Below are 139,186 nucleotides of genomic sequence, written 5' to 3'. Positions count from 1 at the left end.
TTGTCCTAAAATGTTTTATTTGGTTTGGTTTCGCAGGAAACGCGGCTTCTGTCAGTTGTGGGATGGGCTCAGTTCAGATGTACCAGCAGCAGGTGCACCAGGCCGTGCAGCAGGGGGCGCCGTCACACCCTGCCTACCAGGGGCAGCAGCACTTCTCAGACAGTGCCTCCTATGCTGATGGGAACGCCAACACAGGCTCCATGGCGTGCCTCTATCAGAACTACCAGGTGAGATTTTGGTATTTATCAACTTAGCAGTGGCAAATACTAAGTCTTCCTGGTCATGTGACCTCTCCTAATTTCTACAGCAGGGGATGTTGTTGCACTCGCAGTTGGGGGAAGGTCAACAGGCCGAGGGACATCCATCAGGCTCTGAACGGGGCGGCCCCGAATCCGTGGACGCCATCTATAGGGCCGTAGTCGATGCCGCCAGCAAAGGCATGCACGTTACCATAACGACCACAGTGAGCGGGACTACGCAGGCCAGTCCAGTGCCTGCCCTCAGCGCCATGAGTGCCTTCACCGCCTCCGTTGGTGAGCCCGTCAACCTCCCTAAAGCGGTAAATTCGGTCCTACACGGGCACCAAGAAGGAGACGCGTTAGCCCGGTCACGGCAGGTGAGGCTGGCCGGGCGGGGTCAGAAGAACATGGACCCCGGCAAGAATGCAACAGAGAGCCACGATGCCAATGAGTACTTCCGCTCACCCGGTCGCGGAACTCCGAGGGGACAGTGGGATGGGGAGTTGCAGCACGGAGGAGGATATGAAGCTCATACCAACAGCGTCTGGGGCGGCGAGGAGTTCCTCGAGTGCTCCACCCAGGTTAGGAGTAGTCCCTGCATGGAACGACCCGCCAGTCTGGCACCAGCTCCCCCCTGTCCGACCGACGGTTCCAAGGACCACGGCCTGGTCATTGCCCAGGAGAAGGTCTTCCTCGACAACGGGTACCGGTTTAACATCTGCAGCAGGACGCCAAGCAACTACAAAGAACACCTGACTCAAGTGGCAGATCGCTGCACACACATCAACGGTGCCACCCCCCACTTTGGTACTCGGGATTATGGCGAGGTCCTGGGACCACCGCGGCAGGAGCTGACGGGAGACGACCAGTCTCCGAGCTCGTCCACGAGCCTGGAGGGACCTCTCGCCACAGCCAAAGACTACAGCCACTACAATGGCCACTTCAACGGTATGGCGCCCAGCCCATCGGACACCAAAAGCCTGAGCAGCGAGGAAGACTTGCGGCAGCCGGACTCACCGTCCTCAGAGCTGCTTCACTACCGCTCCCGGACCTTCAACATGGGGGAGCTAGTCTGGGGCCAGCTCAAGAGCTTTCCACACTGGCCTGCCAAACTGGCGGGAGGCGAACAAGTGCACAGCGCCACCATGCAGCTGCAGCAGGCCAAGGTACTTCCAGTAATTGTGCGTCATGGAAACGCTGCTTTTAAAGAGGATTTGGTTCTGATACCTTTTCTGGTATAATCGACAGTCCAAAATTTGCTGATTGTGATCATTTTTTTCATTTTTGCCCAGGTGGAACCAGAGAAGTTGAAAACACTCACTCATGACCTGGAAGCTCTCAACCGAGCCTCCAAAAGAGGCTTGAAGTGAGTCACATGGGCAGAAGGGGTGTGGTCTTTAAAATGGGCGTGGCTGAAAGAAGTAAAGCATGCTATGCTAACTCCCCCGTAGCAGATCGGGGGGTTGTAATTCTATTTTAGCGCCACCTACAGGCCGATGTAGCTCTCACCGTTACGGGTAATAAACATTAGCCATTTGTGTCACGCTTCCTTATTCAGTGCTAATCGCTCATCATATTACAAGTATTGTTGATGAGCGTGTCATGTGACCTGGGCTCTGTCATCAACAGACCCGGCAAACTGAATAATCACTTGGAAGCTGCTATCCACGAGGCCATGAGCGAGCTGGACAAGATGTCCGCTACCGTGAGTATTCCCCGGTCCTTCAGCCTGTTGGGCTTTGCTGCCCCCGGTAACGCTCTTCCCTCTGGCCTGCGCCCAGATCCCATCCCGGGATCGTCAGGTGAAGCTGCCCAAGCCCAAGAGACGGAAGATCTCCAGATAACAGTGAGTCTGTTGCCTTCGGAGACGTCGTCCGTTCGGGCTCGACGTGATCGGAGCTCTCGCAGGTGCTACCCACCGACTCAGCGGTACATCGTCGCCCAGTGACGTCGACTTCACGTCCGACCACAGAAGGTGCTGGAAATTCCAATCACCAATACAGTTTCAACTGTAGAGAGAAGAACATGGAAACGGTTGTAATTTGTCTACAGCTCACTGAATTAACTATTTTTTTCTAGTATAAAATAGTAAAACCAACACAAAAAGCAACAAGCATTACCTAACATATTTAAGGAAAAATAGACAGTCCAAATATTTCTGATACATTTTCAATATGTATATAGATGATCCTGAAATTTCATGCTATTAAGAATTGTATGTAAATATTGTACAATGTCATGTACAAGCATACTTAATGCACATTTTATCTTTTATTGTACAGAAACGAAGCAGAAGTGTACCAATGTCTTTGGTTTCTATTCAGAATGTGGCTGCAGACGGCCGCACGCGTAGGATAAATAAGAATTCAGCCTAAAGATTTTATATGATCGACTGTAAGACGTCTTTTTTATCATAAGGGAACGGGCGAGTGTGTGTTCTCCACTGTAAACGTCACTTGGCATCAAACATGACGCAGCAGAATGAACTTTACCGACACAGAGTTCAGTTTTCTTCACAAAGGTTGTTTGTTTTAGAAGGAAAGTCCACCTGGCGACGCCCCAAATGTTTTTTCGCTCGTTACGTGTCTCCGATCATCTGAATCCTGAGGGAAACATCCATCCTTCTCAACATAGTTCCTCTGTTCGTGTTTGTCTGAGGGGATCGTGGGACTTTTCCATACTGAGGACAGATCGGTTGTCTTTAGCTCCTGCTGATCCCAGTGCGAAAACACAGAAAAACACGCAGAAACCGCACGGTCCCTGAACGCATCGTGCATTCTGCTGGTGTTAGCGGGGATTGTTTTCCCTCACCGTGTTGCATCGATGTTCTATTTTTTGTTCTTGTTTACTGTTTTTAGTATTTTTAGGAGAATTCTAGCTTTAGTCTAGATTATGGTGAGGAACACTAACTTTTCAAAAATGTGTATTTTTTCACATTTAGTGGCCTTGTGTGTGTGATTTTGTTTTATTCTTGTAAATTATTTATGTATAGACTCCATATTTATTTTAAGCTTTACAAATGTGCTAGATGGCAATAATACTACCGAGTTGAAAACTCAAGCCTTATACGTGTTTTTGTATGTTTTCTTCTCTTAACAGTCAAAACATCACGTGCTCGCTGTTTTTATTTAAGTTTACAGACGACAACTTCCAACTTATGGATCCCAACGTTCTGCCTGCAGCAACAGTTTATTTATAATTATGCACATGAGGGGAGGACACTTATGTTGGAAAAATGTTTTCTTGTTTTTTCATTTGAAACAAATACTACAATGAATGTGAAGGCAGAGCGAACCGTCGAAGGCCACCTCAGCTCCCGTGGCCCGTAGCAACACACAAACACACACACGTGCTCCTCTACACCCATGGAGTGCAATAAATCAACACTAATCCTTATTTGCACACGTTCGTTATACACAACAGAACTATCGCCCATCGAGAATCTTCGGTTCAACTCCGTCAGGCTGTTTTTGGTCAATTTCTTATTTCAGACATTTTTATTGTAGCAGAAATATCAGTATTTTAGATTTAAATCAAGCCCTGAAACAATGGTGGAAATCTGGATGACACATTCATCCAAAATTCTGTTTTAATTTTGCTGTTCTGGAGAAAAGTTTGGGTAAAGTTCATTCTGTCTCTGGGAATCTTTATTTTTCATTTTGGAGTCATTTTTCAGCATCAGCGTCATGTTACATGTGAGGAAGTTAATTTAGGCCAAAATTCCAAACGTCCATGAAGGAGGAACTCCGGTTTGTGGTTCAACTGCTTTGTGTGATGAAAGTAAAAGAAAATGTTCCCAAAACTAACAATGCATTTATTTTTCATTTTAATTCAGGTTTGATGAGACCTGCAAATGTATGTGTGTCTAACCAAATGATTTTTGGAATTGGCCCGAATTGTCTTCCTCACATTCGTGCTCAAATATTTGGAGAACTTAGCTCTGTGCCATTTGTTTCACCATCTGAGGTTGTGTTCAGGTGTGTGTGTGTTTTCTGATTCTCCTTTCTTCTCCCCTTCCTCACCTTCATCAGTATTTTTTTCCCCATCTTGTGATTAAGTATATATTTTCTCACTAATATATACTTTACAGATCATGGACATGCGTGAAGTATGATGTGCACTTGATTTTTTTTAAACTTCATTAATGTGGGTTAGGGTTAGTTTGTCAAAGTTCATTATTTTGAGATTCTTTGGATTTTTTTAAAAAATGGTTTGATGTAAGCAGCATTTTTTTGTAAATATTGTGAAACATTACAGGTCATGCAGTGATGTAACATTGTGAACAATGTTACACAGATGTTTAAGATATTAAAAACATGGTCACTCTTACTTGAATTATCTGTTGTGTAACATTTATTCACCCTTTAGTTTTTAATGAAGAGTGAAATGAAAGTTAGTAAAGTACTTTTTTTTTAAAAAAAAAAAAAACAGCTTTAAATTGCCAGGAAAGAAATTATCCTCACAGTGATGTAGCTTTGTCATCTTTCGAAAATACAAATGTACGCAAAAGAAGCTGAAACCTGAACTTCGCCTTGTGCTCCAGGTGGTGGCGGTAGAGCACCTAAATCAGATGACCGGAACCATTGTTCTTCCTTCTTGTTTGACGTGCCGTTTTTGTCGCTGGACTTCCGCCCTTGGCTGCGTTCATTTCGTAGTTTCAGCATATATTGGCATTAATGTAATTTTTGTAACTTCTCAAATTTATTTGGAATTCTTGTTTGGTTTCGGCGACCAAATTAAATTATAACAACCTTCTTATTTGAGGTTTATACGTCCTTTAATCTTTGCAGCTGTGTTTGTGGTTTGAAATACTACATCTAGTTATATAGTTATAGTTTAACCCTCCGAAGCTTCGGGAGGGGACACGGCCCCCTCCTCTACCCCCCAGCGGGACTTGAACGCTGCTCAACCAGCGACGTACGGTCGCGCTCTTTCCCACAAGGCCACCGGGGCTTCGAACAGAGCTCCTTCTTATGGGCCTTTTGAATTTCAAGCTGGAGAATTCTTAAGTTAAAATTGAACAACATGAGAGTTGAACCATCAGAAGTGCATTCACACACAAGAGCTATCCTTGTATCTTTGTGGGGACTTTCTAATGTATTCACCGGTCCCTGACTAATAATCACAACTAACCCCCAATTCTAACCTCAACCATAAAAGTACCTCTCAACCTTTAAACAGACTTTTGAAAATGTGAAGATCAGAATGTCCTCGCTTCCCACAAAGGTCCTCGGGGTTTTTTTTTTTGGTTTTTTTTTACAATAATACACACACTCTCCTTGGTGGAAGGATGTTTTCCTCACTTGTGGCCTCGGTCCTTCATACCTTCACATCTGTTTGCCTTCAAAAATATTTTAAACTATAAGACAGAAAAGTTAGTTGTTTTCTGGTCATGGTTTCATCTTTAATCTCGATACACAGATTTCCCTCAGTGATATTGCACATTATCTTCATCAGGTTGGGACAGAACAGACATTATTTGGCTCACGAGTAAAATTAACAAAAATAATAAATCATAGAAAACTCATCTTCACACAGTCACATAGAAAGTTCTACTGGGGCACAACAGTGTAACAGGACAGTCCGATCATGTCGTCTGTACAAAGATTTTCACGTTTTTCACATATTTCACACACTACGAGATACTGCACACAGAAAAGCCACCGGTGACACGTGTGACCCGCTTCTCTGAGGCTCTGATGGCTGCCGATGGTGGCGAAGGATATTTAAACTGCACATATTTACTGATGCGAAGAAAACCGACCTCCACGACTGTGAGATTCAGCAGCTTTAAACTGACAAATGGAAGCCAGACCGTGCTCGTAAAAATGCAGATACATTTTTAGTTTATGCTTCACAAAACAAAGTGTCAAAGCCTCAAAAAGTGTTCACCAAATCTGAGAATTAGTGTTCATTCAAATCTGAGAGGAGCGATTAATTTTACTTTTAGATTGGTCATAACTTTTATACTTAATAAAAGCATATTTTTATGAAGATGAACCTTCACAAGGCAGAATGCCACTGTGAAAATAACTACATTTCCCATAATGCCAGAGGTTCCACTGGCGTTGAAAGAAGCTAAAGTGATGCAGGAACAGAGAAAAGATGAAGAAAACTACAGTAGTTCATAGCGCACGACGGGGGCCACCAGCAGGGGGCGCCATTTAGCAACTGCTTGGTTTATTAGAAGACTAGAAGCTTTCTAGGTTTTCAAATAAAAAAAATTAAAAAAAAGAATTTCGTGTTTATCTGCATTGTTATCTTCACAGTCAACCAGCCAAGTCAGGGCGAGTGTTCAGATCAACACACAAACACTCGCATAGTCCACGTTTAGCGAAACTAGTCGTAAACTAAAGGCGTAGACCGCTGCGGGGTTGTTTCACACCCAGGAATCGGGGGAGCCACTGAACTTGTCCCCCCTGCTGGAAGGCCTCCGTGTGGTGGAGTAGAAATCGACATAGTTGGTTTTGGCTTTGAAATGGAGCGACTGGCCAGCGTAGCCATCGGGAGAGGAGGGGGTGAGGCGGCCCGGCTCGTCCTCGTAGTGCTCCTCGCTGTAGCCTTGCGGGGATGACAGGTACATTCTGTAGCTGTTGTAGTTCTTCCTGTCAGGTTCATCGTAAAATGGCTCTGTGTGCTGGAAGGAGCATTCAGAGGTAATTAGCATGGCGCCAAGCAGCTGCCACCAAGGTTTTGTGCTGGGATCACATGACCACGCATGACTGGAACTGGTGATGAAAGAAAACTCTCACCTGGGACCTTCTCAGATCCTCCCCTGACTGTGACGAGTACGTTCCAATGAAGTACGGAGGTTTCTTCTCGGACCCTGATGTCCAACAGGACCAACAGAAGAACAGCAGAACTTAGACAAATGACAAGGCTTCCGACACACATCCCTGAGGAACACCACAGAGCAAACCTGTGTGCTGCCGCTTGTGTAAACTGTTGTCCTCGTAGAACGTGTCCAGTTGCATAGATGACTGCGCTCTCTGGTAGTTAGAACTGTGTCTCCTGAAGCCCAGCATGGCTGGCGAGGACGTGGCGCTGCCCCCTGAGGAAAAACACAGGTCTAAACAGGAAGTTCTGCCTCTTCCGGACGCAGCGTTTGACAGCCGGGGCCGATCGAATCACCTGAAACGATGACGGGTGACGTCCGCATGGGGCTGGTGGGCAGCGCGGGCTGCGAGAGGTACCGGTCTCGCTCCAGAGTGGAGACGGGCGTGACAAAGTGGGTGTAGTTCCAGCCATCCTGCACAAAAGGCTTCGGTAAACTACCGACGGCAACCCACACAGAAGCCGGAGCGCACCGAAACCCCAGGAGGTCCTGCAGGTCCTCACCTGTTTGTACAGGGTCCTCAGCTCCCTGTACTGCCACAGCGTGTTCAACACCTGAGCTGCTGCCTTCACCACCTTCATCGAGTACCTGCGCCGCCATCAATGCCATCATCAGGACACACCTTCACCTGTTGTGCCTCATTAAGGGGCTGCAGACGTGCTTGTGCTTCCTACCCTTTCCCCCGGCCTTTGCTGATCTCCACCAGCTTCTCTATGCCGCCGCTGTCGGCTAAAGCTTTGGCGTTCTCCATGTTTCGGCTGGTGACCTCGTGCAGCGTGCAGCACACCGACGCCACCGTGTCATCTGAGAGCACCGATGGACTGTTGCCAGGTAACCGGTTCACCAGGTCCCGCATGGCATACTTACCTGACGAGGGAGACGGACACGGTGAGACCGACTGAAGAAGGATAAAGATATTCTGGGGTGCCGAGACACCCAAAGGTCGACACAAGTCTGACTTTAAACCACACAGTTCACGTCTCGTGATACATCCGTGGCAACATACGATCGTTAAAACTGTTATCAGGTTTGAACCAGCTGGTTTTTAGCTATTATCACCTGTTCTCCACAGGGGGGCGCTGCAGCCCCGCTGATGAGACTCAGTGAGATGAATGGGGGGAACTGAGCCATGGGGGGGCAGGAGTCCTCGTTTCAGCTCATTTTGGTTCAAATGACAACGTGTGTGTGTGTGTGTGTGTGTGTGTGTGTGTGTACCAATCAGCTCCTTATTGCGACTGTCCAGGGCCATGTTGCGGAGCGCCGTGGCCACGGAGCAGACGACGCGGTCGTTGTCCATCCTCAGCAGCTCCACCAGGATGGGGAGACCTTTTTCTTTTCGCACCGCCGCTCGGATGTAAGCTGAGAACTGAGCACGCCGTGCGTTAAACTCTGCGTTACAGTCGGACCGAAGCAGTCGGAGCGCCACACACCTTCCAGTTCCCAGCGGACAGGTTCTGCAGGGAGCCCGCGGCGCCCTCGAGCGTGGCTGGATTGGAACTCTCAGCGAGCAGGTTGAGGTACGGCTTCACCACCACCGGGTGCCACAGAAGCTCCGCCCCTCTCATAGGCTGAGACAAACCCGGGAATGGTCCCACGCCATCCCACTAGAACAAACACATTAGCTTAGCATCGTTCATTTAAGCATTTAGAACATTTTAAACAGTTGATTTCTGGTATTTATTGATGACCTTCTCATCGGGCCAGCCACCCCTCTTGCGGCCCCGCCTCCTTTTGCCCCAGCACAAGTAATCCAGCTCCTTGACAGGGGAGGAGAAGCCCAGCAGGTTGTCCAGCTCCTGGTTTCCGAGGAGACGAGAGGAGGGCATCTCCACCTCCAGACGATAGGAGAGGTTCCTCAGGGTGCAGACGCTGTTCTCCACGATCTGGCGTGAGACGGGAGTGTGTTCAGCAAAGACAATCTCACAGTTAATGGCCAGGACCAGGACCAGGACCAGGACCAGGACCAGGACCAGGACCAGGACCAGGTACCAACACATGAGCCACCTAAACCCAATAGGAAGTCTCCCACTTTGCCTTCTGTCATTTTTCTTTTGATTTTAACCAGATTCCTTTGGATGATTCACCTTTTCTAAACATGTAGTTTGGAATTCTTAACAAGAACAAAGATTAAAATCCTTTAGCGAATTCCACCATAATGAGAAATTATTCTAACATGAGGCAGCAATAACTGCTGTCATGGCAACCATGTGGACTTTTAACTCCAAAGGTGTGTGGGAAGGGTCAGGCCTGGTTTAGATTAAGGTCAGGGGTGATGGTTAGGGTGAGGAGCTGGAGGATGTTCATGGTTATGAAAGTTCTCATAAAGATGTGCAATGCAATGGTGTGTGGGGGGGGGGGGGGGGGGGGGGGGGGGGGGGGGCACCTTGCTGTCATAGTCCGCCGTGTTGACACAGACTTTGAGGATGTGAAGCAGTGAATCTACCAGACCTTCACAGCAGCGCAGCTGACTCCTCGCTTCCTCTCCTGCTGAGCTCAGGTTCCTAACAAACACACACACACACACGCGCACACACACGCGCGCACACACACACACACGCACACGCACACAGACTCAGCTGCAGTGTGTACTGTATCCCAGAGCCTGGCTTTAAAAACTGCCTGGAGACAGTAAAGGAGGAGCTGATCATCCAATAGGAAGGTCCAGCTGCTGCCACGGTGCGCTGACAACAGTCGATGGCAGGAAAATCCCACAATGCATTTCTATACCATTAATCTACGGCCTCGGCGGGAGGGCGGAGGGATGTTGAATGCTGGTTTCCTCTCCAGCTGGAAGCAGATCATCAGCTTCCACGATGCCGTCAGGTGACCACGGCTGCTAACGAGGTGGTCAATAACGGCGCTCGTCTCTTGTCAAAGAACCAGAAATATAGTAGCTTGGCAGCAGGAGCAGGTGTGACACTACCAGTGGCTAGAACTGCTGTGTCAGGGTTAAAAAGCCGGGCTACAGACTCCCTGTGGGATATTCGTTAGCTTTAGCACATAATATAAAGACATGCTGAGCTTTGGCAAACATCCCCTGGCTGGCAGACGTTTATCCAGGAAACATCATCTTGGTCAATATTAGCTCGCTGTTTTTCCACCTACCTGTAAAAGATGTTACTTTCTTTAGCTAGCTTAAATTGGCTAGCACTGCGGGAGCACCGTTGTAACAGATGATTGGATTTGTTAGCTACCAGGGATAGAATCTGCTGACAACCGTTAGCTTACTCTGGCTTGTGATACTCAGTACAGGCAGAGGTTAGCTAGCTGTGTGACAGCCGTTGACTAGCAAACACAAGCTGCCGGGCGTAGTGGAGCTCTGCCAGTGTTTTTGGCTGGTGCTGGTAGATGTTGTCTGACTGGGACGGATATTCCAGTCATTCCCACGCAGTTGATTTACTTCCCATTTCCTCCGCGCGGAGACCTTCATGACTTAAAATTGACAGCAGGCAGTCAAAAGGGAAACCGCTGCATCGCTAAGTGAGCTGAACACAGCAGTGTGGAGGTGACGGAAGAACACAGAAGGATCTGAAGCTCCACAAACATCTGCGCTCAAACACACTCAAATCACCGATGCCGTCGCAGGACTGCGGCACACTTCTGTTGGTGAGTCTGGCTGACAAACACGACGGTGGAATCAGAGGAGGCGCCAGCGGAGGCACCGCGGAGCACAGAGGGTGCGTTGGTTTTTACCTCAGACAGCCGGTGGTGTTGCGTAGCAGCATGGACGACTGGAACTTGACCCTGTGGTCGTCCCGCTGGGAGACGCTGCTCCAGCCTGAGTGCGGGATGACCACCGTGTTGGTCAGCGTGGTCAGCGCGTCGCGGATGATGGTCATCTTCACAGCGTCACATGAGGACAGGTTCCAGAGGACGCCTGAGATGAGCAGAAGAGGGTCCATCTGTGTAGCTTTGAATGCCCAAAACTGGCCACAACATCACAAAGTTGCATCCAAAATTATTTGTTGATTCAATTTTAAGTTCCAATTTCTCCATTTTAACACAAGTGTGAAAAACACGATCCTAAAGTTCTGCGGCAAACTGAACAAGCGGTTGTCATTGGCTGTCAGCCACTTCCTGTTTCCAAACACGTTAGCTTAGCATCTGTCCGGAGGATTGCACTGACGACACCTCCCACAGACCAGCTGATCCACGCTAACGTGGCGTGGAGCTCCCGCGCACACACAGATTTCCCAGCAGGCATCTGTGACTCACTGTTTATTAGCTGTTATACTTCTGTTCTATTACCCATGATGCACTCTGCCAACACGTCAGTGGAAGCAGACGTACCGGTGACCAGCTCTCGCACTTCATTGTCAGTGGTTTTTCTGAGCAGCCGCAGCAGAGCCGGAACGCCCCCGCAGTTCCTCAGCGCCACCTTGTTGTTGTCGCTGGCTTTCCCGTAGACCAGGTTCCTCAGGGCCCCGCAGGCGCTCTTCTGGACCTCTGGTACTTTGTGGTCCAGCTGGTCCACCAGGTGCTGGATCCCGCCCAGGTGGCACACCTGAGAACCAGTCACACAGTTCCTGATACCAGACCTGAAGACATTTGTCCACCTTCAGCCAGCTCGTGCAGTTCGACGCCCCTGAAACTGGAGCAAGTATCTGATACTTATTTTGCATTTTCGAGTATTTATGAACATTCGTTCCTTTGATCTTCAACTGATCGTCTCACTGGGACAAACTTAAAAAAGTCACCTTCTGCTGAAAATCGGCGCTGACGAGTTTGTCGACACGCTCGTATTTTGGCAACTGCGAAGGATTTAACAGATGGAGCTTTGGCTCATCATCTTGGCAAGAAAAACTAAAGTCACATTGTGAGCTGAGAATAAACTTTGGAAGGAAAAAAAATTGAAACGTTTCAGGGTGAAATCGCTGTAAAACACTGTGTTTCCGGTAGTTTCGTGTTTCCGGTAGTTTCGTGTTTCACTCCGCGAGCCGCCGCCTCACCTCCACTTTGATCTGGTTGTCTCCGTAGCACAGGTGCTGCAGGTAGGCGGCGGCGTTGGCCTGCACCGACGGGAAGTGATGCTGCAGCATGTGGATCACCTCAGGAAGTTCGGGGTCGCGCCACGCAAATTCCCTGAAACAGACAGAAATGCATGCTACGCTAGGCTAAAACAAAACACAACAAAGGTTAGCATGCTAACCTGATAGATATAAGATTAGCTCAAGACCAGAAGTGAATTTCTGCTTATTTTATGATGATGGATATGTTTTTTTTTTACAAATTACTCTGGCCAAGAAAGTAAAATGTCCTCACACAAGCTAACAGACAGCTTGTGAGTTAGTTTTATGAAGGGGTCGGTACCTGGGGTCCTTGTGGATGCTCTCGATGGACGGGGTACGAGTGGTGACCCGGTCCACCAGATCAGAGTGACGGTGGGAGAATACAGGTTCTCCGGAGAGCCTGTAGGAGTCCACGAACAGCCCCGCGTTAGCCAATCCATAGCTGCTTCTTTGGTATGGCAGAGTGCCGCAATGACTCAAGGTCCGAGGGAGGGTCCCCACACCTGGGGGGGGGGGTGAAAACGGATCAGGAGGCCAGAGAAATGGAATTAAAATCTTAAATTTAGAGAAATGCTGTTGAGGGATCCATAGAAAACAGCCAGGACCTGAAACATGGTCATTCTGTAGCATATCTGCAGGTTAATGTGTGTGTGTGTGTGTGTGTGTGTGTGTGTGTGTGTGTGTGTGTGTGTGTGTGTGTGTGTGTGTGTGTGTGTTGCAGTACCCGTGTTGCTCCTGTAGAGGGTGCCCTGGGCCTCGTGGGCGGGGCTGTGGTAAACGGGGCTGTGGAAGGTCCGCTCATCGAACACAGGAGTCATGTGACAGTCTGGAGACAACGGCGCCCTCAGCTCGGCGTCCATCTGCCCTGCGTGAGCGGCGTACGAGCTGTGAAGGCCTGCAGGGACAAAACACACACACATGCACACACACACACATGCGTGCGTTGTCATAATACAGCGTTGGAGTAAAACAGCAGATAATCACATGCTGACTTTCCAGAGGGGCTTTTTGATGAAAAACTACAGTATGTGGGTCAGTGGGAGGGGCTTATAGGAACAGAGAGCATGATGGGAAAGCGCATTCACGTCCAAGTTTCATTCAGCTAGCGATGACTTGTTTTTGCCTGAAATCATTCATCACGTGTCCGTGATTCAAATTTCTTATTCAAACACATTTTCTAACCCGCTTGATCAAATATTAATCCAGATTATAATTTATCTGGTGCTCGACACATGTTGCTGCGCTTAAATGTTGGTCGTTGGCGTTAAAAACGGGCTTCGTGGTCAACAAACAGCACATTAAAAATGAAATGACCTCATTAATGTTCCCACTCGCCGCGCTAACACGCTAGCTCTGATCACATCACCCCAGAAAAGGGCGGAAACAAAAGTGAAGATGGAAAAGCATCCGAAGGGACACATAAAGGTTCTTGGCGGTCTTCCGGTCCAGGAAGCGCGAGCTGTGGGATAGTTAGACGGAGTCATGTGACTGACCTATCAGGCTGTCGGGGCGGGGCAAAGCGCTCTTCTGGTAAAGCCCGTACGGGTCGGCTCCGTACACCAGCGGCTGGCTCTGTCGAGGCAGCGTGGTTCCGTAGTGCTGCGGGACCGCCGTCATTCCGGAACGCAGCGGGGAACCCATCAAGCCCCTCCCCTCCACCAGTGAGAAGGTGGAGCCCAGGCGGCCACTCCCTCCTCTGTCCAGCGCCGGGACGCCATCGGTCGGGGACAGCGGCGAGGGGCAGGACGGCGGCATGCTGGTGCCGGGGAACACGGCAGCCAGAGGTTTGGGCTCGGAGAGAATCGGCGAGTCGTAGGTGCTGCCCTGAGACGTGCGCAGGGATATCCGGGACGGCGAGACGGTGCCGCAGCCTGGAGACTGACTGCTGGACGGGAGGGACGTCATCCGCCGCAACATCCGACTGGACAGCTGGGGAGAGGACGGGGGTGGTGCTGGGTGAACCGGCCCTTTAAAGCAGAGTTCCGTCATGAGGCTCACCTGCCCGGACGTTTGACCCTCGGCTCGTGGGCTCCTCGACAGCGAGGACCGGGGTTCTGTGCGCACCACGTTCTGGTTGCTATAGTGACTGACGCTGCTGTCCTGGTAACCGCTGTCGGAGTATGAGGTCATGTGGGCAGAGTGACCCCCGGAGCCTGGCGGGAGAGAGCGTTTAAACATCTTTGTTTTCCTACTCCTTAGATACGCGCGAGCGTGAACATGCACGTGCACGTAGGCATTGAGCATCGGCGCTCCTGCAGCCTCTCCAGCTTCAGTACAGACACCAACTGTCCTCCAGCTGAGGAGCAGCGAGCATGCTGGGATATTTTTAACATTTCTGGAAGGTTCCACGGATGGAAGACAGGTCGAGAGGAACCGAGAAGCTCGGGAGCTGAATTTCAGCTGTATTTGGATATAAAGAGCATTCTGGGGTTGAAATCTGCCTAAAACACCTCAGATGAGGCGTTTTTTCTAACATTCCGAAGCAGGAATTCCTTGTTTTTGGTGTCTGAGGCTGCAGGAAGGAGCTGCTGCTCTTCAGAGTGGAACAGACCCTCACTGTCATGCAGGGAGGCGCAGTCCGGCTCGGGCGGGTAGAGTCCCTCCTCCCCCTCCAGGTGACGGCTCGGACAGCCCGACGCCTCCGCGGCTCCGCCCTGAAACTCTCCACCTGAAGTTCAACAGACACGCGGTTTAAAGCTGCATCATCAGAAACAGACGCTGGTTCTAAACCAGGTGGGTTTGTGAAGATTCTGGTGGCTCCACTGGATATTTACAGCCTGAAACTGCGGGTAAACCACCCACATTAGGGCCACTCGCTTCCAGTCGGATGGTGAAAGCATAAAAACGGTGAAAGAGTTGAAAATATACCTGCAGATCTCCATGCGAACGACTTCTGAGAGGAACTTGGGTGGAGGAGCGAACGGGGAGGAAAGGAGAGGTGAATCAATAAAACGTATCCGGGGAGACGTTACCAACCAACCAAAAACATGATGGCGCCTGCCAACAATCCTACACATGAACATCAGCCTGCATTTATGTTTCCAGGAGTCACCTGACGACCTCTTGACCTTCAGACTGAAGGAAACTTTGACCTTTACAACATTCAGCATCACATTTATTTGGTCACATCTGCGTGGCAGCAAATATAAACACTAAAACAGCTGTCGGATACTTCCTGTTTACGACATTTAGCGCCGCCATCCCTGGAGGCATCTACCTGCTACTGTCTCCTGCAGGAGACTCTGCTTCCAGCATGCACCTCTCCAGCTGGCTGGCCACGATCTGGCGTTCCTCCTCCAGCTCCCGCGTCAGTCTCTCAAACTGGAGCTCCTGTGAGGAGACACTAATGGCAGCGTTTACGCGGCTACAAGCAGCACGGCGCCGCCGTCTGAGCCCCGGCATTAAGAGCATTTAACGTCAGTCAGAATTAGAGCAGAAACTCTTTAGGAGTTCTGGTGGACTTGACTGATTCCAGGAGCTGCCAGGCATTTTTTAAACCTGTTAGCGGGTTTAAAACCAGTTAAAAAAAAAGCATTACAGCAGCAAAATTAAAAAGCAGAGCGTCTCAGCAGCTGTCACATGGCGACACAGAGAAAGACACGGTCCCATTTAAGGAAAAACAGGACAGAAAAGCAGGGATGAAACATGTTGTCATGGTAAAGGTGATGCAGTTGATGGTGCCACAGTCATACGGAGTTCCTCAGGGGTCAGGTCTCGGACCTATGCGATGCTCGACACATAGCTGTGCCTGACTGGTCTCGTGAGCCTCCGGGTCGATGTTCGGAAGCAATGAATGAGTCTGGGAGGAAGCAAAACTTACTTCTGATCTAATGTTGAAGCCAGAGTTTTCTTTCAGTTCTCCAGTTCTGAGCGTCAGCGACAGGATATAAAGTTCTACTAAACCTTCAAAGTAGATTATTGATATGCTGGGGGAACAGGATGTTCTGTATTTTAAACTCTCTTTAGGTGTTTTTTTGGTTCCATCTGTGTCATTTATGTTTTTTACTTCCCATTTTGGGGCTTTTTGCCCCGTGCTGGACGAGTAAAGCTAAAGACCCCCCGTCTCCCACCATCGCTGCTCTCCTGGCAGGTTGAATGAGGCCACATCGCGCGCGTCGGCCAAAGACGGTTAAGAGGCCTGATTTCTCTACGTTATTCCGAAAACACGATCAGCAAATGGTCCGTTAGCCGAGCGGCAGGGGAGCGGCGGCAGAATCCAGCCCAGCGCGTCCACAGCGGGAGTCGCCCCTGCCGCCGGCGGGCTGCGGTTGGACGCGGCGCCACAGGAATCACACGAGTCCTGGCCGGACCGTGACAACACAGCAGAACCAACGGATCAGGCCGAGCCTCGCACGGCCGAGCCCGTCCTCGCTGACATCACCAGGCGGCGTGACTCCGTCCCTGGAGGCGTGCCGCGGCGCCGTGACAGGGAGCTTCTGTTCTCCTGCTGTGTCGCTGCGGTGATGGCGGCAGGCTGGCGTTGAGCGTGGTTGGAGAAAAACGGACCATCTCCATCTCCGGGTTTCTCATATTGTTTTATTTCAGGAAACAGTCGGCAGATTTGTTTCCTACCCGCCGTCTCCGAGATGAGAAACGGGGATTATTCCCACTTCTGCTGGGAAGCGGCAGATTTTGAGGCGTTCTGGGAGACGGCGTGGTTGTTAAATAAACTGGGCTTAAAGACCAAAGGGAGGACGAGCAGCTGGAGCTGGAGACAGCCTCAGATGTCTGATAAGAGCCGAAACGGAATCTAAGAGCAGCTTTTCTCTTCCCTTTTGATTTGGGAGCCAAAGAAGAAAAACGGGCCTCCCGTTGCCCCGCAGGCTGGTTTCCCGGCACAGTCTGGAGCCGCTGAGTCGTGCACGCGCTCTCTCTTTACAGCCACGGGGGGACGGACGCGCTCCGGTCCGGACAGATGTCACACAGCAGGTTGGACCCTCAGATCCCCACCCTGAGGGTGTGACCCCTCCCTCAGCTCCGCTCAGGCTGTCTATCATCCAGGTTGTAGTTGTGTGCTCTTGGACACCGGTGTCACAGGGAGGGGGGGGGGGGGGGGGGCGCGCCCTGGCCTGACTCGGCGTTTGACTGCACTCGCTCCACGCTTTTGCTGGCACGTCGGGTTTCATTCGACCGGCTGCGTATTGTGAAGTAATGAAGCGTCCCGATCTTATGGGCCGCACGTCTCCCAGGAACCGCGCTGTGATATACGAGACCCACACGCGTTCAACAATTTTAATACCTCACTGGATTATTGATCCGTGAGTTTCATTTATTTTATTCCTTTTTATTTCAGTGGAAAGCATTTTACGGGGGGGGGGGGGTGAAGAATGTTTCCAGTCCTTGCATTTTGTCAGTTTGTTTTGTTTTCTTATTTGTCAAAAAGTTGTGACCATAAACTAAGTTGTCACTTGTATTGATCTTGGACATCGGGCCTATTTCAACACGAGGACAATAAGCAGCGCGTCAGCCTTAAAACCAGAAAGAGCGAACTTAGCTCCACAAAAGGTAATGAAATGGACCTCAAAGCACCATGAACACCCACAATTCTGTCAACCATTTCTGATATGAGGCCCAGACAGAATAACTCAGCACTTCCTGCTTCACTTGATGAATTCGTGGATGTTTTCCCTCCACGTGTGACAAATCTGTGGGCAACCACAGCAAACGTTGCTAGGAGCTCTCCTGTTGATCACTCTCTCCCACCTTTAATGGGCTCGGCATTGAAAAGTAGCAGGCCCTGATGATGTGCTCCATTTAGCACGTCTCGTCTAACATTTCCATGGACACTCCAGCGCGTCACTGCTGGCATTTCAGCCCAGAGGCGAGTGGGAGACATTATACAGCCAGGCCACACAATGGCGTTACCAACCATGGCATTTAGCACCGCTAGTAGCCCTCAGCGGCTAATTCAAAGAAGAATCACAAATTCAAACATCCAATTCAAACATTCCATCCAGAGGGTAAACTCTCTGAGCAGCCAAACCCAGTCACACTACTTTTTTGATGAAAACCTCGCCTTTATTCTGTGATGAAAGCAGGTGCAGCGGAGTTACTTAACGTTCATCTTTTAAGACGCTTTTGTCTCAAACTAAGGGACAAACCAGGAAGCCATCAATATATGTTCTAGTTAAACATAAATAAAAACACAAATGACAAGCGATAGCCTGGGATTAGCATGCTAGCTGACAGGAACGTGTGTTTGAGATATATTTATGACTCTTTAATGGAGGTTGAAGCGGGAAAAAACGACGCGGAGGTCGGTCGGGAAAACCTTTAAGTCTGGGGGAAAGATACCAAAACAGATCCCGATGAAGCCGACAGAAATGAGCCACCATTTATTTATTATTTTGTCTGGAAGAAAGATGTCAGATCTCTTTTTCTTTCACATCACAGGTCTTTAAATAGCAACGTGCCCAGTTTGGTGTCACCCAGGGAGGAGAGGGAGTGTTGGGGGGAGGATGGCCGCCTTCCAGGTGTAATTAGGAGCAGAACAGACAGACTCCCACCAGGATGGAGGGACGAGGGTTTAAGTAACAGCAAAGACAGACGACAAGTTCACAGAGCAGCTCCGCGTGAATATGAACATCTGACGGCTTCCATGAGCATCAGAAACATGTCAGAAACGCTTCACATCCATATTCAGCAGCTCGAATCTGTCACACAAGGATTTAATCCTGCATCTCTGAACCGGAGACAACGGCCAAAAGACTTCAGCATCACCAAGATCACCAGTTCGGATCCCTGGTCTGATCCCCTCAGAGCCTTCAGAGAACTTTAACCACAGATGTGGAGATGAGCTCTAAACTGGGGGCAAATTAGAGATCACGCGGTGCAAAATAAAGAGAGCGAAATGGAAAATGGGAACACGTGAGGGGCGGCACGGATGCAGAAGGATGAAAACGGCAAACTTCCTCAAAAACGGGGGGGGAAAAGGGGGGGTCTGGAGAGGATCAACAACACACAGAGGAAAATGTGGATGTGACATCATCAGAGAAGCTCTGGTAGATTACGGCTATCGGATCTTTGTAATCTACCAGATCCTGGTGGGATCCGCTGGCACAGGAAGGCCGATTAAAGGTGTGCGGGGTGCTGCTGGTGGTACCTGCTCTTTGACTGAAGCCAGGAGGTTGTTGGTGGTGCTCTGGGAGGCTGACGCCTGACTGGGGGCCGCCACCGGCCCTCCCCCCTCCGCCTCCCCCTCCTCCATCACCCCGAAATGGTCCAGAGCTGCGCGGCTGCCTCGGCGCCCCCTCTGACCCTGCAGGAGAACAGGCAGCGTGAGCAACACACATCTGGCAGGAAGAACATTCACGTCCAGGAAGAATCCCGCACTCGTCCGCGCGACCTCGGCACCGCTGCACCGCGGACCCTCTGACACACACCACCGCACGGCACCGCACGGCCCCGGCACCGGAGCGACACTGACAGCCGGTCACGTTCGGGATTTTTCCCGACAACCTTCATCGCCAGCCACACACAGCCTGTCAGTCAAACGCGCACATCAACCATTCCAAGGACGAGGTCACGCCGCCTCCGCCCGCGCCCGCGCCCAGCTGACCGCCCGCCCCGCTGGCCAGCGCGACTCACCGGCCAGATGTTGCGGTGGGAATCAGGCCACAGCTGGCTCGGTCCGTCCCGTTACGCGTCCATCCTCTCCCAGCAGGCGGCTCCTACATCCTGCACGCGCCGACACATAAAATCAACAACAAACGACGAAACACTCCCGTGCACGCGCGTCCACGCACACGCTCCGTGAGAGGTCCCCCCCCCCCCCCCCGCCCCCTCCCTGTCTCCTCTGGTCCCGGTGCTGAGTTTCAACCGCGGCCGCATTCACGCGCACCGAGCAGCGTGACGTCAGCGTGCAGCGGTGGATCACGTCCTGATCGTCGGTATCGATCCGCCGCTGCGGCTCAAGAAGCGGCGTTCACGTGCGGCGCCGCGCAGCTCCTCGCGCAGACGAACGCTGCTGCCGCGAGGAGGACCGCCGCCTGCAGTCGTGTGCGCGTGCGCGCCTCTCCCCTCCCTCGCGCTGCAGGTGAACGGTCGCCCGCGTGGGACCCGAATGGACAATTTAAGGTGCAACATGAGCTGATTGTTTCCGAAAGCGAAGCCGGAAACCACAGCAAACGTCTGAACGACGATCATGTAAAACCAGCCAGATCGCAGACGAAACACAATATCTTCCATCTTGAAAAATAATATTTGCAAGATCGTCTAGCAGAACTTGAAATCAAGTTCTTTTGATGAGTGTGATTGTTGGTGAACCGATGGCGCTGCGTTCAGGACTTGAACGTCTCCAGCCAGCGACCATCAGCCTCCCGTCAGACATCTTTCTGGCTCGTCTGTCGGGCTGGTTTAAAAGTGAAGTGGACTGAGAAATGGTGGCTCCAAAGCTGCACGTCCCTCCAGGCGAGAGCCAGGATGTAAATACAGCAATGGACTCTGGGTAAAAACAAGATGGCAGCAGTGTGAAAGCGTCCTCACAGGCTCCGTCACGCTGTTGACAGTCTCTAAGTGTTGGAGACAGCCACCAATTGTTAGAAATACTCCTCATTTTAAATTAGCAGGAGGCCTGAAAGACCACACCAGCACACGTGTCCATGCACATGCTTGTTTATTGAAATAAAGTTGGATGTTTACAGAGGTCTTCTCTCAAACTGCTGCCGTCTTCAGCGTCCTTGTGTGGACAAAACAAAGGACCCTCCTGGAAACCTGCACCCAGAAATAAAAAAGCTTTGTTTCTTCTGAGTGCACGTGGTGTGAGGAGCGAACACAAGGAGCCTTTTCAGTTTTTTTGGGACAAACTCACAGCTTAAACCAGCTGTAAGAGCTCCAGTCGACCAACGTCCCGGCAGGTCTCAGGTCCAAATGTCCCTTATCGGCTAAATGAGTAAAACCAGCAACGGTTCGGAGTCGTGCACAAGTCGCTGGGACTCAGGAATTTAAAAATCTCAACAGTGAAACTTTCCTGTGACCACACAGTCAAACTGTTGCCATGGCAACGTCTGTCTGGGGAGGCATAGTGCACTGATACAACACTCTCTTCTTGAGGAAAAGCTTTGGGGACTAATGTGACTCTTTATTCTCCTGTTTTAATATTTGCTGGCAGCAAACTGGTCACAGAAAAGCTGGAAATACTCTAAAAACTAACGATATTTAGGTTTACGTGGACGGTTTAGTTCAGTTGGTGTCAAAATCCAACGTTTGTGGTTTAAAACTGATGGAAACAAGCGTGAACGTCGCCACAGGCAGCAGAACACATCACCTCAGCAGAAGCACTTTGCATGAGCACAAACACGTTTAAAACTTTACTGGCTCCTTCGTCAACACGTCAGTGACGGTAACCAACAACTCAGACGTCTTTCAAATGGACAAACACAGAAATCAAAGACACAGCGAGGACAAACACGTCCACAGAGAGAAATAAATACAAGTTTGGCATAAACAGGAGTACAAAACCGTCAATAGATGAGTGGTTCTGAGAAAGAAGAGAGGCGTGTTTGTGGAGCCACGAACCGCATCCGCGTTACTCCAGCTCGTCCACGTCCTCCGTGGCGACGGTGCTCGTTTGTTCCGATGTCACACCTGGAAAAACACACCAGTGTCAACCAACACAAAAATGTCCCACCGAACTACAAATGTCCGACGTGGCTCAGCAAGGCTCCATCAAGCCGCCAGTCAGGAAATTCACCCTTTTATTTTGTGATAATACCAAACCAACACTGAACACCATCAGTCATGGGGCGGGGCCACAGTCGATGGGCCACAGAGAAGCAGGAGAAGGTGTTCTGGTACTGGGGGGACGCGCCAGGACACCCTCAGAACACTGCCTCGGTGCCCTGGAGCAAGGTATCAAATGCCATCTGTGGCCCCTCAATGAGCGGGTGACTCAATCACAGGTGTAGCCTGCCTTCCCCCTGATGCAGCTGGGATAGACTCCTTTGGCAGATGTTGCCAGGTGCAACCTGAAAGAACAACCTGCATCAGCAAGGCGACGTCACAGCATTCTCTAGTCTTCTCAAGTATCAATACTAATATTGCGCAGGGTTTGAAGATAGACGGGTGTTTATTGATGCTGCATACAAACACACAAACGTGCCTTGCAGCAATAGCATGAGATGTACTCGATTCCCAAAACGTAGGGATCAAAATCCAATTGTTTGTTGAAATGAGATACAGCATTAAGCTAGCACAGCGGAGAAAGTGCTAACAAGAACTCACCGGAGATTTGAACCAAAGTTTCCATCCTCTTTTTCGGCACTCCTTGTATCCCTTTCACAAAACGACAGGATCGAGAGAAAAGCTTCGTCGACTTTAAATTACCGGAGTTTGTTCAGCTGCAGCCCCACGACCAACCACCGTTCCACTGACGCCCCCTGGTGGACCCAAGGGATCATTACAATTAAGGGCCGCAACAAAATATTATAGATAGATAGATAGATAGATAGATAGATAGATAGATAGATAGATGGATGGATGGATGGATGGATGGATGGATGGATGGATGGACGGACAGACAGACAGACAGACAGACAGACAGACAGACAGACAGACAGACAGACAGACAGACAGATAGATAGATAGATAGATAGACAGACAGATAGATAGATAGATAGATAGATAGATAGATAGAACACTGACAGTGATGCTCTGTCTTCATGTGCTGAATATGCTGCTATGACAACGTGACGTGTTAAAGGTGCTGTCAGGACCAGCATCAGCACTGAACATCTATATTCATTGAACATTATTGTTTGTACTGTTGAAACTGCCTTGAATGAATTAAATCTCTGATCACCTAAACAACAAATGCATTGCGTCATTTGTAAATGTGTGAAGTCTTTTCCAAACGGGTCTTGAAGGGCAAATATTAACCACAGTGTGTGTTGCTCATCTTGCTTGGAAGTGGGATTGAGCAAGCATCCATTGAGCAGTTCACCATTGGGATTGTGTTGAATTAAACCCCAGCGGACACACAAACACTGGCTGAGGGAGAAAAGTGTGAACAAGAGCTGAGCTGTGTTCCAGCACCTGGAATAATCCCTCTGACCGGCCGAAGCTCCATCTCCGTTTAATATTCCATGCAAAAGTGAGGGGGACTCGACGGTTGACAGCTGAGCACAGTGATCGGGCAGGAACTCCCTCCACGGGATCCACTTCCTGGTTTCTGGTTGCAGGTGACGTCATCACGGCAGGATGAACGGGCGCCTGTTTTTCCGACTGTTTCTTCAGTCTGACAGAAACATAAAAATGACTGCAGCATGTAGCGGGCAGCACAGGGACCCAGTTCTGTTGGGTTTATTTTAGCGCAGGTGAGAGCCTGAAAGAATCTTCATCCTGGAGGAAACAACCTGATGAAAGATGGAAAAACTCCGGTGAGATGTTTCAACACGTTTAAAGGAAAACTAAAGTTTGTCATTTAAGCTCCAGGTTGAATAAAGAAGTTTGAGATGCATTAGGAAACTCTGGTTTTGTTTGAGTTTTCTAACATTCATTAACATTATTTCAGCATTCTGAAGCTGCAGGAAACTCCCCGGTTCCTCCATAATTACAGGTTGAAGCCACTTTCATCAGGTTTTGCGACTTAGAAACTTTTTTTGGGGGGTGGGGGCAGACGAGGACAGAGAGAAACAGACAAAACACACCTTCCATTACAAAGAGTTTAATCCCAAAAATAGGCGGTGTTTTCTCTGCTTTGTGTCGATGCGAGGCCACCGTATCTGCAGGGTTACTGAGGTGGTTCTGAGCGGAGCAGCTGTCATGCAAACATCTGGATACTGCAGAGAAAAGACGTGTTGCACACTGGCTGCAGGTCAGCTACGCCACAAGCTGTCGTGGATGGAACAGAGGGAAACCACTGATTGGTTCCAGGAAGACGTCAACTGCAGCCTGACCATCGGCTGATCTCAGCGCGATCAGCTGCTCCGGATCAGCTGCTCCGGATCAGCTGCTCCTCAGAACTAAAGTTCATAATCGCTCCTTTATGCTCCTTTCGGTGTCACTCCAGAAACAAGCTCCAATGTACGGAAGCCCGTGCCTGACAAATTTCATGGAAATCTAAACACGGGCAAATATCCCTCAAGTCTGAAGATGATTCAGCAGCTCTGACCTTTTAAAATAACCTTTACAGTACATTTAAATTATTTTATTTACGGGTTTTTAAAAACAGACCTTATTTTTCACATTTATGGTTCGTTTTACATCACAGCTAACCTTTTTATTAAAATTAACTGTTGTCAAAATGCTTTCATGATATTAATTTATTTCATTTTTGTTATTTTCTGATAAGTCTTATAGGTTTTTAATCATAGCTTTGGGCTTTTTTAATAGTAAAATGATGGGAAATAAATTAATCCTTCCATAAATTCAAAATCTGAATGAAATAATTGAACATTACTTTCATATTTTATTTCTGACCATCTATGAATGTGCAGCGGATTTAAACGTGTTTATGAGGAACTCTGGATAAACAGTAAAAGCAGTTTGTGTCAATAATCTCACAGTTTAACCTCCGGCAACAGTCGACGCCACTTTTATCTGCACCGAAGACGGCGCCCCGTCTGCATGTTCCTGCAGAAACATCCTCCTCTCAGGTCAGAAGCTACGGGCCAGCGACAGTCTGACGTCCTGGAGGATGAAAGATGGTTTCCACGTACAAAATGAGGTGGTTTTGTATGACCTGGAGACGTCACAGTCATGTGACTGTGTCAGACGCAACAACCTTGACCTGCTCGGTTTCTGCCAGTTTGGAACTTCTCTTTGGTGTGTACACCATCCATCCATCCATCCATCCATCCATCCATCCACCCACCCATCCATCCATCCATCCATCCATCCATCCATCCATCCATCCGCAGACTCTACATTCATCAGTCTTCATCTTCTTTCTTCTGTCACATCACATCACATCACATCACACATCCCCTAATTTTCGGAGCAGCGTCGCTATAAATATATGAGGAGACTTGCAGCGTTTCTATGGTGATGGATAATGCTGATGGTGCGTCACGGTGTCCTCTGTCACTGCTTCTTCTTCTTCTGCTTCAGTGACTTCCTCCTCTTCACGATCATCTCGTACAGCCGGTCCATGCCCTCGTCCAGACCCTCCCCGATGATGGCGCAGGCCGGCTGGACGTGGTACGGCGTGGACGGGCTCAGCTCGGCCAGGGCGAGCTGCCTCTCGATCTCCCCGACGTCCAGCGCCCGGGGCAGGTCCTGCTTGTTGGCGATGACCAGCAGCGGGGTCCCCTGGTTCTCGGAGAAGCGGGTGATCTTGTGCAGCTCGGTGCGGGCCTCCTCCAACCGCTCGGCGTCCACCGAGTCCACCACGTACACGATGCCGTCCGTGCAGCGGCTGTAGGGCTTCCACAAGGGCCGCAGCTTCTCCTGGCCCCCGACGTCCCAGAAGTGGCAGCTGATGCCCCGGGAGGCCCCCGCGCCGCCCAGCCGGATGCGCTCCGTGTTGAAGCCGATGGTGGGCACCGTGTTGACGAACTCGTTGAATTTGAGCCGGTACAGGACTGTGGTTTTCCCCGCAGAGTCCAAGCCGAGCATGACGATGTGCAGGGACTGGAAGGAGGCCAGGTTGGAGAAACTGTTCCCCATGGTGCAGCCTGGGAAGCGGCGATGACACCGCAGCAGACGCGTCAGATGTCCCCGGGATGGTCCATGTTTACGCCTCAGCCGCGTCTCTGCTGCTCAGCGGACGTGGAGGGCGCAGTCCCTCGGTGTGCAGAGGAACTCCGGCAGCAGGACACGTTGCAGCATCCCTGGAGTCAGTCCAACTACCGAACACGCACACGCACGCACCGCGGCGCGGTCCAAATGCGTAAAAGTCACCTCATATCCGCGGAGCGCTTTAAGGAGGTAGCTCACGTCGATAAATACAAAAAATGACGCGTAGATGCGTCAAGCTAGAGTGGAGGAATAGAGGACTTCCCTGCTTTTATTTCATCGGAGTCCGACAGACACGCTTAAAATGGAAAAAGTTAAACATTCTGCCCTCAAATAATGTTCCACCATTTCCAAACCATGAAGAGCAAACACGATCATGTGTCTTCATAACCAAAGGTCTGATTGAATATTCACATTTACTCAGCAATAAATTATCAATTTATCCAGCAATGAAGACAAACTAGGAAACAAAATGCATCTCGAATGTAAAAAAACAACCCAAACCCCCCCCCCCCCGTTTAAAGCCACAGAGGGAATTTATTTTGAAAGGAACGCATTCGACCTGCTATTTCCGCTGTTAGCTCGCTCTTGTGTTATTAAAAAACTTTACAGTGAATAACTCTGTCAGCGTAATTTACAGCATGGTTTATTTTAAGCATCTATGGCAGCGGATTAATAAAAATCTTTAGCTCTTAACGGCTTCAGAAACCCGCTTCAGAAAAGTACCCCACCCAGGAAATCGTTTCCTACATCTTTGTTTTAAAATTGTTTTGAATAAAAGTTAAGTAGAGAATGGCTTGCGATGCATATTTTTTTCTTTTTAAACTTGATTTATAAGAAAATATATTTCACTAAAAACGCGCAGGCGGTGTTTGGCTCTACAGATGTCCGCTAGATGGCAGCAAACACCGGTAGACGCAGATTGTTTGCGTTTTTGGCCATATTTTATTTTATTTTAGATCAACAGTTTCCCCCAACATCAGTTCCATAAAATAAAACTTAAAGAACACTGCTTTGTTTTAAAAAAAAATCAAACTATGCTTTTATGTTCTGAAGCTATAAAATTCTAAGAAATTTAATGTACTGAAGCTTCAGAGCAAACAAGTGTTAAACGGTGTAAAACGAGTTTAACAGCTCATTTGAGCAAAAAATCAGTGATTTTGACCTTTTAACGTTGGTTCCAAAGTGAGCTGAAGTCGCCACCTATCCCCTGCTGCTGTGGATGCTGTTTTGTATTTTTGTCATTGTTGTTTGTATGATTTCATAATTATTTTGTTGTGTTCTTTCCTTCTTTCTGCAGCGCTGCTGTGATGTGGCCTTTTCAGCTTCCTCCCTTTGAGCCACACATGTTGTCATTAACATAAACGTTCATCATGGCGCTGTGCTTCAAAGAGGAGCAGAGGTCAATGAGGTCAAGTCCACCGTTTTTGTTCTTCCAAGACAAACGAGGGGGATGTGACTGTCAACACGGCCGGCGGGTTCATGCCAACAGCAGAAGATGCCCCCGTCTCCATGGCAGAGCAGCGAGCGCTGTTTTGTCCCGTCTTTATCTCTGAAGGGCTCTTGAAGTTCTCCAGATGAGGTAAAAGCAGCCCGGTCGGTTTCCACACATCCCCCGGAAAAGCTGCCAGCAGCAGATGAAACGAGACAAAACTCTTTTCATCTCAGCACCTGGTTTGCATTTTCTGAAGTGCAGAAGCAAAAATCTGGATTTTCCCCCACACAGCTCTGATCTGAAGGTCAGAGGAGACAAAAATAAATAAACAACGGGGGGATTAGAGGAGCTCATTCAGACGTGGAGATAATAACTCTGAACCTGGACCATCCAGAAGGTTCCGGATCCTCAGAGGAAAACAGAGGGAGCAGATTTCATCCCTATTTTAATCGAGTTTCACATCCGAGTAGAACGCAGACGTTTTGGAGGACAACGGTGCTCGGAGGGATAAATGGCCTGCTGTCATTAAAGCGCGTTAAAGCGTGCATTCGCCTGGGACGGAGAGCAGGAGGAGACGCACGTGCGAGCGCTCGCACGCACCATCAGATCATGCCGACGATCCGCAACCCCCAGGCAGGGCAGGAACACCTGAGGCTGGGAAATGGGCGGGAGAACCTGGAAAAACCCACTGGAGCCGTGAACAACGTTGACTTTTATTAAAAGCATTTGAACAGAAACACCGAGCAGGTTTCAGCTGACGCCCGACGCCGTCCTTCAGTACAAATATAGAGACTCTCGCTCGCCTCCCGTTAGGCTGTACAAGCCGAGAAAGTAATGCTAACTGAAGAAAGCGACATTGAAAGCATCAAAGCACGGATCACACAAAGAGACGCGAGGCTTCCGCAGATAAAGAGTAAAGAAAAATGAGAAACTTTCAGAGGTCATTTTCAACCTTTATCATAAAATACTGATATAAAGTGAAAATATTAGCTGCATTTTATAAAAAGGCATTTAACAATTCACATTTGGTTGCTACCTCTTTAGCCCACTAGCTTAAGAATGCTTCCAACACTTTTTTTTTTACTATATTAACTTTATTATCCACAAAAATGGACATCACTTTATTGGTCACTTTGCTGATTTCAGCTGGAAAAATCTGAGTTGTAAACCAACAACTGTAGCGTAGCTATAGCTGTAACATGATGAGAAACTCTACTGGTACAAATGATGAAGGAAACATCACACTGATTGTTTCCTGTGTGTTGTTTCAAAACAACAGATACTCTTTATGTGTTGCACGATGTTAGCATTAGCTTTGGGCTAACTGTCTTTGTCATTGCTAGCCAAGTTTTGATTTCACTTACACTTGATTATTTCGCCCGGCAGAAGAATCGTGACACCATAAAAGCCTCAGAAAGATCTTTAAATTTGGCTGTGTCATAACGCACCAAGATCTGGTCCAGACTGGCTCTCCTGGCTGGGTTAGCTGAAGTATTTCAACACTGTCTCCACAAAATGAGGTCAAACATCGGCGAGGTGAGAAGCTCTGGTGTTCGGAGCTTCAGAGACTTCCAGTGACTCCAGAGCTTTCGGATCTGAAGGTCACCGGATTGGATTTGGGCCAGATTTCTGGAGACTCAAGCGTATCTGAAGCTGGTTGTCAGGGTTACGTGGAGCATTTCAAAGGTTTGAAGGTAAAGAGCAGGTTCTGGAGGTCTGAAGAAAGGTGGGAGCATTCGCGGCTTGCTAATTAAAGCTAAGAGGATTCAGATGGTCTTCACCGTGTTGAAGAGGTCAAAGTTCAAAGTGTGTGTCGGTGTTGCTGATGCCTTTTATCTTTACATAAAAAAGTAGGAATCAGTTAAGAAACAGGATGTTTTAGAAGATGAGGAGGAAAGACAGACGGGAAGAGGGAGCACAAGTAAGAATGATGCTGCAGTAACCAAATGTTCTCAGCATCTCCTCATGAACCAGGCCCGGACGCTCAAACAGCGAAATCTCCGTAACCCACGGGACAGAAGGCGGAGCTTCGGAGCGTGTCCAGGCAGTTGACCAGGATCAGCGTGCCTGTCAGGTGCTTCCACCGTTTGGTGATGGGGTTCCTCATCTTGTCAAGGCCCACGTGAAGCTCCTGGATTATGTCCCGGTAGCTGTCCCCAATGTGGGCGGCCCAGGTCAGCAGGAAGTCGTAGGCTGGTTTCCACATGCACTGAGGGTGGAGAGAAGACGGAGGAGTTTAGGTGAGGACAGGAAGAAGAAAAGGTTCCTCTCAGAACTTTACATCCATGGATGTGGACCATCATGACTGGAAGAGGCCTCATGAGGACGCCGGTGGTCACCTCGTTGTCCAGCAGGCCGTTTTTGTCTCGATGCGGAGCCTCGTAAGCCTCCATCTGCTGTCTGGACACTCGAGCCAGCTTCTCTGCCAGTTCCCTCCACCGAGACGCCACCTCCACCGCCGTGGTCAACAGGACGAAATCCAGGACCAGTCTGGCAACCAGGCCCTGGCAGTCCATCTTCAACAGGGCCTGGACCAGGAAAGAGACCAAACAGGATTGAAAATGGAGCTTATCTTCTAAAAGCAGCACCTGGAACAACGCGGCTACACAAGCGGGAAGAAGCCTGAGTGTTTATGGGACAGATGCTCTCGTCTCTCCTCTCCTGTGCAGGTAAAACTGGGATTAACCATCAGTGTGTGTGTGTGTGTGTGTGAAGGTTTAAATCAAAGAGCAGCGTGAAACGGAGGAGCACAACAACAAGCAGGACGGAGGAGCAGCTGATAGATCAGCTGGTGGTCACACTGATCCCATCACAACGCTCGTGTTTCCATCCGTCAGAGGTGGACCGCCGCAACGGCGAGGGCGAGAGCACACGCCTGTCAGCTGCCTCGCCCTTCACAGCGCCGCGGCGTGCACGTCCTTACTCCGCAGACGTCAGCGCTGATAACAGCAGCTGACCGGAACACACTGCAGGCAGGAGGTTTCTCAAAGGAGATCCGTGTTTGTTCTGCTCCCCGAGGTGAAGACGCTCCAGGAGTGTGTGTGTGTGTGTGTGGGGGTGTGTGTGTGTGTCCACGCAGAGATAAGATTTCAGCTCTGGGAAGCGGGGGCCTCGTCTGCTGCAGCATCTGATATACAAACACACTTCAAAGTGGCGAGAGCTGAGAGGGTCTCTGTGGGGGTGGGGGAGGCTTTGCTGCTAGCTTCAAACGCCACTGATCGCACCGCTAACAGCCAGATAAACAGCATCTTCCAAAACTGGAGCCACACACAGACACACACACACACACACACACACACACACACACACACACACACACTCGCTGCGGTAATTAACTTCCTGCAACAAGCGGATCAGGACACGTATGGTGGAAATGTCACATCAGAATCACCATGACAGGCGTTTAGCCAGGTCACCAAACTGATTCATTTAAATAACAGCTGCACCCAAATAAGTGACTCGTTCTTTGGCCTGTTCCCAAAACGTCCAGAAGAACCTGCAGAAACCCCGCCAGCCCGCGCCGACTAACGATCAATTAAAGTTAAAGACTTTACTCAGGTTAATTTTGTCACTGTTCTGGTGGTGAATTCTGCGTCCCGTTCATGATAAAGTGACTCTGCATTTATGCCGCTTCACCACCTGGCCTTCTGTGACATCTGCTGATTCAGGCTGCACACAAGTGTATATATAGCACACACACACACACACACACACACACACACACACACACACACACACACACACACACACACACACAGAAGCACATGTCAGGGCTACACTTGAATGTATGTCTGTAAATGGGATGTGTTCAAATTTGTGTAGGGAAGCAGTTTGTTATTCAAAATAGAAGGTTTTTTTCCTGGGGTGTGTGTGTGTGGGGGGGGGGGTTCTGCTGAATCAGAAGCAGATGGAGGAAAAGATCAGGTTCTTGCTCAAGGACGTTGTCAGCTGGACACATTTGTCCCCCCAGATTTATTCACCCGTGACTCTTCTGGTTTTGCTCCTTTAAGTCAAACTGGTGCTGCTGGGTTCAGATCTGGGTTTTATTGATTGATCTCTTCAACATTAATAATCAGCTAATGATGACTCTCAAATATAATATATGACATAAGTCCATCTAAGTCACAGGTGTGAAGAGCTTTCTCAGATTTATGTGTGAATCTGTGAATGACCGCACATATATTTATTAGCTGTGTTACCGTAGCGACGACACAGATGGCAACACCAGTAACACCCGTATCTCTGTGCTGGCTGCTCTGATTGTTTGCTGGGAATTTAATCCAAATAATTCCTGTTTCATCTCTTGATGTTTGTGGGCAGATTTGAGAGCTTTAAACATCTGCGTGAGCAACAGAAACCTGCCGGGGAGGAGAAGCCTTGCAGATAATCACTACAATGCTAACTCGTTAGCATGCTCCGAAAGAATGCTGAGCAGGGTTTTAGCTCTGGATTAGTCTCAAATGAGTTCTATCTCCCGAGCAGGCCAATAAAGACCAAAGATCTCTGCTTGTGCCTGGTCCAGGCACAGCGTCCGAACCTTCACCTGAATCATATATGGACTCTATCAAAGAATTCTTCCCTGACGTTTTGGTCCAGACTGAAATAAAAGCTTTCTCTCACAAAAACAAAGGTCAAAGTCCGCAGTGAACAGCGAGGGCTTTGTCCTGGGTGATGAAAGGAGCTCACAGGCGACCGGAGGCCACGTCCTCCACCTTCCCCCTCACACCTCTTTATCGCTGCCGAGTATCAAAAACATTCAAGTTTCTCCGAGCTGTCGGGGTGCGAATCTTCAAACGGCGGCTGATTCCAGAGTGCCTCCGTTATTCCTCTGCCAGTCAGCACCACGGACTCCTGCTCGTCTCTGGCAACTGGAGCCTGGCAGGTAAAAGGTGTGCTGGGTGGTGTCGGGTGCCCCCCGAGCCTCCAGCTCCTCAATGCCTGCTCACATTTCACCTGTCGGCTCTCACGCTAACCTCAAACTAGCAGCCATACCTCCAAACGGGGGGGGGGGGGGGGGGGGGGGAACTCCTTATCTTTAACTTTAAGCATGTTTAGTTGAATTTCATGACCTTTGTGCAACTTCATGTCAGCCTTGCTGGTTAAAGACACATTAACGGACACTAAACGGATTAACTAGCGTGTGTGGAGAATAAAAACAGGTGATAGAAGGAATAAACTCGTTTAAGCGCTGCGATCTTCATTCGTGAAGTCACCTGTGATGTCTTCTATGATCGCAAATCAGAATTTCTAAACAGACGAGATAAAACAGGAGAAAACGCCTCATCTGCCAGCTGAGCATTCCAAAGTTCTCGCCAGAAGAATTCCTGACTCGATCTGCCCCATTCCCTTCTGACACGGAGGCCAGGACTTTGGCCCGAACCCTGTTTGTGCAGCCTGGTGTTGATTAGATGCTCTCCAGAGGACACACACACACACACGCGCACACACACACACGTTTAAACCCATCCGCAACTGTTTCGCCACAGCAGAAACGAGGGCAGAGCAGGAAGGAACAACCACTCATGAACGTGTCTGGATATGAAAGTGGCGTCAACTCCTCCGACGTGACTGGAGCAGCGTGTTTGCTGATTACATCTTAGAAAATCTGTAAATGTTCCGATTTTCCTCTGACTTCTGACATCAGAGTTCAACCTCAGCCGGCGCTCCAAACACGGATCATCTGCGAGATCTAAACCAGCTGTGTAGGTCTGTAAAGTTCTTCCCTCGTCATGAATAACACATCTAAGGGAGCCTGTTTTCACGGTCCAAAGCTCAGTGTTTGACACTGATGATTATTGATGATTAAATGGACTTAAAGCCTTTGCTAAGAGCTGCTCTGCTGCAGAAACATGATAAATACCTGCAGGTGCCAGCAAACAGCAGCCTTAAACCTGGTGTCTGAGCAGCTGAGAAGATCCGGCTGCAACCTGAGGTCAGGGAACCGGCGTGTGGGCAAGCGTCCCGCTGGGTGAGGCCTTATGCTGTTCATTAAAATCATTTCTTTCACTCGTGATCAAACGTTTATGGGCAGAGGTTTCCATGGAGATCAAGAGGAACAAAAATCACCTTGGTGGATGAAAGGGTTTCGTAACCTCGGGGGAAAACGCTCAAGTTCACGCAGGAACATCTGAGCCCGCGCCGCTTTGATTCCTCCTAAATAATTGAGAAAACGGAGGCGGCTGCTGGGATGGAGCCTAGTTCAGAGATAAGAATGCCGAGGTGCCGCTCATCCTCCAGCAGGACGAGAAGAGAAAGCCACAACAAAAGACTCCTCTAAGACATAAAAGCGCGCCTCCTCGGCGTGCAGGGACACATGGAGGTCACGGCAAGGAGAGAAAAGGCAAAGGTAGGGATGGGAACCTTCCCGGCTACCGTCATTGTCGCCTTAGACCTCTGCTAACTCTGCTTGAATAATTCGGTCAGGCAGAGGAAATGTCTCGGGACGGTTCTCTGCCCCCCCCCCCCGAGGGCGCCGTCACTGTCGCAGAGGAATAACTCCAAAGGTCGGAGCGTGTCCCCCCTCACACAACCTCCTGTTGGCAGCCATTTCAAACCCCCCGCTGCTTCACTTTTCATGTGACGGCTGTTCCCACTGCGAGTCGCCGCGGGCTGTTCGGCCAGGTGTCGACCAATCATGTGACTGGCCGCACAGACAAGAGCCGCGCAGGCGGGGGGGGGGGGGATAAGTCAAGGGAAAGATGTCAGCCCAGCAGCCGAGAATGATGGGAAATTGGATTTTTTTTCAGCTTCAAAGCTCAACTAAGGACGCAGAAACCTTTTGGAAAATGCTGTGTTGGTTCCTCGAGGCCACTGATTTCAGAATAAAAAGTAAAAATGTTTAACGAAAAAGCAGGTCGATCCGCACTATCGCCCCACGGTATCGATCCGCAGTATCGCCCCACGGTATCGTTCCGCAGTATCGCCCCATGGTATCGATCCGCAGTATCGCCACACGGTATCGTTGCGCAGTATCGCCCCACGGTATCGATCCGCAGTATCGCCCCACAGTATCCATCCGCAGTATCGCCCCACGGTATCGATCCGCAGTATCGCCCCACGGTATCGATCCGCAGTATCGCCCCACGGTATCGATCCGCAGTATCGCCCCACAGTATCCATCCGCAGTATCGCCCCACGGTATCGACACAGTATCGCCCCACGGTATCGATCCGCAGTATCGCCCCACAGTATCCATCCGCAGTATCGCCCCACGGTATCGACATGGATCAGAGAATTTGTGCTGGGAAATTGTTCTCCTTACCATCATAAGCTCCCTCTGGAAGGACTTCCTCTCCTTGTTCTCCACGTTCATACACTCCTCCTTGAGTTTCTCCAACACCGACGCCACCTTCTCGGGCTCGTTGTCCAGCTCAGTCCGACAAAAATAATTCAGGGGCAAATTCCCGTAGCCCAAGGCATCCGCAAACGCCCTCCAGTTGCCGACGTTCTCCATCAACACGGTCCTCACCGTGGCGTATATATAGGTGAGGAACTTGCAAGGCCTCAGGATCTGCTCCAGCAGCACCGTGGTGGTCAGGTCGGGCCCACACCAGTAGATGGGCTTGACCTTCCCCAGAACTAAAACATTCTTGGCGTGGACAAGGCCGATCCTTCCCTGATAGTAGCCAATGTACCACTCTTTGGTCCGCAGCTGCCCTCGAAGCTTGATTTTCTCTTCGCTGAGCAAAGCGATCACGTCGCCCTTCTTGTACTCCAGCAGGTACGTGCTCTTGTGCTGCCTGATCACAGTTTTGATCACCTTCCCAAATTTAAGGTTGGTAATGCAGCGATCCTGAAATTTGGGGTATTTAGAAGTGACAGCCAGAGGAGAGAGAACAATCTTATCCACCTCCTTCTTTTTAAGAAACCTCCTCTGGCCCGTTATCCTAGCCCCGGTCTTGGGTGGAGGTTGTGGCGTTTGGACGCAGAACTGGGTGAGGATACAGTCCAGGGCGTCCTTGACTTGGACCCTGAGAGTGAAATCGGAGATGTTGTTGGGGTTGTGTGAACTGATCATGTACAGTAGCCGGCAGACTTTGCCGAGTTTGACCTGGAAACCCTGAATCAGCCCTGTGCCCTCACTGGTATCGACCTGGTAATTGGACATGTTGGAGTACAAACCCACCTGGAGGTCCTGAGGGAACCCCAGCATGAACTGGTGCTTCCCCCACAGCTGAAGAGCCACAGGCGGGTTAGAAATGGTGTGCCGGCCCTCTTCGCTTACCAACAGGGTCTTGGGCGCGCAGTCGTGCCCAAACAGGGCCACGACTGTCTTGAAAGAAGGGTGGACGTGTTTGGGTCCGTAAACACCCAGAGTCACCTTTCTCTGCACGTGGTCCCACACTGTCACGTTGTGGCTGCTGTGCTGGGACTGGACCACCACCGCCACATACATGCAGGGTTCCAGACTATCTAACTGCACCTGGACTGTGTCCTTGTAGATGTATGCGTTGAGGATGGGCGTGTAAGGCCCCTCTTTACAGTCACTACGGACACACAGCAGCTCTGCGCAGTGGCAACTTTCCTTCTTGATGGTTACAAACACCTTCATCTCTAATGTGATGAAGGACTTGGTCTCCATGTTGCTGAGCTTAATTTCCACCACAGGGCTCAAGGTGGAGCAGCGATCGTTGTTTAGCTCCAGAGGAGGGTCTAATAAAGCCTTCAAGGAGATCTGCTGGTGGTCCCCGGGGCCAACGTGGCCTTCGGGGATGTGCATGCTGATGTGGGTGTCCGGAAGCTGGATGACTCCGCCATTACTGTCCAAGCGACAAACAATGTTGGTCTCGACTGGCTGAGTCTGTCCCCATCCGGGACTCAGACCCAATGAGTCGAGGTCGTGGCACGATCGAGCCAGCTTCCTGTGGTTCAGCCAAGCAGTCCTGAAGTCCTCCCTGTTCTGAAACTGCTCCGGCGAGGGAGCTTTTAAACCGCTGAAGAATCCCGACGAGGGTAAAGCTGGTTCTGCCTGCGCCTGCAGGGCCGACAGTTCTGAGAGACTGTGGGAACGTTTACTCCTGAAAAGGGGGTTGTCCCTGTGGTTGGGGACTAACTCCTGGTTTGGACTGGTGGGGGTGAAGCTGCTAATGTTACAGCTGCTGATCCCATTTGACAGGGCAATACCAGTATTGAAACTGGAGCAAGACAAAGGAGACCCCAGCGGATCAAAGACAACGAGGTCTGCTGTGTTTGTTCCATTGATATCTTTACATTTTTGATCAAATGGACGGACAAAAGGGTTCCCAGGAAAAGGGCTGCTGTTAAAAAAGGTTGAGGGCTTATGGTTCACCCCGGTCCACTCCCCCAAATCTCCCGCCTCCTTGGAAACATCGTCGTAACCCTCCCCGAGACTGTCAATCATCCCACTGTCACTCAGGGAGGAGTTCCTGTAGTGGAGCGGCTGGACGTAGGCGGCTGGGATGTAGCCCATTTCTGTGTTGTTGTGAGCGTACCACCACTCCCCACCTGAGGCGTCCAGCACATACAGGTGATCCCCTTTGGAGAACTTCAGAGTGGTGAAGCTGTTGGGACAGTAATCCTTAATGGCAACCACTTCCTGCGCAGCTCCGTAGGAGGCCGACGTGTCCAGTCTTAAGGCACTGGGAGAAGGCACTGCGAAACAGAGGGCAGGAAACCCAATTAACCTTAAAATAATCAATTAGCCTTTTTTGTGTAACCAGCAGCCCGTATTGGAACTGCCTCGGCCTTTTAAATTGAATAAGTGCAGGTCAGAACTGGCTCAAACACTCCCGCTGAGAGCTTAGCAGAGATCAGATGTGCTTCAGTGGTTTATTCTGACTAATGCTACAGGGATGCTAACAGATGCCTCCAATCTGAGGAGTTCTGGAGTGTATAGCATTGCATAATTGCTATGTAAAAGTATGATAAGGCGAACTGCATAATTTACTGCATCGTTGGCTATTTTTAGCTCAGCTCATTAGAGTTTATGGAGCATGTAAGCAAACCTTCAATGAAGCGAAAGTAAGAGAGAGTGATGATATTTTCAAGAATACATTAACAGTTCATTTCCAGAGACAGAGGAGGTTTGAGAGATCGCTGCTGAAGCAACAGATTTCTGACAGTCGGCGTGAAGGCTTCAAACCGACCTTTGACGTCACAGAGACTGGCTCCGGTCACTCCTTCGCTGAGGTCGATCAGAGTCCCCTCAGACTTACACCGAGGGAGAATGTGGTTGTTGTTCGTGGCTCTGATGATGCGATGTGCAGCCATGGCTGGTACTTCGCAGCGTTCACTCATCGGCAGCTTCTCATCTGGCCCAGGAAACAAAGAGAGGGTTTCAGGGAGCTGACATCTGACTCTGGGTGTGCTGCTGATGGCTCCACGGCCCCCGAGAAGGCTTCCTTTTCTACACCACCCGTTAGTTAAAGGCTAAGCTGCTGTTGGAAGACGTGATGGAGGCCGAACGAGGGGAATTTGCACTGGACTGAAAAAGCAGAGGTGCAATTCAGGGGAGAAATCAAAGCGCAATAAAGAAACCAGAAAAAAAACCCGAGGTTGAAATATTATTTCCAGGACGAGGTGTTGTTCAAGACCTCTGAAGCAGGCATCAAATCATCCGGGTTATCATTTCTCCAGACAGATCATTCCAACGTGCACGCTTTGCCAAACACTTTTGCTATCATCTACAAAACAAGTTAGCAGTTGTGCTAGCATTTGTCTAGTTAGCAGATGCAATTGACTACCACAGAAATTCCAGATATCCCAGAGTTTGGACATCCTCCTATTCAGCTACGACAACTCATGATGTCTGAACGCTCATGCAGCAATCAAACAGTTTTCTACAAATTTTCCATTTGAGCAGGAATAAATTCAGTGGCGGCCTGTAAGTCTGGAGGCTGTAAGAGTAAGACGCTGAGCTCATGTAGGTTTTTTCCTTTTTGACACTCGGCTTGATGCTGTTTTTCTTCCTCTACTTACAAAACCTCAACTGACACCTTCTGATAAAATTAGCACCATTCATCTGCTTCAACCACTGCCCAGAAGTTGAGACGCACGTCCCCCCCGAAGCAACTTCTCCTGAGGTTGGTTTCAAATGTAAGTCGATAAAAATCTGATTTCCGAAGTCCTCTACGATCCTCCATGCCCTATTTTCCCAATATGCCTTCGATCTGGGTTGGTTCTGTGCGTCACCGCGCACGGCTTCAACCCTGAGATCAGAGAAAACTTCTGTTTGAATGACTTGACAAGTTTTCTTTTTGGCTTTCACCGGCTTTATCTGGTTACAGCAGAAAAAGACAGGCAGGAAGCCGCTGAAGTGCTAGGTGTTAAGTGAATTAAGATCTAAGATTAAAAATATGAGATAAGAACAATGGTTTCCTCGGGGGGACAGCCGCACGTCCACTTGGTTACACAATTGCGCTCAGACACGTGTGGAGACAAACATCTTCAGCCAGCAGTAACGTGCTGGAAGATGCTAGTGTTTGCCAAAACTTTCAAAACTCCGTGTCAATTTCATCTGACATTGGAAAGATGTTGTCCCACCTTCCCCGAAACTACAGGGAAAGTAAAGTTAAAGTTAGAATAAAGATGAAAGCCTGCTCTTTACACAGAGCTCAGAAAAGTGAAAAGAGGATCCCCCGAGTGTCCTCTCTGGAGGACAAGAGAAGCTGCAGCAGAGGTGCATTCTGGGAACACGGGTCTTGTTTAACAGCTGCCTCTGCTCACCTGGGAGCGCTTGCTGAAAGTCAGTCAAACTCCTCCGAGGAGCCGTTTCATTTTCCCGCCCCCCCTCTGCTCAACGCTCCGTCAGTAATCGCGTCACCTCCCATCGGAATATGAGCCTTCCTGAGGGAGGCGATCAATAACGAGCTGGCGGACAAAGACACCGTCGCCTACTCTGATATATCAGCGAGGCGAGGATGCCGACGGCTGGGGAAAAGAAAAGGGAGACTCGGAATCTGCAGCTGAACCTCCCTGGAGCTGCAGGGCAGGGGGGAGGACCAGCTGGTGGGGGCCCATTAGGGGGTGTTAGACCTTTAATCAGTAAACTTAAACTTTTTCAGAATTGAGACTCTAATCTCAAGTTTCATCCTAGAAATATTTTCAGTATTTACCTCAAGGTGAAGTTCAACCTTGATAGGGTTCAAAGAAAGTTTTCATTCGCTGGTTAATAAGAGAAAATTGAATTCCTCTGCTGACAGGAAGAGTCAAACCCTCTGTGGCAGTAACTGTGCCAACAAAGAGGACCAGAGAGGAGCACGCCGGGGAGTCGCAAGTTTCATTAGACGACACTTCTACTGTTGCTGTAAAACCCACCTCCAGCAGCCAGATGCTAGCTAGTTCATTGGTTTTTTCCATCACAGACGAAGCGGCGGGAGACAAAAGAAACCCTTTCATTTAATTTTCCTGCACAAGAATTTAAATAGGCGGCAGGGGAGGACTAAAAATAATAAAAGTCGCTTAAATCATCTTCAAACGGGCCTCAGATGCCTCCTGACTCAGCATCAATGAAATGAAAGTGGTTCGTTAGTTGATGCTGGGAATCTGAGGAGCTAAATAACTACTGATAAATAAATGATGATACCAGCTACATTCATGTCGGGAAGCTCTGCTCGCAGCATGTATCTGGCTTTTATTTTTCTCGACTCCCCTGTGGCCCATCGTAGATGATTTGAGAGCAAAATGGGTTAAAATTTTCTGGTTTCTGCATCAAATTTTTAAAGTGATTCACAATCTTAAAAAAAAAAAAATTCAACCCCTCAGGAAAAGTGGTCAGCCTGGCTCCGGTTGGTTATGAGGCGCTGCGAACCGCCACCGTTCATCACAGAAATGAGTCCTAATGAGAACCTGGATGAACGTGCAGGTAACCGGGGACGCCATGAGTTCAGAGGGTGAGGTGAATGTCAACCTGATAATTTAGTTTAACAGAGGCGTCAACAGAGGCTGACGCTGTATTAACGAGATCAGTATCAGAGAAAGAAACCCGCCTCTGTTGTGTTTATGATTTCAGCGTCTAAATGAAAACATAATAACCTTGATTCATGAGATTGAAACATTTTACAAAATTCAGCCCTCCAAAACATCTGACAGCATTTTTCATCATCAGTGTTTCAATTTGCACTTTTCAGACTCCTGATTCAAGCATTTACATCAAACATGTCTGGTTTATAGACTTTAATCCCTCATTACCAATTAAAATGTACCTGAAAATGTGCAGGTGTAATGAGCCAATAGACAGGACAACAATACAAACAATAATAACCGTTTATAAGAGTAATAAATATACCTAATCACGGTGAAGGGAAGCGAGTAACTGCGAGTTTGTTTATTTACTCCAAGGATTTTAATTAGGGCAGGATAATTACACGGTGAACTCAGAATGAACACTCCAGGCTGCATGAGAACAAGACATTAATCCTGAACAGCCTATGTCGTATTTGGACATGAAAAATCAAAGACTGGCAGGACCGATTCAGGCATGTCCAACTTTGGTGGTCTATGTGCGCCGCTGAGACAAGATCAGAGCCACTGTTTCAACCAGACCAGAAAACACTGACAAAAACATGCAAAAAGAGAGAAAACTACAGTTCTGAGGCATGGATGCAGTACTCAGACACTAAAGTAGCAGAGGAACTGCGTCTGCGCTTGTTGGTGTGTGCACACATGATTGTGTGTGTGCGTGTGTGTGTGTGTGCATGTCCACCCTGAGTGGCCTTTAATTACAAAATGATGCTCACCTCTGCATGGAGCCACAAAATGATGACACCTGAGTTTTGCAGGCTTAGAGTAAAGGGAGTAGGGAGGGCAGGCGTGTGTGTGTGTGTGTTTCTGTCTGTTTTTATTCAAACTTTGGCTCATTGTCTCTTCACTGATGCTCCTGCCTTCAAATGGAAACACACCTTTTATCGGATCCAGTCAGATCAACAACCTCGGCATAATTAAAATGGCTACTGTGACTGTTGCTAACCTGCCACAGGAGGGAGACACAAACTTTTGACACCAACAAAACACCAACATGCCAGAGACCGACGGACCTGTACTGATCGGAAGGTCGAGGGTCATTCCTGATGTGTATAAAGAGGAATCTTTATGGGAAGCAAGTGTAGCTGCAGGCTGAGTTCATGAATCAATCAATAATGTGTGTGTGTGTGTGTGTGTGCGTGTGTGTGTGTGTGTGTGTGTGTGTGTGCGTGTGTGTGACACAGGGTCAGATGATTGACTGGAGGGGGTGTCTGCAGGGGTAATTCCGAAATATCCTCTGTTGTAATAAATCAAACGTGAATATTTAACGCAGACTAAAACTTCTGAACTAAATGCTTCACATACTATACAACGACAGGACATCCCAGCAGGTTTAATGAATAGAAATGTCACTACAGGAAAGCCCAATTAAAACCTCTTCGGGCAATATTTGAAAATATTTAAGATTAAGTATAATTAAGAGTTTTTGGTTGAAAATGACGTACGAGGGGTGAAGTAATTACAGTACAAACCGAATGTAAATATTGATCAGTATAGCATCAGTACAGGGAGATTTTTAATAAATAGAACAGGAATTGTTCAACACACTTTGTTGGACTGAGCTGAATAAAGAATTGTGCCAAACATGTGGTTTTAAAGCCATTTTGACACGCTTGAATGTAAAGTTGACCGTCATGTTAACTGGAATTCTGTTAATAACGGTGCGCCCGGAATGAATCATGAGAGCAGCATTGTCACAAATCGCATTAAATGGAAGCTGAAATCCTTCGAACACATTGTTGGGCTAAAATTAAATCGAAAATAAGGCCAAACACTTGTTCTTAAAGATCGTCTGGAGCACTTGAACGTATTTTAGCTGAGCTGTTAGCTGGGGGATCATCCACAGAGGGAAAGATGTGAGAATATCGTTCAAAACCTAGCGAGTTTTTACATTTAACCGAAGCCGATTTTTTCTCCGGACATTGTTCCGTCAGAAGCAGCAACTCAATGCAGATAAACGATAAATCAAACGAGAATAAAGATGGAATAAACGTAAATTATGTGTAAAGTGAACGTACCTTCCGCCGGTTGGGCGCTCAGAGTTTAGGTGAGTGGATGCGGGAGAGCTGATGGGGACCCCGACGTCACTTTTCCTCGTATTTTCTCACGTCATTGACGTCAAATATCAAAAAAGACGAAGGGACAAAGTAACAGAAGGTCCAGATCGTAAAGACTCCGGTCCAACAAGTTCTCGGAGGTGAGAGAAAAACCGCCGCGGTGCGTTCGAGGTCCGCTCCGCTCTGCCGGAGACCTGAGCTGCTGCTGGAGAAGAGGGCGGGGCGTGACTAGGGGGCGGGGCCGCTGCCTGTCCATCACAGAGGGACCGTCCTTGTGGGAAAGAGGACTCGAATCTTTGGAAACCCATGTCTAATTTTAAAAAAAAACACATATCAGCATGTTACTTAAATTAAATTAAACCTTTAAAAGTCAAAAGATCAACATTTGAATGTCTTTCATCATCGTTATTTCATCAGCTCAAGGCATGTTGTGCCAGTGCTGTGACAAGAATGTTTCATAAATCCAAAATTAGTGAACAGTATTGTGACCCTTGTCACAGTGTCAATATCTCGTCATACAACAGACACGTGTAGGAAAAAGTCTCAGTTATACTTAAAATATGGAATGTTAGAACTTGACCACATGTAATCTGGACAGATGTCACCAGGTCAGGTCGTGTTTTGTGTTTAATTTAGCCACCAGTGGCCTCAGCAGAAAGGAGAGCAGCTGAGGTGAGAGGGGTCACGGCCTGTCCTGCTCATGTTGCCTCGTGTTTGGTAGAACCAGATAACTGCAAGATCTTATTCGGGCTAGAAATGCATCTATGAGGCAATGAGAAAGTGTCTGGACACTAAAGTGTTTGAGAGAATCTGCAGTCAGACAGCATGATTAGCTTTCTGCTGCATTTTAGACAGCCTGAGGGGAACTAAAGAACCTCCAGCAGACATAAAATTACACCAACAGCTGGACAAAGACACTGGTTTAGGCAGCTTCATCGCATAAAAAAAAAGTTCAGTTTTTATGTATTTCTGGTGCAAATTCTCACATTTTTGTGGCTCCACAATTGACTCTGAGCACATTCAGCTCACGTTGTTCAGTCACATCCCAGAATCGGGAGTATGTGAGAAAACAGGCTTTGACTCCTCATCCAGGCGTACGCTGCAGCAGCGTCGGCCTGCTGATTAACCAGTGTGTTTCCTTATTATGAGGCTGATGATGAAATCCATACGGCTGGAGGGGAAAGCAGAGGCCAGAAGCTAAACTCTCATGGTATTATCTTAAATTACTGTTTTGGATTGATGGAGGTGCCTGTGAAAGCAGCTTCATTCAGCACAACCAATTTTCTGGGACTGTAAACAGTGTGTAATATATTAGATTAAGGATTTTCTTTGTTTTTAAAATTTAAGGATGTTTGTTGAAGATCTACAAATTCTACAAGCGATTTGACATTAATTTGTCTCGTATGCCTGGCTAATTCAGCGAACACGTTTAACATGGCATGAAATAGACCAAACAGTTAAATGTCCGCGTTTTGGCGACACCTAGCGGTGATAATACAGAAGCAATTAGCTCACCATCCTGTCAAAGTTGTGGTTGTTGTGGTTATTTTTTGGCATGAACTCTGGCATTTCACTCCTAAAATTGTTAATTGATGGAACCATGATGTTATTTAAGTCTGTTCAGTCCTTTAGAACCATGCCATCATCCATGGAGGGGGCCCCGCCTCAGTATTTCTATAAATATATTACTGTTCAGTGAATATGAACAGCTTTCAGCCAGAAACATCACTATATAGAAGGGAAGTCAAAATAACTACAACTTATTTCATTTCCTTGGTATGAAATGAAGAAGGCTCTTCTTCATTTTCTGTTTGTATTGTGATGCTTGAATGCTGAGTAGATTTGTGGCACAAAGAGTTGGTGGAGTGTTTCTGCGGCAGTTGCTGCCCTGAGGTTCAGCTCTTATTAAAGGCTCAGACTGGATTTGACGCGTCCTTTCTTGTCGGCTGAATGGGAAATGTGGGATGTGAAAAGGAACCTTTTATTCTTCGTCGGACGGCCTGGCCATCCACCCACGCTTTGCATCAGAATAACCAAGCGTTTGCCTGTCAACCAGGTTGGGAAGGGGAAGAGTGACCGGGAATGTGGCTGGTTTCTGAATTCCAAAGAACACAGATGAGAATCTGGGAAAGAATGCCAAACAGCAGAGGGGGGGAAAAGAAAAATGCTGCAGCTTTTGTGGTAAAAGAGGATTTTCTTTATTGCCAAACAGCACGGGCGCCGGTAATCCCATCCAACATACTGCGGGAATCAGGAAAAATCTGGAAAAACACTTCATAAAGAAAGAAGATTAAAAAAACCAAAACAAAAAAACCCCAAGAATTATTCATCTTTATCTGCTCTTGTCACATCAACACCTTTTCTTCTGCTCGGCTCATCTTTCTGCAACCCACCAATCACGGTCCACAGAAGATGAGATATGGTGGAACCGATCTCGGGAATTAGCAACGAGAAGATCAACACTGATGAGAAGGAGGGGGCGAACGCTCAAACTTCTCATTCCCTGCCTCAGGTCTGCGTCTGTGAGGAAGGGAAGGGCAGGGCAATGGAGGACAGCTGCTGCTGGAGCTGCTCTTTTGAAGATGTTTGCAAAAATCTGTTCACATAAGGGATGCTTCTTCCCGAAGGTCAAACCTTAAATCCTCCTATCCTTAATTCCCGGGTTACTAAATGATTATTGTCTGTGAGCTGCAGTGAAACTTGGAGGATTTAGAGGTTCAAGGACACTCAGAGGAGTTGCAGGAGGATCATCCGGGGGTCCTGATCTCCACTTCACTACCTTCTAGCAGCACCTCTCTGCATCACACCAGAAAAACATGCTAACTTCTACATGATGAATCCAGCCAGTAAATCATGTCCCTGCTGCACCCTGGTGGTCGGCTGCATTATAACACATACCCATCCCTTCTTTCTGCTTCCTAAATAAGAAAAAGCCCTCATGGATCTGTTGCCCCTCCTGACTGGTTATCATTGATCAACAGCTGTTAAGGTCCTGTTGTCAGTTCCTGGAACAGGTCTGCGAGGAACCAAAGGTGTGTGATGAACTACTTGTTTGTCCCGGAGGTGTATTTTTGCTGTTGTGGTTTGACTTTCTGAGTTTCTTTGTAGACTCTGCTTTCTCTCATCTTCAAATGCAAACTAGCTGCTGAAGGTTTTGGCTTTCAGAACTTCGTTGGTGTCCAGATCCTCCCCCTTTGTTCGTTTTAGTGGAAACGTATAATTTTTGGGCTCTAGATGAGTTAGAAGTCCCTTCAGTGGGCTTGTCTGTCTCGTTCTGGAGATATCTCTATCTCATAAGCTAACTTTACACGATGCGGGCCCCTGGAGTTTGAAACACCTCTGCATGTTTATGCGAATTCACATACGATGTGACCATGAAAATATAAAATAATTCAAATGCTTCTTGAAGGATCTCCCAACGTTTCAGCACAGAAGTGTGTTCATATGTCAGCAGAACTCAAGTGGACTGAGAACAGACCCCTGAAGGACGGACCCCTGTTTGGAGAACATTCTAAACACATGTTCAGTGTTTGAAAGACAGTTTCCTGCGTTTCTACATGCTGACGTTTAAAATAAAACGACTGAAATAAAGTCTGGTTTTCAATTTTTGTGGCCATTTTTCCTTTGTGTTCAGTTTGGTGGATGAGAGCTGCTAGCTGCTGTTGCTACGATCCTCACTTCACTTGCAGGGTTTCAAAGTAGCTCACGGTGGCGCGGCGTGACGGACAGCTGGGTTAATCAAGTTGCTTTTAATCTTGTTGAAAAGCTCCACAGCTCAGCTCTTATTATCATAATGAGCTCTCGCCATTCAGCTTCAAGTCCTCGCCTCAGCATCGGATGGAGATGGGGGGGTGCACTTCCTGTTGCCGAAAGGTCACCAGTTTGATGAAAGAAGTGGCCCTGCTCACGCTTCCTCACCTCCCGTCTGTGTATCAGCCCAGTGTTGAAGTGCTTGGCTCATAATAAAAGCATTTTAATGGTGAATTATTGGAAATGCAGTCTAAAGTGATGGTATAATCCTTCTTCAACATCGTCACTCTGCTGTAAAGTTGGAGGCAGAGATTTCAAAGTCGCTTTTTTGAGCTTAGCCATCACCATATGGTGTTGTGGTCGTCAGGGATTGTTTCGGTGTGCGGGGAGATTTCTGCAGAAAGATTAGATATCCTGACTGAGGCTGTCAAAACAACAGAGATGACATCATCCCTGCTGTGATACGATTTTTACAATGTCGACAAAGTCGGAGATGAGCTTGAGTATTTTCATCTTCGGTTTCATGGAAAACTTGTTATTGTAAAAATGTTGGTCTTTGTGACCTCAATCTGGTGTTATTCTCCTACAAGAATTTACCGGCTGTTGTATTAAACATCTGCTAAGTTACATCATGTAGCTAAACTTCCAAATCAGAAATCTGAAAAAAAATGGTTTTGATTGATGAATCGAACCTGAAAGACCAGCCAATGTTTCAAGCAATAGTCATATTTCTTTATTACAGTCGTGCTAAATCATCCAAACCAATAGGGGCGGTATTTTACAGTCAAGCCATTCTATGTATGAGATAGAGAAGACTTGGGAGTAAAAACCTAAACATTATGCTGCAACCATAACCATTACCCACTTCAATGCATTATTTCACAACTGACACATGAAAAACTTAGCTTCAGCTATTGGGTAGACATGCTCATGCTAACAGTTGCCTTTTTACAGTGCGCTTGCATCAGCAAGAAACTCATTTTTAGAACTTTACAATATTGCCTATTGCCTCAGCTGACCTGTAGCACAAATCAGGACGTGTGTCTGACCTGAGCTCTGTTATCTGTCTGTCAGTTCCCTCACTCCCTCTAATTAACTGTCTTGCACGCTAAAATGAGCTCTGACGTCTCCGTCGCTGATTTACAAACAGTCATTTGTCGCTGTTGGAGAATTCTGATGTCAGCAACTACGTTCGCCCATAATGTCCAGCTCGTTTTCACGTTGGCACTGTGAGCTTATTTTGTGCCTTAGTTTTTGTTGCTTCACGTAGGGCAGGTAGGGTGAAATAAGAGGTAATAATATGAAACATTAATGATAGAAGGGTTTTCACACTGAAATGATCACTAGTGTTTCTAGTAAGGTGGATAAAATGTCTGATGGATGTTGTTGCCTTTAAACCCTGACTGACTGATTCAGTCAACAGTCTGTTGTGTTCATCCTGTACACCTGTTCATTGTCATGAGCTCAGGCTAATTAGCCCAAACTGGAAGGAGAAATATAGGCCACGGAGTAGGTAAGTGTGTGTGTGTGTGTGTGTGTGTGTGTGTGTGTGCGTGTGTGTGTGTGTGTGTGTGTGTGTGTGTGTTTGTGTGTCCATAGGACACTGCACTCTGATCCAGGAGTGTCTAATCCCGTTGGGGGGTGAGAGTGGAGGCAGTAGAGGATTATGGGATTACGGAGCGCAAGGGCAGATACGACATGAGATGGCCACTCTGCAGCAGCACGTCACCGGCACGTTTCAGGGGTTACTATGGCAACAGATACAAGTTGCACCAGCAATATGTCTTCAAGTGTAAAGACCGCCCTCTTCTGGGGAAAAAAAAAAGCTTTGTCACGTGTTAAAGAAAGCAACAACTGCTGAGAGCAGCAGGTTCTGCTTCATGCGGCGGCTGCCGGTCCAGTTCTGGCCCCAGGAGAAAGATAACTTTGCAGCCGAGCAGAACCAACCACAGAACCTGCCTGGCAAAGTCTTTAAGCAATCAATGGAATTGATAATTAGAATTTTAGGAGAAACTGAAGAGCTCTGCTCACCCGGACCTTTGCAAAGGCAACACTGCCTCCTATAGTTACAATTGCAAAATTACAAGACAATTGTAAATAGTATTTATGTCTGTATTTAGAAAAATGAGAAGCTAAAATACTAAAACTATGCTTTTAGGATGATTAAATATTTAAGTAGTCGCATATTTATTCTCAATAATACATACTAAAACTATGCTTTTATGATTATTAAATATTTAAGTAGTCACATATGCATTCTCAATAATACATACTAAAAGAACTACATTGCAATTTTATTATTTTTTTATTATAACACTCAAACTGTAATAGATAAATCATGAAAAGAGATTTTTGCCTTGGAAACTGGTGCCTTCCAATGGCAAATTTAAGGATTATAAGTGATTTTTTTTCCCCAAAACAGATTTGAGGCCAAATGTGACAAAAACATTTCCGCTGCAAATATAAGGGTCAAAGGTCAGTGTTACGGTTTGGGTTTTAACAGGACCCGGAAGCAGGCAAGAACGCAGTGATAAAAAGTCCAAAACTAAGTTTTATTTAACAAACACAAAAACATCGGCCCTCCTGGACTGCAGGGAAGCACTAATTCAAACTTCTGGGGCGCACAGAGAACTCCAGCACAGAGCCAACACAGGAGTCCGGTTCTGCACATTTCACAAGTCCAGCACGACGGCACAGAGACCTCAAACAACCAAGGAAACACACCAAAGACAAGACACCGAAATACTCCAACACAGGTAGGCAGGCGCTCCCTCCTTAAATAGGTGGCCTGATGGACATTGGCAACAGGTGCACCTGCCTGCAGCGCCAGCTGTTGCCCCTCGACTCCTTCACGCCCCCTGCAGGAAAAACCAAACCACCCGGAACCCTGGATCCCAACAGTCAGATGGAACACGGGTTCATTTTATAAAACAGAGACGTAAATGATGCCAAATTATGTTATATTAGATTTATTGTATATAAAAAACAAAAAAATCTCAGAATGTGATTGTTGATGAATGATGACTCAGCAGCTCAGGGGGACGTCTGGACGCCAACCGGTCTCCAAGGACGCCATCTCCATGGAGACAAAATGCTCAAAAGATTAAAAGAAAGAGGTTGTCTTTGATACAGGTGACTTTAACATCAGGATCATCACCATTGAACTGGAAACCTCTGGTGACAGTGGCAGAGAGGAGAACTATTGACAAGCTGCGGAGCATCATGGACAATGACCGCCACCCTCTGCACACTGTCATCCACAGCCAGAGAAGCCTGATCAGCCAGAGGCTGCGCCTCCCCAAGTTCAGGACCAACAGACTGGGGAACTCATTCATCCCCCGAGCCATCAGACTGTTCAACTCCTCACAGGGGGGGAGGAGGGCCAACAGGAGAACTGGAACATTTTTATAGTTTTATATTTATATTCATATTCTATTTAATTTATTCTATTTTATTTCTTATTTTATTATATTTTTATTATCTTTAATAGGTTTAATGGGGTGTAATGGTGGTGGGAAATTTTGTAGATGCTTGTAGATCTTTGGAGATGCTAATTTCCCTGGTGGACACCCCCTAAAGGGATCAATAAAGTACTCTTGAATCTTGAATCTTGAATCTTGAATCCTAAAGCATCACTTAAACACTGTTCACACAAAAACAAACATGTTTGTGTCTTTATGCCGAAAACATAAAATCAATCAAAATGGCCTCCCTTGGCCTTGGCCATCGTCCCTGTAATCTCTGCCCATAGCTCTGCTCAGAAGGTCAGAGGTCACAGGCATTCTTGGAGTATTCAGACTGATAATAACCTCTGCTGAACACGAAAGGGGATTGAAAAGGTCTTTAAATGTCATCTACCCTCAGTTAGACTCTGGTGAGCAGATCCATGGTGGACTCATCTCAACAGCAGAGGCCATCAAAGGTCACATTTATTTGTGTCTGCAAACTGGCCACACCTATTTGCTCAGCGCAACCCAGAGAATCTGCTGTCTGTCTGTCTGTCTGTCAGAAGACGTTCACCAAACAATGTTGCTTCTGACATGAAGCAGCAGAACTGGTTTCATCTGCTGATGCTGACTTCATGACCTGCTCTCTACCGCTCATGTGTCTGCAGGTCCTGGTGAGGGACATCAGCAGAACTGGTTCAGTCAACGGTTTGTTGGGCCGAACGCTCACACCTGCGCTGGAACCCAGTCCAGTGATGAAGATCAGCACTTCATCACTGGACTGATACGCAGCCGCTCCTGTCATCAAACTGACGACCTTCCGACAGGAAGTCTCCATCCGATGCTGAGGCGAGGACTTGGAGCTGAATGGCGAGAGCTCATTATCACAATACGCTCGTGGAACTTTTCAACAAGATTAAAAGCAACTTGATTAACCCAGCTGTCCGTCAGGCCGCGCCACCGTGAGCTACTTTGAAACCCTGCGAGTGAAGTGAGGATCGTAGCAACAGCAGCTAGCAGCTCTCATCCACCAAACTGAACACAATGGCCAAAATATCCAGTAAAAAGGGGAACTAAGACTTTTTACAGTCATTTTTATTTTAAACGTCAGCATGGAGAAATCCAGGAAACTGATCTAAACACTGAACATGTGTTTAGAATGTTCTCCAAACAGGGGTCCGTCCTTCTTGGGTCTGTTCTCAGTCCACTTCAGTTCTGACATATGAACACACGTCTGCAGGGGCCCAAATCGACAGAAGGGTATTTGATTCGTGAACAAACGTGAGCACAATTCTGATTGCTGACAAATAGTCACGCACTGTAAAAGCAATTCACAGCTTCCTCAGAGCAGAGCACAGACCTGTGCCAAGCACCTCATTTCCCCACATATTTTGACTTTTGACACCCATAATATACCGTATTTAGACAGAAGTGAGGCACGGTTACTTAACAGTAGGTTGCTTTATTAACAAAGACACCTGGCTTTTATCTTTGGAAGATCAAAGGTCAATGTCCCTTCGGAAGCTGGAACATCACCAAAGTTTAAGCTTAAATTTAAGCCAATTATCCATATTTCTTAAAAATTTCATTAAAATCCATTAACTTTTTTAATTATTTTGCTAAACGTCAAACAATTCCAGCCTGTCACAGAACCTCCTTAGCAGAGGTTAAAAAAGGCTGAACACACTCAGTCAGAGGCCGGACATGATGGGAAATGGTGTCTCTGTAACTCCCATTTGCTGTTGGCTAAAGTATCTGAAAAACTCCTGTGATAAATATTGATAAATAGCAAATATTGTACAATGTTAGTCAACAACTGATAAGACTGTATTCAGTGGTAATTTGATCAAATTAATTAGGCTTTATTTGCAGTTTGGGAGGTTGGCGGTTCTAAAAAAATACTTTAAGTCAACAACACAGCAGCTGGGCAAGTTTTCCAGCCACATATTTAAAAAATAAAATAAGAATATCAAATATTGGTTACAAAGTTGGTCTCCACTCCACCTATAAATCTGTTCTAACATTTTCAAGTAGCAGGTTAGCTGAAAGTTTGGGGGATTGTTTATTTTTAAATTCACCTGCAAACCTTCAGAACCTGTCAATTAAGATAATTATGATTCTAAAATCCTTTAAAAAAAAACTGGATTAGCTAAAGAATTGTATCAAAACATATTTCAAAAATAAAGATTTGGTCCAACAGTTGGGAAATTACAAAACAGGCAGTGTGTGTGTGTGTGTGTGTGTGTGTGTGTGTGTGTGTGTGTGTGTGTGTGTGTGAAGGCTGTTTTGCATCACAGGGGTGGAGTCACCCCTACTATTGGCTGGGGAACAGTCCCGGACTCTAGGGACTGACACCACACCCAAGCCATCCGTGTGTGTGTGTGTGTGTGTGTGTGTGTGTGTGTGTGTGTGTGTGTGTGTGTGTGTGTGTGTTTGTTGTGCTGTGCTGTGCTGTGCTGTGCTGTGTTTTATATCTTGAATGACGAGTGCTATCTTGCAGAGTCTGAGAACTGGTGAGTTCTTCTTGTTTTTTTGTGCATTTCAGAGTTTCAGAGGAAACTTTCAGGATTATAGCTGTAGGACTGATAATCTCTGAAGAAGAGCTGCAAATTGGATGCATCCTTGCAGAAGGTATTTGAAGTATTTGTCAGGCGTGTTGTTAGCTTTTCATGCGTTCAGTCCAGAATAATATAAAATCTGAGTCAGAATGCAGAAAGCAGGCAGGACAGTTAGAGCCCTGCAGGCTGTTTCAGGAGGTGTGACGACTGTTTTCAGGACAGAAGATGTTTTTCTATCCCCTCAAACTTTCAGTTTATCATGTGTGAAAACTGACACGTTGATCGGAACAGTTTTGCAGGCAACCCGAGCTAATGCTAGCAAGGAAAAGCTTTGGAGTTTAACATTTTAAAAGGAAATGCATGGATACCATAATGAAGATGTTTTTGTTGTTTAGGTTGACATGGACATGCAAATGACTCCTCCCTCTGGGGTCACCCTGTCCCAAACTTCTCCCCCCCTCATCAAAGCTGTAACCGAGACGGTCACGCAAGGTGTGTGAGTTTTTCCTTTGAAACCCTAAAAGTACGAGTGACCCTCTATCCATCTACAGTCAAGTAAAACTAACCATCTTAAGCTAATGATGACTAATTTCAGTTCTAATTTAATCAAATGCCAAATATTTAGCTTCAAAAACAAATGTTCAATAAATCAACAGAATTTCTGTTAAATAGCTATTATTGTTTTGCCTCCGTACCCCTCAGGATCATCTAACGACCCCTCAGGGTCCCTGAACCTCAGGTTGGAAACCTCTGAGCTTTAATCAGGAAAAAATGTTCAGGAATGTTTTACTTCAAATACAAACTCTGAATTCATCTGTTTCAGTTAGATGTGCTCAGTAGTTTGTGGCATCGGCTTCAATTGAGCGAGGTGACCATCAGGGAGGGTCTTATCAGGCCACAAGGGAAGGCGCACGTGTGATGCCTTCAGGGTCTGTCGGCGTGGAGATAAGCGCGGGTACACTCGGGACCTCATCTCCATGGTTGCAGAGGGGGCAGAAGGGGAACGAGTGTGTGAAGAACAGCCATGAGGGAAATAATTCAAGAGAAAAAAGTTCTATAGGATAGAAAACTGAAGTGTCAACGCAACAGAAGCCACTCGTGTTCGTGTTGACCTTTAATCTAACACGTGAACGACACTCATATATCCTGGTCTGCACACACACCATGTTGTAAACATGCTACATAGCTGGCTGGTCTGTTTGTTCAGAAAACCCTTTAAAATGACCTTTAATGCAGACGTGAACTAAAATTGATCGAGTTTGATGTCGCGGGCTTTAAAAGATTAGCATTGAAGCTAAAGTATTAGCAGCCTTGATTCCGTCCGCCTTTGAAAGCGTAAATGGAAAGATTCTCAGCGTTTGTTGGTTTCAGGTCTCGACACAGAGGAGGGAGACGTCGCAGCCTTAGTTGGAGGTAAAGAAATAACGCTGAACACTTTTAACTGATGCGAGCTGTTGCGCTGGACACGTGAGCTGCCTCGTTTGTCCACCCTTCCTGCAGGAGTCATCTGTGCTGTGCTGCTTCTCCTCATCTCCATAATGGCTGTGCTGCTGTGGTTGATGTCCAGACAGAAAGGCTCCTACGACACCAACGAGATGGACGACGACGCCGAGGGCGCCGATGAGGAGTCAGACGGTTCTGATCCAGCTCTGCAGATGAAGGAGCCTCTGACCATTAGGGAGGAGGAGTAGAGAGGAGCGCAGGATGAAGGACTGGAGGTTTTTTTTGTTGGAGTGACAGGGGGATGAGAGTCGACCACAACTCAGAGACGGAAAAATGTGTCAAACACTTAAAGGCAAAGATCGGAGCCGATCTTTGTTGCAATTCTGTTGCTTTCGACGGATTCAAAAGTAAAATGTTTTTTCATAAACTTCTGTACTTGACTGACGGGTTTAACCTATGATAGACGTAAGGCTGACTATCCATACTAATAAACTCCACTCTGGAGCCCATTTTTTGTATAGTTTTCATTTTGTTTGGTTTTCTGCCATCCTCATGTAAACAGACAGCCAAGACGGAACGAAACTTTTGCCTTTACACCCGAAAACGTTGTGGTATAAACGGGGTCGAAGAGGGAATCCAACTTGTTGGCGAAAGAATATGGAGAAGAGATCCAGATGTTCATTCTTAAATTGGCACAAAGAGCAAAGTGGACTCGAAGGCGACCTGATTGTAGAGGTCAAAGGTCAATGCAGCACTAAACTTCTTAACGCTTCGGTTCTGTGTGATTTTACTGCGACAATTATGGAGTCAGAGTTCAACATTGTCTCCCTCTACTGTCAAAAAAAGAAATGACACTTAGTGGAAACGTTATTTTTAAAATATGAACTATTTATTGGACGCAATAAACAGAGTTTTCCCATCATGCTTAAACGCATAGACGATATATGAATGATTTCTATGGGAAAACATGACTGAAGGAGCCGTGTTGTGCTGTGAAACCACCACTGTCCTCTAGATGGCAGTGCTGCTATCAATAATGATAATTAACGGAGAGGCAGGAATAAAAACAACATTGGAGAAAAAAAATGTGTTGGCATTTGACGCCCAGTTAGCTCATCTTGTCGAAACAGCGAGTGTGTTGACATTAAATATTTATTCTCACAGTTAATATGTGTGTCTCAGTAAAACACGGTCATTAAATCCACCTGACAGCTGTTAATAAACTAAACACACACGCCCAAACGGCTTTCTGCTCAACAGGAAGGCCGTAACCGTGGCAACAGCATGAGCCCAGTGAGCCCCGACAACAAGAACCAGGAGCAGGATGAGGCCATGTGAGACCCACAACAGCAGAGAGGAGCTGCAAGACGTCAGTTTGTGGTCACATCTTCTCAAAATCAACCTTGTTCTTTGTTTTACAACCTCAAGAAAACAAGCACGTTGTGTGTTCTTGCTGTGTCTGTCGCACGTGGAGCTGTGTTCTTCTCTGTTCTTCACCTCTCACAGGTGCTTTATTTATCTCAGATTCTCGATTCCTGTCAAGTTCTTTGTTTATCTCGGAATCTTTCTTTCTTTATTTCAGGTTCTTCTCCAGGTGAAGGTGTGAGCACCAACACTGACGGAGCCACTGATGAGTTCACGGCTCTCTGCTTATGTGCTAATCTTTGCTAAATCACAGCTACCTTTTTATTCACTGATGCATTTGTTGTCTTTTAAAAATGTTTTCAGTAGTTGTTTTTTGTCTATTTGTTTAGTAATGAACTGAAGTTTGTAGTTATTGTGATGAACAGACTGATGTATTATTGTCTGTGGGAGCTTTTTTTGTAATTTGGCTGCTAAAACAAATACGACACCACGTGTGCGTCTGCATATAATCTGTTCGTGTGGCATCGTTCGCTTTGTCATTGTGGCAACAATGACAAAGCAATTGTCATCTCAAAGGAAACATAAATCCTCTTCAGTGTTTCTAGTTTCACGAAACATCAAAAAAGCTTTTTCTTGACTCGTGATGCAATTGGCTGCATTAGCTGTGGAGGCTAACAGAAGCAGCGATTTAGCTTTGCTTCATTTAGATTCTGAGACACTAATAAGCTTTTTAAAAATCATAATTTTATGATTAATAATGTTTTTAAAAAGTTTTATTCCCTGACAAGTTGTGATAAACACAATTACAAGCTAACAGTTAGTTTAGGTAGCATTTCTTTACCCCAAATAGGTTGCAAATGCTCTAATTCAAAGTATCTGCTTCCTCCCAAAACTGAATCTATACTGTCTATCCAATGTAGAAACATCACACTAAGACTTTTCTAAATGTTTTTTTTATTATTAAACTGTGATCTGACATCTGTTGCAGGGTTTATATTTACTTTGGTGCAAGAAAACTGCCTAACAAGTTGTGAAAATAGTGAGTGAAAATGGGCTGTGATCAAAATGTCAAACAGCTGCTTGAAGTAGACATAAAGTTTAGAAGTAAATGCTATAATTAGATGGAATTCTTTATCTGTTTTCAAGTTTATGTCAGCTGGGGAAAAAAATCTAACTTTTGGAGGTTTTGCTTTCGCAGTTGAGAGAGGAAAAGAAAAATGGAATCATTGATTTATGATTCACATACTTGGGATTTATCAAGTGTGTCTCAGAAACGAGCACAGTTACCGGCAACAATCTCGCATTGACCGAAAAAATGAGCCCAAAATGTTCGGCGAGGAAGAGATCAAAGAGGGAAAAACCCCACTGATTTTCCCTAAAGAGCTTTTTATATCACAGTCTTTTCCAGAGGTTTTCCGCTCACACATCCCATAAAACCTGCAGCGGGATTTGAGGTGTCCGTTCTTACTCATCATTTATTTAGGACAGCAAATGTGCAAGTTTAGCTCAGAACAGTTTTAGTCTGTAGCAGCATTCAAAGTTTTAAATCCCCAAACAAGGCATTTATGTTTTTAATTCAGGTAAAAGGTACGATTTGTCAGAAGTGTATTATGAAACAGCTGCAGCAGCTTATCCAGAGAAAAACCTTTTCCGGAAAGTCTTGACCTATTTTTCTGACCAATGACACAAATAAATCCATCTTGCGTAAAACGAGCCAGTGTGTCATTTGTGTCGTTTCTCTGCGACAGCGATCACCAAGAACACGTCAATATTGGCCTTTTGTTCCTGTCGGATTCAGAGGAGACGCTTTGAAATCCCATTCCCTGTCCTGATGAGCTTCGAGATTCCCTGGAGTTCGGATGCACCTGCTCGATCCTTTTAAACGTGGAATGTTGAAATTTTATACCGGGCGCTTCAGTTGCTCCACACATTTGTCATGCTAAGGCTGAGCCAAGCTAATTAGCGTGTTTTTGGTCTCCTTTCAAAACCTCAAATTTATCAAACGTTGGAGGCTAAATGTTAAATCAGGGTCTTGGAAAGGTGTCAGCTGAATTCCGCAGGGGTGATCGAGTTCATGGGAAGCCACAGTCGGATCGTTGGTGTGTGTACGATACTAATGAAAGCCAGATGGGTGGAGAGGCCAGACGAGCGCAGTCTTGGCGTGTGTTTTTGTGTGTGGAAGATGGTGGGATGGGCCCGGGCTCGTGTGGCTCATCCCCGCAGACCCAGGACACGCAGGCCTTCGCTGAAGTCGCCTCCCCGACAGGCAGCTCTACACCAGGTTTCTGTTTCTGTTCACGGCAATAAATGTTTTCCTCGCTGTCTTTCGGAACCTTTAACTTCTAATTTCTCGAATCGGCCTGAAGAGGTCGTGTCTGTAAATGTGTTCGAGGCCTGTTGTCTTGTGTTCACGACTGTGAGTGTTACTGCTGCTATGTTTCCTTCTGATGATGATTATGATAATGATGATGATGATGATGATGATGGATGTTTCTGGTCCAACCATGTGGCCACATGTCATCGTGAGTCATCGTGTAACAGCTAATAACAAATAACTCCTTCAAAAACCTGAAAGACCAAATTAATCTTACATTTGAATCACTGCAAAATAACAAAAACAGGATTTTGTCTGACATTTTGTTTTTGTTATTTGTTCAGATTAGCATTGGCTGCTGCTCTTTGCATGTTAGCAACTGCAAGTGTAAATACATTGCTGATAATGGAATTTACTGTTGTTATTTGGTAAAATAACACTAAAAAAGAATCTTCTGGGGGGGGGGTTAAATGAAACCAAGCGAGGTAGCAGTTGAAATGAGGTTAGTGGGTAATTTGCCAGCTGAGTCACAATTTTCCAAGAAGTTGACCATTGTAAATGTGAAGTTTTCATGGATTTCAAAGCTGTGAGTCATCAACCTTTTCATTGTGGCTGAGCAGAGCCACTCGCTCGCCTGAAGAGAGCCGAACAACCACTCGCCCAAACCGATTTCTGCTAACTTCCATCTTGCATAAAAACATGTGTCTGCGACTGAAAGGTGGAGCTCAACCTCTCCGTGTTTTTATCTGCTCTGCTCGAGTCATGAAAGACCTCCATCGTTTCGCAAAAACACCCGTTTTATTTTCCAGACGGTTTTGGCCGAGAATGAGTCACGAAAACTTCGGGGTCTGGCAAAGAGCGCCACTGACAGCAGCATTTCCCAGCATGCCTGGTTAATCACATAACAGGGCGACGGGCTGGAAGGTCCTGGAAACACATCGCCCCAGAAGGTTCACCAGAAATCGCCCGCATCGAAACCACTTCTGGACGCACTCTGGGTGCAGCTCGCCTTGCAACCACAATGTAGGAGCACAGGGGGCGCTGTTCTCCCTCTGGAGCGTTTGGGTTTGGGAAGTTTTTTGGGTTTTTTTACAAAAAGTTACATGAAGAGGATGTTTTGCATTGTAATATGCCCTCTCACAGCCTCGCCAGGGCGGTTGGGATGATCTTCGTTGGATCTGTGCGATGGAATAGATATGCTAGCTCGTTGTCAAAAATGCAAATCCGCGACAATCTTGATTTAGCTGTTTTGTTCAAACTTGAGAAATTGTGTGACTTCAACCTTGTCTTTTCATTATTCAAATCTACAACTGTCACCAAGCCTGTAGCGCTTGAAAGAGATAACAGGTTTATCTATGAATGTCCCCACGGTGTCAGAATCGGAGCATCAGCGCCAGTCCGCCCAGCAAACCTTCACTTCTGACTTTTACTTTCTGGGCTTTCCTAAACCTGTGTGCCACACGATCACAATATGAGCACTGTTTGGCTTTAATCCCAGGTCTGTCAGGTGGAGTCAACGCAGGTGATGACCAAATTCCACTGTTGTTTCGCTAAGGATTATCACACGTTCAACTTCAGCAGCTTAATCCTGTAAATCCTGTCAATAATGATGAATCAGAAGGTCGCGGCAACACATTGTGCAGCAACATCAGACCGAACACGCAGAACTTTCTCTCTCCTCCATTCACCATAATGAATCAACCTGGCGTCACCTCAGCTACTTAGTGCATTTTGTGATGCGGAACTGCGATGAATAAATATTTGTCAACCCTGGCGAACTGTAAATCCTGTCAGTTTAATGCTTGAGAAAATCTCCGATCCACCATCCACCAACAGCCGAGGGCGCAAACGGAGAAATCCCCTTTATCTGAGACAGCTAGCGTGGAGCTAGCGCACAGCACTGCGCTTTTAAAGCTCCCTGTTGCTCACCGAGCCTCTTTATTCCTGTTTCCATGAACCCAACCATTATTGATGTCCTAGGTTCTCAATGAAGATGAGGTATTTACAGGTTTGTGTTTGAAATCAGTAAAAACAGCAGGGATTTGCTCGTCGCTACCTGGTTGTTGTTGCTTCTTTGTCCACTTCTGAAATCCGAAACGGCTTTTTGGTCAAAACTCTCAGACAGAAGAAGTCTCAAATTAGCAATGGGCCACCGACAGGACCGAAGGATGTAGATCAAAACATGATTAAAGGTCAGAGCCTCTTCAAATTACAGGCCTTGTGCAGCCATGTTGTTTTCCACGTTAGGCTCCGACCTGCGGCTCAGGCTTCAGCCCTGGTTAGCGATGGAAGCCTAGCAGCCCCAGAGCGACGCCACAGCCCTGGTTGACTGGTGTCCAACGCAGGCCTTTTCTGGTAAATTGGTGGCAGATGTTGGCCAGTTTTGGAGCTCTAACAAGATCCAGTGGTTGGTCGCCTCCTTTTACTTGAAGAGGTTTTCAGTGCCTCTGGATTTTGAAACAGTTTGACTGTTTTTATTCTGTATTCACTTCCGAGCAGAGGTTTCGGGAAATGACTTGTTTGTAGAGTCGCCAATAAAATTTGGGACAGGCTGGGTTTTTTTGTTTTTTTTTAGCATTAAGCACGTTAGAAATGCTGACCTCAAACCTCCCACCTCCACCTCTCTGGTGATGGGAGCTGAAAAGGTGTTTTTGGTTTGATTAAGACGGCAATGACAGGCGTCTTCATGACCTTTCACCTTTACAGCACCGTGGGCATCGTCTGAAGCGTAATTGAAGGTGTTAAAGCTCCGCAGCCGCTGCGATCTTATCTGCTGCTGTTTGTCGGACACATTTGTTTCTTGCTGCAGTTTGCGGCTTGTTTTATTGTGTATTTATAGTTTATTTACTGTGGTTTCAGGGTTCTTTACAACACACTGTTACAAAGTTTTTATGGCTCCTGCATTCAAACATTTCACGGGGAAGCAGAAGCTTTAATGCGACATGATGAACGTATGGAGCAGAAAAAGTACGATCACGAAGGGACTCGAACCCTCAATCTTCTGATCCGAAGTCAGACGCCTTATCCATTAGGCCACGTGACCTCTGATGACCTTAGGGCACGTATTTCAAAGAGAATATTGAGAAAAGAGCCACAACTCAGAAGTAAAATGGAAGAGGCAGCAGGGATGAAAAACAGCCATTGAAACGCACAATTTCTCATGACTTCATCGTCACCAGCAGCCATCCATCCATCCATCCATCCATCCATCCATCCGCATTACTGCGGACGCCGCACCGATCCGCCTGTCAATCTCCCGCTCCATTCTTCCCTCACTTGTGAACGACCCCGAGGTACTTAAACTCCTCCACTTGGGGCAGGATCTCCTCCTTGACCCGGAGAAGGCACTCCACCTTTTTCCGGTTGAGAACCATGGCCTCGGATTTGGAGGTGCTTCACATGCGGCGGCGAACCAATCCAGTGATAGTTGGAGGTCACGGGCCGATGACGCCAACAGGACCACATCATCTGCAAAAAGCAGAGACCCGATCCTGAGGTCACCAAACCGGATCCCCTCAACACCACGACTGCACCTAGAAATTCTGTCCATAAAAGTCACGAACGGAATCGGTGACAAAGGGCAGCCCTGGAGGAGACCAACCCTCACTGGAAACGAGTTCGACTTACTGCCAGCAATGCGGACCAAACTCTGGCACCGATCGTACAGGGAGCGGACGGCCCGTATCAGCGGGCCCGACACCCCATACTCTCGGAGAACCCCCCACAGGACCCCCCGAGGGACACGGTTGAATGCATTCTCCAAGTCCACAAAACACATGTGGACTGGTTGGGCAAACTCCCATGCACCCTCGAAGACCCTGCTGAGGGTGTAGAGCTGGTCCACTGTTCCACGCCCAGGACGAAAACCACATTGCTCCTCCTGAATCCGAGGTTCGACTATCCGGCGGACCCTCCTCTCCAGTACCCCTGAATAGACCTTACCAGGGAGGTTGAGGAGTGTGATCCCCCTATAGTTGGAACACACCCTCCGGTCCCCCTTCTTAAAAAGAGGGACGACCACCCCAGTCTGCCAATCCAGCAGCACCGCTCCCCATGTCCATGCGATCTTGCAGAGTCGAGTCAGCCACGACAGCCCTACAACATCCAGAGCCTTAAGGAACTCTGGACGGATCTCATCCACCCCCGGGGCCTTGCCACCGAGGAGTTTTTTGACTCCCTCGGCAACTTCAGCCCCGTAGATATGAGAGCCCATCTCCAGGTCCCCAGGCCCTACTTCCTCACTGGAAGGTGTGTTGGTGGGATTGAGGAGGTCCCCGAAGTATTCCTTCCACCGATCCACAACATCCTGAGGTCAGCAGCACACCATCACCACTATACACAGCGTTGACAGTGCACTGCTTCCCCCTCCTCAGACGCCGGATGGTGGTCCAGAACCTTTTCGAAGCTGTCCGGAAGTCGTTCTCCATGGCCTCACCGAACTCTTCCCATGCCCGGGTCTTTGCCTCGGCAACAGCCGTAGCTGCGCTCCGCTTGGCCTGCCGGTACCCATCTGCTGCCTCAGCGAAACAAACTTTAACCTTTAACCAAGGGAATCCGTTGCTAATCCTTTAACTGTTGCAAGCAGCAGCTCCCACATGCAAATGAAGCAGAAACATCGACACCACAAAGCGTCTTTGTAAAAACATTGTGGTTATAAAAAACTTTGTAAAACTCCCTAAATTCAGAACGGCGTGTTTTAAGGACGGTATTCAAAGCAGTAGCTTGTGTGATATCACAAAGCTCATTTCTGTTAATTAGCAAAGCTAACTGCAAAGCTGAGCTGGTCAGTGAACCTGTTTTATTGCTGCATAGCCTCGGCCTGCAATGAGCTACAAAGCTTGGAAAAGAGAACAATAAGAAATAAATAAAAATCCTTCAGCCAGGAGCAGATACGGTCCAGTTTGAGAGAACATTTTACTGGAGGTGACCTGAGTCTTCTGTGACGTTACTGTTAGGTTGTTACGTCCATAATTTATTTTCCTTTTGGGTGTTTTCTAGCTTTTCATTTACATATCACAGCCAAGTGTAGTTTAGAATGTGTCTGGAGGGGAACATAAAATGACTCGGTATTTAAAATATGAATAAACACTTTGATTGGGTTAAAACCAGCTGTATTTCCATGTATCCTGTCTCATCCTGTACACAATGGCTTAATTTTTTTAAGACTGAACTGATTTTATGATCTACACAGACTGTTGGATATTTACAACACACTGGCTCTGATAATTGCTGGAAAGTGTCGTCATTTTAGAAGTTTTTCCAGTTTATACCACTGGACCGTATTTAAATTAAGAACTTGGTCTCTTTTGCATTTTTCCGTTTTTGACTGATCGCTGCTGTAACTTCCCAAAAGTCATTCCAAACCCGTCCAAAAGATGCTGGGTGAAATGGAAGTGTACTGGGTTGGCTGGGTCATTTCCCAACTCTCAGCCGCCGAATTTTCACTTGTTTTCCCATTTTTGTGCGGCCAGAATCAGGCCTGAAATCCATTTTTAACTTTCTATTCATTGCAGCATGACGCACATTGTGATCTGATACTAATCAGTACTGCATCTTTTTTTTTAATGAACCCAGAAAAATACCTGAATGCAAAACAACCTGAGCTGGTTCGAGAAAAGTTGATGAAAAAGTTTTGTCAGAATTTATATTTAATGGAAAAACACCAAACTGGTTGTAATAAGAGAGAGATTGAAATTTGTCATAACACAATTCCAAAACAACTTATATTTGTACTAAGTATAATTCACTTGATTGTTCAAAATGAATTAATATAGGTCGTTTCTATGTTGCTGTATATTATTTTTATACTGTAATATGATACAGCGACAAAAGTCCGCTTTAAGGTGGACCGGGCTGGAACGCCGTTCTCTCTTCCACGCTCGCGGTCTCAGTTGGCCTACATTTGGACCACCTTAAATATTTCTGCCATCGCTCCGCAGTGACGCACGCACGTGCGGCGCCGCACACACGAACAGGGGAGGGTGTCGGGAGCGCGCAGCGACGGCAGCCTGTCAAATCACAACAGCGGTGACGACGGACTTCACGGCGTCAACGCACAAAAGTCCAAGGTGGAACTATTTAAACGTCTTATTTTGAGAAAGTTGCAGTAGTCAGCCGACTAATGGTGGAAGTTTTGATTCGCTAAATACGAGATATTTTCTTTTCGGGTTTTATGCTGCAGGCGCTCGGGGCCCCGCCGAAGACTAAAGGGATCTACCGCCCGTCCGACTTTGAGTTGGTGCGTTTTTCAAGGAATGAGAGAGATTGAAACACGCTCGGACCGGTTGGTTTGCAGACTGAGCGCGATATAACGCCACTCTCCCCTCGGTTCCGTGCGCCTGGAAGGCAACATGCTGCCGAACACGGCGCTGTACGCGGCCAAGAAGCGGAAGAAGCCGGTCCAGAAAGTGTAAGTTTAAACCCGCAAGAAATCCCTGCAGGGCTCCGGTACTGTCGCGCACCGCGACCGCTGATGAAGCCACACTGGTTGTATTGTTTATTGTATATAACCCCATGATCTGTGATTTAAAGACAGGAAATGGTTATTTTTCAGTTTTACACTGACCACGGAGCTGACGTCGCTCTTGTTGGGTAATAATTGGTTAATAACAGCTTTATTAGCGTGAAGTTTGCTGTGCATTGGTGTTTCTTCCCTTCCACAGATGAATGTGTTGTTATACATTACAGCTGTGCAAACAGTCGGTCCTGCAGCCTTAACTCAAAATAAAAGGTTGCAAGTTGCTCTCCAGTTGAAGCCATCGCATTCTCAGCTTTATCTCCCAGCTTGCGGTTCTGCAGAGTCGACCCCAGCCCCGCAGACCTGCTCCAGCCTGGGGGGTTGAGAGGGGCCAGTTTTGCAGGACGGGTGGATGGTCCCGAGCGTTTCACATCCATTTGAGCTTATTTTGGGATGCGTTTCTCTTCTCTATCATAGCCCGGGGTCGCCGCGCCTCTGCATTACATCTATAGTCCTACACTGTAACAGTTACAAACTTTAATGTTGAAAAACCATCTAGAAACATGTTCTTAGTGTTATTATAGTGGCAACTGCTACGACGTGAACTAAAAACAACAACAGTGTGTTAAACAGTAAAACTAGCCTGAAAGTGACATAAATTCAATTGTAATGATGTAAACAAGAGGACAGGCTGAAGGCTGACTATGATAGTTAGCATTAGTTTGTGTTTATGTTGAACTGACAGACAGTATTATTGTTCTGGTTAACTCGGGGTTCCAGACTAATGGGACCAAAGGGGCAGTTTTAGCCAGTCGGGTTAAAGCTCAGGGCCATTTTTCCGGATTGCAAAATTTGGAGTTGTGGAGAAAAAAGAGGCCGAAAAGAGCAAAGTTCAGATAAACAGATGCACTTTCAGTGGGTTTTGTTGAGAGTGGTTCGGAAAAATCATCCTCATAAAGTGGATTTAATTGTTAAAAAAGGGTTCATTTATAAACTTGTGCATGATAATGGAATACCAGATAAAAGATGAGCTGACAAAGGAATGGTTGTTCTTCTCCTGGGAATTTAGAGCTTTTGGTGCCAGTTTGCTAATAAACTAGAGCATAATTCAAACTTTTGCCTCAGTTAAAACAACTATAATACAGTTGGTGTCGTCATTATTTAAAAAACTAATTAGCGTCTTCGTAAACACTTGATGGTGCTGAAAAAGACCCCGCTGAGAACATCTATTAAAGTGCAATTTAAGCTGTAAACAACATTCTAGTGTCAGATTCTTCTTAGAACCAGAGTATTCCGCTAATCTACTGATGCGTCGCGAGTACAGGTTTTTTCAGAGGAGTCGTCCTTTGACGCACCATAATTATATGTTCTAATTGTGTATTTCCACGGAGCTGTTAACCTTGAAGATCGCTCGTCTTGCATCACTCTTGTAAGAGGACTCTTTTAAACCATGAAACTGTAGTGTGTGATCTCAAACCTTCTGATCTCAAACCCGATGATATAGGGACACGACCTTTCATGGTCCTGTGAAGAACCTGTCAAGACTGTCAGTCCCTGCTGCTAAAAAGAACATTTTTCTGTGGCAAATAATAGCAGGGTATTTTTCTAGTTACTCTAGTTTATACTGAAAATAATTGCTAAAATTACTTTAAAAAAAGTTATCTGTTTAAAGATGCAATTTTTTTTAGTGCTATTGAATCATGATAATCTAACGCCAGTTTGTTTTATAAAACTAATAAGAGACATTTTTTCTTTATAGGCCCCAAATTCTTACTCTTAAACCAAGTTATATTGAACCATATACTTAAATTAAAAAGCTGGTATTTGAATCCATGGCAATTAGCAAAACCCTAGAGTTAGCCTGTTAAGTTTACGAACAAACAACACGGCTAACCGGCTATTTCCCACTTAAAAATCCACTTCCTCTAACAAAACGTGGCTCATTTTGTGTAATTTACTTGCACTTTTTAAACACACTTGCCTCGCTAACGCACAGTCTGCTCTCACTGACCCCTACAGTTCTGCTCTGGTATAACACATCATGTGACAGGGCCCATCTGGCCCAGTTCAGACAGATTTTTATTTATTGTGGATCGAAATTCCTGTGGATTCATGACAATTCTTCAAAGTCTGCCAGAAAGAAAATGACTTAATTACACATTAAAGTATGTACATGGTTCTGGAACAAGAGCCAGGCCATGGCCAGGTTCTGGTGGGATTTCAGAATCACTTGTGGACGGTTCTTCTTTGAACCATCCTGTGAGAACCTCTGAGCTGAACTGTCCTCCTGAAACTTTACTGGGTTTTGAACTGGAACTTTAACAATCCAGACCAGAGTGTTAACTGCTGCATGCAGAACCGCAGGTCCGAGCAGGGAGCCGGGCCAGAACCCTGCCAGAACCGTGGTTTCAGTGTGTGTGGTAGTACCTGCATTAATCATAATCAGGACGTGGAGAGCGAGCGCTCTCACGCGATGTTTCCACGAGGGAGGAGGGAGGCCGGGAGGATGGCGTAATCTGAGACGCTCTCTGTTTTTTTTCTCCTCCTCCTCTGACTGCCACAACATACTTTTTTCCTGTCTTTCCTTCTGTCTCTGTGTGTTTTCTTTTTCGATGGAGGGGGGGGGGGCGGTTGTTTCTTTCCTCCCTCAACACAAATTAACATAGTTCTATGTCACGCAAACGTTACACAAGTCTGCCATGTTGCCTCGGCTCGGAATTTAGGAAAAGTTGCTCTTATGGAGTTTATCCCGTTTTGTTTGTTTTTGTGTGAGTGTGTGTGAGTGTGTGTGTGTGTGTGTGTGTGTGTGTGTGTGGGACCGATAGATGAGTCCAGAGGCGGCGTTAAAGCGAGTTCCCCCGCGGCAGTTTCCCTCCCAGCTTTGTATCATGTAAATGAATGTTAACTTCTGCCAGTGAGGTTTTCAGCCACCAAATCGACACCCAAAACATATTTTTGTTCATAGGCGGGCAGAAAAATAGGTCAAAACATGCCGACGTCTCCCTGCAGACAGATGCCACGTCCGAGACGTCGGCTTGAGGTGTGGGGTCGGTGAAGGGAGGACAGAAAAGCGAGTAGGATACCAACGCTAAAGAATTCCTGATCAAATCTGCGGCGGAGGCAGACGGCTCTCCCTGAGTGTGCGCTGAGTCACACCTGTGGAATCACTCCCATCAAATTCAACCAAACCATTGTCAAATGCATCATTTGGTGAATGATTGGACCAAACCCCCACCGCAGACCTGAAGCATCTGACGCTTGGTCTGTAATAACACGCGTTTCTTCATTTTAAGTTCTGCGGCTGAACTGAACAGAATATCAGGGAAGGCCGCTGCAGCCGTGACAACAGGAAGTGCAGGTAAACAGGTGTTCAGGCCATGTTTTCCAGGATCTTCTTCCATTAAAGAGCACTTTCACTCTGGTTTCTTCATCAGCTGTTGCCTCGGTGAAAACCTCTTTACGACCTATGATGGTGCAGTTTTAGCGTGTAATTAATTGAAAACACGGTAAGATCATTCTACAAAAGACCACATATTTTAAGAGTTTTAAATGTTTGTTTGTTTGTTTTAAAACAAAAAAGATGGATGTGCTGGATTTTACTTTGTCCTAAGGTGCAATTTGTTTAACCGAGGTGATTTGAGGTCAACTTTCTGACACCAGCCGTTGTAACTGGTTAACTCGGTTATGTTTGAGATAAGAGACTGGTTCCGCTCAATGTTTAAAATTCCTTCCAGTGTTCAATCCACAGTTAACCTGCAACTTTGCCTCGAGGGACTTGTGGTGCTAAAGAAAAGTTGACAAAAAGCTAAATGCTATGGTGGATGTAAACAGGAAAGAATGCAGCTCGACTTTCCTGGTAGCCCGATTGTCAGCAGACAGGAAGAGCAGGGTGCAGATAATCATCTCCATTAAGGCGACTTTGGTGCCTGTTAATACACCTGAGCGGTGTGTGGGGGGAGGGGCACACACACCTCCAACAATAGTATCAAGTGGCCCGTAGTGTCGTAGCATCCCGCGGCTATTGAACCTATGCATATGCTGCTGACACCAGAGGATAGTGTCGCCAACTTCCTAATGGGGCGGGGAGAGCTGGTTTAAATATAAATAACATTATTTTAAAGCTATAATTATTATAGCTTTAAATAAAACGGTTAAGGTCTTCTACGAACAGACAATCCCAACTTAACTTCATGTGATTAAACATTAGGGTTGTTTCAATACCACTTTTTTTTCCCAGCCCGGGTGCGAGCACTCCCTCTCCAGTCCTCGTCTGTACTGAGGACCGGTACCGCTGGTTCACCCTGAGGTGTTTCAGCAAGTTTCTACTATCAGATGAACGAGGCTTCACACAATCAGAATTTTTTGGGCCGCTCCCCGTGTCACCATGCAACATGTGACACGAGCATCTTATAGCGAAGAGTACTACAGGACATACGTTTTTTTTTCTTCTTATCGGCAGCCGGTACCAATACTTAGAAAGGAGGCCGCTATCAGCCTGATACCTGCTATCCGTTCCAGATTCCGTTCCCTCTGAGGGCCACATTTATCCACATTCTGTCCACATTTCTTAATATCAATAATGATTTAACACTGTGTGTTTTTGTCCCAACATTAGCACCAGGATTACCAACATGTTTCTCTTCCAAGGCTGTTGTCTTTGTTATGCACTGATATCTAACAGCTATTAATCTGACTTGATTTATCTGCTTCAGCTGTTCGCTGGCGGGCGGGCGACCGAATGAATGAACGTTTGAAGCTCTCGTCATGTTGCTCATGGGTAGGGTGACCAGATGTGCTCCTTTGCCTGGTCCTCTTTTTTTGAGACCCTCAGGATGTGTCCAAATCGTCCAAGACTTTAGTCGACCAAAGCCTTAAACAGGATAATAAACATGTTTATATTGACTTTGCATTGCGTTTCTCTGTGTCGTCCTCTCATACAGTAGTCAGCTGGTGATTAGTCCACTAAAGAAACGGTTGTTAGACTAAGTGTTAATCAGTTGTAAATACAAGCTGTAGTAGCCTCAGGAGATACCTGGTGGACGACAGACTGTTAAAGATCTCCATGGGTCCTCTGAAGTGTTTGGTTCCTCTCAGGCTCTGTGATTCCTCCTGACAAATGTGCAGTTGGCTTTGCATGAACTATCTCGCACGTCTTCCTGCCATTCCTGTTTATATTCCACTTCCTTTCCACAGCTCCGTGATCACGTTTTATTTTTTTGCCCCGCGCGCTTAGCATGGTGCGTCTTTGAAAGTAGCCTCACAGGCTTATATTATGAAGTCCCAGGTTTTCTTTGCTTCCCATTGTTTTCGCAGGTGTATGTTTGCCGTTGCCAAACCAAGCGTACTGTACTCCACTACCCAAACTGTCTTTTCCTGCCAATTCACACATGATTTGCCGCTGCCATTTAATCAAATCCAGGATCTGTAGATCTGTTGATTTACAAGCGTTAGCAGTTTATATACGGGACACGTGAGGTTCCTTAAGAGACAAACCGATTTAGACAATTGGCAACTCTAACAACGGCGGGCGCTCGTTTTGGCAGTGCAATGACTCACACACACACACACACACACTCTTTTTCCTGTATCAGCAGTGCATACGCTAATATTTTCTTTCACCTCTTTTTTCCTACAAAGGTATTGTTGCTTCATCACAGACAAAGTGCTTTTGTGTGAATCCAAGGAGGTATTTCAACAAATAACACTCTTTCTCTCTCGCTCTCTCTCTTCTCTCTATCACTCTGTCTTTCTCTCTCACACACACACACATATAATGTGTGCGCATATAAATGTGTATATAAATGATATACACGCCCCTTCCAGGACAGATTTGGTAGATAAAGTATCAACACTGGCTGCTCATTGTTCTCACACTCGGTTGTGCTGTCAGGAATGCAGCGATAGTCATCTAGCCTCCATCTCAGATATGTCGTGTTCTCGCGTATTATTGGAAGCAGATGTAGTACTTACAGCAGCGAGCAAAAGAGAGCCAGTGTCCACATTTTACACTACACTTTACCAAGTGGACCAAGCTAAAGGGTTTATCATGTGTCACAAAGGTTAATTTCTGAGTAGACGTCCTGTCAGTAATGCTCAATAGTGGTTATAGCTACTTTTCTTTAATATTTTATTAATCATTCAGCAACAATTCAGCGGTCTACAGGTCAGCTGCCTGTCTGTTAGCTGTTGAGATGTTTAATTTTACAGCTGCATGTGGCCATTCGTGACCTTTAAAGGTACCACCGTGCAGTCAGGAGGTTAATAGGTCAGAGCCACAGTGCCAAGAAAGTATGCAGTCATGCAGGTGCACATACTGTACGTGCACGCGCGTAGAGAGTGTTATTTTCACAGTTGGCCTCACCTGACCCTAAATCCCCCAGCGGATTCATCGGCAGGAACATCTGAAGCTGATTTAAGCCGAGGAGCCGCAGACATGCAGCTGCTCTGTGTGAGGCCGACCCGTAACTGGGAGGTCACAGGTTCCGTTCCCACAACAACGGCACGCCGAAACCTGACCAGCTCGAGTTTAGGCTTTGTTCAATACTGCAGCCCATCGATGGGCGGTGTGTGATCCTGAGAGCATAAATATGTCGTATTGTTGTACAACAGTTCACAACGGTCCAATATTCAGCTTCCAGCTGGAAATATTTCACAAGTTTCTGAAACAATACTGACATTGTTGTGTGCATGCTGGTTACCATGGCAACGCTCCTGTCACCACAATAACAATGTTTATTGGATGATTGAAATAATAATGATCAGAGGAAAACAGCAGTTGAGGGAACTGACAGGAGTTGGGTTGGAGATTAGAGCCAGACTTGCTTAGAACAGGGTTCCTAGATAAAGTCAAAACTATATTCTATTCACTGGAATGAAGAATGAGGAAATGTGAAAAATGGTTTTAGAATCCTGACAAAGATCTCTTCTTTGTTTTTTTGTTGTTTTTTTTAAATTCCCCGTCCCTCTATGTGATCAGCAGACATCAGAGCGTGGTTAAACCATTCGGGTCACCGCGGTGCCCCTTTCCCCGGTTCTGAATAAACACCAGCCCGGCAGAAATCAGACCGAGGTATCTCTGGGCTGGGTTTGAGGTGGCTCCACAGCATCAGACCTTCTCCGGGGAAAAGAAAAGCCCCTCTGTGGAGCCCAAGTCTGGTTTGAATTACAGATGAGATGCTGGCGGCGCTGCTGCCAGTTGCTGGAGCTCAGTTACAGATCAGATCAGCTAAACAGCTGAAGCTCTGTTATGGCAGGGCCACTTATAAAAATATTATTAGAAACTATTTTCACGTGGCATCGCTCCGTGTTGCAGTCAGATTTGAAAAGCAGAAACTGAAGATCTGATGTGTGAAAGTGTGAACACTCGCCTCCAGAGTGTGTTACTTTCATGATCAAGCCAAAATAATTTCAGAACCCTGCAGCAGAAGAAGAATCCTGCCAGGAATTAGAGCTGATTGTCTACAATGGATGAAATGTTGTGTACATTTACTGAGTTACTGAAGACAGATTCTATATTTAGCATCATTGGCCATTAAAGTGTTTTTTACTCACATTTCCTGTCAACAAAGAGCTTAATCAGGGCAGTAAATCCTGTTTTGTTGCTTCTCAAGTCCTGGATGGGTTAATACCAAGCTGCAGACCTGGTTCCCGTGGCAACACTGGATGCTCCAGAGAGGCATAAGTGATCTGTTATTTTCCGATCCCTTAAATCCCACATATGAAGAAGCGCTAAGGGAAAGCGCTCTAATCTCATATCCAAGTTAAAAACATTCAGATGGGTGGACCCGCTCAGGTTTCTCTGCTTCACCTTCAGTTATGTGACGCAATGTTTGAAATTATGAGCCAAGAAAATTCAGATTCAAGAAAAATAACTGTAATTTGCTGCAATTCCACATCTTGTTCTGTTCTTTATTTCTGTATTTTGATTTTGTTTTTGTCCTCCGTCAGCCCCAAACCGCCTCCTCCCGATGGCATCAAGTCCAACCCTTCCAAGCGCCACAGAGACCGGCTCAACGGTGAGCTGGACAAGCTCACCAGCCTGCTGCCCTTCACCGAGGACGTCCGGTCTCGCCTGGACAAGCTGTCCGTGCTGCGCCTCAGCGTCGGATACCTGAAGGTCAAGAGCTTCTTCAACGGTGAGTGTCCTGGATTTCGCTCAGGAGTTTCAAAGCAGAAAAATGTGATTAAGAGGCGGACAAGCAATAACAACATAACATGTTGGTATCGTGTCAGGCTGAAGAGCCCGGCTAAAATATCCATTCAAAGCCTTTATAAAGCAGCTTTAGTTGTGTTGATTTTACTAAAGGTGGTAGAGGCCCAACTGTCAAACATCCTGCTCACTTCTGACTGGGAGGTACCCGTCTTTCCAGTCTGCCAGTTCCTCACACTGGATGTAGAACGTGGTTTAAGGACGGAGTCTAGACTGAAACCAAACTCGTATCAACAGGCACGGTGTTTAATTAAAGAAGTGTAATTAGACACAAAGAGACGGCAAGATGCTTTTTCAGTAACATCTTACTGACCACACGGAGCGGTTACCGTGGTTACCTGGCTTCTTGTTTATTTTCCGAAGTCGACTGTCAGCACGATGCGGGGAACCCTGGAGCTGGCTGGGCCCGCCGCGGCTTCCAGCTTCCACGCATTGTTCTGAGCAGAGCTGCCATTAGATCCAGGCGGCCTCCGAGACAAGGCTCCTATTTACAGTGAGACGGGGGTGGGGGTGGGGGTGGGGAGGGGGGGGGGGGTGTGCGTCTGCAGCCCAAAGGTTATCTGAGTGCGTGGCTGTGCGGTTTGTCCCGTCTGGCCCGGCGTTTGGAGCCAACCCCTTTGGCAGCAGGTGTGAGTGGAATATAATGCCACTGATTTACTCCTCATTGCTGCAGATTGTTTCCCCTGCCAACAAGGGTTGTTTTTTTTGTTTTTTTAAACTTGTTTGTCACGAGCGCTGCAGCAGCCACGTTGGTGACTGACTTATGGGGTAAACGGGGACCGGGATTGATTCGGATGAACAGCGGGCAGCTTTCTGCAGAGGAGGAAATGTGAGAGCCCAAAATGTGTTTGACTATTTAGACGACCTGGATTCAGATCAGGGTCCTAAAACACAGATCAAGAGATAAAGAGGTGGCGTGTCGCCCATCTGAGGCGCGAGAATATTTTAACACATTGACACAAGAGACACATTTCTCAGAGAATCTTCAAAACACAATTTCCCATGCACCTCATGCTAATGTGACTGGCCCCAAACCAGTCTCATTAGCATTAGATTATTATTTAAACTCAACGTGTCCGGTTACGTTCCAGCGCTGTCATGCACCAGGTTCACTTGGACCCTGTTCTGGTGCTGTCCCTTCTGGGAACTTAAGAGTTTTAATTTCTGGTGCAACATCCTGCACAGCTGCACTGAGGTCATAGTTTCGGCCCTGACGCGTCTGCAGCGTACCCTCAGTCCAATCTGTAACCGAGCACATCACAAAACGGGCTTTTCTGAGCGAGAGATAAGCCGCACTGATCGTAGGTTCGATTGCCCGCGGTGACGTACGGCCGTGCTGGAAAACACACGCCGTCTCTTTATTTTCTTGCGTATTCTCAGCTGTATAGAAAAATGAAGCGGACCACCCTATTTCTTGGCCACTACTCCCTTTGCTCTCCCTCCCACTGAGCCCCACCCTTTTCCTGTGGCGGCCCCTGCGAGCTCTCCGGGGGCCAGTTTTTCCCTTCAGCTATTCAGCCTTTTCCTCTGAAGTTCGCAGCTCCTCCCGCCGACGCCGTTCCCCCATCTCAAACAAACGCTGCAGGAGTCCAGGTTGTTGTTGCAGCGGGGAGGCCTGTTCGCACGGCAGGCCCGTACCAGGACAACTCGGAGCTTTATGCATTCATGAATCCCTCCGAAACACAGAAAGACCCCTCCATTTTCTTCCTCTGCTTCAAAAGACGGCCCTGACTGCGCATCAGACCTCACCTGAAGCACAATGTAATAACCTCATTACTGAGGGTTCTGTTTAATGACTAGCTTGTTTTCTTTGGATCTTTTCACCATTTTTGGATTCTTTATTCATAGTCTGACCTGTTTCATGTTGTTTGTGTTCCTTTTGAGGTGGTTCTTTCATCACTCTGGTTTGTGAGCTCTGAAAACAGTGTTAAATTTCAATGTAAAATAGGCACAACTGCCAGAATTTCTCCCTTCCTACTCTGACAACTTTTTTTTTTCATAAGCAACTTTCAAAGTGAGTTTATAAAGCACTTAAATGGTCCAATAAAAGCTGACATTACAGTCAGGAAATGATTGCAAATCAGCAGAGCACCTCAAGATTAAAGGACAACGTCGGCCTAAAAGAAAAGAGTAAAATATGTCATGTAAAAGCCATAGAAGTCCATAAAACACGGTTTTATGAGGTAAAGCTGATACTGGGACAACATAGTTTCTAAAGCTCAGGTTTTATGTTTAAATAAATGGAATTAGAACCAAGAGGAGGGTCGGTTCTCTTTCTTACCCCCCCACAGATGAAAACAAACATAAAACATTTACATTTACTGATTTTAGCTGCTTTGTATCTGACATATATCCAGAAATACACCAGATTAGCTTCAATCAGTGATGTTAATCACTGATCAGAATGGCCAAATAATGAGGTAATGACAAAAGTTTTTGCTGTTTTTTGGAGAAAATGGCCTGTATTTTGTGAGTAATGTGGGGACAGCAGGCCAGGCAGCGACAGCCAGGAAGTGGCTTTGATATTCTTAGCTCTTAAGCCGGAGTGAACATTTCCAACCTCGGAATTTGGCAAAAAAAACAAACATATTTATCATGCAGAAGTACAAAAAAAGCAAAAAAAAAAAGTCAGGGTATTTTGGATTGTCCCATGCAGGATGAAGTCCATAATGGGGAATGGTCAGAAATGGTCCTGGTTCGGGTGTGTGAGAGAACGCTCTGCATGATATGAACGTCTTTGTCCGCTGGCTGGTGGGACGGCTGCTGTGTGTGGCCGACCAGACACTGATGGTGATGGAGCTTCCTCAATCACATCAGCCTCCAAGAGGAATTTTGGATGAGCCACAAGACCTCCAAGGCTGAGTCCAGCTTGCTCGTGCTGTTTGTGAGTTTCATAGAGACGCGTCTGAAAATGACCTTGACATGTGTCATCAAGCGTAAGGCGCCATCCTCTCGTAGCGAGCTGTTAGCCCCGCCTCCCACGGAGAGCTGATGTGAGCAGGAGCGGTGCGATTGGCTAAAATATTGGTTTCCTGTTATTTTCTAAACCTCGGGTCTTGCACAATCTTCCCTCTTCTGACAGTTTTTCTGCTGTAAAAGGTTACAGGGCCAGGAGACTGGCTCATCGTCCAAAGTTCCTTCTGAACTCTTCCTCATTTTTGTCCTTGAAAATTAGATTTTTGTCCCGAGAGAGGAGTCAACTTGTCTGCTGAGAGGGAGAGAACGGAGTGCTCTTTGTCCTTTCTCTCCCTCCCGGTCTGTCCCTGCTTCCCCCCCCTGCCCTGAGCTGGGCTGCAGGACAAGGCCGCTGGGAACTGCCTGGGGCTTTGATCCCATGACCAGCACTCACAACACCAGCATTGTTCATACTCCGTTCTTCCCAGACCTCCCTCATCTTTTTCTGTTTTTTCCTTCTCAGTCTTGAGGAATGAAAAATGGTGTTAACGGTGAAAATGAATCACCGCACATGCTTCTCAACTTAATGCGCCTTGACCTGGTTTCTCATTATAATATATAATCTAATAATCTGATTTACGTGCACAATGCTGCTGTGTAAGCTCTAATTAGGGTCCTTCTTCTTCTGCTGCATCCTCAGTGTAGAAGGAACAATTTAGGCCTCATTTAACCAACGTTTTCGGGCAAAAAAAGCAAAAATTTCCAAATGAAATTGATACAAAAAGGGCTTCAGAGTGGAGCATTGTGAAAGCGTTGATGGGCGAGTAGTTGTTGACCCCAAGTAGAGTTAAAAGAGGAACCATGGCAACGATGGCGGATCCGAGGGGACCGTTGGTGCTCTTCCCCATTTTGAACATTACAAGGCTTCTTCTGTAGCAGTTGGAAGCGTTAAAGCAGCATCCCAACCGGCAGAGCTGCATTTGTGGCGTCCTGCAGGTAATAATTCCATCGTTGTTGTCTGCACAGGGAACTGTTCCCTCACGGATTCGGAAAACGTTTTGCATTTCTGACTGTCTGTAAAGATGCCAGCGCTCCCGAGGTGTGAAAGCAAACGCTCCGGCCTTGCTGATGAAATGCAGCTTTTCCTGCGCGTCTTCCTGATCCTTTGGATTCTAGTTTGGGAGGGTTTTTTTTGGAGTGTTTGGGTTCTGTTGATGAGGCCCCAGCAGAGGAGACTTCTGGCCGTGGCGAGCATAATTTGTGGTCTTATAATAGCTCAAGCTGCTTGGCTGAACTTCCCTCCTCTGTCGGGCCTCAGAATGCTCAGGAAACACACATGCACACACACATTCACACTCATCTTTGTTACACAGTCAGTACTCTCTCTTGCTCGCTCGCTCGCTCCTGCATGCCTTTTCCAGATGTGTGTCTCAGTGTTCTGGGCTTGGGTCTGTATTCACTGCTCTGTCTGAACCACGTGACCTGTCTGACCTCTGAAATGTCTCATGTTAAAGGATTTGGGGGAGGGGAGGAGGATAAAGGCCGGTTGGGAAAATTGCATTTTCGGAGGTCGTGCGTTGACCTAGGTTGGATGGCGTTGGCTCGGATGTTGCTCCTGTTTTAACTTTGCCAACATTTGCCCCGAATCGTAATAAGTCAAGCAGCAGACAGTGTCCCACGCCTCCAGCCTCATCTGAAGATTGAGGCAGTTACACTTCCGCAAAAACTGTGTTAATAGACAATGGGCTCAGCCCAAAGTGCAACAGCAGCAGTTTTGTAGGAACCGTGTCGTCGTTTCACACCCTGACCCAGTTGTGATGCCGCGTCTTCCCCGACAGTCTCGCACAGGGAGACGCACAAACAAAAACATCTGAAAATGTCCCACAAGAGTTGTGAAACGCTGCTGCAGGAAATGGATAAATGTTCCTGAAGAACCCCCACTAGGGAAACAGGCCTCGTAGATCAGACCCGTCGGACACCAGAGTCGTCCCGCGTCTCTGTTTTCCATGAAGAGTAAAAAGAAACAAAACATGTTTGTGTGGTCGGAATCTGAACTCCACACTAAGAAGTTGCCTCAGCTGAGCTAAGAAGAAACTATTATAGTAGGAATGGCATGATCGGCGTGGAGCCCAAACTTTGCACTTATGAATGGATCACTGTGTGTTTGCACATAAAAAATGACACGCTAACGGGGGCAAATGCTAGCTTGACTTTTCCGATGCTCGAATTTATGCTGTTCACACCATTGGTGGAAGAGTTGAGTTCATTTTCTTGGATTCACAGCGTTATCATCCGGCATGCGTACTAACACGGGTTTCGGGGATGAGTGCGATGTCTCCAGTGTGATAACATCGACCCTGTGGACCCTCTGCACAGATGATCGCAGTCTAAACACAGCAGGCAGCTGTTCGTGTAGAAACCTGTCCAGGTGTCTGGTTAACACCGCTATTACGTGTGTGTACAGTAGATACCAGCAGGAGCACCTTCGCCTCTGCCTTATTTTTGGATCAAATAATCCAAACTCAGATAATTATGAAAATAATTGAAAGTTCTGTGGAATTCTGGGTAATCTACCCCTCTACAGTCAAACCATTTCCTCTCGCTGCTGTTTGGAAGTGGGGAATTCAGGTCTAACGATTCCAAAAATAACAAGCTTGGAGGAAGCAGTCGATGCCAGGCGAGATTTTCTCAAACTAAACTTACAGTAATGCAGTATGTGCAGCCTGGAGCTACAAACCAGAGTACATAGAAGGTAAACAAACACAACGCACATACATGTCAGTGGCATGACTGTGTCAGTTCCTGTAGATCTGAGAACGTCTCCTTTACCTGCTTCGAGGGTGATGTGATCTTTGTAAAGGTTTGTGACACCAAACAGCTATTATTGATGGCTTAAATTAGGGAGAGGAGAGGAGAGGAGAGGAGAGGAGAGGAGAGGAGAGGAGAGGAGAGGAGAGGAGAGGAGAGGAGAGGAGAGGAGAGGAGAGGAGCTCCTGTTCTATGCCCGTTTTCTTTGCTAGCATAATACCTGTAGCAACAGAATTACTGACTGTCAAGGATTTTAGGATGTGTATTTTAATGTGTATTCTGGAGTTCATGGACAGCCAATTATGGGATTTTTAAATAATCCTGTGTGCACATCCTGAAAATGGTGAAATACAATCGTCAGGCCTGGAAGTGTGCGTGTCGATAAATCTGCGTCTTTGTCTGAAAAGTCCATAAAAGCTAAAAGTTGCAGATAAATTTGCAGTTCCGGCTCAGTCTAATCGGAGCTGTGTGAACATACCCAGTGTAAAAAACGGGAAGTCAACTTAATTGAATATGGCCCCAAATACGGTCATAGTAAAGTTCCTGTGGGGGAGAAACAGTTTTCTTTTGATCGGCGTGCTCTCTTTCTGCGCGGCAGCGTTTCCCTCAGAGAGACGGCCGGAGCAACAGCCCGACACTGCGTCCCCTCAGCGCCACCGACGGAGCTGCCACTCATGTTTTACACATCTCCCACACCTGACAGCCCGTCTTTGTGCCTCATAATTGCAGGGACGCTGGTGCTGAGTCACCGTCTTGAAAGTCTGGTTGTGCTTAAATATCAGGTTCGACTATATTTCTGCTAGACCTCATCCAGATTTTTATCTATTCTTTTATCTAGACTGTGCAAACAACATTTGCATTTATTCAAAATTGGTTGCAAACACAAGGGAGCCGACGTTTGATCACGGGTGAGGCTAACGGGGACGTCCACGCACGTGCACTCAGACAGAAGGTGCAAATCTGGGGAAACAAGTCGGCATTTTACACCACGTGCTGCAACTTCAAGATTACATTAACACCAAGTCGGTGGGAAAGAGCGTTTGTGTTGATGTGAATGGAGCGAATGCTCGAGTGAACCCGAGCTCCACGTGTGTGTCGGTAACTCAGGGGAAACCTGTAAAACACGTTGACTAATCTCTTTTTTGCGTCTTGCAGGAAGTCAAGTTTGTCAGAGGAAGTCAGGGCGGGCGGAAGCGCCTGGGGCGAAGTGGCGGTGCAGAGAAAGGTGTCTGCTAACCTCTGATCCAGCCACAGCTGGGACAAAACGGACTAAGTGGAGCGAGGATTATCAGAAAAGACGGGCATTGTTTTAAAGAGAAATCAGCGGACAGGATGTGCTGTGCAGCCTGCGGCGTGGCGCGGCGCCGCTCTCACAGGAACACAGGACATATCTGCGTCCAAATATAACCGAGACAGCCCGAACACGTGCAGTAAAACCTGCCAAAATCGCTCCGGAGGATGAGCTCAGGCTTTAAACGCCGAGATTCGGCAGGATTCACGCGACAGCAGCTGATTTGAATCCTCAGCAGAGATAATTAATGAGTAAACGACCACTGGCAGACTCTGGCATCCCTGGCTGCACACTGCTCACTTTTCCATGTGGCCGTTTGACATTTGGCGATGCCGTTGCATGTTTCTTTCTGAGAAATGCATCAGCAAAGAATTCAGGCGCATGACTTCAGCTTCAGGGTTCAGAGTTAGCAGCAATCATTCGCCTCTCTTCCCGGAAAATAAGCAGATAATGAGTCAACCAATGTCAATTGTTTAGCTAAATACAGAGTCGTGTATGCTGTCATCTTGTGACTAAATTGGTCACTAATGCGACCGCAGGATGAGCTTTCACGGTAGGTAGAGAGGCAGCGTGTGGTTTTATGTTTAAAGCAAAACCAAACAGTTTTCTGAGGTGAGGTGGGAGTTTTCTCGACAATCGGGGTTCCGGTCGTTGCCTCTGTTGCAGAAATATGACCCAACCTGTTCATGAAATCCCAAAGATGGCTGCCCAGCTGCACTGCCATGGCGTTTGGATGAGTGTTTGGCGGTTCCGCTGCATGCTAACGCTCTGGTTTGGCGAAATGCTAGTTTCTTAAAAGAAATGATTATTTGTCGCATAGATTGTAGCTGGCTACGGTCGCGACCCGAGAGGTCCTGCTCACTTTCCCTCTGCCGAGAGATCTCATAGACGTCAGCAGCTCTGGAGGTTTCGCACTCAGTTTTCTCTCTGTTTCAGTGACCACAGAAACAGAGACGCTTGACATCGCCTGCAGTTCGAATCCAGGCAGCTTTTCTACGCGCAGCCCCTTTTTTTGAAAGGGGCTCCAGAGTCAGGATACAGTTACCGAGCTGTCATGATCTCATTTTCCTCAGAGGAACAAGCTGCTTCCTGACTTCACTTCCTCTTCATCGACCCAAATCTGTCGGTCAAAGTTAGCATCTCCTCTCATTCGATAATCTGTTGATGGATGCCGCTTGTGTAATGAGAAGCTGCTGCCAAGAGCTTTGATTACTCAGACATGCCGTCCAACAATGAGGGTAATTCACGTAATGGCGGCGACCAGGACGCTCGTTATCAGGCCAGATTAGTTTGCCGTGCTTGTTTTGAATCGTTTTACTGATTCTGGTGGGAAGAGAACAACATGCAAGTCTAATAGTGCACTAACGTTACACGTGAGAGACGGCTGCTTTAAGGGTTAAACTTGCTGAATGTTGCGGAGCCTCAGGACTCCTCGTGCAGCTCCTCGCTGTGCGGAGCTGCAGGTCCGCTGTGGTTTTTAAGACAGGGAAGTCAGCTCGGTGAGGGCTTTATGGTGGAAAATTACTGCTCGGCTGTCGGCCCCGCCCCCTCACCTTATGAATGAGAGTTTACTTAGGAGTGAGGCAGGTCATTAAAGGAAACGAGAGGCTGCCAAAGTGCCAGACGAAGGTTTGTCGCAGCAGGAACTCGATCCGATGCTCAGCCCAACTTGTATGCTTGTGTGCACACCGGCTCGTATGAGCGAAAGACTCGCCGTCAACTTCAGTTCCCCCCCTTTTTTTTTTTTAGCATGCTGGCTAATCTCAGAAGCAGAGACACGTTTTGATGCTTAATACCCCAAAAGTGTGAAAAAAGCAGGCTGGAATCAGCGGTTTTGTAATTGTGGCTTCTGCGTAATGCGTTGAGTTTTACACTTAAGTCGTTCCAGATGAGAAATTAGATGTCTAACAAGATATTTAACGCAGTTAGCGACACAATAAACACAGCAGAAACAAGCTTGACATTTAAAGTCGTCAGCCCTCTATTTTCCACTCCTGTCTGTAGCAGGGAGGGGTTCAATTAGCTTTACAGCTAAGTGCTGCGTAGAAGCTGAAAGTTCACTTTCTCGGATGTTGGAAATGTGATCATCAGCGGGTCAGACAACAAAGATCGTCCTGGAGACGAGCTGCACACAAACGTAATCCGACGCTCACTTCCCCCTCCATCGGCGCTCGCCTTCTATTGTTTTTTCCCCGTCTTGAAGGCAAAGCATGAGCACAAAAAGAACGTTTTCCCAATTCCTCCTCCCATTTTTCTCGTCGTCATTTCTGGAAATAGTTTTTAATCTCTGAAATCAGAGTTGGGTAACTGACAGGAATTTTTGCCTGAAGATGGTTTACAGCAACGATGGCCTGCCGGGCCCGTCTGCGCTGCCACCTGAGCGATTTTTTTCGGGGGGTTTTTGTCCAGGCTTTTGCACAGTATGTGTCAGAAATCTCAACGGCTGTGATCGTACGCCAGGAATGTTCTCATTTGGAGAAGAATGATTCCTCCCAGTGGTGTGAGGGAGGATGTCAAGAAGATTTAGTTTCTTAATAAATTTATAGGAAAACATCTTGTGGAATAGCCCCAAACCATTTGTCATCACACATCCTTTTATAACACAGCACTTGAACACTGACCCAGTCCTAATCTGTTTCCACTTGTTTAGTGTTCTCAGTCACTTACGTGCGTATTGCACGTTACTTGCAAACCTGTCGCAGAGATCCTGATGTGCTAACATGCTAATGCTACAGTAAATCTCTAGTAATTGCCTTCCTAATGGACTGAATGCTTTGAATGCAGAATGTTCAGTGTGTAAAAGAGAAGAATTGGCTCCCTCCTGAGTAGTTGTTTCCCCTGAACCAAGCACAGGTGGATGCAGTATTTGGTTATTCTGCTTCCTGTCCAGCTGAATGTTCAATGTCTTTTCTCCTTGAAGCGGTCATGTCTAGGAAAACTGAGGGAAAAAGGGATCAGAGGAAATCTTCTGAGCTTTAGACACCCCTCCCAGTTTGTGACTGGATTCACCCCAGCTGTTCACACCATAATGTAGGAATTCCTGTGATCCAGCTGCATAGTTGTCATCTAGCATCCTCAATCTAGCCATGCTAACCAGCTAGCTTTTCATCCATGCCATTTGTGTTGTAACCATCCTCTCAGCTAGCTCCTTTCCCCTCCCCTTCACGACGTCGTGCCAGGACAAGTTCAAGTTTGTGCTGTTGCACCTGTTGTGCACAAGTTAAACTATTTCACTTTTATTTTTGCGCTGTCAACAGAGCTATTTTAAACTTCTTTTTTTAATACATACATATCAAAGCAAAACCTTAGACTCAACAGAAATGGTGGCAGAGCATCTGATTCTGCGGCTAATTGTTAGCAGTTCACCTTGTATTGATCCATGTTGGAATACTGCGGTCATGAGGTGCATCTGGACAAACCAGAGAAATGAGGTCACGTCTGGGGTTGTGGATGAAAACGATGGGCCTCCATCCCGGTTCTGAGCGCCCATCTTGTCCTCTTGTTTACATACTTCAGCTCCTGCAGATGAAAGCAGCTGGCGCCTCTATCCAGCTGGTTCAGACAAGTCGGCAAACTGGCCTTCCTCGCTGCCGGGCCCGAGCACCAAAACAATGGCTGTAGTTGTGTAACCGCTGCACACGCTGCAGAGCGCCACTTTAACTGTTTACAGTCCTGCAGGAAGCCATGCAAATGTTAAAATAAACTCTGTCCTCCAACCACAACAGCAAACGTCGGCTGTGTGTTAAAAATATCTATGAAACATTTCAAACATTCTTAATTCATACAGATATTACACATTAATTCATACACATATTACACATTAATTCATACACATATTACACATTAATTCATACACATATTACACATTAATTCACACAGATATTACAACTTTAAACATGCTGCATTAACCACCTTTTTAAAAAAAATTATTACATTTTTTTTTTTTACAGTTTTAGCAGGATAATTTGTAAATAATGCGTTAAAATAATCTTGATTACCCCCCCCAAAAAAAACAGCCTGGGGAGGCAACAAGAGTAAATTGCCCTTTTTCGACGTGCGGATGGCTTTAAAGATGTTGTCTTGGTCAGTCTGGATCCATATAAGCGCAGGGGCATTGGTGAAGCGATGTGCACGTGTGGTGTTCTCACATTACCACCAAGCTCCTATTTTAGCAACTGTGCTGTGCAATACAATACAAACAATCCTGAATTCTTCTGAGACTCCAAACCAAAGCGTGGAGAACAAAACAATCTGCATCATTCAGGGTCTTTATTCCTAAAGAAGATCCTCAGAATAGGATCTTTCCATCTCTGAACATCTCATCGTATTTAATTTGGCCTAGCTTGTGCACATCTTGCCCTGAACCCACACTAAAAGGCATCTTTTATCTGTGAACACCGTATGTGCGTTGCCTGAGACCCTCAGATAGTTTTTGCTTTCAGAAACCCTCGGTGGTCACAAACGGACTTAAATGAGAGCGAAGAGACACGTAAGCGAATGTGCGTTACGTGGCGTTCGTCCTGCAAACCAAATCTCCTCAGAGTTTTTCCTTTTTGGCCTCACGCGTCAGCAGAATCCCACTTTTGTTCATAGCTGAGGTCCAACCAGTGTCTTTACTGTGGGAATCTGTGTGTGATAAAGAACGGGCTCAAGTCAACAGTGACGTTTAAGACGTTTAACAGTTGGATGCACGCAGGCTGCAGCGTGACCCCGCCCATAAAAGGCTCACACCCCCTCCGAGTGTTTATTGGTAGCTGATCATGTGTTTCTCATTGGGCTTCGTTTAACAGCAGCTGACGGAACTCTTAAAGTGATTAGCGTCCATGTGTTCCACAGTCCTCCGACAAAATAGTTTTAGCAAGTGTATATTTAGTTGTCAAATAAAACCCGCGGCCCTGCCGGCACTGCTGGGGGAGAAGGTGACAGATTCTGAGGGATCAGGTGACGCAGATTAGCTTATTTAGCACCGGCCTTCGGACAGAATCTTCATTCCGGCCCAAGAACATAAAGTTTAACTCTAACTTCGTAAAATGAATCCAAGTTTGGGATTTTCTTTCCTAAATTTCTGCTTCTTTGTCTTGAAAAATGATTTTCTCTCTCGGGCCGACGGCCTTGGTGAGAATAATCAAATGAAAGTGGCGGTGTGAAGCGGAGGAGAGAAGCTGATTGTAAACAGGGCCGGAGGGTGAATTCACATGAATGAATGTGGATCTGAGAAACAGGCGAAACAACAACAGGAGGAGGAGGAGGGAGTCTTCTCTGTGCACTACTGCTCCGGGATGAAGCCAAATTAAATCTGATCGGCCTCTCGTCCGCTGGTGGGGCGACAGGCGGAGTCATGCTGAAGACCGCGCAGAAACAATGAGGTGATGGAAAGTGCAAATACTTTGTTGTTTTTAGGTTTTGCTGCAGGTTGAGCGAGTCCAAACGGACAAAGATGCCATTTAGAAGTGTTTTCCAGACAGAAGGGATGCATTACAAAAGGATTATTAGCTGACATCACTGTTTGTTGCCTCTTTTTAAAGTCACAAACGCACGAGATGAATGTGACGGATTTAATCAGACGGTGAAAACCAGGTCCCGTGAGAAGCCGCAGTCAGGAATCTTCCTCTGTGGTTGGAGCAAAGACGGCGATGGATAAAACCGCCTGATGTAAAACAATCCATACGGCAGCTTTCCCATGATGCACTGTCAAATCCTGGGCTCCTCTCCTCTCCGAGCGGCAGTGTTTACCGACGGAGCAGACAAAATGTCACGCTCGGCTTATCGTTGCTTAAACCCCATTCTGCGTTGATGCCATCCAGAGGCGCTGTCACTCCATCTGGGGATGAGCAGCTGGCCTCCGGTCCCACTTTGGACTGTTTAGGTTCAGAGGGTTCTGCGGCCAGGCCCAGGCAGAGTTTACATTGGACCGCTGTCGTACCTAAACACCATAAATCTATTTAGGAAAAGAAAATGGATGCCTGATGTAGCCTTTGCATGTTGGAAAAAAAGAGAGGCTGTTGCTGTCTGGGCAGAGCGCTGCGGTGTTTATTTACCTCAATCTTGACCAAAAAAGCAGTGTGGATCCTGCGTGAACTGGTGAAATCGATGAAAGTCCCAACTGGGCTGTTCTGACTTGTACCTGCATCCCGATGAGGAGCGGAGGATGAGACGCAGCGCTTGACTTTGAGGAACATTCCTGAAGACTCACCGGGCCTGTTTTCCCGCATTCATGACAGCGTCCTCACCTCTGTGATTCATCCTTTACAGCGAACGCACCACGAGGCACCAGGGGTAAACACAAGCCTCCCGTCGCTCGTCCACACGCTCATCGTGATGCTGGAGGCTGTTGTCATCTCTGCCCGCTCTAACCTCCGTTTAACTGCGACGTCTGTGGCATCACGGCCAGTTAGCTTGAGGCTAATTAACCGTATGAAGGTTTAAAATGAATCTACTCAAAGCCAAAACTGTCTTCTTGGGGGGGGGGGGAAACTCTTCGTGGTTTCTTCCTGCTTTCCCAGCTGCAGAGGTCAGAGGTCAGCATTTAATTAGTAATATCGCTTCAGAGGAATATCAGAGGTGCAGCAGATGTGCAGGAGGAGGCTCAGATTCATGGCTGGAATCCCCCTTTTGCTTTATCTGATTTCTCCTGCATTTGAATCTGCTGAAACAACACGAAGTGATCATGATGGATATCTGTGTGTGTGTGTGTGTGTGTGTGTGTGTGTGTGTGTGTGTGTGTGTGTGTGTGTGTGTGTGTGTGTGTGTGCGTGCGTGTGCGTGTGCGCGTGCGCGTGCGCGTGTGCGTGTGTGTGTGTGCCTGTGTTTCACCACAGTGCCACCACTTCCGCCTCCTGCCACCATCAGAGATAAAAATGGGCCAATCGATTGTTTCATTCATCCCTCATTCATTTTCAAGATGTGACCTGATTTCATTTGGACCGGATCCAAGTTCTCCCGGGTTTTTGCGCCGCAGCAGGCGGTTTTCTCTGACCTCTCCGGGCCGGGCCGAGGTCAGACTTTTATTTCGGAACTGAACGGTCGGCGGGAAGACTGGGGCAGGATGATGTTTTATTGACCCCGTTTTACAGGAGCCTGTGGTGGTTGGGGGGTTTACCGCTCACCGCTGTGTGTTGAGGCAGGAAGTTGCTGACTTGGGTTTTCCTATGATTCACACCGTAGAGTAGAGTCAGATAAACTTCCCGACATGTCAGTGAATTTACATTCTCGTCACTTCAGGTTGTGATGACACAACCTGAGGTGACATTTGATGATCATCCTCCTTTATCTTTGTGTGTTTTTACTGGATATGGAGCGAAGGCACAGAGGCTCATGGGTAAAGTCTTCTTGGGACAAATACACTTTAATTTCCTTGATGCAACAATTAACAAATGGGAGGTTTCATTTTCAGCCGTATGTCATGTTTACAGTAAAGCAACATGTCAGCACTTTTGTCAAAACTTTTAGATCTAGTTTATGTGATTATGCCCCCCCCTACACACACACACACACACACACACACTAACACAAACACACACACACACCAGTGCCAGGAACAGAGTAGTATTGCTTTTGGGTGTGTGTGATTACATTCTTCTCTTCCTCTGTGTACATTTTTGTAGGTTATTGCATGTACCTGCATGTGACTGACTTACAGTCATGTCTGCACACGCGTGACCATTTTCAGTCCACGTGCATGTGCACGTTTAATTTGTTTGTCTGGCCACAGACAGGAGGACACGGCTTGTTACCGTTCACGTCTGGTCAGGCCAGGTTGTGTTGGGTTCTACTGTTCTGTCGGGTTCTTGGTTTCTGACAGGAGTGAGACCTCTTTCCCCTCTTTGGCGCAAATGATCCCTCAAGGCCTGAACAAAAACTCTTTGAACACCCCCCCCCCCCCCCACACCCCCCCTCTCTTGTCTAAATAAACTCTTTACACGCAACTCAACTGGCTGCCTTCCCAGACTGTCTGCTGCTGAGTGCCTGTCAGTCAACACTCAGGGTTTACACTAAATCCAGGATATCAGTGGCTGCCGTGCACACTGACTAGTTTACCAAAAGACAGGATCACTGACTGAATAACTACCTAACTGACTAACCCATTTACTGGCTAGATGCCAGTGTTTGATTGGCCAGAAGCTAGGAACCTGTGATGATGGAATACAGAAATCCAAGGGCACATTTGTTTCAACCACCTACACAAACTGACTGATTGTCTAATTGAGGAAAATGTAATTTGCATATTTCTTTTTCCATGCACCAGAAAAAGTTGCAGAACATCTACGGCAGGAACAGCTTGATTCTTTATTTTGTCAGAGGGGAGGAGGGATGAGTCCAGGAAAGGAGGGAAAGGGAAATCCAGGGATCTCTGGGGGCTTTGCTGGGGTTTTCACTTCCCGTCTCCCACAAAGAGAGCTCCACCATCAGCGCTTTCCTTCTGTCCTCCGTAGAGGAACGCCTCACCAGTCCCACTGTGAGCTCCATTAATCCCATTTAAGGTTGACGGTAGCTCATTTCTGGTCCTGGCTCGGTTACCTGATGTTCTTTGAGACTCAAACTGGGGCCTTTGTTAAGGGCGCAGAGATTCACGCGGTGTTCAGATCTCAGAAGTCACCAGTCCAGTGAGTCATGCTGGCTTTACTGGATTAAAATTACAGCTGCCACTAGCAATAACAGCGCTGGTGGAACCGCCTCCAGTTATACTTGAAGTTGTCACACTGTTTTTGGATCAAGACACATTACCCTAATGGGAAACAAACGGGCTGAGGTGAAGTGAAAGCAGCAGGTCTTGACTGATTTAGTGCGTTTATGCTGATTCTTTTTGGTCCTTTGCGAGCCGCCTTTGGTTCTGTTCTGGTGGTCGTCCTGGTGCACAGAGGATCGTTCGGACCAGGCAGAACCTCCAAATTGGTGTTTTTAATGTAACTGGGCTGTAGACTCTGTGTGTGTGTGTGTGTGTCTGTGTGTGTGTGTGTGTGTGTGTGTGTGTGTGTGTGTGTGAGACTTCCCATTCTCAATGGGCCCATGGCACGACATCGATAAGAGCGATGGAGCCGCATACTTCTCCCCCTCACCTTCCTCTTTCCACCCCCCCCTCCTATTTTGCCTCCATCTGACCTCTTCACCTCCTCAGTGTTTCCATTTTCTTCCTCTCACCTACTCTTCTTGCCCTGAAGCTTACAGTATGTCTCCTCCCCCTGCTCCTCCCCCTGCACCACCCCCCCAGGCCCCTCCCTGCATCTACTGTAATAATAACATTTAACAGTTCCAAAATGAAAATCATGCAAACCATTCAAAAACAAGGCAAGAATATCAGTTGAATTGGCAGCCTGTGTGTGTGTGTGTGTGTGTGTGTGTGTGTGTGTGTGTGTGTGTGTGTGTGTGTGTGTGTAATCATGCTAAATGCCCCCCCTCTCCGTCCTCTCCTCTCCCGGCCTCTTTCCTTTCCTTTCTCCACTCAGGATGTCGGGGATTGAAAGTTCGCACGCGAGGCTAAGTGTGTGTGTGTGTGTGTGTGTGTGTATGAGAGTGTGTTTTGGAAGGGGAGAGACTTTGAAAATAAGCAGCCACTGCTGCAAATTAGCCGTATTTCCATCGTTTGTATGTTTTTCTTTCTTTCTTTCTTTCTTTCTTTCTTTCTTTCTTTCTTTCTTTCTTTCTTTGGTGGTGTGTGAGTGGGAGAGAGAGAGCGAACGAGGAATTGTGTAAAACGTGTTTTCCTTTTTCTGTCCTTTACTGTGTGATTGTGAATGTTAGTGAATATAGTTTATTTATTGTGGGTTCTCGTAGTTTTATCTTAGTTTAGCGAGTTTGTGGGGCGTCCTTGACGCGGTGGCGGCGGAACCTCCGGCCCCGCGGCCCGTTCCGGCGGCGAGGCGTCGGCGGTGCGGAGGGACCCCCCGCTGCTCCGGTGCGGAGATGCAGTCAAAGGCAGAGAGAAAACGGAGTGAGTGTGTGCGTGTGACTGAGGTGAGTGGAGAGAGGGAGAATGTGGAGATGGTGGTGGAGGTGACTGGTGAGAGTGGTGAGGCGGGGATGGGTGAGACTGGTGATGGAATGAGTGAAATAAGTGAACTGGGTGACGCAGGAGAGATGGGAGACACGGGTCAAACCGGTGAACAGGGTGTAGCAGTAGGTGAAGTGGGGCAGGAGACAGTTGAGCGTGGGGCGCCAGGGAAAATGGCTGGCGAGCTGGGTGAGGGAGGAATGACCACAGGTGAGCAGGGTGAGGTGAATGTTAGCACAGGTGAGCTGGGGGAGGTGAGTGAGGGTACAAGTGAGGGCAGCGGGGGGGTGTCAGAATGGTGGCCTGCTCCCACAAAGCGGCGCAGAAAGCAGAAGAATGTTGTGAAGGACAGTGGAGACAAAAAAGCTGGAAGACTGGAGGATGCAGCCGCTGCCACAGACACCAGCGACCAGGAGTACACGTCTGATGGCAGTGAACTGTCAAACATGGCGGTGGACAGTGAGAGGGATGATTTGTACCCCATAAGTATGATCAAGAGTTTCCTCAGACAGACTAAAGGCATGAGGGGCCCTGACCTGGGGGTATATTTCCCCGACAGCCACTGGATAAAACACAGAGCTGCATCGGACCTGACCGACCCCGAGATCTTTCGGTTGAAGAAGCACATGGGCAAAACGAGGAAACAGCTCAGAGAACTGTCCAACGAGAGCACCAGCTTGTAGGCGACCCGGCTGGGAAGGGAGGGGCCGTCCCCTGCGTGACGAGCCACCACCGTTTCCCTCCCCCATTCGGATGGATCTTTCAGGGTCGGACCAGTGCCCGTTTCTGTTCCGGGCAAGAGACAATATTTCGAGTGTAAAGTGAGTGTGAGAGACTCACTGTACTTTTTCATAAAACATAGAAATTCCCAAAGTAATGTCAAAAAATTAAAAAAAATGAAATGATGAAAAAGGGTCCCTGGGATGTCTGTTTTTAAGGGCTTTGTCAGCACCGGTGCCAGGAACAAGTCGAATCTTGGTTGTATCTATGTTTTCAGACATTCTCAGAAGTCATGAGTTTCCTGACCACTGGTTGACTCGGCCATGTGATGCGCATGTCTTCCTGTGGACTGAAGGGCTGCGAGGCATCCTGGAAACACACAATGCCGTTTGTCCAGACTCTTCGGCCTTGAACTCGTCTACAGATTGATGTTTTGCACAGGCGAACTAATGATGTTGACTTTCACTTACTGAGTGATCGGTGTTATCCCTGTGGGTGTGTGTGTGGTGTGTGTGTGTGTGTGTGTGTGTGTGTGTGTGTGTGTGTGTGTGTGTGTGTTGGGTTCAGGGTGGGGGGGGTAAGGTCTAGTATCAGCTAAGGTGACCTGCTGTTCAGACACTGGAATGTAAACGCTGAGATGTCTCCACCAGACTCAGCCTTAACACAGTGAGCCAGAGGTCAGCGCTCTGGTTGTGTGTGTGTGTGTGTGTGTGTGTGTCTGTGTGTGTGTGTGTCTGTGTTTGACAGAATAGAACCCCTTTAAGCCTGCAGCTTAAAGACAGACAGATCAGAAAATAGGTCTTGGAAAGCTGCTGTTTTACACCTAGAGCACAGGTTCGTCACAGAGATGGCGGCTGTTTTTACCGTTTTCTACCTGCTCGCCATTTGGGTGGAGCTGTGGTGAAATGTTCGTGGTTATCAGACTTAAAGAGCAGGAAGTTGCAGCATCACAACAGGTTGCAGACGCTGTTTTCATTTGAAATAAAGGTGAAAGAGAAAAAGCTGCATTTTTCTCTGAATTATTTTTCTGAATCTGCTCTTTTTAAAGTCGACTGTATGACCGCGGCAGGAGTGTTAGTCATTCTGACGTTGTACTAGGAAAGAGCTGCTCCGTGTCCGATGGCCATTTGTGCTGGATTAAACGTGGTCCGTGTTCTGTTTGTGCAGAACAGTGTCAATGATCAACGATCAAAGCCAACGTAACAAAACAGGAAACATCACACATCGCCGCAGCAGATGACACATGTTAGCAACACCCAGCCCAGCGAGAGGAATACTCAGAGGGATGTTTAGATCTGAACACCAGACAAGAACGTTTCTGTCCTGGACGGTCCTGTCCAGACCTGCAGAGACACAGAGAGAGTGTCAGTGATCTGCCCCCTCCATCCTCGAGTCCAAAGCTACGGAGAACAATGGCTCCATTCAGATCTTGAGTTTCAAAGCCGGCAGAAACCACAAAAGTGCTCCAGAGACGGTGTTGGGAGATAAAGGGAGAAGGGTGAGGGTGTGTGGCAGAAGGAGGGGTGGCGGCAGAGGTGGTTCTATTTACACAAGCTGTTTAATGGGTTTGATGATGGAGGGGTCCACATCCTGGAAACCTATGAGACGCTGCTTTTTTCCGGGTCTGGCTAGTGTGAAAACGTCACCTGAGCTAAGCTTGGGAGAAAACTTCAGATGCACCGAAACGCTGATTTAGGAGAAATGACACACTGTGGTTCAGGTGAGGGACTTCATAAGTTCGGTCTTTGACCGGTCAGGTTTCACCTCTGCCAGCCAGAGATCTGGCCTCTCTACCAGAGATCTGGTTTTAATCACAGCCAGGAGTTCCTCAGGGCCCCTACAACGGACCCTTCTGTTATTCTTCACATGTCTTGGTTTTTGTCAGTTTTTATCCCACCTGTGTGTTTGTTGAAGTCACACATGTGAAAGTTTACACCTGAAATTCCACCAGGCTGGTATTTTCTTCCCGTTTTAAAGTTCTGTTTTTGTGATACTAAAATAGCTCATTGTTGCCGAGCAGCTGAGCCAACTAAATCAGGTTGCCTCCAGCTATGCGTGTGTTATTGGCTCCCTGACATGCCTGGACAGACACTTTCTCACACACACACACACACACACACACACACTGGGGCAACAATCTGAGGACACATTGTATTAAAAAACCTTGCGGTTTGTGTTGAGTAATGCACATCTTTCACTCAGCCATTGTCCTCGTGCACGCCACATGTTGTTTGTGTTTCGTTTGTAGGCGGCCGGTTCACATTTGCTGATCTCATTAGGTTTTCATATTTTGAGCATATTACAGTTGGAAATGTCACTTTTTGTCAGGTCTAAATAAACATCAGGAAACAAAAGACTGCCAGTCATTGTCTTGGTGTTCCTGAAGGTTTTAAATTAAGATTAGATTTGGGGATTATGGCAGCGGTTTCAGTGCTGTCTAATACCAACACAGCTGTAATACAGACACAGGCTTTGGAGGAGATCAGAATATTTGCTCATAACTGAGCAGTGACTTTTACACTCAGTGTCAGACGGGAGAATTGACATCTCTGAGATAAGCTGATGTTAGGAGCGGAGGTCTGAGGTCAACATCTTGTGTTGGAAACAGCCTTAAATGTTGGGGTTAGGTGCGGTTTCTGATTTGAGGTGTGAATTTTCAGACTGGTTGACCTGTAATAATGCTCTTCCATCTTTTTGCCCCTTTCTGTTTTTGTCAAGATAATTGAAATGTGCCTACTTTTCCAATTAGCTGTGAAACTGTCCATTTTTTAACTAAAATATCATTATTCTGACCATTTTTGGCAATAACAAAAACTTTTGACCCTAAAGAAGCAGCTTGACATGACCTTTTTTCAATTTAGGGAACAGTTTTGCGGTTCTGTTGAGTCAGAGGCGTAAAAATGTCAGGCAGAGTTTCTGTGGTGGTGGTGGTATTAGCTCAGTGCTTTGTGAGAGTACTTGCATGTCCTCCGTTAATGTCAAACTACAGAACTGGCTGAAAAAAGGATTTTGCATTCAAAGTATGGAAATGTGAGATTGCATGAAATGGATTGGCGCAGTTGTGTTTAGCCATAAATCAGGTTAAGGGCTGTTCTCAGCTCGCTGTGGGAGCGGTGAGACATTTTGGCATGACGCAGGGGGAAAAACTTCCCCGAGAGGAAACTGAGCGAGGCACCACGGGATTAAAAACGAGTCTGTTATAACACGAAGATCTTAATTAGGCACGTTTGTTTCACAACATGTGTTGGGAAATTGCTTTAAAAGTTCAAAAAGAGAGCATTCAACGAATCTGTGGCACACTGCTAATTTAAAAGGGAATAATTAAAATAGGGCTGAACATTTTTTGAATCTATTTTAATGTGCTACTATTTGAAGAGTTTATATGTCAATTCGGTTTGAACTAGATGAGCCGTAAAAGAATCTAACTTCGGCTCAAGTCGCTGATATATGAAGGTAATAAAATTCTGCTGTAGCTTGGATCTCTGAGTTTGGCGCTCGTGTCAGCGCCAAATGAAAAATTCTCTTCAAACTTGTTTGATTTGTACCAAGAAACCTGACATGCCGAATAGCACGTTAATGTAAAAACGAGCGTCAAAGTTGCTAACATATTTCTCAGAATCCCCCTGAGCTGTTCCACTTGTCTCCACTGTCTCCACTTGATTAAACAATCCACAGTGAAACCAAAACTTTATTTATGGACAAAAAGACAAAGGTTCTCTGAGTTCATGCTCGCTGTGTGTGGAGGATGATGTTAAACTTCCGATAAATAACAAGATTGTTTAGCATCTGTAAGATTGGTATATTATTGTGATTTACTATCTGGTGACCCTAAAAGGGGAACAAATTGGGTTTTTAGCAGAATGGAACAGTAAATCCTATTTTCGTGCATGAGAGCATCGAGACCAATTGGAATATTTAGTTCTCGGGAGCCTTCGTGATCACTAAAGATTAGAAAATGACGGATTTCTTCTGGTTTTCAGGGTAATTTTGTTCTCAAAACAGATCGATTCATTCTCAAATGTAACTTTCTTTTTTCACTTGGGTTCAACAGAAGTCCCAAAACGCTCAGCAGTTGATGCCACGGTGAAAAACAGTAAAAGACTTGTAGAAATTTGGTTGATGTGTCACATTTGAGGGTCGAAAACACCGATACTACTGGTGATTCTTTATGATCCAGCAGATAAAGAAATCCCAGTTTTCAAGATGTGATTGCGCTGCTCCATTTTTTTTTATAATAAGAGGTTATTATCCAATTTCTCTTCTTTCAGGATGCATTAAAAAACCTTTTCATATGTCTGGGAAAGTAAAAGTTTCTTTATTTGTTTTAGTTCCTCTTCTGCGTTTTCGCCTGATCGTGGTTGAAACAGAAACAAATGAGTGAAATCAATTAAATGATCTCCATTTGGGTCCTGATGTTCCCTCTCCTGCAGCCTCCATTAAGAATGGCCAGAACGGCTCCAGCTGGAACAGTGAGCGCAGCATCATGTTTGGGAAAATCTCGACACCGCTGCCGTCTTCCTCCAATCCCTCCAGCTCCTCGGGCTCCTCCCAGTCGACCTCCATCGATGGAGTCAGCTTCTCTGAGGGGGACCTGCTGCTTCAGGTGAACCTTCGGCTTCTCAGACATCATAGAAGGCGTTGAACCCCTGAGTAACCTTCTTTCTTCCATGTTCAGGCCCTCAACGGCTTCGTGTTGGTGGTGACAGCTGAGGGTTATGTGTTCTACACGTCCCCGACCATCCAGGACTTCCTCGGCTTCCACCAGGTAAGACGATGAGCCGGAAATCAAAAGTACTCTTTAACAGACGTCAATAGGCCAACAGCAAAGCAGTTGTGGTTCTTCTTCGAGCTGCTGCTAAATCCATGTGCGCTAGTAAATGAAAAACTTTAATTTGTGGCCCCAGAGGACTCTCTAACTAACCATACTGAGGTTGGCATACTCAGTTTTTCAGACAGTAGAGGTGGGGGGTTGTTGGTCGACGTGCCAGCCCTCATCTCCTCTGTCAGGTAAAAGAAAAATGTGAGTGTGAGCGGATCTGCTGAACCCGCTGCCGCCGATCATTAGAGTCTGAGAGAGTGAATCTGTGTTAAATCTGCTGTGGGAAATCCTACATGACTGTGAGCATCAACATTTGTGTTCCTGCTGCCAAGTTCAGCGTTGCAGCCAAGACTTCCAGGCTAATATGCCCATAATAGCTGGAGACCAGCCAAGGGGCTTATGGCACCGACTGCTGCTCGCCCCCACTTTCTCCTGCTACTCCGTCTAAACAAAAGGTTTGGACAGGGCAGCAATAAAGGTATGACAGGACTACAACAGCCACTATTAGGATTGTCACCCGTATGTACGACCGCCTTTAACGATCCTGTCTATAAACATGTCCTAAGTACAGCTAACTGGGTAACACTGGGAGCCCTCATGTGTTTCCTTCTTTTCTCAGCTTGTACTTTTGTTCTTCTGCTTTCAGTCTGACGTCATCCACCAGAGCGTGTTTGAGCTGATCCACACGGACGATCGGGCTCTCTTCAGGAGACAGCTCCACTTCGCTTTCATCCCAACCAGCAGCCAGCAAGACGGCACCGGCGACAGCACCAGTGGGTTCAGTGTACCTGTGTCACACCTGTGTCTCTGTCAGGATGAGTGAAAAAAAAGTGCAAGCTAAATTGTTCTTGTCAGAACAGTGAAATGAGGATTGTGTAGTAACGCAACTGGCCCGCTACGTGGCACTATGCAATTTTTCTCAGCAATGAAAAATAATCTGCAAACATAATAAACATTCCAAGACATGAATTTCCCACAGGAAGTGTTAGAACTGATGGTGTTAAACCACCGAATTAAATCCGCAGGTGACCAGAGCTCTGTTGAGATCAGCACAAATGTGATGGCCTACGACCCCCAGACCATCCCTCCAGAAAACTCGTCCTTCCTGGAGAGAAACTTCTGCTGCCGTTTCCGCTGCCTCCTCGACAACTCCTCCGGCTTCCTGGTAAACCTCACAACGGCGCCGAACACACTCTCACACACTCTCCTTGTAGATGTCGAGGCCATTCGATCCTTATCGTTTTCTGACCGAAAGGCGCTGAACTTCCACGGCCGTCTGAAATTCATCCACGGCCAGAACCGCATGGCGGAAGACGGGACGCTAGTTCACCCGCAGCTGGCTCTGTTCGCCGTCGCCACGCCGATGCAGCCGCCGTCCATCGTGGAGATCCGCGCCAAGACCTTGATCTTTCAGACCAAACACAAGCTGGACTTCACGCCGATGGGCATCGACACCAGGTAGACGCAGAGGAGACGCTTCATGGTTGAAAACATTTCTGCTTGAATCAACATGTTCATTCTTCTCTAGAGGCAAAATGGTTCTGGGTTACAATGAAGTCGAGCTGTGTATGAAAGGCTCCGGCTACAACTTCATCCACGCCGCGGACATGATGTACTGCGCCGACAACCACATCAAGAGTAAGTTCCAGTCTTTCCACAACCTTAGATTTGCTTCCAAAGGTCTGATAACAGATGAGCGATGAAGGTTCTTCTCTGTTGAATTCAGTGATAAAAACAGGAGAAAGCGGCTTCACCGTCTTCAGGCTGCTGGCCAAAAGCGGCACGTGGATCTGGGTCCAGGCCAACGCCAGACTGGTCTTCAAGGATGGGAAACCGGACTTCATCGTGGCTCGACAGAAAGCTTTGACGTGAGTTCAAAGAGACAGTTTCTACTAAACTGTGACCTTTTGCTGGTTTTAAAAGGTGTTACGGTTTAAAACGGCCTGCAATTTTTGTCTGTGACAGAAATGAAGAAGGGGAGGAGCAGCTGCATCTCCGTCGGCTGCAGTTACCCTTTAATTTTGCCACCGGGGAGGCGATGCTGTATGATGTCACGCCCACCATCGAACCACCCGATCCCTGCTCCGCCCCTAAACAGAGGAAGTTGGACGACTCCTCCGTCAGCCCCAATTCCATCCTGGGCTGCATGATGAACCAGGACCAGTCTCTCTACCACAACAACACCGTCGGCTCCATCGACGATCTGGCCTTCAAGGACACTCACGCCACGCTCAGCGTCCCTGGAGATGCCTGGTTGGACACCACGTTCAAGCACATGACAGGAAGCCTGACAAAGTCGGAAGCCACGGTTCAGGACATGATGGACAGCCTGCAGCAGATCCTGGGGGAGAGTGAGCTCACCAGAGCTCTGGACGTGGAGCCCGACGAGCTGAAGAGTTGGGAGAGCACCCTGCTGAAGCTGAGCACCTGCGACATGAGCGACGACCTCAGCGACATTCTCAGCAACGACGTCCTGATGTACGTGGAAGAGCAGCTCCAGAGGGAGGGCGGGCTCAAGGTGCTGGATCAGCTGGATGATATCCTGCCCTGCGTGGCCCCGCTGGACCTGCAGAGCCACAATCACGAGGTCCCAGGACAGCAGAACTTTGGCTGGACTGGCGAGCCCCAGAACCAGCTGCTTCCCAACAGAGGGCAGCTCAGTTTCCAGCTGGGGGCTCCAGTCTGCGGGACAATGAAACTCATCCACATCGACCCTCCCCAGCTGTGCTCTGCTGGTTTAGACGGTCCAACTTTGCAGCACATTGGTTTCCAGCAAAGCTCTGGTCTTCCAGGGGACGCCTGCACTCTAGATCAGTCGATAGTCGAGGACAGCGGCCTCGGAGCGTTTGCCCTCAGGCAGCCACCGGCCAACCAGGGTCACTTCAATCAGATGCCTCCGCCAACCCAGAACCGCCATCAGATGAGGACCCCGGCCAGCCTCCAAGACAAGAATCCGGTTTTCAGCTCTCCAGGAAACCACTGGAGCTCCAACTCCAATCAGGTTGATCACTTTGTGGATTCTTACGCGGATAATAACCCAAGCCAGCAGGGGTTTGCGGCAAATCCGTCGAGCTGCCTTCAGGGACACTTTGCCCTTCAGAGCCAGAACAGTGATCGTCACAAACCGTCGTGGTCACTGGATCAGCAGCAGCTTCATCACCACGCCTCTGATGGGCGCCAACATGTGGGTGCCTGCCTCAACCAGATGCCTGGCTTTCAGAGGGACCCGCTTCACGGCGTTGTCACCGTCCAGAACGCCGTCAACGGCGCGTCACCGTTTAAGAACACAGAGACTCCTAATGTCGCGTATGCTGCTCAGCAGAACGTGTCTTCGGGCACCTGCATGTTCGGTGACGTTGCCCCGTCCTCGCCCTCCCGCCACATGCTTAACCCCAGCGCTCACCAGATGGGCTCCAAATCCTCCTGTCTCTATCGCGGCCTTCCTGGAGGCGTGGCCGTCCCGGGGATGGCGAATGTCTTGAACCCTGACGAGAGCACGCTGACCTGCAAAACGACCATGGCCCTCGGCCCCGAAGACCTGCTGGTGCAGCAGCAGCAGTACTTATGCTTCAGCGACACGCACACTCAGGTAACAGCAGGGGAAAACGCTCATTCAGAGCTCCAGTCTGCAGTTTCCAACTAGCAAACATGTCTGCGAGTTAATCAGCAGTCGATATAAAGGTTTGGTGAGGTTTGGCTTTTGTTATTAGAATCTCCGTAACCTCTAAGTTGTCAATGTTTCGTCTTTTCTCTTCCAATTTTCCACGGGATGTCTGCTCCCCAAGGTAGTTTTCTGTGTCAACTGGACTGTTTTTCTTCTTGTTTGAAGATGTTTGCCTTCTATGCAGAAGGCTTCTTCAGTTCTTCAGGCTTCTTCAGTGCTTTCAGTGCTGAACTGAAGAAGCCTTCTTGATAGAAGGTGAAACGTCTTCATATGATAAGAAAAACAGTCCAGTTGACACATAAATCTACCTTGGATATCTATGACCTGGATGATTGAGAATCTACGCAGACATCTTTGCTCCATGTGCATCTTCTGGTTTCACAGATCAACGTCCATCCAGTTACTGGGAATGGAGGTTTCCCCTTCTCCTCGATGCCCAACGGGAACGCTTACTACTCGGAGAACAACTGAGCCACGGTGAGGTCGGGATGGCAGAGGGTTGTGGCTGCGACTGAATCGGCGAGGACAGTCAGGGAGCTGAATCTCTGCAACGTTAACTTCTTTATGTTCTGGATGTTTGATCAGCTGCGGAAGAGGAAGAAACATTTTTTTGAACGAACACCGTCATAGGAGCCCCCGCCCTTCCCCCAGCTGATTGATTTGGATCTGAATTGTTGATGGAAAGATGTGGCTTCAGCTCATTCCGTCTCTCATCTTCAGCTATTGAAACCACAAGTCTGCCTCTCTTGCCTGTCCTTACATTTGTGACCCCAGAAAAGAAGCCATTTCCCCTGTTTTTATGTTTTTCGAAGGTCCTCATCCTTTATCTCAGACCGTCCGTGAGCGGCCACATACGTTTACCAGCACCTTCTTCTGAGCTCATTACTGCCCCCTTGTGGCACAGAACACACACTGTGACTGCAGTCAGCTGCTGTTTCCTCCAAGGAATCATCCTGTTGAAGACCTCCTGTTGAAAAAGAAATAACTGACATCCAGGTTAAAACTGGGTGGAAGGAACTTGGTGTTAACCTGTCTGCATTTGGGGGAGATTTTCTTAAAGTTCTGTGTTGAAATATCCGGTGACATTGGAAGACTAGAGATGATTTTAGGTGTTTAACCATCTTAGAAGATTGCACGTAGAAAGAAGTTGATGATGTTTGAGGGGAATTGGCTTTTATCCACCTTATTAACTAAAAGATTTAAATCAGCTAATTATGTTCCATGCAAACATCTGCGTTAATGCAGAGGTGTTCAGATGAATCACGTGATATTAGTCTCCGGGTTCTAGAGCAAACTCTGAGTTTTCAAAGGTCAGCCTCAGGTTTGTATGGAAATTGCTGTGTTTATTCTCACTTTTCCTCCTGGTGGTGGATTTGGAAAGAGCAAGTTTGATTTATTTTTTGTAGAAGCATGTCGATAAAGTGCATGAATAGAATGTAAGTTATAAAAAAGTAACACAGATGAGCAGGCAAGCACCTCTGTTCACGGATGTGAGATGTTGTGAGGCTTTCAGAGCCGATCAGCAACAGAGGAGTTTGTTTCCCTGGCATAAAGGATGAGGACACTCCAGAAAACACAAAAAAAACCTCTGACCCGCAGCACCTGGAAAAAACTGTTTCCTATATTGAGCGCTCAGAAGGAAAACATTTACCTACCTTTATATTTTATTGTTGCTGTTGTTGTTTTGTCCTTTTTGAGAATGCGTCTTGATTTTGTTCATTTCAACTCTTGACTGTTCCGCAGAGGCTTCGCAGAGCAGGGTATAAATGAAAAAAACGCACAACAAAAACACTTTTTCAACCTTCCACAGATGACTTTTAGGATTAAAACTCCAGATGATTCACAGATTCCGCTGCTTCTTAGTGCCTTTTTTTAAACAGAGCTTTAGTCATTGAGCCAGTTGTTGTTGTTTTTTTGTTTGTTTTTCGTTGTTTTTTTACTGTTTAGGGGAAGACAAATATAGATAGTCCCTAAAACTGACAGAACTGTTTCACTTTAAACTGGAACGGTCTGTTGACAATTCAGAATCCCTCCACTAGGGGGACGAGGATTGAAAACTGCGGTGGAACCTGGCGCACAACCCAAAGCAGATCCAGCCATGGCCTTAAGCCCCCGAGGCCAATCATTGAGATATTTTTGCACTGTTCCTTCTTAAAGTATTTGCCAAAGCATTGATCATTTATCTGAAACAACACAAGCTTTATTAGAAAGAAATAATTCTGGTAAAGGCCCCATGGCATGACGTTTTCAATCGATAAGAGTTTTTTTGAACATTAATCTGAGTTCTCCTCGCCTAACTACGGTCCCCCAGTGGCTCAAAATGGCAACAGACCTGGTCTGAGATTGTTCTCCACCATTGGGAATATAAAAGCTCAGTTGGGCGGACCTGAAAACTTGGTGCCTCCTATGGAAAGCTCCTTGTGGGACAGGCTTGTTGCCTGCAGGCCAAATTTGGAGAAAAAGTCCTCAGATACAGTCATCGGGGACCATTAAGGCCAATATAAGAGCCTCCAGAAGCAGCAGGTCATGGGGCCTTTCAATTCAGCTGATTCAGTGTGAGATCTATCCTGATAAATTCAGACTGAGGACTGTATGAAACCAAACGCCCAGGGTGTCAACTCAGTGATTCCGTCCCTTTTCCCATTTCTGTCTATGAGATTAATCTTTTCCGGCGGGAATATTGACAGTCGTCCGGCAGCGAATCACAGAAGTAAAAACGGATGAAAGGCAGCTATTTGTATATTTAAATGAGGAAAAAAAAGGAAAACACACAAACCCTTCACCAATTCAGCATCAATTTTAGGAACAACACAGCACTTAGATTGTAACAACCCTGCTTCATCCAGTCCTGAGCTGTCAGAGCACTTCTCTCTTTTATTCCTGAAAAAGTAGATTTTTACTAGACAGGAAATGTGATGAAAACTCACTTGAATGTTTTAAAACCAAATATCAGGACAGCCATCTGTGATGTTTTCTTCTCTAGGATACCAAAAGGGAAAAAAGCAGAGAACGTGTAAAGTGCTGAGGATTTTACGAGCTCTTCTGGATTATTTTGAATCGTTTCAGCATAACATGTCTCACAATGTTTCCACATATTCCCAAAAGAGCTTTACACTTCTCCTTCCTGATAACAAAGTTGCACTTCAAGAGATTTTTTAAAACTCAAAAGGCTCTGAAATACTGAGCTAAGAGTTACAAATGTGTCTCTTCCACAACTAAATATGTCTGAAATAACAATAACAAGTTTTCTCCCCATTTTCCTGATGTGTGAACGCAAATCAAAAGACTTTTAGTGGTTGAATCTCGGCTCGTTTTGGGTAAAATCTGACAAAGTCTTTAAACTAGACTCATGTTTGCATCTGACTCGAAGCACATGAACCCAGATCATTTACACCTGACCCGATTCAGAGTATAGCCCTGAATAGGAGCGTCTAAGCCTGACCCCGCCTGTTTGAACAGGATGTGTGAATCAAATTCAGTGTTAGAGAATTTTCCAGACAATTTAGTTTGTATTTTTACAGAGTTTAACCTAGATCAAAACAGTTAAACCTCATTTAAATCATTTGAATCTGACTCAGCATAAACTGGACTTTAATTCAAAGTGCCTCCATTTGAATTTTGCATTGCATTGTGGGAAAATGTTGCCCTCTGCCTGGTCACAACCACACTAGCAGAGTGAAATTAGTCTTGTGGAATGGCATTATGGGTAACGTAGTAGTGTGCAGAAGTGAAAGAGGCAATTTGGTCTGTTCCCAGATTTTAAGGACATGTGTTGAACTTTTTGACATCTTACCTAAATGCAATCAAATCAAATGTTTCCAGCAAAATCACCAAGAGTGCCTCTGACACCAAAAGTCAAAATTAGACCAAAAAATCAACACAGGTGGACATTATTGACCTCTGTGTTGACAGTACAAAATGAAGCTTTTTGGGGGGAAGTGTGCTCATTTTCAGGACACATCTCTGCTCCTCTCTAAAATCCTGAGTGATTTTTGTCAAAATATAATGTCGAGATATAAATATATCTTGTTTTTGATATGTTACAAAACATTTGTACTCATAAATTTATTTTTCAAACCCCAGGAAGCCAGGGCTCCAAATTGCAGTATCTTTGTGTACTTGTATATAAACATGTAATTGTCTATTTTTTTTTTAAATAAGTATCGTCCAATATTGTATGTTAATGTAATTTTGCCTTAACCTGACTCACGCCTAACATTTTTGTACATTTTTTCCTGCACGGCATAAACATATTTAACTTTTCTTTTATAACCTATCCACTCATTATGTGGATTTTGCCCCACAGCGTATGAGCGAAGATCTTGTCATGCTGAGCCTGATATTAAAGGTGATCTGATCACAAAGTGTTTGATAGTTGTTCTTTAAATTGCTACTTTATATCTTGTCAAAGTGATGACTTAAAAATGTTCGTGAATTGATGCACACAACAGAAACTTACTAGAAAGGTGTCATACTCGTCAGTGCCGCTGAGTGGCGCTGTCGCGTTGTTGACTTATCACACCATGCACGTGCACCCTGCTCCTGTTTGACCAGCCTCAGTTGCTCCTCTCAGCTCCTGATAAATGTCTACATTTAGAGGATAATTTGATTTATTCAAACAGTACACTGCGCCCTACGGCTGTCTTTAAAATTAATTTTCTAAACAGTACTTAATACGTAACATGTCCTCTTCTTGCCATATTTATATATTATTTTCGCCTATGTCACCTTTGACCCGATGCGCGCCGCCGACGCAGTCAGTGCCCGGTGAAAGCGGCGCGGCTGGCTGGACCGAGCATGAGAGAAGTGGCTGGTTGAACTTTCTTTGTGGCCGCTTCAAACATCTTTGGTACATTTCTTTCTCGGGGATGTGAAACCGGAGCCGCGGTTTTTCATCACTTCAGTCACGGGAATCTGCGCTAGTCGCCGGATAAAATCATCCAGCAATCCGGCTGTATGCTCCCGGCATCGTTGGTAGCTGTACCATCACCCAGTTTGAGCTAATTTCTCTATTCTCAGAAGATTTGACTTGTCTGAAAAGATCACCGGAAGAAGCTGACTTTAACCTGGCGAACAGAGGTCTTTTATTTTGACGGGGTTTAAATCCGTCTCCGGCGTGGCTGCAGGGGGTTGGGGGGGGGGCTCTCTTACTGGTTTCAGCTGCTGCCTTTACTGGTTCATTTCGTCTACAAATCTGCTGCACTTGATGGGTTGTTCTCCAGTCTGACGTGAAGCGAGTGCGTGAACATGTACGCCGGACGGAAGCGAAGAAAACCGCTGCAGAAGGGGTAAGTTCTGTTAATTATGTCAAATAAAGTTGTCTCCTCAAGTCTTTACCCTAATTATATCAATAAAGACATCTTTTCAATAATTTTATCACAATTAATAGACATTAATATGTCAATATGGCCACAATTACTTGCGGTTTGTGACTGTTTTGCCGATATTTAAATGTTTTGGGATATTTTCTTTTGAAATAATCCACCGAGTTAAAATGATCAATACCTACAAACATTATGTAGTTCATTAGATGCGACTAAAAAAATAATAAATGCAACATTGGTTAGGTTATATTAGTTCTGTGTGTGTGTGTGTGTTTGTGTATATATGTATGTATATGTGTGTGTGTGTATATATGTGTGTGTGTGTTTGTGCACACATGTGTATATATGCGTATACATCTCCATACTCAATGTGTAGAAAAACAGACATCTTTTTGATATGAAACACGTGTTTTGAATTGAAAAATTGCGGATGCTCCAGCACAGTGACGATATCACTGATTGATTCTTGTTTTAGGATAAGGATAAAAGACTTTATTGATCCCACATCGGGGAAATTGCACGTTACAGCGGTGGCCCGTGGTGTACAATACAGAAAAGTACTAAAAGAAAAATAAAAGACTCTTATGTTATGTACATTGTACAGTATATACAGAAATTATAAAAAATTATGGACAGGAGAAGTGTCGGACAGTGTGAAGACAAAAAATAAGGTGCAGATGAGATGTGCAAATAAGACATTCCAGAGGTAGGATGATTCGTTAGTGCAAATATGCCAACCCTGGGTTATTGGTGAGTTGTGCATGTTGAACAATCTGCGGTAACGTTCCCTCTTACACCGTGGGTGTAACAGTCTGCTGCTGAAGGAGCTGCTTAAGGCCCCCACAGTCTCGTGTAGGGGGTGAGAGGGGGTGTCCATAATTGATGTCAGCTTGGCCAACATCCTCCTCTCACCCACCTCATCAATGGAGTCCAGGGAGCAGTCCAGGACTGAGCCAGCCCTTCTGACCAGCTTGTTGAGTCTCTTCCTGTCCCTCTCTGAGCTTCCACAGCTCCAGCAGACCACAGCGTAGAAGATCACCGATGCCACCACAGAGTCATAAAAGGTCCTAAGCAGTGTCCTGCACACTCCAAAGAACCTCAGTCTCCTCAGCAGATGGAGACGACTTTGGCCCTTCTTGTACAGGGCGTCTGTGTTATGAGTCCAGTCCAGTTTATTGTTGAGGTGAACACCCAGGTATTTGTACTCCTCCACGATCTCAATGTCCAAACCCTGGATGTTCACGGGTGCAGTGTGAGGAGCCTTCCTACTGAAGTCGATCACCACCTCCTTTGTCTTGCTGGCGTTTCATCACAATACAGCTGGGAACTAATGTCGGCGTTAGGAAGCAGTGGCTTTTTGATTATTTGAAGAGTTCCTGCCATACATTTATCTTAAAAATCGGTGCATTAGAAAATGTGCATTAGATAATAATTAGTGTCATTCATTTAGCAGTTTTAGAAATTCTTTGCCAGCATTTATGCTGTATATTGTAAACCCTCATTTCCAGAGTCAAACCGGCTCCAACTGAAGGCGCCAAGTCCAACCCGTCCAAACGCCACCGTGACCGTCTGAACTCAGAGCTGGACCGCCTGGCGAGCCTGCTGCCTTTCTCTGAGGACGTCATCGCCAGCCTGGACAAGCTCTCCATCCTGAGGCTCAGCGTCAGCTTCCTGCGCACGAAAGGTTTCTTCTCCGGTAAACACACGCGTGCACTGACACGGCTGTAGCTCGCACTCACAAACAGGGAGTGTCGTGTTTTGGACCGTGGTCAACGGCATCGGCGAGACCACGGTTCATAATCGAAACGGGTAGAAGCATGACGTGAAGAGACCGCTGCGGTTGGAATTGCGCCATACCCAACTACACATTTCAGGATTTCTGATGAGAGGCTTTAACTTCTGAGTCAAATCACATGACCACCGTGTCACATCCTGACCCAGCAGCTGCCGAAACATGACCTGCAGATGACCCGTCTCCTCATTCTGTCGGGCCCCTCTCCTGTTTGGCCACAAGACGACCCTCTGAGGGTCATGCTGGCACTGATGTAGGTCTGAGAGGAGGCAAAGGATAAAAACACGGTGGGATTATCCATGTGGGGGGCGCAGGTGCCCGGGGATGGAGAGGTTGTTTTCTGAGGTTGCGTTCAAGAACTCCGGTGAGGCTCACGACCTCCACGGTTCAGTTATTACCACATCAGGAGAGAGAACCAGCCTCCAACGTAGATGTTTGTCTGGTTTGACCTTGAAGAGTTCACCAAGTTTGGGGGTGGGTGACATCACAGGGGTCTCTGCATCGCCACACCAGGAATCTGAAAGCAGTGGGTCAGACAGGACGCAGCAGCCGGTTTGAACTGCCATCAACATCGACCCTCCGACTGGTCTCTCTTAAGTGGCGCGCTCGTCGCCCTCAACAGATGTTTGCTTCCCTCCTCCACCCGCTCACCGCTGGCTGTTTCCTTTTGCTTCCAGCTGCTATTCAGACCCTCACCCTCGCCTCATTATTGATGGTTGACATGTTTTCCCTGTCATCTCTCTCTGTCCCAATGTCCCTCTCTCTGTCTGTCTCTCTGTCTGTCTCCCCCCTCCCTCTCTTACTCTCTCTCTTCCCCTGTATTGCCCTCTCTCCCCCACCTCCCTGTCTTAAACATGGTCATATGCATCCACGTGCAGGAAAAATCTATCTATGTCTCTCTGTGCAGGAAGAAAACAGCTATTTTTAGCATTCCAGCAACTCCTGTGTGTTTGTGTCTCTGCAGGGGTGCTGAACAACCTCCCATCTGATGGCATCAACAAGAGCAGCGATCACGGCGGCGGCGGCGGCGCCGCGTCAGGAGCTGAGGAGCGACGGCTTCCTGAGGGGGAGCTGCTGCTGCAGGTGGGTGAGCCACAGGCCGCCACAGGCCGTCTCGGCGAGCGCGTCTTCAGTCAGATACCAGATCTGTACTCTGCACAAAAACAGAGGCGAGGCCACTGAGCACAGCTGGAAAACATCTGTCAGACCAACACCACAGTGGAGACTGGGCTGAGTGGGCAGCGGTTAGCTCTGTGTTGTTGTTGTTATTGTTGTCGTTGGTCACACAGAAGAAAAGAGTGACCTAAAGATCAGGAAGTGTCCGTGACGACGGTGGTGTCTTTGTGATCTGATCCTGGCCGGGGAAATAAGCCTGCTGGTCTCCAATAAAACCTTGATTCTTCATTCCTCAGTCCTCGTGTACGATCTCTGGTTTGTTTGTGATTGCGATGAAGCTTGTTACATGCCGTTGCTGTGCTGGTTGCTAAGGACGCCGACTTTTGCCCTCGGTCAGGTCGCAGCTGAGTGAAACCCCGGATGCTTCTGGCAGATGAGCTCACACTATCCAAGTGTGCAATAGAGAAATTTCAGGCCCCCCAGCTCACAGAGTCAGCCAGAAACTGAGATAAAAGTGTTCGGGTTCGTGTCTTCAGCTCATCTGGAACGTCCCTGTTGGCAAGAAGAGGTCAAAAATTGCTGGTGTCTGTGGTCACCTCTCCCATCCCTTTATAACCTAAATGACCTACTCTTTATTAAGAAGTTGTCACCTCCTTTTAGTCTTCATTACAGTATTGGATGATGATTGTTTTTCTTTTAAGACTTTATTGTCCACTGTGGGTGTACACCATCAGAACCACGATGTATGGATAGCACTTTATAGGCTGAAAAAATGTACTTTATTGGCTGCATTCATGCTTCAAACACCATTATATAGTGTTCATTTGTTGATTGGCTTATTAATCAAACAGGATATTAAAAAGACAGATTTTTTGGAAGCGAGCAATAATTTCCATTGTGAAAGGAGGTGCTGGATTCCATAGAAGAATACATATGGAACGCTGGCACATCTGTTTTATGTTGATTTATTTTTTTTGAACGGATACACAAATACATTAGAGTACAGATAACTACCTATATAGTATAACAAATAAATATAATAGCATACATGCCACAGGTTTTTCTTTGGCAATAACAAAGTTTGTAAACAAAAACTGATTGAATATTGTGAAATTTCAATCTATATTTCTCACTAGAAATATCATGAAAATGCTTTTTTTATGTCGAGGCCATTGCATCGTATGAAACGCCGCGTTTTCATGGGAACATGTAGCTGAGAGAGGCACAACGTGACCCTGAGACGCTGGACCAGCGGGCGTATAGAGTGATACTGGCTGGGCTGATGTGAAACAGTAAAGACGAGACTGAAGAGTTCCCTTTCAAAACCGTTCAGACTCTCACTTCACTCAGGTCTGTAATTTCCTCGTGCTGAATCAATACCCGTATTGATCCCAGAGGAGGAAGTGGGTCACTGCAGCCGCGAAGGAAGTGTTGGCGTGGAGGGCAGCAGCTTCAGCCGCTCTGTTCCATTACAGACAGCGACATATGAATTATACAGAGCCAGTGAACACATCTATTATTGAAGGAGGGGGGCTCTGTGTGTGTGTGTGTGTGTGTGTGTGTGTGTGTGTGTGTGTGTGGGTGCGTGTGTGTGTGTGTGTGTGTGTGAACCTGTTTTAAACACCTGAGACACGTTGACCTTCTTCTTTGATGGTAAATAATCCTGCTTTAGGCGCTCCGAGTTTTCATGTTTTCTGACAGAGACAATAATATAACCTCTCTCTCTGCACACACACACGTGCAGACACACACATACACTCTCCGATACACACACATACTGACCAAACTGGTGTGTTTTTTCCCTGACAGATGAAGCTACAGTAAATATTTATAGTCAGAGCATGTGTGCCACTCTGTGTGTGTTTCTGTGTCTGTGTTGGGGCGTGGCCACGTGTGATTTACAGTTAAAGCCTGCCAAACTACTTTTGAGCTCATTTATTTTGAAAGCTGTGCGGAAGAGAGAGAGAGAGAGAGTGTGTGTGTGTGCGCGCGCGTCTGCGTGTGTTAAGGTGAAGGTTGTGTTCACAGAGAGTTTACATCATCATCACCGTCATCCTCATCAGCGAGGTGTAGGGGAGCGCCGGCAGGATGCAGCCACAACTCGGGATGCGGTGTCATCACCTCCTCACTGAGCCCCGAGGCTCGAGGAAGACAAAGGTGGCGAGGAGAAGTGGCGATGAAGGCGTTAGTCATCCTGTAGTCGTCTCCTTCTCTATGAGTCTACCTCGGCCCCGCCTTGTTTCCTTTGTGTGTTTCTGCCAACCTGTTATTTTATTCCATCCTTTAGTTCATCTTCAGATGTACTTCTGAGCATCAGAAAACCCCAGAGGTGGGTTGGCTTGTCAGATATCCGTGTTTCAGTATAAAAGAGAAGAAAAAGAAAAGAAGAAGCCTTTATTAGTCCCAGGAAAGGAGACATTACAAGGCCACCTCCTCCAAGGCAACTCTCCTCCGTGGGACTAAAAACATAATCCCTCTGGCTCTTAGTCCCCGGCACATTGAGCTCCTGCTACCCCCATAAGAAGCTGTCAAGTGGCTCCAATGGGAATTGAACCCAGGACTTTCTGCCTGTACAGCAGATGTGACGACCTCAACGCTACGGAACCATGATAGACCCGCTTCCAACGCGTGCATGTAGTCAATCTGAGATCAGGATCTCTTTTGCTAGCATGCTAATGCTAGCTGCCCCATGTTTCTGAGCTCATCCTTGGTCACAGTAAAGGAAACAGATATTTTTCATCAGCAGATTTTATGGATCTTAAGTTTCTTATGTTTCCTTTGTGCTCCCAGTTGAGTTTGACCCAGTGACTTCAACGCCTCGTGCACTTTTTTAATCGCAATAAGCAAAAGAACAGTCAAGTTATTATCGATCAGTTAGTTAGTTACGCTCTGTATTTGAGTTATAATTAGCGAGGATACAGAATTATTAAAGGATGTGATTAACAGGCAGTAAAATTGATCTCAACAGGACATTTGTCTCTGCAGGCACTGAACGGCTTTGTCCTAGTGGTGACAACTGAAGGAAACATCTTCTTCTGCTCTCACACCATCCGGGATTACCTTGGCTTCCATCAGGTACTTCCTCCTTTTCACATTCAGTCCTTTTTCTGATGAAGATATTATAATTTTACATCACAGTTGAATTTTAGATTGATGTAGTTGGGTTTAATATCCACTCAGTCGTATTTTTAAATGTCTTTTTGCAGTATTTCAGTACTGTTCTTTCAAGCTTAACAGCATGACAGCACCTACAGTGCCCCGACAGGAGGGGAGGGTCTATTACAACAAAAGTACATAAACTTTTTAAACTGAGTTAAACCCTAAAAGCAAGTTAGAAAGCAAGTGAATGTGTCGTGTGGACATCCTTGTGGACTGAAACAAGCGCAAGTGCCCATATGGACATAGATTTAATCCAGCAGACTCAATAACGCTCTGCAGTCTAATCTCATTTTGGTGATTATTAAATCAACCAAAGTCTCTGGGTCTGTCTGTCTTTGTTCCCCAAATTTAGAGATAAGCGTGTGCCAAAGCTGCCATTTCTGTTCACGTGTTTGGAGACACCAGGACACTTGTCAGTCTCGGGTCATAGATACGAGTAGCTGCTGTTAGCTTAGCACAAGCATTGCTGCAGAATCTCAGGCACACTTAACAAAAAAAAACACCTCAAATTCTCAAGGCAAGCACTTGAAACAGCACTGGTGCCTGTCAAAATTCTTCTTTGGTGACCTGGGTTCGACCCCCCCCCCCCCCCCCCACCCCCTGCTGGTTCCAGCGGTCCTCAGACGGTGGTTTGACCCACAGGGTCAAAGCAGGTCTTTGGCTTTGTTTCAGCTGTTTGAAGTACATGTGCAGCGACACTTGATTTCTTTTGGCTACTTTTCAAGGGAAACAGAATTGGACGTGCCCTTCAGGTTACCTGCTGATGGTAACCGTAGTAACCACAAAACAGCCGACGTCAACCTTCTCACTCAGCTGTAAAATCGCTCGCTCGTACAGTAGAGCATCGCTAACAGTCATGGTTTTACTGTCCTGTCAGACTGATGTGATGCACCAGAGTGTGTTTGAGATGATCCACACTGAAGACCAGCAGGAATTCAGGAGGAACCTTCACTGGGGCCCCGACACCACACCCACCGCAGAGCCAGAAACAGGTACGTCCAATGTAGATATACCCAGAATTCAGTTCAGCAGGATATGATGTGTGAGGAGTCTGAGTAAGGAGTCAAAGATGGTCCTCAGCTGGTTCTCTCAGAAAGGATCCTTTCGATAGATCAGGAAATAATCCACAATCTATCTAAAAATCAGGCCAGAACAGCCCAGCAGCTGCTAAAGGTGTTTCTTTGCTACCATCTGGGGCTCAGCTGAGGTCAGACACAAGGCGAGAAAAGGTGACCTTTGAAATAAACCACCTGAGAGGAGGTCAAAATGTTACGGCAGACACACACGTGCACGTGCGCAACACCTCAGCAACATATTAACACACACTCCCTCTATACAAACACGCATACATGTCACATTTCATTAGATAAAGCTCAGCACACATTGAGGGTTGATAAGCATCATCACCATCAGTGTGTTTTTTCTGTCTGTTGTGCATCGTTCTGTTTTTCCTTCTGCAGCTTTTTTATTCCAATGTTCTAGTTTGTCATGAAATACTGTCCTCAGATGGAGAGTCAGTGTCCACCTCTTCTCTGCTGAGCTGTGATCCAGACCAGCCGCCACGTGACAACTCCTCCTTCCTGGACAGAAGCTTCATCTGTCGCTTCCGTTGTTTGTTGGACAACACCTCAGGTTTTCTGGTAATAACACAAACTTACTCACATGAGTTTCCTCACATCAGAGCCTGGCGAATGATCCGGAATTTACACATATAGCCCTGATATACACCGTAAAAATCCCACAGCCATGCAGGGACGGACGTGTTATCGTACGCAGTGCCAAAATAGCCCCCACTGCTCTTTCACATTTTCCCAGTCGGATGAAGAATCGGTCCGTGTTGGAGGTGTTTTCAGGCCTGTCGGGGCTGCGGCAGTATGGCGTGCCACCTCAGAGTCCCTCTGGGATCAGAAGCCACCATTTACTCCTGTAATCCGCCTTAAGAGAACCTCGGGGTCGTGGGGAAAATGGTTTTAATCCTCCTCCCACCACCTCGAGGAGGCCAGAGCACGGAGGGAACCTGCTTGTTTTGGGGTTGGTAGCTCCACACCCACCTCTGCTGCGTTTGCTCAGCGGCAGATGGAGAAAAACACGCTGCAGCTCAGAAGCAGCACAAATCCCTGTTGGGAGAACTGAGGCGGTTCACCCATGAGCAAGGCATTGATCATCCTGCACTTGCTGTTGAACATATGTGATTCTAAGGAGGGGATACCAGCTGCAGACAGTTTTTGCTTGTAGACACTCCAGCAGAGCTGATTGATGGTGTGGACCCCGTCTCCTCGCCCCCCCGTGTGTTTGCGTGAGCAGTAAGCCAGTACTCTGCTTCTGTCTACTGGTCACTATGGCTTTGTTTTTCATAATCCCTCCTGCTATTCAGGGTGAGATTCCTGACATCACGGCTGCGGCCCTTAAACCCCCTCAGGTCAGCTAACCAGAGCTAACGAAGGGGGGGGGGGCATCCTCAAATGACAGCAGTGTGTGAGGAGGAGTGTTTTCAGGTTGTGTGACTGTTGATCCAGAATGTTCCCTCAGTCTTTTGTAATGAATCCAGGATTTGAAGGTCACAACAATATTTGAAGGTCACAACATGCTGCAGATCTTCGCCTCTGTCATCCATCGGATTATAAAGCTTCGCTAGGAACATGAGCAAATATCAATGTTTGTTTGGTTGATATCACCAAAGTGTTTCGTATCATCGCGTGAGCCGTTCACTGCTCAGTGATGGAGTCAGTGATGTCATGTCTCAGCTGTCCCACCAGAGCAAGAAACTGGTGTTTACGAGGTTCACAGTTAAACTAGCGTGGAATCGTCCTTTACCCAAACAGTGACCCTGTGTTGTTGATGTCATGCTAGCGTGCTATCAAAGATTAGCATACATGTGTCTGATTGGTCAGGACTTTGCTTTTGTTGCTGCCCGTTTTGACTCATCTGGACGGAAGACTGAATAAAATATTTCATGGTGAGGAAACAAAAGCTGTGGTTTAAATTAAGCCTCCATGTTTTCTCTCAGGCCTTAAACATTCAGGGGCGTCTCAAGTTCCTGCATGGTCAGCACCATCCGCAGCGCAGCAGCAAGGTGAGTAGCCCACCTCAGCTTGCCCTGTTTGCCATCGCCACTCCGCTCCAACCTCCCACCATCCTGGAAATCAGGACCAGGAACATGATCTTCAGGACCAAACACAAGCTGGACTTCACGCCCATGGCCTGCGACGCAAAGTATGTTCTTCCTGTTGGTTCTGTCACAGTCCACGTGTAGATTGGTGTTTAATCCCTGAAATGTTGCCCTTTCAGGGGTAAAATAGTTCTGGGCTACACGGAGGCGGAGCTGAGAGTGCGCGGTTCAGGCTACCAGTTCATCCACGCAGCCGACATGTTGTACTGCGCCGAAAATCACGTCAGAAGTAAGTCTGAGCTTAATCGACGATGGCTGGAGTTCTGTGCTGGGCTACCCGCCCGCGCCCACATAGATCAGGCCTCCCCACCTCAGTGCTGCTCACAGAGTGGAGATAATCAGGACCAACTGACTCACAAAAGTGTGACTGCAGTGGAGTGTGCACTACCGTGCATTGCTTGTGGAACAAACAATCAAATGCTACATGTGTGGCTGCACTAAATCTCCTAGCAAGAGTCAAGTGTCCTACTTAGCTTGTAGACTGGTTGACCTGGTTAGTCAGTGCCGTGGCGCCGGCGACGCGCTGCTACCAGTCACACACACGCTGTATTTATGTACTCATGCATACACAAAGACATGCAGATGAATGTGCAAACATGCAGCTCACAGGCAGACACATGTTGAGCGCAGAGCCATGCATGGCCAGAGGGAGGTTTAGCAGAGAGCTGAAAACACGCCCATCAACATACATCAGACGTAATCCTCAGATTATGAGGAGCTCTGATACAGCTCAGGACGAGCGAGCCGGGTAATAACCTAACATCAGTGGTCAGAAGCAGTTTTTTCCTCCCTCACTTGTGTTGAGTTCTACAGACATAAACATTAGAGTTTCTTGAGTTCGGGAGCTTTTTCTTCTACTAACACATGTATCTGAAAGCCTCCACAGATTATAAAAACTGTTTTCTTTATCAAAACTATTAGTTTGTAGGTCAGGTTAACAAGGGTTTCAGATTCCCAAACTGGTTTTAGTTGAAGCCACCAGCAGCAGGACTGTAGCATGTCCATTTAGCCGCAGTAGGTGGGTAGAGAGGGAATCTGATGGGTTGTCTGATGTGGCTGCAGTGATTAAGACAGGAGAGAGTGGCCTCACCGTCTTCAGACTGCTCACCAAAGACAACCGCTGGAAGTGGGTCCAGGCCAACGCCAGGCTCGTCTACAAAAACGGGAAGCCAGACTACATCGTTGCCACACAGAGGCCCCTGGTGTAAGTAGGCCGCCGTTCCAGTCTGATTCTCATGTTTTAGCCCATTAAGCCGTTTGGTTCTTCTGCCTAACAGAGACGAGGAAGGAGGGGAGCACCTGAGGAAGCGATCCATGCACCTCCCATTCACCTTCGCCACTGGAGAGGCGATGCTGTACCAGACGGGTCATCCTCTGCACAGCTTCTCTGAGTCCGTCCAGGGCAAAGCCAAAGGCAGCAAGACCAAGAAGGGCAAACAGAGTTCTTCAGATAACCTGGATCCAAAGTCCCTGCTGGGGGCGCTGATGAGCCAGGACGAGTCTGTGTACGTGTGCCAGCCTGACAGCGAGCCCGCCGTTTCCGGCCCCAGCAGCCTTTTGAGCCAGCAGCAAACGGACAGTGAATGCAGCAGCTTCTTAGGTCACAACAGCCTGCACGTCTTCTCTAATGAGACGTCGAGTTATGACCCCCTGCTGGCCACGCTGGACTCTCTGACCCTGGACGGAGAGGACCCCTGCTCCAACACCGAGATCTTTAACGCGCTGGAGAACCTTGGTCTCAACGCTGAAGACCTAGAGCTGCTGCTGCTGGATGAGAGGATGATCCAGGTGGAGCTGGGCCCCAACCACATCCCAACGCTGAGCGACCTTCTCACCAACAACGAGATCCTCTCCTACATCCACAACAAGCTGGAAAACAGCCCCGAGCCCGCGGACGGAGACGCGGGTCGATATGGAGTCAACGCCGACCAAGCCGCTGTCCCAGAACCTCCCGCCTTCGTCCAGCAGTCGCAGCAGATGCAGCAGCACGTCGGCTCAGGTGTGCCGGCGAAAGCTGCTCCTCCAACTGCGGAGGCAAAAGGTCAAACTCGGCTTCCAAACGGCCACTGGGTGACAAACACAGCCAACGCCCACCAGCCCGACAACCAGGTCCAGCCTCATCCTGTCCTCACACCCTCTCGGCTCAACAGCGAACTCAAACATCTTCTAGAGTCCAGCCAGCAGTGGAGCCAGGACCAGCTAGTCCACTATCCATCCCATCCGCAGGTCAGCCAGGACCCGTCGCTGCTCGGATTCCACAATCAGCGGACAATAAACGCTTCTTACATCCCAAACGGTCACACGTCCTTTCTGCCGAGCGTGGAGGTCGGCCATACGTACAGCATCACAGCGGCGCCGTGTGCACCCGCCGCTCTTCTGAACGGTCTGACCGCACCGGATGTTTGTCACTACCAGAGTTACCAGCAGCAGGTGAGCGTCGCCCAGAGCTCCACGCTGGAGCTGGAGCAGCTGCTGGGACTGTCCCAGTCGCAGCACAGCCTGCCAGCCTACGCCATGTTCAACACCAGCGCACAAGGCTCCGCCCACAGCAAGGTAAGACACTGAACCTGGATTAGAGATCTTTTGGGATCTTAACCAGGTTTCCTTTATGAAACTAAAGGCTACTCACAAATAATCACTGAACTCTCAGCTCCCGAACATGAACCCCAGCAGACATCCGTCTAACGTCAGTTCCTGGGGTCCATTCGCCTCAGCGCTGTTGTGTCTGGCAGTCAGACCCGCGATCTGAGTTCTGGGAGTCCCTCCGATATCTGAGGGCTCTGACCTCAACCCTTCAGCTCTGCGCTGTTCTCTTTAACTGTCAGGGAAGTAGATCTTTTCCGAGTCACTACACCAAGCCCCCGGGCCTCCATGTAAACTGTGATCATCCGAGAGGACGTTGGTCATAAATAAGACGAAGAAGGATGGGTCAGATCACCAAAGTCTGAGAACTGAGTCATCTAGAAGACGTTCTGAGAGGATTATATCCTCGAACATGGACGTCAACTTTAAATCTCCATGTGATCAAAAGTTACTGATGTGGACTGAAAAGTGTACATTTAAATCGTCTTCAACCCGTATTTAGAAAAGTTAGGGACCTGAATATTTCAGTTCTTTCTTTATTTCCTGATGGAATTCTGATCATCAACACAACGCAATAAAAATTAGAGAGCAAAGGTGGACGTAGCTGGAGGTCTGGCCTAATCCTCATCTTGAACCGTGACCAGGTAATGCGCCCTCCCCGGTTCAACGCAGGATTTAATAAAGCAGGAATGCGTCGCACACGCGCCCGCAGGAACTGAGACAAAGGCCGGTCTGTAAATCACAGCAGATATGAAAACCTAATTATGCTAATGTTTGCTTAGGGGAGCTTTGTCTCACAAATACAGTAGCTTACTCCCGATCATGTGACCCTTTCTGTACAAACCACCTACGTAGATCTATTTGTGCATCAGGGAAGAGAGGAGGGAGGCAGGAAAGAACAGAAGCAGCAGCGAGAGCCCCTGAGTAATGAATAGAATAAGGTCAGCGGCAGAGATGGGCCGACCCCGGCAGGCATCCATTCATCCCCGCCCCGTTCACTCCCACTGTTATTCTTCAGGGTCACTGACTGGCGCTGAAAGAAAAATACTGGCAGGCCGTCCAGTCAGGCATGAGCGCCGCTGACCTACAATCTCACTGTCGTCGTTACCTAATGCCGCCGCGGCAGGATGGCCCCCATCCGGCAACAGGCGGCGTTATCTCCCAGAACGGACTGTCACGTGATTAATCATGACTCGGCAATATGTATCTTTAGTTTATTTCTCCGCACCTGCTGAGCGGCTCCGTCAGGACCATATCAAACGCACGCGATAGGAGGCCCCGCCCTCTGCCCGCATGGCCACCGCCCTCGGCTCCTTCCGCTCGTGGTCTTGCTTTTTCCAACATTAGCTCTGGAATGACCTGAGGGGATTTATTTTTATACGTCCCGATGATGAATGGAGTTGATTTGAGCGGTCAAAGGTCAGCACATCCTTGTAAATGCAATATCTTAAGAAGTGCCCCGAGGATTTTTTTTGTTTTCAAGAAGAAGAAATGAAAACAGGCTGGAGAAATGGTGAAATCTCGCATTCCAACGTTGGGAGGTTTCTTCTTCATTCTTTTGACCCGTCACGTTTTTTTTCCTTTCCCAGCTGGAGAACGGCTGCCTCCTCAACGCCACCAACGCGGCGTACATCAGAACGTGTCTGATGCCCAACGGAAACGCGGTGGTGGCGGCAAACGTGGACGGACTGTCGACGCTGCAGGACCACCAGAAGCCTGGGTTCCTCCTGTGAAGCGAGGGACCAGAGCACAGCTACAGAGCAGGGAAAAAGGATTTTCCTATTCTTAGACTCGTTTCCCCGTTTAGATCATTTTTACTGATATTTGCGCTGGTCCCATTTCTGTTCCAGTTTGAGCTCTGGTCCCATTTCTGTTCCAGTTTGAGCTCTGGTCCCATTTCTGTTCCAGTTTGAGCTCCGGTGGACCCGTCCGTCCAGCGTTCCTTAATTTCACACTGTTACAGAACAGCAGACAAACTTAAACTTTACTGGGAGCATTTTACTTTGAAACAAATGTACAAAATGTTTCAAAAGTGTGGACAAATGACATTTTTGATTCTGAAACTAAAGTGTTTCATGTAATCATCATATCGAGGAAATCCATTCCAGATCGAGGATGTCTGTTATCATGAAGCGGGAAAGAAGAAACCAGAAGCTGCTGATGAGAGATGATGGTTGAAAAATCTTCTTCAGTTTACAGAAGACAAGCTGTGAAAATATTCACAATTCTGACTTGAAACACACTGATGTTGTTTCTGCCAGAACCCCCGAAACTGAGGAGGAAAGAAATAGATATTAAAAATGTTTATGTAATATTGGAGGGGAAAAGATGTACACGATGTGTCTAAAAGGTCCTTGTTCAACAGAGTACCATATTATTTACACATCTGAGGATCAGTGAGACAGAACATGTCTGATTTCAGAGATTTGAATGATATTTGATCAGTATTTTATGAAACGCAGCGAGGAGGTTTGGACTGAACCCAACGTCACTGTTCATACATCCTGGATCTAAAAACACCATTTCATTCTCCCTTTTATGAGATTTAAACAAATTTAAATGTAAGATCAGAAAAGGAGCCTTTTTATGTACTTTTTTGCTACATTTTAACTTTGTTACAGCGAACACTGAAGTCGTGCACGTGTGCGAAACTGAGAATTCAGAAAAATTCTGTTTTAACCTGAACTTTAACAAAGAGTTTTTGTCTCTCGGGGGACTGTTGTGTTCATGTCTCTGTCCCCCCAGCGTTTGTGTTCCAAACACCTGTGGGTGCAATGTACGGTGGCCTGCTGGTGACCAAAACACAGATACTAGATCACACTTGAAGGGCGAGGAGGACAGACACGGAGGTCTAAATAAAAATGCTGGATAATAATAATCTCTGTTGTGAGGGAGGCCTGTCTGCTGGGTGGTCGGTGCACCAGAGAACTCAAAATTCCCCCAGTTTTGAGGTGACATGAACACAGCTTCAGGAAATGGAAGCATTTAGCATTTAGCTCTGCATCACAGCTAAAGGAGGTGGCGTGCAATAGCGTGCACGCGCAGTCGAATGTCGTGAATGCGGCGCAGGTAACAAAGCTTTTATTTCATGCTACAAAAAAGGTGCTTTTGGAGTTTTTTTAGCGATATGTGACGAAACTAATGTGAGAACAAATGCATTTACTCTGTTTCCTGTTTTCTAAAGTAGCTTCTGATCAGAAAAGATATGAAATGTTTGTTGTTTGTGTATATAAATGTGTTTTCTGTTGTTACTGGAAGCACTAAATTTACCTTCACAGCTTGCAAAGTTCAGCACTAAAGTAGCCTTTAGGAAAGAGAGCATTTTACAGATATGACTCTGTGTTGTATAAAATGAATATTGCCTAATGACAGTTTGTCACTTTAGCTCAAAACAAAAATGTGCCATAACGTGATTTCTTTAAACTTTCTCTGTTTTGACACCTTTTCCATCTGAAGGTACCGAGGAGGATTGGAGCCAAAGCTGATTTACATATTTTAACTTTTGAACTGCTTCAGCATTTTAATTTACAGTTTCTGAAAACAGGTTACATCTGTAATTCCATGTTCAAAAACAAGATGAAAAGGGCCAATAAAAGACTAATTCTCTGAAATTAAAAAGTACAGAGGGGCAAAATAGAATCAATTGAAATTCAAAGAGAGGTAAGAAGTAATGCAAACAGTTTTTCACCTGTGGCTCTAATTCTGCTCCATACCGTAAAGTAAATGCAAACATTTTTTTCTATATTATTGCGTCGGACGTCAAAATAAAATAAACAAACTTCATGTCAACTTTGAGAAACAGTCTACGTTGCTAAGAAAAAGGTCACCTGACCCTTCAAATGAAATGTCTTAAATTGAAGGTGATGTCAATATTACGGGCGAGTAGGGTTTGTGAAAACACACACAGAATGTGTCAGTTGTGTGCAGTAATGTCAGTTCTGACCTGAGATGCATCATGGGACCTGTAGTGACACACCAACAGCCTGGGGAAGCTTTTAACTGCCCTCCCAGACACACACGCAGTTCCACACCTTTGCTCTGATGCTTTTTGCACCTGCAGAGGTGTGAATACACACTCGGGCCAAAGGAAACAAACACACAGAGTGATACCGGTGACGATCCGCCTCCGGTGGACGGAGACGCACCCGCCAGACCCGCTGTGTTCTCGCCTCCCTCCTCACAGATAACCTACACCAGACGGTGCCACCTACTGGCAGGGGGAGGTTATGGGTGGGGGGGTTGATAAGAGATTAACTGTGTTTTTGCTTGGTGGCACCGGTCAGGTTGGTGCGCAAAGTGAGAAGTCTTGTTAAACGTGTGCATTTTTAATGTTTCTAAAGACATGAGAGCAAATATTCATCTGCTCAGAACGGCGGGTCACTCGCGTGGTCGCCAGTGTGAACTTTGCATCTTTAATGACGCTCCTCGAATCATTTATGAGAGGTATTATTCTGCCGCAGGATCAATCATCCAGGCCAGATGTTGTCCTCCTCCCTGGCGCTGCGTCACGTGAAGACTGCTGCAGGTAGAGGTCAAAGGTGACAGGAGCTTTAATTGAGTGGATTAATGCTTAAAGCCAGTGTTCAACACCTGGATCTGGACCCCACTGAAAACACCTGAATTATTTACCGACCGTCTCCCACCGCTCGGCTGCTTCCAATTGTGAAAATGTGGCCAGAGAGCATTTTGACCTCTTTTCAGAACAAAACGCTGTTTCCTATTAGAGTCTGTGATCAGACGGGAGCAGAGGACAGGAGGACACTTCACAATTCTCCCTGAGTCTGAACCTTTGGCGTTCAGATTGAGCCATTTCTCCCATCACTCCTTCTGCCCCTCTGGAATCTCGCTTGTCTACAGACACGGCCCATCTCCAGCTGCCAGACAGACGGACAGACAGACCCTGGTCTGCAGAGGAGTCCAAGACAAATACAGCGTGAAGATGAAGAGATAAGATGACAAGAATACATTTGAAACAGACGTTTCCTCTGAAACTTGAAGCGAAACCTGATTAAAATGTGTCAAAGTGTGAGGAGCGGTGGGGGCGGTGGAGCAGCAGAGGCCGTCATAAAGGTTTAAACAGACACATAATGGTCGGCGGGGAGGAAACAACCTTCACCTCCTTTCAGTGTAACCCAGATATGAGCTCAGACTCACACACACACACACAAGCCTGAGATTATTTAGCATAAACATGGATGAAGATATGAATAAATGTATAAAGTTTTGGGACGACAGACGGTGCTGGTCCGTCGGTCTGTAAGAGTGAAGCTCTTCTCACAGCAGGCGGCGAAAAAACAAAGATCAACCTCAGAAACAGAAGAAAACAACTGGAAATGTGACTCACAAACCAAACCATGTAAAGGCGGAAATATGCAAATTTGTCAGGAATCATTTAGATTAAGAACGTAATAAATGCCAAAGGTAGAATTTTTGTGTTTGTTCCAAGCGCGCTTCATACGTGTGTGTTTACTAGGAAGACGAGGGTCATGCTGATGATACATCCCGTCCCGTCAGTGGGGACTTTTCCACCGAGTCTTAAATATGTGAGGACTTTCTTCATCAAAGTTCTTCTGATCATTTCAGAGTCAGTTAATCAGCAGGCGTTTGTCCAAATACAAACAAAAAAAAAAGTGCACATTTGCAGATCCAACGTGTGGAGAGTTTAAAGGTCAAAAACACCTCCGTAGCATGTGTGAGTACTGTATGTGTGTGTGTGTGTGTGTGTGAGGGTGCGTGTGCGCCTGTAGGAAGCTGCCTCTGAATGTCCTGACCTTTACCGGGTGTCAGGGTTGAGACCGTAGAGGTCGACCTCAGCGTGGCGCTGCGGTCAGATCACCAGTGAGCTCCTGCATGAATCAGAGTTTAAATGACAGCCACCAAAAGCATCTGGACTCCACCCCCAGTGAAACTAAATAAACATATTTATTGGGTCTTCACAGGGAGCCTGACTTCCTGCTGTGATTCTGTCAGGCAGGAAAATGTTCCTCTCTGTTTCCCATCTGCACGAGACGCCGCGGACCTCCATCAGGGGCACGGGTTGACCTTTACACACCATTAACCGTGTCCTACGCAGGAACAAGTCAGAGCTGCTTTCATCAGGGCGTTTGTTTTGATGACCCCAACAGATGAGGCGGGTGGTCAGACGCCTGCAGAATATTTTCGCGTTATAATTGTTAAAGAAATTATTATACATCATTATTATTATTATTACCATCGGGAGGTGTCAGCTAACAGGCGACGGAGCGAGACGCTCGACCCGATACTTTCACGAGATGAAACGAGAGATGTTTCATCTGCTGTTTTTTTCTTTTTGGTGTTTCCTGGAAAGTCACAGATCTGCTCACCTAAAAGCTCTGACATCTCGAGGGGTGATCACACACTGAGCTGTGGGTGTACATGTGCACACGTATGTGCACAGGAACACAACCTTGACCCAGATAAACACCCAGGGGTGGGTTCAGGGGAGCGAAGAAGATGAGAAATGTAACTAAAAAGAAAGGCTGATGTGGCAAAAGAGGAAGTTGAAGGTGTGAGAAATGTGACAGGAAGGAGAAAAATAGTTAACTTAAAAGGCGCCTGAGTGTGTTTTACATATTGAGGATGAACAATATTTGAACACAACAAACTGAAGCGCTTCGGTTCTCCTGTTGTGATTTATCCATACTGACAACCAGAGACCACCAGAGACCAGTGTGTGTTTGTGTGTGTGTGTGTGTGTGTGAGAGAGAGAGAGAGAGAGAGAGAGAGAGAGAGAGAGAGAGAGAGAGAGAGAGAGAGAGAGAGAGAGAGAGAGAGCGACAGTGTGTGTTTGTATGTGCATCGATCTACAGCTTTGATCTTTACGCCACTTTTCAGAAGCAGTTTGCCTTCAAAATTCGACTCTTCGCCGATTAAAAAGGTTTACAGCGTTCTCCTCCAACAGGGGGCGCCGTTTCACCCCAAGGAGAGACAAGGAGAAGTGAGTAGGTCACAGCCTGTGATGGATCTACACTGACAACCACAGACCACCAGAGACCCTCTGTGTTTCTCTCTACCCCTCTCACACACACACATGCACACACACACACACACACACACACACACACACACACACGCACACACACACACACACACTCACACCGTTTGTGTGAGTGTGAGTTTGTTGATTACTATAGGAGGAAGACAGTGATGATGAGGTGACAGAAGAAGATGGGGAGTATGAAGATGATGAAGATGATGGTGGGGAGGCAGAAGACGGTGAGGACGTCCAGCCTCTTCATCATTAGTTTGGCAGACAGACGATCTGAGTGGTCGTGTCCTGAATATCTTTGAGAAACGGCCACAAACAAAAGTTCAGTGTTGCGGTAACGAGCAGAAACGCAGTCTGTCAGCGTCTCCTCCACAGTCGTGCAGTGACAGACTGTCAGATCGGAGGACCGTGTTGAAGACACCGTCTATTTAAGTCGACTTGATCACCTGACCCCTGTGACCTCACTCTTCCAGAATGTACCACAGGGCTGCTGCATCGAATGTGTTGACGGGCGTGAATGAGCCGCCAGGCCTCACCATTACCGTCGCCCTCATTAACACCTCCATCTCTCTTGTCACTCTCTCTTTCTCCATTTCAATTCAATTCAATTTACAGGACTTTGTTTTCACCAAGCGTCAAATACACTAAGGCATGCAAAATGGTTACAATGCAATAAAAATATACAAATACGCCAACTGTAATCAAGCAACGGAAAATAACATTTTGAGTAAAATATGTTTTTTATGGTTTTGTGTTGTTTATTTGTAGTGGGGTTTTTGCTTTTTTTTTAATATAAAGATTATTTACAGGCATATATGCACATATGGAGGACTATTGCACGTGTCTCTATGACACACGCTACACATTTTTTTGTAACTGATCACCTTGGCAACAACAAACTGTGTGACCGCAAACACTGCCACACCTGAACTTACAATGACTGCAGGGCTGTCGTGACATATAATGACAAGAGCCATTTGTGCTGTTTTCATCGCAGAAGTTTGTGTTCTGTTGCTGCAAATGCTCTTTATATCAGGACGCCGTGACTGTCCTCTTCTGCCCTCTAGTGGCTGCTGTGCGTACTGCATACGGCACCGTCTGATGACGTCAGCGTTCGGTCCACGCTTTGACTTGACAGCAATCACTACCAGCCTGCACATTAACGTATTTATCCTTTAATTTTCTTCAAATCGCTCTTCCATGTAAGCTGTAAGCCTTTCCTCTACTCCATTGCACTTCGAGGATAGCTACCACTTATTTTAAAGCTTTTCAACATATATAATTGAATGTAAGAAAGGTCAAATACGTATGTAAACAAATCAACTAGGGTTGACCAACATTAGATATAAATACATCCAAAATAAATACAAATGTGTGACAAATGTTTTATCTGACTTGATTTGACAAATAGAGCATAAAATCAAAGAAAAGAGTGAAAGTTTAATGTTCTGCTGCATAACGCACACATAATCCTCTTCATCTCGGATTACCGATTAGCATCTTCATCAAGACTGAGGCAGCTTTCATGTGTCTCACTGTAATCCTGCTGCGCTCTGATACAACACACATGTATGCTTATATATGCCAAACACATATGTTTGCCATCTACAGTATGCACACACCCATATGATGTGCTAAACACACACAATATAGAAAACCATGGTGCTGGCAGTATGGGTGCTAACAGCGCTTCCACCACTTCTCTGTGTCCATTTAACAGTTCAGGTAACTGTAGAATTTTACAGCTGCTCTTCTGTACTTCACGAATATTCAGGTCAAGTCAAAGGTTTCCATGAAACCAGAACCAGGAGGACACCTGATCCAGGAAGTATGGCTGTAGCTGTCCGACCTTAAACAAAGACTCTGTCAGAGGCAGCAGCTAATATCTGTTTCACACATGAATCAGCAGAAAAGCAAATTCAGCATCTACTTTAGGGAGGTTTCAGGATTCTGGGCTGGATTTTTAAAATAATTTGTCTTGGTTAATCAGATGCTAGTATGAAAATGATTAAATGTGACAATATAAGATGATGCGAATAAAACTTTGAGGAACGCCGGAAGCATAAAGAAGACTAGAACTGGCCCCCTATCCCTGTCATGCTAAGCTAACTTGCACGTAGAAGTCGGTGTATTCACACAGGTGAGACCTTTAGCCAGGTTAATCCTCTCATTCAATCAGTTGATTGGGTTACAGGGTCCAAACTTTAGCTGATCTCAGCACAGGTTTCTCCACCTGAGGGTTAATGTTTAATTTTAGGGCTGTTGGCATGGCGATCCTTCAGGTAATGAGAACGACATGGCTGCAAAACCAATCGGCTGGAAACAACATCTCAAGTTATTTGTGTTATATATATATACAAGCTATATATTAAAACACATTTTATTTCTGGAAAATTGTAACTTATTTAGAAAGATGGAACAAAGCCGTCACTCAGTTCATTTATTAACATCTGTGTTACCGGGAGTTTAGCATGTCTCAGTCAAGCTTCGGGTTTTCAGGAAAAGCAGACAAATCCTCACACACACACACACACACACACACACACACACACACACACACACAGAGTTCCATCTCTGCCTCATCTGGTAATGGATGGAAGGCGACAGTGGCAGCAGAGGCGGGTTTACCCGTGGATTTGAACAGCATTATCGTAATCTTCATCCTGGTGACCAACAGGTCCGCTCATCATCCACCCGACGCGTCCTCGCTTCATCCAACAGATGGGAATAAAGGCGGCACATCTGGAGCCTCTGGGGAGGAGATCCGGTCATACAGGTGACGATTCTTCATCCAACATCAATCAGCGGCTCCAGCAGAGCACACGCCGACCCCCGACCTTTAGCAGGATGAAAGGAAATACAATTACGTCCCTGTTGTGATCAAAGGTGACGCGCTGGTGAATCAGGACCCCCTTCTATCTATAGTAGAGGAGGATCTGGTTCAATTCCTGATCTGAACTGTAGGTGTTTTATCTTTATGGATTATTTATTTATTCATGCAGAGATGAGGAGAAAACAATACAATGAGGATTTTCCTTGTGTGATTAAACTTATCCACTCATCTATAAACAGAGATGGATTAGATAAATGCGCTCTTCCTTCGAACAATCACATGTTCCCAGGCCTTTTAATTCTGGTGGCTGTGGCCCACTTTGGCTTCAATCTCTTAAAGCCCCCCCACCCAACACACACACACACACACAGCAGCCGCCTCTCCGCCTGGTGAATAATTGACGAGCTCTCCTCTCTGTCTCTTTCCATCGCTCTGCCTTTGTGCCGTTGGCTTTGAATCCGCCCTCGCTCACCTCCATCATGTCCAGCTTTCAGCTGCCGCCGTGTTGACATCCATCAGCTGGTCAAACAAACGGGGAGCACCGGAGCGGCTGTGGGTGAGACGGACGCTTCCTTACGTTTCCCTCTTTAAAACAGGGAAGATTTAACTTATGGACTTTATTTTCCTGCCAGCCGTTGTTCACGACAGTAGTTTTAGTCACCGGTGTTGCAGAAGTACCTCAGATATTCGTATTACAACTTTTATGACTGTAAATGTACGTTAATCATGAATACACGGTTATTTTTCACGAAATAAGTACGCTAAAACGATCATTTTAAAGAGATTTTTTATTTTTTTTTAAGAAACTACAACTCTTTAACAGCAGTTGCCAGGTTACCGACGGGCAGTTTTGACAGCTGTGTCTTCTTGCAGCATCTCCTCCGTCCTCAGTGGAGCCATGAAGGACTTCCTGCTTTTGCTCCTGGTGATGCTGCAGACTTCCTGTTCTAACAACAGCAGGTGCGAGCTGGGCTGTGACTGTCATGGAGACCTGAGGTTCGTCATCTGTGCCCGGGGGCTCTTCGACCACCTGCCCGTCAGAGTCCCGCCCACCACCGAACTCCTCGACCTGAGCGACAACAACATCTCCGTCATCCCCGAACGCTCCTTCAGCAAAAGCCGAAAGCTGCGCGTCCTTCTGCTGCAGAACAACAACATCAGCGTGGTGGAGGATGGCGGCTTCTCCCAGCTGGAGTTCCTGCAGAAGCTGGATCTGAGCTGGAACCAGATCTTCACCCTGACTGAAGGTTTCTCCATGGGCCTGGCGTTCCTCCGGGAGCTGCAGCTGTCCCACAACTGTCTGACCGGCCTGGACAGCCGCAGCTTCCTGCACCTGGATGGCCTCCAGAGGCTAAACCTGAGCAGCAACAGGATTCGCACCATCCAGGTGAGGTCCTTCTCCTCCATGAGCACCCTGCGGCAGCTCCACCTGCAGGACAATCACCTGACAGCTCTGACGAGTGGGATCTTCTCCATGCTGCGCTCCCTGGAGGTCCTCAACTTAGCTGGGAACCAGATCAGCGAGACAGATCCGGGTGTTTTCAAGCCGCTCACCAGCATGACATTGCTTCATTTGGGGGACAACCAACTGTCCTCGGTTTATTTCAAGACCTTCCTGAACATCCACACTTACAGCACCCACATCCTGTTGGAGGGGAACCCCTGGAACTGCGACTGTGACCTGCAGAGAGTGTTTCGGAAGCTGCGCACCATTCAGAGGCTCTTCTTGGATGACTATTACAACCTGTCCTGCAAGGAACCACAGGTTCTCAGGGACTACCTGCTGATGGACGTGGACACGGAGCTGTGCATCGCCGAAACAGTCACCGTGCTCATCATCACTGTCACCGTGGTGATAACAGTGCTGGCTGCCATGGTGATGGGGGAGAGGAAGAGGAAGAAGAAAAAGCGAGGGAAGCACTGGACTCAACAGGGAGAGCTCTCAGATGAGTCAGACTACTGAAACCACCGCTTTGCTGCTGTTTTGTTCCCTGCAACATTTAATAAAATTATTTTCGTACTGCTTAAATCATGCTGTTTTATAAATGGGGTTCATTCTGTCGGACTTGTCGCTCATTAGACTCCAGACTTAGTCAAACACGAACCGCATGCCCCCTGCAGGCGAAGAGTTGTATTACAGTAGAAAGCGTTTACATGAGATTCTTTTAATATATAAGTGTATAATTTCAGCATAGGATAACAACTAATAAAATCACAGATGTTGCTCGAAAGGCTTGTCGCGCATGTCTTCGTCGTTTTCAATTTTGGGGGATTTACTTTCAACTGTGTTCACTTACATCGCGCCACTTCTTTTCCCTTTTATTTATTTGCGTGCAGTGGCGATGGAGGGGAGTTTCTCCTTTAATTTAAACATCGGGCCCCTATAGGTGGAGTCGCTCTGCTGCGTCACTTGCAGGAAATCAGTAATGAAAACAACCGGATATAGAAAAGCAAAAGCACAGCGTTGGCGCTCGTTTGTTGGAAGAATATGTTCACATGCACGCACGTTTTTGAAAAACACAAACAAACAAAGACCTTATAATGATGATGGAGATATACCAAAATAAAATTGAATACCTAGCATTGAACTAAATCGAAAATTGTTATTAATTTGGAAAGATTGCCCGGAAGACGGCTTGTCCATCATGGCGGACTTGATGCAGTTTCGCCGGGACAGGTGGGAGCTCCGGTCGGACTGGTCTCTGTTGTTCTCTCTCCTAAGAAAATAAAGCCTGCGAAACATTTTAAATGTACGTCGGATTAAAGAACTATCGATAATTTTAGACATCCACCGGTGTTCGATAGTTTTGGCGAGCTTAGTGCGAAAATGTCCAACCTTTCAGTGAGAAATTCAAGAGAAACGCAGTCATAGTTTAATGGGAGCGGTGACCTGACCAGGTAAGAAAATCCATATGTTTAAAAGCGGCTTTTATTTTTTAATTGAGTATTTCCCCCCATTTTCACTTAAAAACGTCTACATGATTGTGAAGTGCGAACCACAGCTACGCTATCTGCCTTCAGTGTTTCCACTTCAGCTAATTACATCTTCTGGTGTCAGGTAATTAATGGAATTTAATTATTGGACCTGTTTAAAATAGAAAAAAGACATTTTTGTTGGCGGTTATATCTCCACTTCCGCCTCAGTGGCTGCAAACTGGGAGTTTCTTATGACCGTCAAGTTATTCATCCTTTATTAAACATAAGCGTGTTTGTCGAATGGAAATCTGAATAACATTGAAGTTGTATTATTCCATTTATTTAGGAATTCAAACAACGAGGTGAGCAGCACCATATGTTTAACCTGTTTTATTTAAGTAAGTAGTTAACACAAGTGGTTATTCGCAAACTCTGAGCTGAAGTCCGTGTTCAAATGTTTCAGATAGATTTTAAGTGTTTTTATGTGAATCTGTGGCACAAATCCGTTTGTGAAGGCTTTGTGTTTTTAAAGCTTCAGAAGCGCCAAACACAGATTTGTCTTTGTTGGAACAATAAAACTATTCAATCTGATAGAAAAATGATGACCTTTACTCCCCTATATATTGCTCTTGTCCCCTCCACTGGTCTTATAAGCACCGTCTGGAGCAGCGCTGCCAATCTGCATCATGTAATGACAACACAAACTTTCTATTTGTCCTTTGTTCTATTCTCAGCAGGCCGACGCACCCCCCCGTCTCATCGTCATTCCTTCGTTTTTCAGATATGGCCGCTAATGACAAGGTCGCCATCCTGACTGACGATGAGGAGGAACAGAAAAGAAAATATGTGTTGTCCGAGTCGTTCAACACTCTGTCCGCGGATCAACCGGCGGCTCCCTCCTCTGACACCCCCCCCGAGGAGCCGCCCAGCTCCAGCTCCAAATCCACGGACTGCTGCGAGAGGATGTGCCTCCATCTCAACACCACCCTTCTGGTCTCCAAGGTCTTCTACTTCTTCTTCTATGCTGCCTATGGTTCCCTGCACCCGCTGCTCGCTGTGTACTACAAGCAGCTGGGGTTGTCGGCTAGCCGCAGCGGGCTGCTCGTCGGCATCCGCTACTTGATCGAGTTCTGCAGCGCCCCCTTCTGGGGTGTGGTGGCCGACCGCTTCAAGAAGGGTAAAGTGGTGCTACTGTTTTCTGTTTTCTGCTGGTTGGTGTTCAACTGTGGCATCGGCTTTGTCAAACCAGCTGAGATGAAATGTGAGGAAGAAGGCGGCGGGCCTCTGACCACACTGGCCCCCGTCACAACCACCCTTCCCTACGATAACCTGACGATGCCAGGCAACACCACCAACCACTCCAGAGGTCGTCGGAGTGTCCTAGACTTTGCGGGCGTTCGGGAGCTCCTGGACTCGCGCTCATTGGAGTTCCGTTGGCACAAGCGTAGCGTGGACGCCAATGCCACTTCTGCTGCTTTTACTTTGTCCAGCAGCACCCAGGTCACGCCGAACACCACCCTCTCCTCCCCAACCACCACCTCTCCTGCTCCAACCGAACAGAAGGAGTACCAGATCATCTACAACAATGACCAGGTGGAGTCTATCTTCCTCCTCATCCTCCTCGTCATCATTGTTGGGGAGTTCTTCAGCGCCCCCGCCATCACCATTGTGGATACGGTCACCTTGCAGTATCTTGGTAAAGCTCGCGACCGTTACGGGCTACAGAGGATGTGGGGATCCCTGGGCTGGGGTCTGGCCATGCTGTTGGTGGGCATCTGGATCGATCACACCCACCTGGAGGTCACCATCGATGGAATCGGTTGCGTCATACCTGACTTTAGAATTCACAACTACCTGATCGCCTTCATTGTGTTTGGTGTGTTGATGGGTGTGGCGTTCATTGTTGCCACTCAGTTCCACTTTGAAAAAGATGTCAGCTACCGACAGGAGATTCCAGAGGAAGTGGTGACGGAAACGGACTCCTCCAGAGCGTCGCCAGAGTCCAGCCCCTCCGAGCAGACCCCGGTCAGCCCTCCCGAGGAGTTCCACTACATCGATCTCCTGAAGCTCCTGTGCAGCGTGCGCTACAGCTCTGTCCTCTTCGTCGCCTGGTTCATGGGCTTCGGCTACGGCTTCGTCTTCACCTTCCTGTACTGGCATTTAGAGGACCTGCACGGGACCACCACGCTGTTCGGGGTCTGCTCCGTGCTGAGCCACATCGCAGAGCTCGCCGCCTATTTCACCAGCCACAAGTTCATCGAGCTGGTCGGACACGTCAGGTAAGACACTGAGATGAGCTGAGATGGTGAGCATCTGGATTCAGTCAATGGTCCCCAATTACCTTAATGATTCTTTAAATTCTTTACCAAGCGTTCCACCACTGGTGAGGACAGGGTCAGAAAATATGACAGCCGGTAATAGAGGAGCATGTATGTCCACGGCCTGCGTGGAATAATTGCAAATATGCGCTTTTGTTGTCGACTAGGGAGCACGAACAGTACCTAAATAAATAAGTACTGGCTGACGGCGACAGTCTGCCTGACCCAGCTTCCACAGACGATACAGTCGATGTCATCAGTAAGTGGCCAAATATGCAGCCAATGGCCAGCTATTCACTGTGGCCTTATGGATAAACCAAGATTTACACGCCAGAACGTCTCTGTGCACACGTCTCTGGATGCATGCATCTGTGTCCATGTTAAAAAGATGCTCCACAAGGACACAGGGAAAGGTTTGTTGTCACGCATTTCCATAAATGTCCAGTACACACGTCTGCCACGCACACAGACATCAACATTAAATCAAATAATAATGTTTTGGATCTTTTAAAATTCATGTTGGGGAATTTTAATGGAGGGGGGGGGGGGCAGCTCTGATGGTTCTGCTGATGCTGACTCCACCTGTCTGGGATGAGCTTCTCATTGACCAATGAGATACAGTTATGTTGCCGTGTCACTGTTGCTCCAAGAATACGGATCCCTGCACCAATAGAAAGTTCTGTCAGCGTTGCTAAGATACGCCTGTGACGCCACCCAGACAAGTGTGGTGATGAAAAAGAAAAAGCCATCACAAATGTGTAGAAAAGAAGAGGAACATAGACACAAATGGCAGGAAAAGTGAGCGCTCACTTAAGTAGGCATCTGAATAAGCATTCAGACCTCCAACAGCTGGATCTCAGTGCTCTGATCTGTACTTAGGGTGTCTAACGTTGCCGTTTCTAATAATTCGGTTGTCTCATTTCCCCTCATAACTATGAAGCAAATCAACAGTAACTGATTTAGTATTGATATTTATGGAGGTAATAAATGACGGTTAGACCGTCCTGGTCCAGGTTTATGCAGCAGCAGCCAGAGACTTTCTCTCATGGTGGCTGCGGGGACACTTGAGATGACGGTGTTGTTTTTCAGCTGCAGCCGGCCTGTCAGAGCCAGCTGCACAGGAAGCACTCAACGGCTCTCGCACTCTCCTTCCTTCCACTGCCAGAATCTACCTGCTGCCTGGCTCAGCGTCTGTATTTTTGACTCATCATCTGCAGCTGTGGCAGCTTGTGTGTGTTCATGTCAAGCAGCAGCAGCAGCAGCAGCAGTGAGAGGATGTGAAGCTTCATGCTAGCTTGAACTCATTTTAAAGCGAACGCACAGATTGCAAATGTCCTGCAAATGCTGCTCTTTTAACGCCAAACCGTCAGCAATGAGCAAGATCGTCCTCATAAAACAGACCTAATTTATTGCTCATCTGTTCACTTGTCCTGCCTCTGAATACACGATGGCTTGTTTGTAAAGCTGAAAAGATCCTGCGAGTCAAAAACCTGCTGCGGAGTGTAAACGGTTGCCAGTATTGTTTGTTTAGTCTGTATGTGCTCAGCAAATTACCTCTGGACAAATAAAAGCTCAACCAGGATGACAGTGAGCAGATGAACCATTGGAGGGTGTGTCATGCTCTTTGTTCCATGTGTGCTTTTGTTCAGGGTTAAGATGAACACTTTCAACCACAGAAGCTGCTGTGAGAAGAACCCTACATGTGAGAGGTTCTGTGCTGCAGGTCACAGTTTTCTCTTCCGTGGTTTCACGTGTTCATCGTGATAAAACTGTGCTGGGTTGATAGTTTGAGTGGAATTGGGAGCTCCTTTGTACCTTTGCTGTCTGCTGCTGAAGCCTCTGAGTGCTTTGTGCTGAGCACGAGACGATCAGGTGATTGAAGCGATCCCAGAGGAGCCAGCGGATCACATTTGAATGAACCCAGGCTGATCTGCGTTTGTGTGCACAGTGGCATTCTCAGACAGTGTAAACAAGGATTAACTTTGGTGGAAAATGGTTCGTGTTTTGGTTTGTTTCCCCTCATTCAGCACCATAAATGTTAATGAGAGATGTTTCTGTCTCTCAGGGTGCTCTACATCGGCCTGGCCTGCAACACTGCGCGCTACCTGTACATCTCCTACCTGGAGAACGCCTGGTCTGTCCTGCCCATGGAGATCCTTCAAGGTAACCTCTTCCCTTCTCTGTGGGGGGGCATTAGGACCACGGGGAGTGTGTGGACGGGGACAGGAAGCTGGGCGTTGTCTGACAGGAACTAGATGGGTCAACACCGATCTGCTGGTTAGTGAGACGCCCCTGGAGTGCAGCAGGATGTACGATATGCTTGTGTTAAAAAAAAATAATAATAATTGCACCATGTAAGTAATGTTTGGCCAAATGTTTTAATCAATCAGTGACTTTTAAAGCTTGGATTTATCAATCATCTGTAGAATCATCCATGGAAAAGACAACATTTGTACTTTTCTGGGAAATACATTGTGATTAAACTGTTTTATATGGTTGTTGCAATAAAGACAATAATAATAATAATATTAGAGGTTAATAAAGGTAGACCCCTGACCCCTCAGAAGAAAACATGATGACTCTGTGAAAGACAGACCCTTAAACCACTTTAGAATACAATCGTTGTTTTGCCATGAATAGTACGTTGAAGAGCGTCAACATGATGTTATTTCACTGCTGTTTGCACTAAACATATGTTGTGCGCAGCTTGGAGATGGCGTGGTGATCATGTGACACTTCTTAACAGGAACTGAAAGTGTTTAACTTCCATAAAAGAGGAAAAACAACAGTATTTCATGAACCGAAAAAGAGAAAGTAATAGTAGTTTGATTCCACACCATGCTGAGAGTTGACGTCCCCCTGGTGGACAGATTGTGTAATAGCACGTTTTAAATGCTCCGTTCTGTCCTCAGCTGGGGGCAACATTGATTCAGCCTTGTCTGCCTGTGTCTCCCAGGTGTGACACATGCGTCGGTTTGGGCCGCCTGCATCTCCTATCTGAGCGCGGCGGTCCCGCCCGCACTGAGGACGTCAGCCCAGGGTATCCTGCAGGGCCTCCACCTGGGTCTGGGCCGCGGCTGTGGCGCCATGGTGGGAGGAGTCTTTGTCAACTATTTCGGTAGGATCGGAAGGGTTGGACCGAACTCCCTTAAAGCGAAGCACGTGAAGCCGATGTCGATTCCTGAATACTCACACTGCCTTCTGTCCTGTTTGGCAGGTGCTGCAGAAACGTTCAGGGGCATCGGCATGGCCTCGCTCGTCATCCTCCTCATGTTCTCCTTTATCCAGTGTCTGAGCAGAGAGATGGAAGGGAAAGGTGGGAACTAACAAACTTAAAAACACATATATAACACAACACATAAAAGGTTCGTCCCAGTTCATGGACACGTGGAGAAAAGGTTACCTGCAACTGATGGTTGGTGCTATTTCCTCCAACAGAAGATCAAATCCTGGCCGAGAACATCCCAGTCCCGTCCAGCCCAGTTCCCATCGCCACCATCGAGGTGCAGAGTCAGGGCTCCATCAGTAGCCCCTCCCTGAGCCACCAGGCTGCCGTCACACCCGTCAAGAAGACCAGGTTCCAGGAGGAGCAGGAGGACGTGAACAAGCCGGCCTGGGTGCTCTCCGGCGCCCCCTGGGTCACCATTGCCTTTGCCATCGTTCACATCAGGGAAATGATGAGTGTGACGAAGGACAGGCAGAACCCTGCAGAGTCTGAGTCACTACAGGTAAGACTGGCGTTTAGGGGGCGTGGCCTGATGATACACACACATTATTATTAAGGGTCAAAATATCCATTAATTCGCGCTGATGCTGGAGATGTTGGTTAAGCTGCTGCAACATTTGGCGGAGTTATATCAAGATCTAACCCTTCAGTCCTCACTAAGAATAATGACGATCGTCAACTTCTTCTGTTCTGTTGGTGTCTGTTGTGTAGAAAATGTGTTTTTAACTCTGATTAACCTCAACTTTCCTCTTCTGCTGCCCACACACACATAGAAAGGTGAGCCACTGGCACATGCAAAGGTTGATGGAAACCTACCGTGTGTGTGGCATGTGAGCACACACACGCATTGTCATCGTCCAGGCTTTCTTCTTCCTTTGTGTGTGGATGCATGGGTTGGTGACAGTGACTAATGGGTGTGTGCATGCACGCATATTTTGGCTTTGCGAACGTCCCATTCCTGCTTTTTTGACGCATGCATGCCTGCCTGGTGACGCACCTCCTGGCTCCGCCCTCTGACGGCGGGGTCGGTGGCCCTTCGGTGCCGATGCATAGAGGTTAGCTGAGGGCGTCTGTTAGCATTTCTGCTGAAGTAGCTGGGATGTTTCGTGATGGCTGGGATGTTCCACAAACAAAACTGGTGTTTTGGGTTGGTTTTTTTGAGAGTCACAAACTATTCTTTGTTGTTATAAAAGCGTGACACTAAATCTTTGCTCGTCAGTCGAAGAACACTGTTTGTTCTTGCTGTTGCTAGGAACCTAAACAGGAAGCAGCGGAGCAGACGGAGACAACAACACCTAGCTCTGATGTCACAGATTCAAAAGACATCTCAGAAACGCCCACACAGCCTGGCCCCGTCCACCGCGCCGCCACAGACTCTCACAAAGGCCAAACGCCGCCGTTGTCAGCGGGAGGGGGGCCTCAAGAAATCCCGGGCTTCCTGCCAGGAATCATACACTGAATCAGTTAAAAATGGTTTAATTACATTTAAAATGTGATTGTCTTAATCAGAGGATTGTAAAAACATATTTATTATGAAGGTGAGGTAGAGGAGCCTGGAGCTGCTTTGGCAGCATTTCTGTGCACTAGTTCCCACCCCAGGAAGGTGGCGAATGAAGGAGAATCCTTCGACTGTACAATAATAGTAACATTGTGCCTCATCACAAGTTATTAACTTTTAAAAAGGCGGCTTAAGCTGACAAAATTCTCCATGCAGGAGCAGCTTTATGGTGAAGGCTCAAAAATGCTTTTAATGTGAAGGAGCAGTAACAGGAAACACTTTTGATCACACAAAATGAATTTTGTTCATGTTCGTTGAGTGACTCTGTAAATGCTTTGGGCTCTTTCGACTCCACTGTAGAGCCAAAGCTCCCAGGATATCCTGGAACTAAATGTGCCCTTAAGTACTATTTTAAATCCCCAATTCCATAATCTTCCCACCATTTAAGTCACTTCTTTCAGTTTGGACTCAGTTTGAGGTTAAAAAAAAAAGTGCCTTTATTTAAAAAAAAAAAAAAAAAAAAAAGTGATTTAATCTTCGTGATGCTCTTTTTAAGAACTCCATTCCAATAATTTTCTGCCGGAGCTGCCAATAGCCGACACTTTATTTCACCGTCCTTGTTTCCATGCCAAACATTTCCCAGTATTGAGAATTCTCAAGTGTTGCCTGGGTGATACCCAATTAGAGGAAAGATTTCAGTTTACAGTCGACAGATTAATTAAAATGTCATGTAAAGAATTTTCCTGCCATCATATCCAGTATAAGCCCTTAAATAAAGTATCAGTGTATCTTAATCTCATTGTATCATTTCATTAAAATCTACCCCAAGAAAAAATCCAAGTGGCTCATTGATTCTGTTTAAATCCTCTTTATATTCATAAAAACCTCAGATCTGTGTTGGAAGGTCGCGCGTGTTATTAGACTCTATCATCACAGACGTTTAGTTCACATTTTTATATTTTTTAAAACTCGATTTATGTCAAATCCCGTCAACTGTGAGGTACAAAATGTCCAGAATCGGAAAAAAAACCCTCCAGTCAACGTTGAACCAGAATCCCTTTGCTGCTCTGACCACATGGTGGCAGTGTTGCCCCGATGTGTGAGTGGCGTCGTGGACGCGCGTGCGTGTAGGGTGATTGAGGTCGTGGTGCGCCTTCTCCTGATGGGTGTGTGTGGGTGGACGGTAATAGGCTTCCTTAAACTAGACTGCTGTCATAAAAAAAAAATTCAAAAAAATAAGCAGCTCGATACCGTCTTGGCACGCGCGGCCCCTCTGCGTTCGGTGCCGCGTGGTCTTCGGTTCTGAACAACAGCGTCGGTGTCAGAAGGTTCCGATGATGTTTCGATGGAAATGACGCACAAGAGCGATTCTCTGACGCGTCCTTCGTGTTCCTGGATCCGACCTTGAAGACCAGATAGGAGGGTTAAAGTGACGCCGCCTTCACGGGCGGGACTGTGATCTGGGCTCTGGGTTCTGGCTCGGTTCTGGCCTTGGACCTCTCTGTGGATTTTGCGTGTTTTCTCGGCACCGTGATGAGGTGGCTGCTAGGGAATAAATACACGTAGTTGCTGACAGATGATTTTTTTTTTTAAGCTTTCGTTTCTGTCTTTAAGCTTTGGTGCGAAGGTCCAAACCAGAGGTCAGAGGTCAAAGAGGATAATAAACACTCAGACTTCCTGCGGCGCCACGATTATGATCACCTGAGCCAGATTAAAGATCACAGTCAGGTCGTGTTTTTGGCAGCACGCTAAATTTCACGCAATTGTGCATCTTTTCGTACTGAACAGCTTTTTTATGACACTTCCTGCTGTTTCAGTCTCTATTTATATTTCCGTGCACTTGAACTTAAACTGCTGTTTTAGCATAAACTGCTATTATTTAAGCACATATTATAGTTAAAAGTGATTTAGCATTGTGCTACATGCTCCTCATGCAAAATGCTAAAGTATATTTAGCCAGTTAGTGCAAGTTAAATTTGAAATCGCTATTGCTCCGTTGAATGAGCAAAGATAACACATTTCCTCGAGGAACTATAAATAAAGCAGGAAAAAAATGAGGCTAATTTCTGGAGATGCTAGCAGTGACATTATGACATCGGCATTTGTGTGGTGAGCAGAATGACTGCTGCAGTGTGAACTCAGACTTACACGAGTGGACAGCTGTCATGGTCGCTCTGGCGTCACCCGCCGGCTGTGTTCGTCTCCTCTGTTTCCATAGGGAAGTGAGGACGCTGCAGCTCTACCTGTTGCAGCGTAAAGCTAACGCTTGTTACGTGTTGAGATTCGTTCATTTGTACGAAAACGGCTTCATTTGATCAAATTCACCCCCTCAGAAGACTCATCCGGACTGTCAAGCATGGACAATATGTCTTCAGACTGCCCCCTGGTGTCTGGCTCCAGAATAGGTGGTAAAACAGCACATTTTTGTTGAATGTGTAGATGTGTTGAACTTTAAAAAGCTGAAAACATGTAGGAAATGATGTAAAAATATCAAAGATTCACCGTGCCTGTGTGAACCTATTTCATCTTCTACCATATTAAAATCCTACCAGCAGTTCTTAAATGCCTCAAATTAGCTTTGTTACACATTAATTCCTTAATCCTGGTGTTCCTCAGGTACCCGCCTCGGGTCCCCCAGTGCTTTTAATTTGAGAACCTCAAAGGTTTCCATTAACGTCTCGCCGCGCGCCAGCCGTGTATTTTAAAACATGTTAAGCCCATTACAGGCATGTTAGCCACCATTCTGTTTGCATAATCTCATTTGGAGTCGACATGCATCATTATCAAGAGAGGAAATTAACATTTTTCTCCACCGGCCACAATGGCTTCCGCCTTCCAAATTTTGCCAAAGCGTCTCTGTGTCTCAGCAGCCAAGTGTTATTTTGGAAAAGCATCTGAACAGGATGGTCTGTTAGCAGATTTCATTAGCAGGCTCCCAGACAGGAGGTGGAATTCTTTACTGGTGATTGGAGAGGGGAAAAAAAGGAAAGAAATTGAATCAGGACGGCATCCTTCCATTTCTGTCCACGTTCTGACCCTCTTTATGCACGCAAATTCTTAATTATTAAAACTCAATGAGCGCCAGCGTAGGTCTGCGGCTGCAGGTAACGATGGATAATGAGGCCAATTACCAGGAAACGAGAGCTGCACGCGGCTCGACGCAGGTGACGCGTCGCTTATTGTGTAATTACGGCAACAAAAAAGCGCCATTTTCCCCCAGAGGCATCAACACCTGCAGCCTCAGGTGGACAATCGTCCGTATCCCGGCGAGGACCGTGTTCAGGATGAGGCGGCTGAATCCAACCGAACAAAGCGCCGACATATGCCGCAGTGGCACCCGGCGACCGTTCCTCAGGTGCTGAAGTCATTTTCTTCGGCGTTGTTTAGCATTCCGGCCCACGCGCGTCCACCTGCTCAACAGCGGCGGACGAGAGCGCGTGGAAATGGGCTGTGGAGGCGCGGCGGAGGTGCTGACTGCATCGCTCAGTAATCCCAGCCTGCTCGCTCTGATGGACCGTCATCACATTTGGGTCCAGGCCCGTTGGGGTCAGGGAGCCGCGCACTTTAAATAGACACACACACACACACGTGCGCGCGGATGCTTCAGGTGTCGAACTGCTGCTTCTTTAGCGGCGTTAAAACATTCCAGCAGATTTTGTTGCGGCCAGTCTGAGACCTTTATTGTGCTCCTGCAGCCGGCCAGGACAACAGGGAGACTTTTTGTCCTGCCTGGGATCAATCGCGCCATAGATGACGCCCACCCGGCCAGGCCTCTGCGTGGGCCGCCGGTGGCCCAGCAGGACGGCCCTGCCCGGTTCCCTCCTCCAGCCCCCGCACCCTGCACAGCAGGAGGGAACGCGCTTTACATATGAAAGCTTTCAGCCGACACCGAGAAGCCACCCGGCGCCATTTTATTAACGCGCCATTTTATTGACGAAAGGAGAGGGGGTCACATCCCGCCGATGAGAGGGCGGCGCGGGGAAGAGGTGCCGACGGTGGACAGATGATTAAATGAGCTTTTCCCTCGCAACACTTCAATGCTCGGCGAACGTTTTTGGTTCTTAAACTCGGCCAACTAGCTAACTAGCTCGGCCAACTAGCTAAATTCTGGACGCCATCACTAACTTGGCTCCGGCCAGTTTGATCGGACACGAAAAGGGTTGCAACCGCAGAGGTGTTGGGTGTGAAAGGCGCCTCTGAACGTCGGCGCGCGCCCAATAAACCAACATTGATGCTCGCGGGATCGATATTCACACAGTTTGAAGGAAGCTCAGCTCCGCCAGCAG

The 139,186-nt window shown here is 47.0% G+C and overlaps 9 protein-coding genes and 1 non-coding gene across 23 annotated transcripts in view; 6 read left to right on the top strand and 4 right to left on the bottom strand.

Moving 5' to 3' along the window:
• The window catches only part of mbd5 (methyl-CpG binding domain protein 5), an 18,349-nt gene extending 13,775 nt beyond the window's left edge, over nucleotides 1–4,574 (top strand). Inside the window, exons 6-10 of the mRNA XM_011606398.2 lie at nucleotides 37–227; nucleotides 308–1,405; nucleotides 1,532–1,605; nucleotides 1,869–1,944; nucleotides 2,021–4,574. Coding sequence (XP_011604700.2) covers nucleotides 37–227; nucleotides 308–1,405; nucleotides 1,532–1,605; nucleotides 1,869–1,944; nucleotides 2,021–2,083 — 1,502 coding nt within the window. The 3' untranslated portion in view covers nucleotides 2,084–4,574. The remainder of the gene's footprint in view (nucleotides 1–36; nucleotides 228–307; nucleotides 1,406–1,531; nucleotides 1,606–1,868; nucleotides 1,945–2,020) is intronic.
• Nucleotides 4,575–5,614: 1,040 nt separating this feature from the next.
• On the bottom strand, nucleotides 5,615–19,853 carry LOC101067245 (plakophilin-4-like). The gene is made up of 22 exons (XM_029840410.1): nucleotides 19,671–19,853; nucleotides 19,186–19,341; nucleotides 15,301–15,413; nucleotides 14,952–14,986; nucleotides 14,635–14,751; nucleotides 14,082–14,236; nucleotides 13,577–14,012; nucleotides 12,808–12,978; nucleotides 12,385–12,586; nucleotides 12,024–12,156; nucleotides 11,365–11,578; nucleotides 10,768–10,951; nucleotides 9,458–9,575; nucleotides 8,763–8,957; nucleotides 8,505–8,678; nucleotides 8,290–8,440; nucleotides 7,749–7,941; nucleotides 7,578–7,662; nucleotides 7,371–7,488; nucleotides 7,159–7,290; nucleotides 6,992–7,065; nucleotides 5,615–6,876 (listed from the first exon to the last, which is right to left on the bottom strand). Exons 2-22 carry the CDS (start codon nucleotides 19,288–19,290, stop codon nucleotides 6,619–6,621), a joined length of 3,363 nt encoding a protein of 1,120 aa, XP_029696270.1. The 5' UTR covers nucleotides 19,291–19,341; nucleotides 19,671–19,853; the 3' UTR covers nucleotides 5,615–6,618.
• A 1,509-nt stretch (nucleotides 19,854–21,362) lies between these two features.
• Nucleotides 21,363–26,206, bottom strand: LOC105416794 (ADP-ribosylation factor-like protein 4C). Its single transcript, XM_029840411.1, has 4 exons — nucleotides 25,053–26,206; nucleotides 22,882–23,434; nucleotides 22,305–22,459; nucleotides 21,363–22,048 (listed from the first exon to the last, which is right to left on the bottom strand). Exon 1 carries the CDS (start codon nucleotides 25,686–25,688, stop codon nucleotides 25,104–25,106), a length of 585 nt encoding a protein of 194 aa, XP_029696271.1. The 5' UTR covers nucleotides 25,689–26,206; the 3' UTR covers nucleotides 21,363–22,048; nucleotides 22,305–22,459; nucleotides 22,882–23,434; nucleotides 25,053–25,103.
• A 1,680-nt stretch (nucleotides 26,207–27,886) lies between these two features.
• On the bottom strand, nucleotides 27,887–42,430 carry LOC101067021 (SH3 domain-binding protein 4-A-like). Its single transcript, XM_003966674.3, has 5 exons — nucleotides 42,192–42,430; nucleotides 37,299–37,463; nucleotides 34,454–36,804; nucleotides 29,532–29,720; nucleotides 27,887–29,401 (listed from the first exon to the last, which is right to left on the bottom strand). Exons 2-5 carry the CDS (start codon nucleotides 37,447–37,449, stop codon nucleotides 29,177–29,179), a joined length of 2,916 nt encoding a protein of 971 aa, XP_003966723.2. The 5' UTR covers nucleotides 37,450–37,463; nucleotides 42,192–42,430; the 3' UTR covers nucleotides 27,887–29,176.
• Nucleotides 42,431–51,784: 9,354 nt separating this feature from the next.
• Nucleotides 51,785–54,592, top strand: LOC105416793 (small cell adhesion glycoprotein homolog). Of its 2 annotated transcripts, none has more exons than XM_011606394.2 (4): nucleotides 51,785–51,939; nucleotides 52,380–52,476; nucleotides 53,356–53,397; nucleotides 53,485–54,592. In XM_011606394.2, exons 2-4 carry the CDS (start codon nucleotides 52,386–52,388, stop codon nucleotides 53,673–53,675), a joined length of 324 nt encoding a protein of 107 aa, XP_011604696.1. In that variant the 5' UTR covers nucleotides 51,785–51,939; nucleotides 52,380–52,385; the 3' UTR covers nucleotides 53,676–54,592. The 2 variants fall into 2 exon arrangements, with proteins under 2 accessions (XP_011604696.1, XP_011604697.1); XM_011606395.2 differs by having other exon boundaries at nucleotides 51,861–52,057.
• Nucleotides 54,593–60,076: 5,484 nt separating this feature from the next.
• trnar-ucg (transfer RNA arginine (anticodon UCG)) lies at nucleotides 60,077–60,149 on the bottom strand. The gene has a single exon. It is a non-coding gene; the product is annotated as a tRNA-Arg (tRNA).
• Nucleotides 60,150–63,042: 2,893 nt separating this feature from the next.
• Nucleotides 63,043–98,478, top strand: ahr2b (aryl hydrocarbon receptor 2B). 3 transcript variants are annotated; one of them, XM_029839541.1, is made up of 12 exons: nucleotides 63,043–63,174; nucleotides 63,288–63,515; nucleotides 71,511–71,698; nucleotides 93,905–94,077; nucleotides 94,150–94,239; nucleotides 94,940–95,066; nucleotides 95,319–95,458; nucleotides 95,549–95,751; nucleotides 95,822–95,931; nucleotides 96,020–96,161; nucleotides 96,259–97,882; nucleotides 98,342–98,478. In XM_029839541.1, the coding sequence occupies exons 2-12, from the start codon at nucleotides 63,457–63,459 to the stop codon at nucleotides 98,426–98,428; spliced, it is 2,943 nt and encodes a 980-aa protein (XP_029695401.1). In that variant the 5' UTR covers nucleotides 63,043–63,174; nucleotides 63,288–63,456; the 3' UTR covers nucleotides 98,429–98,478.
• Nucleotides 98,479–102,411: 3,933 nt separating this feature from the next.
• On the top strand, nucleotides 102,412–122,047 carry ahr1b (aryl hydrocarbon receptor 1B). Of its 5 annotated transcripts, XM_029839539.1 has the most exons (13): nucleotides 102,412–103,245; nucleotides 104,790–104,977; nucleotides 106,038–106,156; nucleotides 109,175–109,264; nucleotides 110,226–110,340; nucleotides 110,831–110,988; nucleotides 112,356–112,561; nucleotides 112,637–112,746; nucleotides 113,580–113,721; nucleotides 113,795–115,070; nucleotides 116,690–118,169; nucleotides 119,561–119,625; nucleotides 122,023–122,047. In XM_029839539.1, the coding sequence occupies exons 1-11, from the start codon at nucleotides 103,205–103,207 to the stop codon at nucleotides 116,831–116,833; spliced, it is 2,589 nt and encodes an 862-aa protein (XP_029695399.1). In that variant the 5' UTR covers nucleotides 102,412–103,204; the 3' UTR covers nucleotides 116,834–118,169; nucleotides 119,561–119,625; nucleotides 122,023–122,047.
• A 1,162-nt stretch (nucleotides 122,048–123,209) lies between these two features.
• Nucleotides 123,210–127,239, top strand: LOC101067919 (leucine-rich repeat-containing protein 15). Of its 3 annotated transcripts, none has more exons than XM_003966595.3 (4): nucleotides 123,210–123,273; nucleotides 124,787–124,885; nucleotides 125,430–125,498; nucleotides 125,816–127,239. In XM_003966595.3, the coding sequence occupies exon 4, from the start codon at nucleotides 125,841–125,843 to the stop codon at nucleotides 126,903–126,905; it is 1,065 nt and encodes a 354-aa protein (XP_003966644.1). In that variant the 5' UTR covers nucleotides 123,210–123,273; nucleotides 124,787–124,885; nucleotides 125,430–125,498; nucleotides 125,816–125,840; the 3' UTR covers nucleotides 126,906–127,239. The 3 variants fall into 3 exon arrangements, with proteins under 3 accessions (XP_003966644.1, XP_029696907.1, XP_029696908.1); XM_029841047.1 differs by having other exon boundaries at nucleotides 123,273–123,311; XM_029841048.1 differs by lacking the exon at nucleotides 123,210–123,273 and adding an exon at nucleotides 123,303–123,318.
• Nucleotides 127,240–127,561: 322 nt separating this feature from the next.
• Nucleotides 127,562–135,735, top strand: LOC101068148 (major facilitator superfamily domain-containing protein 6-A). 5 transcript variants are annotated; one of them, XM_029840507.1, is made up of 8 exons: nucleotides 127,562–127,840; nucleotides 128,593–130,137; nucleotides 132,242–132,339; nucleotides 133,133–133,294; nucleotides 133,394–133,492; nucleotides 133,615–133,904; nucleotides 134,176–134,179; nucleotides 134,655–134,797. In XM_029840507.1, exons 2-8 carry the CDS (start codon nucleotides 128,642–128,644, stop codon nucleotides 134,660–134,662), a joined length of 2,157 nt encoding a protein of 718 aa, XP_029696367.1. In that variant the 5' UTR covers nucleotides 127,562–127,840; nucleotides 128,593–128,641; the 3' UTR covers nucleotides 134,663–134,797. The 5 variants fall into 5 exon arrangements, with proteins under 5 accessions (XP_029696367.1, XP_029696366.1, XP_011604575.2 ...); XM_029840506.1 differs by lacking the exon at nucleotides 134,176–134,179 and adding an exon at nucleotides 128,513–128,546 and having other exon boundaries at nucleotides 127,564–127,840; nucleotides 128,640–130,137; nucleotides 134,655–135,735; XM_011606273.2 differs by lacking the exon at nucleotides 134,176–134,179 and having other exon boundaries at nucleotides 127,564–127,840; nucleotides 128,640–130,137; nucleotides 134,655–135,735.
• Nucleotides 135,736–139,186: the final 3,451 nt, after the last annotated feature.

The sequence above is a fragment of the Takifugu rubripes genome, chromosome 8 (genome assembly GCF_901000725.2).
Source record: "Takifugu rubripes chromosome 8, fTakRub1.2, whole genome shotgun sequence".
Classification (NCBI taxonomy): Eukaryota; Metazoa; Chordata; class Actinopteri; order Tetraodontiformes; family Tetraodontidae; genus Takifugu; species Takifugu rubripes.
Note: the sequence above shows the minus strand (reverse complement) of the source record. Positions and strands in the feature narration are given on the sequence as shown.

What these genes read in the sequence shown, in the direction of transcription:
- LOC101067245 (XM_029840410.1), bottom strand. Translation starts at nt 19,290, where the DNA reads ATGGAGGAGGGGGAGGCGGAGGGGGGAGGGCCGGTGGCGGCCCCCAGT. An exon ending in AGCAAAGGCCGGGGGAAAGG is followed by an intron (nt 7,663 to 7,748) that starts GTAGGAAGCACA and finishes ATGGCGGCGCAG; the next exon opens with GTACTCGATGAAGGTGGTGA. An exon ending in TGAGGACCCTGTACAAACAG is followed by an intron (nt 7,489 to 7,577) that starts GTGAGGACCTGC and finishes CCTTTTGTGCAG; the next exon opens with GATGGCTGGAACTACACCCA.
- LOC105416794 (XM_029840411.1), bottom strand. Translation starts at nt 25,688, where the DNA reads ATGGGGAACAGTTTCTCCAACCTGGCCTCCTTCCAGTCCCTGCACATC.
- LOC101067021 (XM_003966674.3), bottom strand. Translation starts at nt 37,449, where the DNA reads ATGAGTGAACGCTGCGAAGTACCAGCCATGGCTGCACATCGCATCATC. An exon ending in TCCAGAGGGAGCTTATGATG is followed by an intron (nt 29,721 to 34,453) that starts GTAAGGAGAACA and finishes TTCCTGGTCCAG; the next exon opens with GCCCTGTTGAAGATGGACTG. An exon ending in ACGGCCTGCTGGACAACGAG is followed by an intron (nt 29,402 to 29,531) that starts GTGACCACCGGC and finishes CTCCACCCTCAG; the next exon opens with TGCATGTGGAAACCAGCCTA.
- LOC105416793 (XM_011606394.2), top strand. Translation starts at nt 52,386, where the DNA reads ATGGACATGCAAATGACTCCTCCCTCTGGGGTCACCCTGTCCCAAACT. An exon ending in AACCGAGACGGTCACGCAAG is followed by an intron (nt 52,477 to 53,355) that starts GTGTGTGAGTTT and finishes TGTTGGTTTCAG; the next exon opens with GTCTCGACACAGAGGAGGGA. An exon ending in CGTCGCAGCCTTAGTTGGAG is followed by an intron (nt 53,398 to 53,484) that starts GTAAAGAAATAA and finishes CCCTTCCTGCAG; the next exon opens with GAGTCATCTGTGCTGTGCTG.
- ahr2b (XM_029839541.1), top strand. Translation starts at nt 63,457, where the DNA reads ATGCTGCCGAACACGGCGCTGTACGCGGCCAAGAAGCGGAAGAAGCCG. An exon ending in CGGCACCGGCGACAGCACCA is followed by an intron (nt 95,067 to 95,318) that starts GTGGGTTCAGTG and finishes TTAAATCCGCAG; the next exon opens with GTGACCAGAGCTCTGTTGAG. An exon ending in GCTCGACAGAAAGCTTTGAC is followed by an intron (nt 96,162 to 96,258) that starts GTGAGTTCAAAG and finishes TGTCTGTGACAG; the next exon opens with AAATGAAGAAGGGGAGGAGC.
- ahr1b (XM_029839539.1), top strand. Translation starts at nt 103,205, where the DNA reads ATGTACGCCGGACGGAAGCGAAGAAAACCGCTGCAGAAGGG. An exon ending in AGAAAACCGCTGCAGAAGGG is followed by an intron (nt 103,246 to 104,789) that starts GTAAGTTCTGTT and finishes CCTCATTTCCAG; the next exon opens with AGTCAAACCGGCTCCAACTG. An exon ending in CACCGCAGAGCCAGAAACAG is followed by an intron (nt 110,341 to 110,830) that starts GTACGTCCAATG and finishes CCAATGTTCTAG; the next exon opens with TTTGTCATGAAATACTGTCC.
- LOC101067919 (XM_003966595.3), top strand. Translation starts at nt 125,841, where the DNA reads ATGAAGGACTTCCTGCTTTTGCTCCTGGTGATGCTGCAGACTTCCTGT.
- LOC101068148 (XM_011606273.2), top strand. Translation starts at nt 128,642, where the DNA reads ATGGCCGCTAATGACAAGGTCGCCATCCTGACTGACGATGAGGAGGAA. An exon ending in GAGCTGGTCGGACACGTCAG is followed by an intron (nt 130,138 to 132,241) that starts GTAAGACACTGA and finishes TCTGTCTCTCAG; the next exon opens with GGTGCTCTACATCGGCCTGG. An exon ending in CAGAGAGATGGAAGGGAAAG is followed by an intron (nt 133,493 to 133,614) that starts GTGGGAACTAAC and finishes TTCCTCCAACAG; the next exon opens with AAGATCAAATCCTGGCCGAG.